This window comes from Sciurus vulgaris (genome assembly GCF_902686455.1).
Source record: "Sciurus vulgaris genome assembly, chromosome: 1".
Classification (NCBI taxonomy): Eukaryota; Metazoa; Chordata; class Mammalia; order Rodentia; family Sciuridae; genus Sciurus; species Sciurus vulgaris.
The window spans coordinates 125,395,020-125,539,198 of record NC_136461.1 but is presented as its reverse complement, the minus strand read 5'-3'; the positions used below and the strand labels follow the sequence as shown (position 1 = coordinate 125,539,198).

General features: G+C 37.1%; 1 protein-coding gene and 1 long non-coding RNA gene across 6 annotated transcripts; one reads left to right on the top strand and one right to left on the bottom strand.

The window, feature by feature from the left end:
- Positions 1–94,050: 94,050 nt before the first annotated feature.
- Positions 94,051–140,292, bottom strand: UBE2V2 (ubiquitin conjugating enzyme E2 V2). 5 transcript variants are annotated; one of them, XM_079136994.1, is made up of 5 exons: positions 140,221–140,252; positions 123,906–123,989; positions 117,414–117,562; positions 110,842–110,967; positions 94,051–96,642 (listed from the first exon to the last, which is right to left on the bottom strand). In XM_079136994.1, the coding sequence occupies exons 1-5, from the start codon at positions 140,234–140,236 to the stop codon at positions 96,496–96,498; spliced, it is 522 nt and encodes a 173-aa protein (XP_078993120.1). In that variant the 5' UTR covers positions 140,237–140,252; the 3' UTR covers positions 94,051–96,495. The 5 variants fall into 5 exon arrangements, with proteins under 5 accessions (XP_078993120.1, XP_078993122.1, XP_078993121.1 ...); XM_079136996.1 differs by lacking the exon at positions 140,221–140,252 and adding an exon at positions 122,447–122,485; XM_079136995.1 differs by lacking the exon at positions 123,906–123,989 and having other exon boundaries at positions 140,221–140,292.
- LOC306659548 lies at positions 110,900–115,263 on the top strand. Its single transcript, XR_013763331.1, has 2 exons — positions 110,900–111,027; positions 113,687–115,263. It is a non-coding gene; the product is annotated as an uncharacterized lncRNA (long non-coding RNA).
- Positions 140,293–144,179: the final 3,887 nt, after the last annotated feature.

Genomic DNA, 144,179 nt, shown 5'->3' with positions numbered 1-144,179 from the left:
ATAAGTGAGATCATATAATATTTTTCTTCTTGTATCTGGCTTATTGACTTAGCATGTTTTTCAGGTCCATCCACATATGGAAAATGGTAGGATCTTTTCCTTTTTAAGGTTAAATAATATTCTATTGTGTTTGTATATATACACCATATTTTCTTCATACATTCATTCATTGATGGACATTTAGGTGGTTTTCATATCTTGATTCTCATGGATAATGCTACAATGAACGTGGGATGCAGATATCTTTATTAGGCAGAAATTATCTGTCCTTTAGATATATATCAGAAAAGGGATTCCTGGATCATATGGTAGTTGTATTTTTAATTTCTTTAGAAACCACCATACTGTTAAAAGATGCATCAATCTACATTCTCATCAACAATGTTCATGAAGCAGGTTTTCCTTTTCTTCACATCCTAACACAAGTTATCTCTTGTCTTCCTGATAATAACCATCCTAACTAACAACTGTGAGATGGTATCTCATAGTGATTTTGATCTGCAGCTCCCTGATGACTAATGAGGTTGAGCAGCTTTTCACATATCCGTTGACCATTTCTGTATCTTTAGAGAAATGCTTATTTAAGTCCTTTGCAGATTTTTTAATCAGGTTTTTTTATTTTTCTGCTATAGAGTTATATAATTTCATTATAAACCTTTGGATATTAACCCCTTATCTGATATATTGTTTGAAAATATGTCTTTCCCAATCTGTAGGTTGCCATTTCATTTTTCATTGGTGCATTATAATCATAGATAATAATGGAATTCATTGTGCCATATTCAAACATGAACATAATGTAATTTGATCAATTTTATTCCCTAGTAACTTTGCTTTCCCTCCCCTCTTTTCTTCCCTCTGATCCACTGCCTTTTCATTTTGACAATTGTTTCCTTTGCCTTGCAGAAGGCTTTTTTCATTGGATGTAATCCCATTTGTTTAATTTTTTCTTTTATAGGTCAAGCTTTTAGTGTGGTGTCCATAAAATCATTGCCAAGGTCTATGTCCAGGAGCTTTTCCCCTAACAGTCACATGAGGGATTGCGGGACCTGATCCGCCTGCCCCTATAGCCTCATCCCAGATGCCACTGTCCTTGTGCCCTATGCTCTGTCACTTTGGGCTTCATTCAACCCTTCTGTTTCATCACACTTTGAACTACAGTCTCTGCACATGTTGTTTTCTCACCCCAGAAAGTCCTCTCCCTACAGCAACTACTCCTGACTCCTTGTGCACATCCATGCCCTTTGTTGAGTATTTCTATAAAACAGTTTTCCCATTGTTCCTAGCTCTGTTTTTCCATTACACACTGATTTTATCTGTTCACTTGATCAATGCCTGCAGAGTCCATGAGTGTGTGCCATAATATCAAGAACTACGCCTGCATTGCTCACTGTAATATTCCCAGTGCCTAGTACAGGACCAGGCACATGGTAGCTACTCATTACTATTCCAGAACAAATATAAAAATGAATGAACACACATGCCCAAGTTTCAGCACATAAGTCATGCTTACAGTGTTTTCCTAACATGTACTCCATGTAGCACTAGTTTGGTCAGATAATAATAGATATAATATGGAATAAGGTCTTATGGACAAATAACTCTGAGGAACCCTGAGCTCAACAAAGTTCTGCATGACTTTTTAACCTACAGTATACAAATATGCTTTCTTGATTTCTAAACAGAAATCTTGTAGCTCTATTTCTCAAATATATTTGACCACGATACCATTTATTCACAGAATAACTTGTGGTGCTAGTTTCATAATGCAGTCTGATGGGAACAAACCAACTGATGAGCAGAAAGTACATGTAGCCTGGGAGAAACTGGAGTTTGCTGCAGGATTCTTGATCCAAGAATAGCGTGGTCCAATGTTCCTGGAAGAGGAGGATATGTAACACTCACACTTTGGGATTAATTTCACCTTAGTGAGGTTACACACTAACTATTTCCTGTCTCTAGAGATCCAAAACAGCAAAATATTTGAGGTACTAAAATAAGATTCATAAGACTGTGCTCTTCCTTTTTGGCTTTATGACCTGGAGTAAGTTATGTGACCAAAATGAGAGCAATAATACCTACCCTATCTCAATGGACAGGGTAAGGATCAAAAGAAATAATGACTCACAATAGCTAGCATTAATTATTTCATTATTCTGCGATATCTCTAGGAACTTCCCAAGTATTATCTCATCATATGCCTTGAAGCAAATGCTATTATTATCTTCACTGTATAAATGATCTAATCGAGCCTCAAAAGGCTTGATAATTTTCCCAACACCACATAGCCAGGAAGCAGCAGGGTCAGGCTATACACTCAGAAAATGATTCTGGCATCTATGCTCCTAACCTCTATGCTCAATAAGATAGTTCTTGGCAATCTCTTAACATTTGCAGTTATTGCTCATTATCATTTCTGAACTTCATTTCCCCATAGCTTCAGCATGCCAGGAAGATTTCATAGTACAGAGCAGACATCAGGTGCCTGACCAGCCTCTCTTGCATCAATAGCTGTGTGATCCTGTGGAAGTGACTCAGATAATGACTGCCATTTATTAAGCATCAGCCTTAGTCAGGCCTGTACTGGGCCTGTAACAAGGTCTGTGCTGGTTTGTTAAGTGATAGGTAAATTTTTTACTCCCTAACCTGCCTTCCCCAGGAAATCATGAATATCTTGGGGACAAGAATGGTGACCTTTTCCCAGTTCCAAGCTTAAGGAAACTGTAGAAAGAAATACTTTAAAATGACTTCCACATAGAAAGCATCCAGACAATGTCAAATCTGGGCAGACAAACCATACCATTGCCTCCAGCCTGCGGAAGCTTACCTACAAGGAGATATTGGGAATGATATTAACCAAATTACATTGTTTTGTTTTTTGTTTTGTTTTTTATTTTTTCAGGGGGTGGAGGGTGGTTTGTGTGTCGTGCTGGGGATTGAACCCAGGGCCTTGTCCATGTGGGGCAAGCACTCTACCAACTGAGCCATGACCCCAGCCCTACATTGTTACATTTTGTGCATCTACAAATATGTCACAATGAATCCCACCATTGTGTACAATATTAATGCACCAAAAGTGGAAAAAGTTAAAAATTTAAAAATAAAGATGTCTAAAAAAAGCTTACCTATGAAATCAGTCATTTTCACATTAATATTATTTTGATGTTGAAAAGACAATCATGGAAAACTTTTAATTAAAACAACTCATTTTACTCTTTCATGATGGCTTAACCAAAAGGTTTGAATTGTGTAGCAGGTAAAGTAAGAAAAGGTCAGGAGAGATGATAGATTCCTGAGTTCTGCCATTAAACACTGCATGCTGTTGGGCAAAGTTGTTATGGGCTCTGGTGTGTTTAGCTTCAAATAAAAAGACTGTTTTAGATGATGATAATCCGTGCACTTATTATAGCCACCTGCCACTTGCTAGGCATTGCTCCAATTATGATCTCATTATTCTCCATAATAACCCCATTTCTCAAATGACTGAATTGAAGTCGGAAGTTGAAACTGTTCCTACCCTCAGGTAGTGGTAAAACAGCACTTAGGAAGGGTGCTGCACCTTATCCTTCTTTTCTGAACATCACTAAAATTCCATTTCAAAATCATTGCCTCACCAATACCCCTGGAAATATGAAGATGCCAATAAGGCAGGTTTCTTGGGTTGACACACAGTGGTTGACCTACTCAGTACCCTCCAGGTCAGTCTGACTCCACTATTTCTGCCCCTTTCACTTTGCAATTGACTAGCAGCAACCTTGTAGTTCTGAGTACTCCTTACCAGCACCTTGCCACATCCACTTCCTTTCTCCAAACCCCAGGATGGAGAGAAGCAGCACAAAGGTATGGTAATCTCCAATTCTTGCACACCTCCAAAAATAGCCTGAGCCCAAGTTTTCCACATGTCCCCCAGCAGAAGAAAGACATCCCCTGAGAAAACCAAAAATCAGGAAAAACCAACAATCCTGAGTTCTCAGGTAAGTAAGGACAAGTGTTTGAACAAGGCTCTCCCAATCCTGCAGGCTGCAGTTTTGTTCCCAAGCTGACCCCAAAGCAAGGAAACAGAAGCCATAGCCAGGGACACAGAGCGTCTTGGCAGCCCCCACTGCTGGTTTCTCAGAATTGCTCTGTCTTCTTCCAAATGAACCTCAGGAGAACCACAATTTTAAAACTGACTTCATCTGGGAGAGTCAAAATTATTTTGGCAGTTCTCTGGAAGGGGAAAAAAAGACAACTAATCCCTTCCCTACTCCCTCCCCATGACAAAAAGAAAAGTTACAACATAAGGCATATTGAAGCCAGTTCCCAGTTACAGAGAGACATTTGAAGATCTGCAATGTTGCACAATGTGCAAATTTGGAGCAGTAATTTTGAGGCTAAGTAAATGTCTAGAGACTTTATTTAAATGTCCCTTTGTCTTTGCCTGGCCCAACTGGCACCTCGGGATCACAGAAAGGGCCTTTGTTTCCTCAATTACACCAAGAAACTACAGGGGCAAAGAGCAGCCTTTAGAGTAACATAGATGAGCAGAACTGTTCCTATTTGAGGCAGTCAAGGATATACCTCTTCTCCCTGCAGGATAGTGGACCTTTGGGCTCCATGTGTATTTGCCTTATTTAGATATATACACTAAACATGATAATTTACAAGCTACTCCTTTGCTGAGTCTCTCCACTAGTTACTGAAAGTGTAAATCTCAAATTTGGGTATTATACATTTGCAGCTCTAATGCCACAACATTTAATAGTACTGTGTATTAGAAACATATATCCCAAGAAGGTAAATTAAATTGTTGGAAGGGACTTTCACATGAGAATAATTTGGAAAGATAATGACAGAACACAATGGCCAAAAACACAATAATCAAAAAGTGCTATGGTTTGGATGTAGTGTGTACCCCTAAAGCTCATATGCTGAAAGCTTGGGATGTAGTGTGTACCCCTAAAGCTCATATGCTGAAAGCTTGGTCCTCAGTATGATGGTGTTAAGATGGTAGAGACTTTAAGAGGTGGAGTCCAATGGAAGATAATTAAGCTATGGGGGCTCCAACATTATGAATGGATTCATGCTGTCTCACAGGAGTCGTCTTGTGATTTGATTGGTTCTTTCAAGAACTGGGTGTTATAAAATGAGACCATTCCATGCCTTGGCTCCTTTCAATAAGTGGTTATTTTTATTTCCAGTTCTCCAATGTTTTGTGATGCAACCTTTACCAGGACGCTGGTGCCATATGCAGAATGCCGCCAGAGTTATGAACCAAATAAGCCTCTTTAACCTCGTAAGTTATCAGCCTTAGGTATTTTGTTATAGCAACATAAAACAGACTAAAATACAAAGGGTATACAGTAGCCAAATATCTATGTTCAGAGTCCCAGAATTTCCAGAAGGAGGGGAAGTGTGACCATCAAGGGGTCATTTTAGACCAAGTAAAGAAGCAATAGGTAATAAACGTATACCATGGAAATTGGTAACTCTCAGGATATTATTCAGAGTGCTCAGCTTACTCATTCCCTCATATATGTATTCAGTCAGCAAATACTTATGGAGCAAGCATAGCCAGGGCCCTCAAGGAGTTTGTGATCTCAGGAGAAACAGGGTTCAATTCAATCCTACAAACATTTGGGGACATCTGCTAAATCACCAGGAGCTGTGCCAGTGACAGAGGTAAGCTCAAGTTACCACAAGAACACATAAAACCAGTCACCTCAGCCAGAAAGAAGCACTGGAAGGTTCCAGAAAGGAGTCTGGGGAAGTGTTGCCCTAGTAGGATTTTAAAGAATGATTGGAAAACAGTCAGTGAAAGGACTAGGGAGTTGGAGATTTTGATGGATGGAATATTTCCCCTGTCTACCAGCCACAGCTGAACCCAGAGTCAGCAATGTTCCAGACCTTTCCACAGCTCCCCGCTGGCCCTCATTAGTGACTTTTCTTTCATCTTCCACCCATCGCTCTCCAGATCTTTACTTCTCAAAATTCTACTGCAACTGTGCACAGTACTCCTACAATGAATCTTCCTTTCCACATCACCCACAGTGGAATCCTGACAAACTGTATATAACCCCTCATCTCCCACCTCTCCCCAACGCAGTCCAGTCAGAATATTATCTCTATCTCGCCATGAAAAAATGTTTAAAGGTCACCCGTAGCCTCAAAATTCCCAACCCAGTGCTCTATTATTTGTTTTCTTAGAACTTGCTCTCTCAGCAGCATTTGAAACCATTGATGATTGCCCTCTTCTTGAAGGACTGTTTTTTTTTGTTTTTTTTTTTTCCTAATTCCCCTCTGGCATTGAATATATTTTGTTATCTCTTCCTCTTCCTTGTCTCCAAATTTTGTAGTGTCCCAGAGTATGGCTTTTGTTTCTCTTCTTTTCTCAATCTCTCTCCAGTTGAACGTGTCTAGAGCTAAGATGTCATCATTAGGCTGCACCCAACCAGTATCCCCTGTCCCTATCCTTCTCCTGAATTCTGTACTCAAATTTGGAACTGTTTTCTGCTGTCTACTGGCTGATGTCTAATAGCTATTTAAAATCAATCAGGTAAAGACTGAACTACCCTCAAAATTCAGTTTCCTCCAAGTTCCCACATCTCATGAACATCACCACTTGGAGGTTCAGGACAAAACTCTGGGATTTTATTTGTTTGTTTGTTTGTTTGTTTTTGTTTGTTTGTTCTCCTTCCTCTAACCCTGGGAAGTCCTATAACTCACCTTGAAAATATCCTAAACTGAACATGCCTATAGATTTGCTCCCATTTCTAACCCATCCTTATTTCCTTTCTAGAACCCTGCACCATCCTCCCAATACCTCACCCAGTGGGTCCTCTCACCCACAGTGTGTGGAAGACAGTACCTCAACTATGACAACATCATGACAACGTTGAACTATCTTTTCAAAGCTCCACAGGCTTCTGTTGTGATTACCAAAACATTCACCCTCCCACACAAGCATGCCTCATCTCCACACCAACCTACCATGAGCACTGGGGTCGACAACCGCACATTCAGCCCATACAGATGACTGATTTGTGCCATGATCAGGAGGTGACACAACCTGATACATCAAGCAAGACTTGAGGGAAAGTCTACTGGAACCCAGGAAAGGTTTTCCTCAGGAGAGGACCTTGAGATCAAAAGTTCTTCCTTTCACCTCTAGATATCTGTCATGGTTAGATTTGACCCTTGGGAACCATGGCACTCATCACAATTCTGATCTCATAATAAAGTAATCACCAAAGACAAAAGAGCAAAGTCAAAAGGTAAATGGCCCTGGTCCTTGATGATGTCGCATTTCTAGACTGCCTAAAATACATCATCAATTTCCTTTTGGTTTAAATCAAGCCAAGTTGTGATTTCTTTCACACATACTCTTCCATCATCACACTCAACCTCTCTGGCCTTTCTGTCTCTAAAGCATGCCAAGCTTGTCCCCACCACAAAACCTTTGCATCGCTTGTTCCCATTTGACCTTCACATAGACTGGCCCTAGGTCAGGCATTGCCTGATCGCAGAACCTACTAATTAGGGTAGCACCCCCTCCTTACTCCAGACTTTTGCTGTTTTGTTATTCTCTTTTATTTTTCACATGACATCTGTCATTTTATTATATGATCCTCTTTATGTCAACATGTTTACTTTCTGCCTCCACTGCTAGAATATAAGCTCCATGATGCTAAGAACATGGTGCAGCATGTAGGTGCTCAGTAATTGTTCAATAAATATCTTTTGAGCCAGGCACAGTGGCACACACCCGTAATCCCAGCAACTCAGGTGTCTGAGGGAGAAAGATCACAAGTTCGAGGACAGCCTGGGCAACTTAGCAAGACCTTTTCTCAAAATAAAAAACAAAAGAACTGGGAATATAGGTCCATGGTAAAGTGTCCCTGCATTCAATCCCAGTTCCCAAAACAAAAAATCTTTTGAATGAATAAAACACGGTATGTTATAAGAACCACAAGTATTTCTGTGTGCAAGGGTATAGCAGAGAGAATAGGATAGGATGAAAGATTAACACCATATAGTAAAAAGGCTCATATTTTGTTTGAAAATTTTAAAAATTCACTAGCAGATTTCGAGACAGAGCATTATACAGTGCAATACAATACAGTACAATGGACTTGACAGAAAGAAGACTGAAAGCGGAAAGATGATTTAGAAAATCATTCTACTGACCCAGTCCAAGAAATGTGACTCTAACCAAATGGTGGCTTTGAATAGATAACACAGAACAGCCTGGGTTTCTGAGACATCAGTAATAAAGAGGAGGAGGGCTTCATCTCCCATGAGTGCAAATAAAAGAGAAGAATCAAGGACAGCTCCCAAGTTTCTGAACAGACAAAGGGAGGTGTCAATCATGTAGAATGGTGTCTGAGTCTGGGCTTAGAGAAAATGACTCTGATACTGAATATGCTGAATTTGAGATGCTGATGAAAACAGCCAGATGGAAATGTCCAGTTACATTTGAAGATAAAGGTTTGGAGCACATAGAAAGAGTCTGATCTAGAAATAAGGCACACGGATTGACTTTAAACCATCAGAGCACATGAGGTCATGTAGGAGGACTCAAGAAAGCACAGAAAATAAGAAGTTTGAAGACAGATCCAAAATAAAAGGACTCTCTAAGGAGCAGAAAGAAAATAGTAACTCAAAAGCAACAGAAAAAGTAGCAGGGAAGAGAAAAAAAAAAGGCCAGAAGTGTGTGATTTCATAGATGTTAAGGAAACTTCAAAAAAGAAAGAGTGACAGAAAATGATAATGCTTCAGAGGTCAAGTGCCCTAAGAACTAAAAGTGCTCATTTGATTCAATATTCAGGAAGTTTTTGGAAGTCTTTGCAAAACCATTTCAAGAATGATGGGAGCAAAAGCCATATTGCATGGGCTGAAGAGGGAGTAGGAAATAACTAATGGAGATAAGGTCCTTCCTGGACAATCAGCTGAAGCAGCATCCTTCTTCCATCATTAAGGGTTCTTTCCCAAACCCCAGTGTGTGAAATTATATGTGCTCAGAAATCACTGGCACCAAGACACTAAAGAGTCATCAGAAATACAACTTACTACTTCCATCTCTAGGTAGTCATCTTTAGGGCATAGATGGTAATGAAGATGGACAGAACTTTTTTTAAATAGTCATAAAAAATGTAAACAATATAGCAATGTATTCCACATGATAGTATTTCCCTCTTCACTGTCACTCAAATGCCATCCCTTCCCCACAGGAAACCACTGTGGACAGTTTGTTGCTATCTTTCCAGAACTTTTTCTATGCATTTACATGTTTATATAGTTTTTCTTATTCTTTTTGAGAGAAGTAGGAATTTCATCAAATATAGATTTGAAATTTTCTTACATGTGTATTCATAGACAATAGACAACTTTATTTACAGTTTCACTCACCATGATTTCAGTTACCCACAGTCAACTGCTACCTGAAAATATTAAAAGGAAAATTCCAGAAATAATTCCCAAGTCTTAAATTGCACACCTTTCTGAGTAGCATGATGAAATCTCTCATCATTCCACTTTATCCTTCCTTAGAGGAGAATCATCCTTTTATCCAGTGTATCCACACCATTTACACTACCCACCTGTTAGTCACATAGTAGCCATCCTGGTTATCAGATTGACTATCAAGGCATAACAGTGCTTGTGCTCAAGTAACCTTTATTTTATTTAATAATTGTCCCAAATAATAAAAGGGGTGATGCAAAGGAGACTCTAGTGCAAGAAAAAGGAGGAAGAGGAGGAGGAGGAAGAGGAATATTAATTCACTATTGCACTGTATAATGCACTGTAGCACTGTAGGACATACAGGAAAACACAGAATCAATACAGGATTTGGGTCTATCCAAGGTCTCAGGCATCCACTAGGGATCTTGGAACACAACCCCCAAACATAAGTGGGGACAACTAAATCTAACTTATGCTTTGTGATGCCCCACAATACTTCACAAGACATATGTATGGACCAAAAGTTGTTTAATGATATTAAGGTCATTTCCAGTTTTCACTGTGCAAGGTATATTATATTGTTTATTCATCTTGTATCCATATGAAAATATTCATATAAGCTAAGTTCCAAAAATGGAATCACTGGTCAAAAATGTTTATCTTTAATTTTTCTAGATCCTGTCAGAATTTTGGCAGTCATTGCCCAGGTATCACCAAAATAGCAGCACTAACTGTGCCAAAGGGGTGTGAGTGCACCTTTCCTTGTGCCCCACCAGATATGATCTCTGTCTTTTGAGCTTTGGCCGCTCAAACAAATACTATGTGACCTCTCCCTGATGTTTAATTTTAATTTTTAGTGAGTTGAGTTTAGTGAGTTTGCAGTGTTTATCAGTCATTAAGCATTTTTGTTATCTCTCCACTCTCTGTCCCAGACTTGACTCTGATCCTCCTACTGCTTTTTATTTTCTTTTCTCACTAATTTGTGTGAACTCTTTAGCTATTATGACTACTCTTTTTCCTGTTATATATATAGCAGGGTCCCCTAATCTACGGTTTGTGTTTGAACTTTGTGGTGTCATTTGCTAATCACAAGTGATTTGGGTTTTTATTTGGTTTCTGTTTGGTAGTCAATCTGCTGATCACTTCCTCTCTGGTTTTTAAATTTTGTGTCTTGTTTAGTAAATTTCTCATCACCCTAAATTCAAGAAAATAATTCCCCTCTATTTTCTTTTAGCACTTTATCAAGTTTTAGGTTTTCTATTTTAGGCATGTATTTCAACTAGAATTTACTTTTGTGTTTGGGGAATGGCAGGACTAACTTTTCCCTGAATGGGTAGGCAATTTTCCCAAAGGCAATTATTGGGTAGTTACTAATGACATACTCTATTCCTCAATTCTACATATTCCCAGGAACCCATCTCTCTACATCCAATAACAAGTGATACCATAGCCCTTGATCCGCATCATGAAATTGGTCAATAGAGAAGTTAAGAAAATGCAAATATTCTTCCAAGTCTTTCTAAGAGTTCAACAATGGTTTCTAGTCTCTGTCAACTTCCCTGCAGTCCGAAGTCTCTGTCTTCTCCACTAGGAAAGGCTAATGAGCAAGATAATCACACTTCCATGTTAATCCAACCAGATTGCCTTTCACTCTGGAAAGGGTGAGCAAACTCTGGCATGGACATAGCTCCAAGGAAAGCCCCTGAGAAACGACTGCATCTCCATTAGTTTTCCTCTATAGCAGCTTATCTGCAAAAATCTTTTTATTCCTTTTTTTTTTTTTTTTTTTTTTTTTTGGTTGGGGAAGAAATTCTTTATTTTCAGCTTTTCAAACAGAAATATATTTACATATCCTCAGACAAAAAAGCTTCAGAGTGCCAAGAGTCATAAAAACTATAAGCTAAACAGAATGCATCTTACTGGAACATCAACTTTTCCCCCTATATTAAACTGCACTAGTAATTTTAATATTAAAATAAATATAACACAACACTAAATAGAACATAAAATGTGCAAGAATTTTAAAATTCAAGCATTTGATTACAAGTGTGTTTGAAGTGGGTCATTTCAGACTGATCTTGTTCTTTCACTGACATTTGCTAGTTGTTCAAGGCTTAAAATAAGAAAAAGGAAAATTTCAAGAGAAAAAACTTTTGTTCCCATTAGAAGTTAAGAAAGTTGGGGGACATTAGTGAAATAATAATATTCCAGAGGTGACATGGCTTTCATTAACTTTTTCAAAAGGAAAGAAAACATTTTACTACTAGAAACTGCTTTGAGTAGATAGAACCATGCTGTGGCTCACTTCTGTTTTGCAATCTCATCCTTAATGCATGGCTGCCACTTGGCAAAGATTCCTTCTCACAGTGAACAGATCAAATGTTCTTTCACTGAATATGCAAATAACTTTCCTTCAGTCCTCATACAGTCGATAGAGTTATACTTGTTTATTTTTTATTGTAATTTTTTGATTCCTCAAATGCATGATCCATGCAGTCCAAGGTCTCCATGTGTATGTAGGCCATTTTTTAATTATATTATCTTTAAAAGACCTGCCATCAATCACCCAACACACAAGAATTTGAATAAGTAATTCAAAATGAGCAAATGCATTTCAAGCACAGATTGCCAACATAGGCCACATGCACATTGTTATTGAGCCAAAGAAGTTAGAAATGCTAAGTTCCAAGTTCTAACCTACCCACCCACTATCTATAGACCATGCGCTTCTGAGTTATTTTGTTTACTGACACAAATCCCTCATTCTCCACTGTGACCAAGTATAAGACAATTGACTGAAGTTTAGTTTCGACTTTTCCAATATGGAGATGACCTGGCTCATCCTTACATGAATAAAGAAACTTTAATCAACTGGTTAAAGTAGCTCAAAGCCCATCTGACATCAGAACTCATAGGGAGACTAGTGTCTGTCCAACTCAGAATTCAAGAAAAACTACTATTTCTAAGGGTGTGACTCTCACTCAGTTCAACTTGTTAACAGAAGTAGGGTGCTACAGATTGTACCAACACAGAATACTCCTAAAGAATTCCTCAATGGAATATTTCTAGGCCAATTGCTTTCACAATTCATAGTACATAACTTTCACTGAGGAAAGTTTGTGAAAATGTTGATCTAGGCTTAAACTACATCTTCTATTTCACAGACTTGGCAATGAACAAACCCTGGGACCCTTCAGCCAGTGGTCTGTGGACTATGCTCTGGCAAACACTGATGCCACTGTTTTAAATAAAAACTGAAAGTTCTGAGATAAGGACAAATCCTACAAAGAGCACTGCTGCTGAGTGGCATGGCACCATGGCATAGCTCCAATAGGGACCATGGTAGCCACAGGCAACACAAATGGTGTCATGTATTTCACAGAAAAGATTTTCTAATCCAAAACAATGGCAGCCATTGTTTCCTTCAAGCTGCTTCCAACCAAAAGAATAGTTTCCATTCCTGGATTTACCCTAAACTTCTTTGTATAGATTTGCTGGTCACCAGATCTGTCAAATATATGTGATGAAATGACAAGCTTTCTCAGCTTACTGTATCCAGCAGTGGTGCACTGAAGCCCCCTTATGCTTCAAATCTCTGACCTCTTCTGCCAGCTGCCACAGAAAGTTTGCTGCGTTTGAGTCCTGTGATCACCCACCCACACAATCCAGGAAGATCTCCTTATAGGAAGCTCAGCTGTGCAGCAGAACTTGAGACAAGCAGGGAGAATCTTTTCCTCATGCTCACAGGTTCTGGGAAGTAGGGTGGGACATCTTTAGGGGCCATTTCAGAAATTCTGCTTACCACAGCTGTAAACATTGCCTGCATGCTTCACTGTAGGTGGCCTGTAGGGTGTCATTAAGTTTCCAAATAGGCAGTTTCTTTTCCTGAGAATTTGGGATAACAACCCTTTTTCAGGACTCAGCACATCATGAGAATGATTGCAAATTCAGGTCAAACATTTGTTTGCAAATATGTGATTGCTATAGCAAACATCCTCAGTAAATACAATATACTGAGTTGACCTTACTACACAAAGACAATGCTGCTGATGCCCCTGGCCTTCCCATTGTAAGGGGATTATGTTCTGATGTCTTTTCTGAGGGCCTGATCTTCTCATTCTCACTTACTTCATCCACACTGCAACAATGGCCAATGTACCAGACAGGGTTCAAGATATGCTATAGTTTGGATAGCACTATCCTTCAAATGTCCATGTATTGAAGGCATGTATTGAAGGCATGGTCCCCAGCCTGTGGTGCTCTTGAGAGGTAGCAGGACCTTTAAGAGGTAGAGCCTGGTGGGAGGAAGTTAGGTCACTGGGGGAGGCCTTGAACAGATATTGGAATACTGACACCTCTCTCTCTCCCTCCCTCTCTTCCTTTCTCTCCTTCCTTTCCCCTCTCTCCTTCAATTTCTCTCTCTCTCTCTCTTTCTCTCTTTCTTTGCAATGGCCATGAGTTAGTTAAACAGTTCTCCTATGCCACTTGTTCCTGCCATGATGTACAATGCCACCAAGTCCCAAGGCAACAGGGCCAAGCAACTATAAACTGAAATATTCAAAACTGTACGCTGAAATAAACTTTTCTTCTTTTTAAGTTGATTATCTTATGTATTTTGTTAACAGTAATGGAAAACTAACTAACAGGAAGGGTACTTAAGGAGTTTAATAAAATGGTAAAGTTAAGAAAAAGGACAACATTTGACCTAAGATGAAACAATAGCAGAAGGGCATTACCCTTGGGTCTGAAGGACAAGGAGAAGGAGTAATCACCAGATTGCTGAAGTCTTTAAAGGAAGAAGAACACAACCATCTCTAACCAACAGTCTGACAAAGGAAACACCAGGAGACAAATATCCTGAGGTCTCTCTCCTCCCTCATCCAGACAAATCCAACTGTACTTCAGGCACATTGAATAATTGTAAATAATTGAAATAATCCAACTACATTGAGTGATGATGGGTAAAGAAGAAACTGGCCTAAGTTCCTTTGTAAATGAACTAAATCTGTGAGACTAAAAGTAAAATGAACTACACATAAACATTGCACCCTAGCTGATAAAGCTGTTTTCCATGGGGGTATGAATTAAGAGTTTTTTTTAAACGACTACACATGTAAACAATTGAACAATTAATTAAATGGGTGTGGATGGAGGAAAGCAGGTTTCTCACTGTTGGAATGAGATTACAGTCAAGCAAGGCTAAAATGTTCCATATGGTGACAGAGTAGACATTGAGTCATTGGTATGAACCCACCTTAGCTTAATATAGGTACATAGGGATATACAGAAAGGTTTATGGTGTGTGTATATACACAGATTAATGCATACATAAATATGCCTGCTCTGTTAGTTGAAAGGGACTAGAAGAAATGGCATCCCAGAAGTATTGAGCACTTGGTTTTTAATACCCTTCTCTGTTGAACAAAACCAGGCTCCATGATGACAAGGCTGGAGCAAAAATACGTAGGATAACAAAGGAATCTACTGTAGCAAAAGAAAGTAAGGAAGTGCTTTTAAAAAGTACACACACTAGTGTGGGTGTATCAAAGAGATATGGAGCCAAATGGAAGAATTCCCAGTGGCCAAAGCTGGAACAATTTGAGCAACAAAAAATAACATATTATTGGATTTATATAATAAATATCCATGAGCCCAAACTAAGAGAGAGAGAAAGAAAGAGAAGAATAACAAATCTCTCATGGAGAATTCCAAATATTTTATTTAACTAGCCACTTTGTAAGTATGGGTTGCACATAATGACTTTCTTCCAAAAAGCACAGTATCCACATATTAGTAAGAGGTAAATGAGTAACTTTACAATCGAGACATGTGACAAACACTACCTCACTCAAGTGATGAAGACTAATACCAACAATGATCATTACAATGATAGTATATTAACATTATGCACCCTTTATATGATGTGATAAAAATGACATTTTGCCCATAACCACAGTCTAATGATAAGAAAACTCTGAGAAAATGTCAATTAAAGGACATTATATAAAATATAAGACCATCAAGATCATCGAAAACAAGGAAAATCAGTGAAAATGTCACGACCTAAAGAATCTTGACAATTAAAGTTAATTTGGTCTCATGGAACAATGACAAAAAAAGACATTAGATAAAAAGTAAGGAAATCTGTATAAAGTATGAACTTTGATAATTATGTATAGGGCTAGGGATGTACCTCAGTGATAAAGTATTTGCATAGCATTTCATGAGACCCTAGGTTTGGTCCTCAGCACTGAATTTTTTAACAATCTAAATAATAATAATAATATATCAATATTGGTTCTTTAATAGTGACAACCATACATACTAATGTAAGATGTTAATAATAAGCCTATATTAGGAATTTTCTGTACTACCATTAAAATTTTTCTGTAAGTCAAGACATTTTAAAATTTAAAAGTTTATTTTTAAATAAAAAAGCAACATATAAGCTTATCAGCACAATGATCAAATCAAAGGAAAGAATCAGTAAAATAGAAAACAGAAGAGTAAAAATTACCCAATTTTAACAGAGAGAAATAAAGATTGGAAAAAACAAGACCCTCGAGGACCTGTGGGACTATCATAAAAGATCCAACATTTACGTTGTCAGAGTCCCAGAAGGAGAGAAGAAAAAGAATGAATCTGTAAAAATAATAACCGAGAAATTCCCAATTTTAGTAGAAGACATAGACCTGAAGATTCAAGGATCTGAGCAAACTCCACACAGAATAAATGCAAATAATTCATGCCAAGTTAAGGTTCTGAAAACAAAAACAAAAACAAAAAAATCTTGAAAGCAATTAGTGATAAACAGCACCTTTCCAATAAGGAAAAAATTATTCAAATAGCATATTGCTCATTTGAAATTATGAGAGTCAATAAAACGTGGCACTACACTTCAAATGTTTAAACACCAAATTATGCTATGTACTTAAATGAGTGAATATACCTTTGTGAATTCCACCTTTACTTATACATATAAAGGATCCAATTTAAAATAAATAAATAAATAAACAAATAAATAGAAGGAAGACCAGTAGAGTAGTGGAACAGGAACAGAAGGCAAAAGGGGAGGGAAAAAGGAAGTACTGGGATCTGATATGGAGCAAATTATATTCCATGCATGTATGATTATGTCAAGATGAACTCCACTATTCTGTATAACTATAATGCACTAATAAAATCATCATATAAAAGAAAAGAGTTGTCAGCTCAGAATTCTATATCCAGGAAAATTCTTCTTCAAGAGTGAACAATATAAGAATATTCTCACAGATGAAGAAAAGCTAAGAGAATTTGTTGCAACAAGACTATCAAAGAAGGAAGGAAGAAAGGAAGGAAGGAAGGGAGAGAGGGAGGGAGGGAGGGAAAGAAAGAAAGAAAGAAAGAAAGAAAGAAAGAAAGAAAGAAAGAAAGAGAGAGAGAGAGAGAGAGAAAGAAAGAAAGAAAGAAAGAAAGAAAGAAGAGGAGGAAGAAGAAGAAAAAGGCTGAGATAAATTATCTAAACAGAAATGATAACAGAAGGAATCTTGGAACACTAGAAAGGAAGAAAGAGCAATAGAAACAGGAAAATATGGTTAAACACAACAGATTTTTCTTCTCTTCCTCAATTTTCTAAATTATGTTTACAGTTGAAGAAAAATTATAACAGCGGATTAGTGTGCTGTCCATGTACACAAAATATTTAAGGTTATATAAATGAAGGAAGGTAAAGGATGTAAAGAGAGGTCAAATTTCTACACTTCAGTAAAAACTGATAAAATACTGACACCCATATATGGTGGTGTAATACCTAGAGCAAACACTAAAAAAAACTCTACATAATGATGTATCTAACACTAAAGAAAGAAATTGAAGAAGACCTTAGAAAATGGAAATATCTCCCATATTCTTGGATAGGTAGAATTAATATTATCAAAAATGGCCATACTACCAAAAAAGCTACACAGATTTAATGCAATTCCCATCAAAATTCCAATGATGTTCTTCATATAAATAGAAAAAGCAGTCATGAAATTCATTTGGAAAAACAAGAGTCCGAGAATAGCCCAAACAATCCTCAGTGAGAAAAGTGAAGCAGGAGGCATCACAATACCAGACCTTAAATTATACTGTAGAGCTATAGTAACAAAAATAACATGGTATTGGCACAAAAATAGACATAAGACCAATGGAAGAGAATAGAAAACAGAAACATACCCACATAAATACAGTTATCCCATACTAGACATTGGAGAAAAGATAGCCTCTTACACAAGTGGTGCTAAGAAAACTGGAAATCCATATGTAATAGATCAAAATTGAACCCATATATCTCACCCTGCACAAAATTCAACTCAAAGTGAATCAAGGACCTAGGCATTAGACCAAAGACCGGGGGCCTACTAAAAGAAAAAGTAGGCCCAACTCTCCATTATGTTGACTCAAGAACAGATTTCCTCAATAAGATTGAAAAACTGCAAGAAAATCAAGAACCAATAAATGGAATGGCATCAAACTAAAAAGCTTCTTCACAGCAAAAGAAACAATCAAGAACATGAAGAGAGAGCCTACAGAATGGAAGAAAATATTTGCCATGTGTACCTCAGATAGAGCATTAATCGCCAGGATATTCAAAGAACTCAAAAAACTTAACATCAAAAAATAAATAAATAACCCACTCAATAAATGGGCAAAGAAACTGAACAGGCACATCACAGAAAAAGAATATTAATGGTCAAAAAATATATTTAAAAAATGTTCAACATCTCTAGCAATTCAAGGAATGCAAATTAAAACTGTACTGAGATTTCATCTCTGGTCAGAATGCCAATTATCAATAATACAAGTAACAATAAATGTTGGTGAGAATGTTGGGGAAAATTTTCACTCATACATTTTCACTCATACATTGATACTGCAAATTGGTATAACTACTCTGGTAAGCAGTATGAAGATTCCTCAGAAAACTTGGAATGGACTCACCATTTGATCCAGTTTCCCACTTCTAGGCATACACCCAAAGGACTTAAAATCAGCATACTATAATGACCACATCAATGTTCATAGCAGCTCAATTCACAATGGCAAAGCTATGGTGCCCTTCAACAGTTGAATGGATCGAGAAAATGTGATATATATACACAGTGGAATATTACTCAGCCAAAAAGAAAAATGAAATTATAGCATTTGCTGGTAAATGGGTGGAACTGGAGAATATCATGATAAGTGAAATAAGCCAGTCCTAAAAACTAAAGGCCAAATGTTCTCTTAATATGTGGGTACTAACATACAATAAGGTAAAGTAAGGAGGGAAGTATCCTTCACTGAATCAGACAAAGGGGAATGAAAGGAAGGGAGGGGGATGGGAATAGGAAAGAATGAATTGGACATAACTTTACCGTGCTCATATATGAATACATGACCAATGCAACTCTACATCACATACTACCACAAGAATGGGATCCTAATTGGAAAGGGTAGCACTCCGTATATGTATAAATATGTCAAAATACACCATACTGTCATGTATATCTAAAAAGAACAAAGAAAAAAAATAAAATAAAAAATAAAAAGAACAAAGAAAGAAGGAAGGAAGGAAGGAAGGAAGAAAGAAAGAGAAAGAAAGAAAGAAAGAAAGAAAGAAAGAAAGAAAGAAAGAAAGAAAGAAAGAAAGAAAGAAAGAAAGAAACTAAAAACACTACAGGAAAATAAAAAATAGAATTCTAAAAGATGTATACATAATCTTCAGGGGGGCTAAACAGGAAAAATTCATAAACAGAGGAAACAAACAAAAAATAAATAAGTGGCATACTTAAGCCCTAATACTCTAATAATCATATTATATGTAAGTGGTCTAAATATGCCAATGAAAAGAGACTGGCAGAATGGATTTTTAAAATACAACCTATTTATATACTATCAATAAGAAACTTATTTAAAATATTACAACAGGTTAAAAGTAAAAAGAGACAAAAATATATACCATGCAAACATTAATCAAATTAAATTGAAGTGGCATTAACATCTGAAAAAGTATACTTTAGAACACAGAATATTACCACAGACAAAAAGGAATGTTACATTATGATAAAAAAGTCAATTCATCAAGGAGATGCAGCAATCTTTAATGAGCATGCACCAAACAACAGAGTTATAAAACTCGTAGAACAGTCCATCTAATACCCTTTCTTTAAGAAGACATACTAACATGAATCAGGACCCAGGTCATAAAAAAATAAAAAAAGAAGAATATTATGGCATTTGCAGATAAATGGATGGAATTGGATAATATCATGCTAGGCAAAATAAGCCAATCCCAAAAATCCAAAGGCCAAATGTTTTCCCTGATAAGTGAATGATAATATACAGTGGGGGTGAGAGGTGGGGGTGAGAGAAGAATGGAGGAACTTTAGATTACATAGAAGGAAATGAGAGGGAGCCGGGTATGAAAATGGTGGAATGAGACAGACATCATTACCCTATGTACATGTATGATTACACAAATGGTGTGCATAACAAATGGTTATGCACAATGTGCATAACCACAGAAACAAAATGATGTACCCCATTTTTGTACAATGAATCAAAATGCAGTCTGTAAAAAATAAAAAATTTTTTTAAAAATTGAAAAAACCTCAACAAATTTAAAAGTGACAAAGAACTTATTTTCCAGGTACAATTGAGTCAAAGTAAAAATTAATAACAGGAAAATCTCCAAACCCTTGGAGCTAAACAACACAGTTCTAAATAATGCATATATCAAAGAAAAATTCTCAAGGGCAATTAAAAAGTACACTGAATTGAATGAACATTAAAGTATAAGATATCAAAATGGGTGGGGTGCAGCTAAAGCAGGGCACTGAGAGGAAATTTTTTATTACTAAATGGTGCATGACAGATAAGAAATGAGATAAGAGGCTCAAATCAATAATCTGAGTTTCCACCTCAACAACCCAGAGGAAAAAGAGCAAAATAAGCTGAAGTAAGCAGGATAAGATTAATAATAATAATAATAACAGTAGTAGTAGTAGTAGTAGCAGAAAGTGACAAACCTCTAGCAAGAATTACAAAGAAAATCAAAGAAAAGGAATAAATTATCATTACCATCAGTGGGTAATACTACAGGCCCTAAAGACACCAAAAGGATAGTAAGGAACACTATGCATGTATTAATTTTCTACCTCTGCTGTCACAGGTGACCACAAATTCAGTGGCTTGACTACACACATTTGTTACCTGATGGTTCTGTAGGTGAGAGGTCTGACACAGTTAACACTCTGAAATTAGGGTGTCATCAAGGCTGCCCTTCCCTCTGGAGGCTCTAGAAGATAATCCATGTCCTTGACTGTTCAAGTAGTTGAAAGAATTCGATTTTTTGAGGTTATAGGACCAAGGTCCCCATTTCCTTCTGGAATGTCAGCTGAGAGCCACTCTCAGTTAGATGTGACCATTTGACTTGGTTCATGTCCTCATTTCTACATATTCTAAGCCAGCTCCTGTGCATCTTATCTCTCCTCCAAATTTCTCCTACTACTTCTTCCATTATCTTGTCTCTCTGATTCACACTTCTTCATCTTTCAAGTATTTACATGATTAAATTGGAACCATCCAAGAAAAGAAATAAACCACACACAAATCAGAAAGAAAGAAAAACTCTCCCTATTTGTACATAACATGATGGTGTACAAAGAAAATCCAGAAAACTTATTTTTTAAACCCAAAACTAAAAAGTAAGTTCATCAAAGTTTCAGGATATAGGAGAAACAAAAATTCAATACTATATCCTATTAATTACATATATTATTACTGTTAATTAATATATACTATTAATTACATTACACAGACCATCAACGCACATGTGGAAACTAAAATTTTAAACATAACACTATTTATAGTCACTCAAAAAATTAAACCAAGAAAATCTAACAAAATATGTCCAGAATCTTCATACAAAAAGCTTTAAGATAAATCCAAGATTTAAATAAATGGAGAAACATTCATAGATAACACAGTCAACATCATAAAAATATTAATTCTCCCCAAATTGACAAAGATCCAATCCAAATCCTCTCAATATTCCAGCAAGATTTTTTGCACACATATACATAAGATCATTCTAAAATTTATATGGAAAGGCAAAGTAAGTAGAATAAGCTAAAACAATTTTTAAAAAGAAGAAGAAAGTAGGAAGAATCACTCCATGAAATATTAAACTCATTAATTATCAGACTTTGAAGTATTGGTGGAATAATAAGCATATAGATCAATGGAACCAAATAGAGAACCTAGAAATAAACCAATGCAAAAATAGCCAAAGGATTTTTAACAAAATTGCAAGAATATTTTAATGGAGGAAGAATAATTACTTCAAAAATTTGGAGATCCATAAGTTATAAGAAAAATTAACCCAACCTAAACCTTATACTTCATATAAAAGTTAACTCAAAATGGATCTTATATTTAAACATAAAATTTAATGCTACAAAGCTTTCAGGAAAAATGCAAGAGAAAATCTGTAGGAACAGAAAGAGCTCTTAGACTTAACACCAAAAGCATGATCCATAAAAGAAAAATTGAAATTTATCACAAGTAAAAACTTTTGCTGTGCAAAAGATTCTGTTAAGAAATTAAGAAGGTAAGCTCAGACTGGGAGACAATATTTGCCCACCATATATCTGACAAAGGTCTCTCTCCTATGTATAAAGAACTCTCAAAGGGGCTGGGGAGATAGCTCAGTAGTAAAGCACTTGCCTAGTATGCATGAGGCCCTAGGTCCAATCCACAGCACCACATAAAAAATAAAGAACAGAGGTGAGAGGTGTGACTCAGTGGTAAAGCACTTGCCTAGCACATGTGAGGCACTGGGTTCCATCCTCAGGACCACGTAAAATAAATAAAATAAAATAAAATAAAATAAAGGTATTTTTAAAAAGGCAACAAAATTTTAAATAATAATAATAATAATAATAAAGAACTCTCAAGGCTTAACAGTAAAAAAAAAAAATCAATCCAATTAGAAAATGGTCAAAAGACACTTCAGTAAAGAGGCCATAAGGAGGGCAAATAAGCTATGAAAAGGTGTTCAATATCATCAGCTATGAGAGAAATGAAAATTAAGAACATCTGAGATATCTACTACATATCTATTACAGTAGCTAAAATTATATATAATATAACACTGGCAAGAATGCATAAAAGTTGGCAGTTTCCTAAATAATGAGAGATATGCTTACCATGCCACCCAATGATATCACAGAGAAATGAAAACTAAATCCATACAAAAGCTTGTGCAGTTGTTCATAGCAACCTTATTTATAATAAGCCAAAAACTGAAAACAATCCAAATTTCCTAAAATAGGTGCATATTTAAACAAACTCTGACATATTTGTACAGTAAATACTATTGAGTAAGAAAAAGGAACAAACTATTGATACAACAACTTGACTGAATCTCAAGAGCATTATGCTAAGTGAAGAATGCCAATATCAGTCACATACTGAATGGTTCCATTATATTAAATTCTTAAAATGATAAAATGTAGAAATGGGCAAAAGATTAGTGGCCAGAGGTAAATGATGATGGGGAAGGAGGTAACTGGTAACCAAACAGAAGTAGGTCCAGGTAGAGCTTTGTTGGGATAGAACAATTCTACATCTTCATAGCAGTGCTGATTATTCAAATCTACCCACGTGATAAAACAGAACTGCACACACACACACACACACCATTGTTGGTTTCCTGACTTTGATATCATACTACATTCACATAAGAAGTAATCATTTCGGGAAAGTAGGTGAAAGGCACACAGGTTATCTGTACTATCTTACCAACTTCCTGTGAACTTACAATTATTCCAAAATAATTTTTTTGCACTTTTAATTTTTGGCATCTTTGTATACCAACAACAGTTTGAAAATGTACTCTTTAAAAGAGACTCACAAAAATATTTAAAAACAAACACTGAATCACTAACAAAAGATAAACAACATTTTATGAGAAAAATTATAAAACTGTATTTAAAGACTTTTAAAAGAACCTAAACAAATAGAGAAATAGACCAAAATCTAAATATAACAAAGATATTGGTTCTCCCCCAATAGATTTATAGATGCAATTTCAATTGAAGCCCAACAAGATTTTTGTGATATTTGATAAACTGACTGTAAAATTTATATGAAGAGTAAAAAAGCAAAGAACAGCCAAGACACTTGTGAGGCATAAGATGTCAGGAATTACCTCACAAATACCAAGAATTATTGTAAAGCTACAGAAATTAGAACAATGTGGTATTGATGCAGAAATAGACAAATTGTTTAGAACAGAACAAGTTTGGCCCAGACCAGCACATGAATGGAAACCTCCCGGATATCTGAGTCAGCAATGCAGATTAGCAGAGGGAAAATGGATTCTTCAGTAAATGGTGCCAGGACATTGATTATACATATGGGAAAAAAATGAAATTGGATTCTTAGCACACACCATACATAAAAGTATTAAAGACAAATAAAAAAGGTAAAACTTTAAAATTTCAAAGACAAAATATGAGTATATCAAGGTTCATATTTGAAGAATTTCTTCAAATACCAAAATGAAAACATAAAAGACTGATGATTTCTAATAAATTAAAAAAATTTAATTCTATTCTATAAAAAGACTTTATAAATGTAATTTAAAAAAAGGCAGGTATCTGGGAGAAAATATTTGCCACACTGGATTAATGTCTAGAATACACACATAAAGAACTATATAAGTAAATAGAAAGATACAAACAATTCCAACAAGAAAATAGGGAAAAGATTACACAACACTTCATGGAGAGAAGTGGGGGAAGGAAAGGTTGTAGACTGAGACAGACATTATTACCCTGTGTACATGTATGATTACACGAATGGTGTGAATCTACATTGTGTACAACCATAGAAATGAAAAATTGTACCCCATTTGTGTACAATGAATCAAAAGACAGTCTGTAAAAATAAATTTTTTTTAAAACAAGATGATGAGGTAGAGTCGGGTGTGGTAGTGCACACCTGTAATCCCAGAGGCTGAGGCAAGATCGCAAGTTCAAAGCCAGTCTTAGCAACTTATCAAGACTCTGTCTCAAGACAAAAATAAAAAATAAAAAAGGACTGGAGATGTGGCTCAATAACTAAATGTCCCTGGGTTCAATATCTGCTACCCCCCCCCCACAAATAAAAAAGAAAAGAAAAAATGATAAGGCAGACTTTATTCAAGTAGGCCATGGGCCCAGTGCAGTGATCTGTACCGTATATGAAAGAGACTGTACTCAACCCAACTCCAACAGGAACAAATAGGGATTTATAACTAAGGCACAAGAAGAACAGCAAATAGAAAATTTCATGGAGGATCAGAGGTTTTTCTAGATCAACAAACATGGTAGGATTATTGTTGAAGGCAGCCCAGGGTGATAAACTGCCCAAAGTGGGAGAGTTTTTACTGAACTCCCTTAGCAGGGTTCTTGCTCAAACTGGATTCTACAAGGACAGTGAGAGAAGCCAGGCATAGGGCCTTGTCAAGCAGAGGACTCTGAGGGGCCTAATTGAAGTTGTTGGCAAAAGAGAGATCTTTGCAACTATTTGAAATAAAGATTATAATAATAACAAAAACAAAAACAAAAACAAAAAACTGTGGCCTAAGAATTAATATGGTCAAAAATGGCCATATACCAAAAGCAATATACAAATTCAATGTAATCCTCATCAAAATATCAGTGACATTCTTCATGGAATTAGAAAAAAACATAGCTGCTCATCACTCGGAGAGGCAAGCAGGGAAAGATCAGGACGGAGGAGTGGAGATCAATGCTCTGTCCACCATCTTCCTCCTTGATCTGCAGCTGCAAGGCCCCCTCACTTTGCCCTCATGTGCACTGCTGAGAAAGAAGATATTACCCAGAACCAGAATACTTTTGTCTGTTAGCCATCTAGTTCCTTCTCTGTGTGAATGTGATCATATATAAGCCAAAAGGATGAGAGATGAGGAAAGATTTCAATTCCATGGGTGCTCTTCCTCTCCTCCCAAAATCTTCTCTTTCAAGCTACAACCCAGCACAGAAACTGGCACCCGCCATTCAACACTCCACTGTAATTCCTTTTCCTTTGCTCCAATGGAAGTATTTAAAATGTAAATGAGGAGGAGGGAAAGGGGATGCCATTAGGAGGAGGCTGGAAATGCAACAATTGAAGAGACTCTAAAATTAGTTCATGGCCATGACTATAGCTCTGCCTAGGACCCGTCATTCCCAATCAGTAGACTTGTTTTGGTGCTGTTCCCAGGATCCTATTCTCAGCTGTTTATTAGTCTCCTGGTACCCTGCATACACCCCTCCCTACACCAGGATCTTTAGACACTTTAAGGTCAACTGGAATCACCAGTGACTTCTGGTCCTAGATCCCTAGAAACTGTTAATGTTCCTGGTGCCAGGAATCTACAACAGGAACATTCCTGTTAATTATAAGGGAACCCACCTCGAAAGGCAGGCCTTGCCAGACCTCTCCTTAGCTCCCCTATGTGGGCACAAGAATTATGGTACCTTGTCATGCAGCATTTTCCAGATGAATCAAGGGAAACTGCCCATTTGCCCTTGACTATTGGAGAAAATAACTGCTGGGCCTCTTTTTTGTCTAGTGGAAAATTACAGCACAGCACTTCTGAAAGACAGGCTATAAAATCTTCATTATGTCCTGTTCAAATCTTCAAAGCTACCCAATTGAAGCTCTGGGCTTGATAGAGTCCAGCTAACTCTACCAATGAGTGTTCTGTGCCTTCGGGACCAGGACATTGCTGTTCATTTCCAATCATGAACTAGAGTCTCAATGGGGGGATGTGGGGCAGGGCAGAGCAGAAGCATCCAGACTCCAGATGCCTACATCATCTTTCCATTCCTTCCTCCTCATCCTGGTCAAGAGAGAAAATAATGGTGTTGGCAAAAAGGAAATGAGACAAGATAAATCCAGTTTATTTTAATCCATCTGAGAAGTTTAGTGCTTTCTACTAAAATATTCATCCATAAATACATAAAAAGAAATTCTTGCAACAGTTGTTTCTACTCCTGCCCCATAGCCTCAAAACAAACCACACAGGATACCAAAGAAGCTTAAGTTTTTGAGTCACTTCTTTACATTATTTAGAAAGTCAATAAGGTCAAGTAACAAGAAGAAAGGAGGACACAAATGTTGAAGCTGCAACAGGATTGTGATCTATGTGTCTTTTTAACACTCTGGTCAGAGCAATATCATTCCATTAACTTAAGTGAAATTAATTGTGATTAAACAGACCCAGAAGAGATTTTGAAAAAATGTATGGCATTTGGGGAAAACATATCAATAAAGAGTAGCACTTCTATAAGAAGAAAATTTGGGTAACCAGATATAAAAAAGGATCCTTCCAAGAAGAAGCTAGGGAAGACTGAGATTGAGGAACATATGGATAAAGAAGTCAAGGAAAAAAAAAAAAAAAAAAAATATATATATATATATATATATGCACCAAGCAAGTTCTTGAGAGCTTATATTGCATTAGAATTTAAATCCATGGGTGATCCAAATGGGCATAATTTACCATTCCCTCCTTTAAGGAATATACTTTAAAATTTCAATTCTGATATTTCAGGAGAATTGAAAACAAAAATTCAGAGAAATACGTATACACACATGTTCACAGAAGCATTATTTACAATAGTCAGAAGGTGGGAGTGAACCAAATGTTCACACAAATATGTGACTAAACATAATGCATGGATAGTTCACACATGAAAAGGCGAAAAACAGAGCTGGAGGGGTGGAGATTTGGGGCCACCAAGGGAGCAGGGCCACCTGCAGCTGGGTCACCTGGGCTGGGAAGCATTTCAGACATACCAAGAGAAATACCAGCACACAAAAACTTCAATGGGAATTACTGTTATGCCTAAGTACAATAAGTAGCTCAAGCAGGTGGAGATTAAATTAATACAAGAGTGGGCTGGAAAGGTATTCGCAGGAGATGACAGTGGGAAATAATCAAGTTTATAAAATGGTAAAAAAAAAAAAAAAAGGCTTGGATGTATTTGGGTTTCTGATAAAAGATATAAATGCCCTGTGTTTTAGTTTGGAGAAGAATGTCACCCTCAAAGTTTCATGTGTTGAAAGTTTGGTCCCCAGTGCAACAATATTCAGAAATGGGACATTTAGGAAGTGATTGGATCATGAGGACTCTGATCTATCAATGTAATAGTTCATTGACAGCTTCACAATTGAATGGACTATTGGGAGGTAGGAGAAGCTGTAGGTCGTGAGGCCTAGTTGGAGGAAGTAGATCAGTAGGGCATGCCCTGGAACAGGTATATCTTGCCCTCATATCTCCTTCTCTTTCTCTCTTTCTCTCTCTCTCCCCTCCCCCAGGAAATAAATATGTGTGTGTGTGTGTGTGTGTGTGTGTGTGTGTGTGTGTACGTATATAAATATGTGTGTGTGTGTGTGTGTGTGTGTGTGCGTATATATCCTGGATGGATGTCATGAAGTGAGCAGCTTTCCTCTGCCATAATGTTCTGCCTTGGCACAGACCTAAAGACAATGGAACCAGCTGACCATGGACTGAAACCTCTGAAACCATTAATCAAATGTCAAACAAGTCTTTCCTACTTGATTTTATTTTATATATTTTATACATAAAATATATATAATTTTAATAAATATATATTTATATATAAACATATATGAATTTTATATATAAAATTATATATAATTTATATATATAATTTTATTTTATATATATGTATATATAAAATATCATGTATATACTCAATCCTTTCCTCTACTCAGTTCCTACAGAAGACCTAACAAGAGGTAAAGACCTAACAAGAGATAAAATTCCACCCAACATCTTCCAGTCAATGCAGCCTGGGGTTTGTTTCAGATCCCACCTGTGTTATCCACAGGGAGATGACAGGCATCATTGTCTGCTATATCTTCATAAGCATTAATCAGGCAAACAGGGACCAGTCCGAATTTTCACACTCATGAAGGTACTAATCCTTTGAACATACCAGAAACATCTCTTCTTTTCCATCTTTTAAATGCATAAAGCAAAGAAATGACAAGCCAGGTGAAAGACAACTAAAACAGATGCAAGTCTTTAAGCCCACTAGAAGTCAGATATCTAGCACAGAGTAGAACAGTGGTGTTTCAGAGCTCATTCTAAAGGCAAACAGTTGTGTGGACACTAGGAACAACTTATACTGAGAGCCACCCTCTATTTCCTCTCCCTGTGGATACTGGTGCCTCAGCAAAAGACAGGAAATGGGAAAGGAGATTATGAATTGAACCCAAAACATGTGTGCAGGAAGAAAGTAACTAAATACAGAACAAACCAAAGTCCCAAGTGGTGCCTTGTATCCTAGACCTCCCACCTCAAAGCCCACAACCCATTTCCCACTTTAATTTTAAAGTGGACCCTGGACCACTACTCAGACACAAGTCCAGGTCTTTGCATGCCTGATTCACCCTTTTCTGTATGTACTTGCTATGGTTGGGTCTTGAATGTCTCCTACAGGCTGAGTGTTTAAAGGCTTGGTTCTGGGGGTGGCACATTGGGAGGTGGTAAAGCCTTTAGGAGGAGGAGCCTAGTGGGAGGTCTTTAGGCCATTCAAGGCATGCATTGAAGGGGATTGTGTGAATTGATCTCTTCCTCTTCCCCTCTTTGCTTCCTGGCCAGAAGATGAGTAGTTTGCTCCACTCCATGCTTTGTGCCATTGCCATCTGACACACCTACTAAAGGTCTAAAGGTAATGGGTCTAATTTCCTATGGACTGAGACCTGTAAAACTATAAGCCAAAATAAATCTTTTCTCTTTATAAGTTAACTATCTCAGGTATTATGTTATACTAATTTTGTTAGTCAGCTTTGATCCCTATAACTAACAAGAAAAACTTAGGGGATGAAAATTTTATTTTTGACTCATGCTTTCAAAGGTCTCAGTTCATGGCCATCCAATTCCATTGCTCTGAGCCCAAGGTGAGGCAGAACATCATGGTGGAAAGGTGTGGTAGAGCAATGCTGCTACCTCATGGTAACCATGAAGCAGAGGGGGGCAGGCCAGCGACAGAGTCCAGGGCCACACTCCCCAGCAACCTACCTCCTCAGTCATTTCGTCTTTCTTACAGTCACCACTGATAGTCCATTCAAATTACTTTGAGTGTTTTCATTAACATATTATAGTTATACACTATAATGTGGGGTTTATTTTGACATATTCATCAATACATAAAGCATAATTTTTTCCATTTCAATCCACAGCTCTTCCCCATTCCCCACCTTCCTCCCTCCCCCATCCCTTCTTCTACTTTCCTTGGTCTTCCTTCTATTTATTTATTGTTTTATTAATTGGTGCATTACAGATGAACAGAAAAGTGGAATTTATTGTGATATATTCATATAGGAACATAGCACAATTTGGTTGATTTCATCTCAGTTCCTCCCCTTTCCCATCCCTCCTCCCTTCCCTTTTATCCTCTTCTTCTACTTCTCTGTTCTCTCTTCTATTTTCATGAGATACTCTTTTTTTATTCCTTAATCTCTCTAGCTTCCACATACCAGAGAAAACATTTAACCCTTGACTTTCTGAGTCTGGGTTATTTCACTTAGCATAATGTTCTCCAGTTCTATTTGTTCACCAGCAAATTACATAATTTTATTCTTCTTTATGGCTGAGTAAACTGTATAGTGTATATAGACCACATTTTCTTTCTCCATTCATCTATTGATGGGTACACTTGCTGGCTGGTTCCATAACTTCACTACTGTGAACTGTACTGCTATAAACATTAATATGCATGTATTGAATAAATCATCAAATGGATTGGTCCACTGGTGAGGTTACAACTCTCAAAATCCAAACATTTCACTTTTAAAAGCATTACTCTATTGCCTAACACATGAGCTTTTCATTCCCCAATCCAAACCATAACAGTAATGATAAACTGACTAGCATGTTTCTGTTCCAAATTCAAGAAGATAAGATGCTTTCTTTGCTTACCAGAAACACAGTTTCTCAAACTCTGTTTTACTGCAAGACTACCTTCAGAAACATATTAACATACTGCCTCATGTTTATATTGAGAAAAATAGCAACATCTTATTAGAGATATTAAATGGGTAACCAAAGGAAACGTCCACAAAACTACTTGTGTATATATAGGTTCTTCAACAGAGGATTTTTTGAGGCAAATGAGGAAAAGATAGGCACCCCCGTCTCTGTCCAGATATATCTCTATTCACACAGAGAGGGCTTCCTTTCTTGGAGGAAAGTTTCCTTCACTCATTGAATAGTCACTGCCTACTGTCCGCTACTCAGAAACGGGGGAGAAAAGATATTTGATAAAACAGCAGGAGTCTATCTCCTTCTATCAATTTCTGCTCTCAAGACGGAGACTAACCAGGAGGCTGCATCTTCTCTCTCTGATCTTCAGGTGATATCCAACCTTGATGTCATCTCACAGCTCGTTAACTGAGCCCAGCCCACGCACTACTCCCTCAAGGCAGGCACACATCCCTTGGCAGATTAAGACCTTGTTTTCTGGATGCCTACTCCAGGCTCTGTGCCATAGGCCCTTGGTTCCAACAAAGTTCAGAGAACGAAGGAGACACCTGAACACAGATGAGGCATAGACCCTAGTTACTTATAGGGAACCCAAATTACTGATAGGGAACCCAAACCCTCACTACTGTGGACCTCAGTGAAAGAACAAGTGTCCCACTGCATGGATACCTCAACTGTAATCTAGCAGGTCCCAGTAGAAGCAGGAGATGCAGACTCTTAAAGGCAATAATGGAAGAGTAAAGTGGTGTCTACTGACTGAAATTGATAGGACATCTCCACACAGAAAGAATGAAGTTCCTGTGGAATTCATCTAACAGAGTGGCATATGCACATTAATAATGGGTAAAGCATACCAGCCCTTCCTGTCAGCACAGCTGCTAGGCAGTAGGATAGAATCTGGGGACACCTGAGACAAGAGCTACTATGAACATGAACCAAGTTTAAATCCAACAGCACTGTTTAGTGAAAAAAGCTCCCTTCTCAGGAACCACCTTGAAACTTTCTAAAAACAAAGTCGAGAATGAGTAAATCTGAACACCAAAATTAGCCTATTGCATAAAAACAACAAAAGCCCTCACTCTACCTTTAAGGACCTGATTTTGTTGTAATTCATTCTTTAAGAGATCTGAAGGTTCTCCCTCACAGGCAGAGCAACAAATTTCTCCAGTAACATTGGACTCAATAGAGCAAAACTGAAAAAAAAAAAAAAAATTCTCTTGAGAAGCACCACTCAAGAGCCTTCCACGTGCATTTATTTAATGTAAAAGTGCTTCATGGAAGTCACAAAACATGAAAGACCAGTCAGTCACAGTGGGAGGACACTTAGAGTGACTGGAGCAGCTGTATCTGGCTTGATTGCACTAATTCTTCCTGGTTTTGCCTCTGAGGCAATAAAACAGCAAAATGCCCTGTACTGCTAAGGTCCCTTCTGCCTGGGAATTTCAGACCCTTTGCAAATCTGAATTTGTTTATCTGCATATGCACAATGTAGTCAGCTGGGAAAGGCACATAGCCACTCCCCCAAAAAGGGCAGATCTAAGGTGTCTCTAAGTCTCAGAGCAGATCACCAGAGCTCAATAAATCCCCAAGAGCACTGGAGTTGGATTGGTTTAGCTTAAGTCTCCCTCTCTCCTTCTGGGGTCACAGTCTGTGAACTGTATGGCATTACCAGGGGGCCTCAGCCACTATGGAAATCAGTATGGAGATTCCTCAAAAGACTAGGAATGAAAGTACCATATGACTCAGCTATCCCATTCCCTGGTATTTATCCTAAAGAATACTATAATGATGTGTGTACCATGTTTATAGCAGCATAATTCACAATAGCCAAATCACAGAACCAGCCTAGGTGCCCATCAACAGACAAATCGATAAGGAAAACATGGTATGTATATACAACAGAGATTTATTCAACCATAAAGAAGAATGAAATTATGTCACTTTTAGGAAAAATGCATGAAACTTGAGAGCATTGTGTTAGGTGAAATAAGCAGTATTCAGAATTTAAAAGCAGCAGGGGAATGGGGGCCATGAAAATTGAAGGAAGACCAGTAGAAGAAGGAGACCAAGAGAAGGGAGGAGGAGAGGGAATGGGGAGGTGCTAGGGAATGAAACTGACCAAATTGTACTGTGTATACGCATGAACATATAACAACAAATCCCACTAATATGTGCAAATTATAGTCACCAATAAAAAATATTTTTAAGAAGAAGGGGCTTCAGCTCTTTATAATTCCATCCCAGTAGGAGCTGGATACTGCTGTACTCCCCAGGTACCATGTCAGTCTGCAGAAGCCATAGCATGCCACCTTCCTGCCAGGAAACCCTGGGCCAAAGGGATCCATTTTTCAGACACAGGAGAATACCTCAAGGAAAACTGGCACCTCAAGATTTAGGTAAACACCTAAGTCATCTTTCAAAACCATCTACTTTGCATTGGACTTGCTCTAGGAAGAGCCCAGATTCTAAGATTCCACTTCCTGGGAACAAAAATTTGGGATTTACACAGGAATCAAAAGCCTCTACTATAATGACTGATTGCTTCACAATCTCAGTCTAGTACAGATAACCAGGGTAAAATGAGACCCCCAGGGTTCTATAGGCACTTCCCAAGGATGCCTGCAGTCATGGGATCTGAACTCAGACTAGGAGCTCTCAGGGGACACTCAGTGTCTAAAACTGAGTTCTCTTGGAGGACTTCAGTTCTTTTTGAGAATTCTGCATTTTAATATCTTACTCTTCTAACACAGTTGTCTCTCTTCTATATTTCTGGCATGCACAGTGAACATTCAGTGCGATCATAGTGGACCAGTAGAGGAAAATCAGAATATGGAATGCAGAGGTCATAGAAATGAGATATTATAGGATGGAAGGATTATTTATGGAGCAAATACTCTGATAAGCAAAGAGGCAGCAAAGGAAGCCTTGAGAGCAGAGGTCAGGACAGGGGCACATAGTTTCCATTTAATGGCAAAAGAGACTCCTTAAGGAAAACATGACCTTTGTGTTCAAGATGACATTTCACTAAAAGGGAATGAGTGATTTAAAACATTTAACCTGCCAATCACAGAAAGGTCCTTTCCACATCCAAAACATGCAGACTTTTGTTGGTGATCTCTAAAATGCCTCTGATCAAATCAAAATGACCTGGTGACAAATAAACAAGATCCAAACTCCATGTTGTCATTACTGCTTGCCAGTTTTTCTTTCTGTCATTACTGTCAGTCAGCTTTCTGTCATTGTGATGAAACCACCTGACAAAAACCATAAAGAAAAATGAAATTATGTCATTTGCAGGAAAATGGATGGAAATAGATACCATCATGTTAAGTGAAATAAGTGAAGCCCAGAAGGTCATGGGTCCTATGTTTTCTCTCATATGCAGAGGCTACAGAGGAAAAAGTAAAAGAAAGTTGGGGTAGATCTCATGGAAATCAAAGGGAAATTATTAGAGAAAAGGGACCAGGGGTGGAAGGCAGTGAAGGAGCAGGGACTTACTAGGGAGTAATTTGACCAAATTATATTGTTAAATTGTTTGCATGTACAAATATGTAACAACAAATCTCATCATTATGTACTATAATGCACCAGTAAAAAATGTGGGAAAAAAGAAAACACCTGACACAACTTGAAGGAGGAAAGATTTGTTTTGGCCCACAGTTTCAGAGTTCATGGTCATCTAGCTCTATTTCTTTGGACCTGAGGAAAAGCAGAAACACCATTCACAGAAGGACATGAGGAGGAAAGCTGTTCAGTTCATGGCAGCTTTGATGCAGAAAGTGAGAGAGGGGCCAGGACAAGATAGACCCCCAGGGTATACACCCCCAGTGACCTGCTTCCTCCAACCATTCCCTGCTGCCTGCAGTTTCTACCTCCCACGGTCGTCCATTCAGTTATCAATGCATTAGTCCACTGATGAGGTCAGAGCATTCATGATCCAATCACTTCCCCAAAGCCCCACTTCTGGAAATTGTTACTTTAGAGACCAAGTCTTCAACACATGAGTTTTGGGGAAACATTCCAAATAGAAACCATAGCACATATTATTGGGACTTTCATGTCAGACATATGAATGATTTCCACCAAAGAACTTAAAGTTCAATTTCAGAATCTTCAGACAGATTAAGGTTCATTTTTATTCCATTCTGGTTATGTCACAGCCAAGAGAGCTGCTATCTCTGTCAAAGGCATGGCAGGGCTCAGTGCAAAGCCGTGAGTTCTTCATACATAGCAGCCATGACCAAAGCACAGCCAGACTCACTTTGCAAATGTGATCATTTTTCCTGCTTCTACCCAGGTTAGGAGGGGAAGTTGTTCTACAGAGTCTGTAAGCTTTTCCTGTTCTTTTATTCCTGGTGAGAGAAAGCCTCTCCACTCTAGTTCACCATGAAAGGATGCTTTACATTTCCTGTTTCCTTCTCTAGTCCAGCTGGGCACCACCTCCACTGCTCCTTGATATTAAATATCATATTGTAGTTACAGAGTCCATTGTCATGGAGAAAAGCTATTACTTTCAGAAATAAAATATTTTTAAAACTCATTCCTCTGATATCAAATGTTCTCCACTCTTGCCCTCTCACACATACTTAGCACACTAAGAATGGAAACACTTCAGTACAACCCTTTGAGGAAATTTGGATACTTGCAAAAGATGGATAACTAAAATGTCTAAGTTTGTCAGATACAATAAAATACTTCAAAGGAATATTCACTTCAACAAAAAAACAATACCTCCCATCCAGTAGATAAAAGAAGTCCCTGAAATAAAAAGCTTATTTATGCCAGGCACAGTGGTGTGGCACACGCCTATTATCCCAGCAACTTGGGAAGCTGAGGCGGGAGGACTGCACATCTGTGGCCAGCCTCAGCAACTTAGCAGGACACCATCTCAAAATAAAAAATAAAAAGGGGGGTTGTGGCTCAGAGGTAGAGCATTGGCTAGCATGAGTGAGGCACTGGGTTCGATTCTCAGCACTACATATAAATAAATGAATAAAAATAAAGGCTTATCAATATCAAAAAAATCTTAAAAATAAAAATTAAAAAAAAAATAAAAAGAACTTGGAATGTAACTCAGTAGTAAAGCACTCCAGGTTCAATCCCCAATACCAAAGAAAAAAACTATCATTCATTGAATTCTGTTGGATCTTTCTAAAACTAATGGTTTGATTTTTAAATCACATCTAAAGTACTTTAAAAAGCATACCAGGAATATCAAGAATAAATCTGGATGGGGAAAGGAAGAATAAAAATTTAGTAGATTAGACAAAGGGAAATGAAGGGAAAGCAGGAGGGATAGGAAAAGAAAAGACAGAATGAATCTGACATAATTTTCCTAGGTGCATACATGAATACAGCACAGTGAATCCCACAATAATGTACATCCACAAGAATGGGGTCCTAGTTAGAATAAGATATATTCCATGCTTAAATAATTATATTAAAATGGATTCTACTACCATGTATAACTAAAAAGAACCAATAAAAAAGGAATAAAACTGTGTGAGGCTGAAGCAGGAGACTCTCAAGTAGTTCAAGGTCAGCCTGCACAGCTTAGCAAGACCCTGTCTCAAATAAAATGAAAAAAGGGGGGCTGGGAATGTAGCTCAGTAGTACAGCTCTTGCCTAGCATGTGCTAGGCCCCTGATTCAATCCCCAGTAGCAAACAAATAAATATATGTGAGTTAATACATTGTTATGCAAGACTGGAAAAAAATACATTTAAATATATTGTTCAAAACTGTATCTCCTTTATCAATTATAATTACAATGACACAACTTCATATGAAAAACAAATTATTATGCTTTAATAGAAACATGCCTAATATAAAAGTCTCAAGTTACTAATGCAAAAAAAAATGACATTCCTGTATTTAAATATATTTTTGCTAGGTATTAAGTAAAAATGTTACAGATGATGTGCAGAATGGGAGATCATAGGGAAATGATCTATATCCTTACCTGATACAGCCAACAAAATCACTTGGTTTTTAAAATAGAAGAAAAGCAAAATTTCTCAAGCCATCAGTATTCTTAATATTGCCCTAATACACAATACTGACAGTAATAAGAATGATTTTTAATATGTTTACCATCCCAACACCTAACAAGTCACTTTTATCTTCTACATTCTCAGAATATTTCAACCCTAAGAACTTCACAACTAAAATAACATTCACACAGAAAAATCACTTCCGGATTTGATAAAACTCATTTAAAAAATAATCCCCCAAAATATTTACAATTGTAAGAACTAAGAAAGTGATTCTGAAAACAAGGCATGCTTCACCCACATCATATTTTGAAACCTTTCCCTAACACACCTGCATTTCTCCATCAGTTCCAAACATGCCCACCCAACAATAGATACAGAAATATCTCCATTTGGGGAACAGATGCACTGAAGGTATCTGTAACTATCACCAAAATTTTAATTGATTTTCTGTTAATTCCACCAGTAAAGTAGGGATGACCTCAGAATCAAAACACAAAATCATGTTGCCTGCCATTCTATTATTTTAACACCTTCTTCATTATAATCCCATTTCATTCCTACTGCAAATTAAAATGCATGCTAAATGAAATAGTCATTCAAGGATGGAAATCAGAGCTAAGAACTTACCCAACTGAAATCTTAAAAGTATAATTCCAGAAATTCATGAAGATTTAGAATACAACATAGACTTGCTAGGCACATGCTCCTCCTAGCGACTGAACTGGGGAAAAGAAAGATGATTTTCCAAAGTTGCACTCATTAAATGTGTAACCACCCACGGTGTGAAGAAGGGGTCTCCACCAGTCTTCAAATAAATTTCCACATAGATTCTCCTCCCTAGAGACCTCATACCATTTCACTTCTTGCTTGCAAATTCTCAGTACTACATAGTACATGCTGTCCTGTTCTGGGTCTTCAGCTTATTAAAACTCCCAGCAGAGGTTTGTTGTTTTTAGTTTGGCAGATGATATTTCAGAATGTTTGTGCAGGGACAGCACTTATGGATAACAACTCAAGCAGATCTTCAATGTCGCATCTTATAGAAGTTATTAGGATCCAGGACACTGCGATTTCCTTGTCAAATTTAGCCTGTTTCGCTCCATTTTAAGCCAGAGTGGTTGTGATTCCATTGAAAAATAAAGATACCAAAATGGCACTTATGAGTTCTAAAAAATACACCAACATTTTTCTTAAAATATGCAGCATCTGAGGGGACTCAGGGTCCACTCAAGGCAATATTCACACTGTGCCTGAGCCCTGCCACTGGCCAGCCAGAGAGAAGTGCCATGTGGTGCTGGAAGCCAGCCTCCATGAGAAACCACTCTGGCAACACGTTCGCCCTTCAGCCTGGGACATTGACAAGGATGCTTTTACAACACACAGCCAAAAGTCAAACCCAAGTGTTGTACAAATTCATCTTAATACAAAATGTTAAAAAGAATCATTTTGCCATGTCTATGAGGAAAATTCACTTTCAAGTTTCCAGAACTCTTTGTGGTATTCCTGAGTCCTATTTAGCTTAAACCATCCTAGAGACCTACCCTAGTCTTTAAAAATAAAACATCAATCCGGGCAGAAATGCACAAATCACAAGTGAAGCATATATTTTACATTCAGGAAGAGGTACCTGCCATGGTTACAAGTCTTACCACAAGAAAGAGGCTTGGCAGAAATCTCCATACTCCTCTGAGTATTTCTCCTCACCTTTGCCAATGAGCACTGCAGGCTTCCTCTTCCTTCAGTCCTTAGTGTTTCATCAATGCTGCAGCCAGAGGGACAGTGGTAAGATATATGTCCATACATGTCCTTCTCAGCTCAGGACCTGCAATGGTTCCTATTATGGTTTGGATGTGAGGTGTCCCCCAAGAGCTCACGTGTGAGACAGCACAAGAAAATTCAGAGGAGAAATGATTGGGTTGTAATAGTTTTAACCCAATCAGTGATTTAACCCCCTGATAGAGATTAACTGAGAGGTAACTGAAGTGGTAGGGTGTGGTAGGAGGAGGTAGGAATTGGGGGCTAGCTTTGGGATATATATTTGTATCTGGCTAGTGGACTCTCTGTCTCTGCTTCCTGATCTTCATATGAGCTGCTTCCCTCTGCCACACTCTTGCTTCAGTCTCAAGGAATGGAGCTGGCCTACTATGGACTAAGACCTCTGAAACCATGAGCCCTTTTTTTTGTCCTCTACAGTTGTTCTGGTTGAGTCCTTTAGTCACAGCAGTGGAACAGCTGACTAAAACAGTTCCCATTGAAGATGGATCCCTCAGAGACCAGCGGCTACCACCTCTCACCTTCTGCTCTCTGGCCCGCCTCTGCACAGGCTGTGGGCCTTCTCCCAGATCGCCACCCAGCTCCTTTCTCATCTTTACCAATGTCTACATGGCCTCCTCTTTAAAGGTGGAGTTCACCAAACCCCTCACTCCTGCTCCATTTTTGCCTATAGTTCTTACCACTCCTACCATGATCTGCTTCATTGCATTTATGAACAGCTATCTCTCCCTGGCTGAAGTGGTTGCCCCAAAGGCAGGGCTCTGGGTGTCCCAGACTGTTCTCCTTCCTTGTATAGCCAGGTCATTGAATAGCATCCATGCTGAGGGCACATTCAGAACAGCCTAGTTACTTGTTCATTAAACTACTTCAAGCATAAAGAACACAGAAAGATAAACATTCTTTGGTCATATTTGCTTAACATTCTAATAAATACAACATTACAGATCAAGGTGACACCAGATATCCCTCTTCTTCCCCAGAAGAAACCCCCGAGATTCATTCTGTCACCCCAAATATGCTTTTATGTAATTACTATTTGTATATAAAGGTTCACACTAAGTATTATACTATTCTGCATGTTCTGAAACTTTACACAAATATTCAATTATGCATTTTTCTATGAGGCAGATTTTTCATCTTATATTTAAAATTTATCTATGACAACGTGCATACCTCTTATTTATTTTTACTTCTGCATTACAGTCCATGGGGTGAACATCCCACAAGTTTTATGATTTTACACACTCTGAGTCATCTCCTATATCTATTATATAAGTTGTACTTTTTCTCCATTTTTTGGGTTGAGTGTTCACACTTATGGTGATTTTTGATGTAAAGAAGTTTTGTACTTTAATATAGTAAAATTTATCAGTCTCATCCTTTACAACTTGGGCTTTTTGCACATTAAGATGTTTTAATATATCCCAAAGTCATAAATATAGTCACTGTATGAGTTTTCTGAAGTTGCTAAAACAGAGTATCATAAACTGGGTGGCTGTTATAGTTTGATCTACAATGTCCCCCAGCGGCCCATTATAGTACACACTTGGTCCTCAGTTAGGCACTATTGGTAGGAAGTTAAATCTCTAAGAGGTTGGGCCTAGTGGGAAGAAGTTGAGTCATTGGGAACATGCCCTTGAAGGGGATATTGGGATTCTAGTCCCTTCCTGTCTCTCTTTTTTACTTTCTGGCTACCATGAGGTGAGCAGCTTCATACCAGCATGTACTCTCACCATTATGTACTGTACTGACATAGTTCCAAAAGCAATGGAACCAACTGACCGTGGACTGAAATGTATGAAACCATGGGCCTCCTTATAAGTTGCTTATCTCAGGTTTTTATTCACAGTAACAGAAAACTGACTAATGCAGTGTCTTAAACAACACATTTAATCTCTTAGACTTCCATAGTCTAGAAATTTGAAGTCAAGGTGTCAGCAAATATGCACTCTTCTTATGGCTCTAGAAGAGAATCCTTCCTGCTTCCTCTGGCTTCTGCTGCTTCCCTGCAGTTCATAGCATTTCCTGGCTTACAGGCACATTACTCCAGTCACATGACTATCTTCTCCCTGCATCTTCTCATTGCCTTCCTTTTAAATGTATCTGTGTCCAAATGTCTCCATTTGTAAGGACACCAGTCATACTGGATTAGGGCCCACCTTAATGCATTCATCTTAACTTGGCTATCTCTGAAAAAATTTTATTTCCAAAACCAGTCACAATATGAGGTTGAGATTTAGGACTTCCAACACTCCAGCGTTTTCTTTTAGGAAGACAAAAATAAACCCAGAAGACTCTCCTGTGCTTTCTTTTGTTTTGTATTGGTGGTGGTGTTCAAAATTTTAGAATTTTGCTTTTTACATAGCCTGCCTTTATCTGGAACTGGTTTTTTAGTGTGGCAGAAATCTCATGCATCTGTTGTATAACATCTCCCAGCATCTTGTAGGGAAGAATCCAACCTCCTCTACTGGTTTCTGAAGATACCTCAGCCTCAAATCAAGTTTACACACACATAGCTGTTTCTCAGTTCCTTCTCCTCTGTTTAATTCACCTATTTATTACTGTTTCTTAATTGTCTAGGTTTATTAAAAAGCTTGACATCTGGTAGAAATAATACTCCATTTTTATACTACCTTTCCAGATTTGTTTTTTTACTGCTTTCAGCTGTTAAATTTTCCATAAGGATTTTAGAATACAGGGATCCAAGATGGTGGACTAGAGGGAGGCTGTATTCCTTGTTGCTCTATAACTTGGGATTCAAGCATGGCAGTTTCTATGCAAGGCAGTAATTGCTGCCCACCAATCCCTTGATGTTTACCCCATTCGTCCACCATGATTACCCACCATCTGCCAGCATAATGACTGCCTTTTGAATGTGCATGGCTCAATGATTGCTGGCTATCATCTGCCATTTTCACGTTTGCCTGCCTCTTGCCTACCCATCACCCGCCTTTCACCTACCCATCGCTCACTGCCCAATGGTCATCTACCAATTGTCCACCAATTGTCCGCTGTTAGCCTGCAGACCACCCACAACACCAGCAGATCACCTGCTATACGCTGTTGCCTGGAAGTCCATTTTCACAGTACCTGCAGATGAAATACTGGAAGACTTCAGGAACACTATAAGACTACAGGGCAGAATCCTACTGCCTCACATCCATACCACTAGATGAGAAGACACACAAAAAACATGAAAAAACAAGAGAACAAAGTGCCTCAAACAAAGAATCCAGAGACAACACAGTAAAAGAAATGTCAGAGGAGTTTAGAAAAACTAATTAGATTGATCTTCAAAATCAAAGATGGTATTAGAAAATACAGGAAGTGAAAGATCACTTCAAGAGGCAGAGATTATGAAAAGGAATCAAGCAGAAATCCTCAAAATGAAGGAAATAATAAACCAAATTAAAAATTCAATGGAAAGTATCACCAACAGAGTAGACCACTTGGAAGACAGAACCTCAGACAATGAAGACAAAATATATACTCTTGAAAATAAAGTTGACTGCACAGAGAAAATAGTAAGAAACCATGAACAGAACTTCCAAGAAATATGGGACAACATGAAAAGACCAAATTTAAGATTTATTGGAATAGACGAAGGTGTGGAGAAACAAAACAAAGAAATATACAATTTTTTCAATGACAAAATATCAGAAAATTTCCCAAATCTGAAGAATGAAATGGAAAGTCAAACACAAGAGGTTTACAAGACCTCAAATGTACAAAATTACAGCAGATCCACACCAAGGCACATTATAATGACAATGGATAACCTACAGAATAAGGAGAGAATTTTAAAGTCTGTGAAAGAAAAAAATCAAATTACATATAGGGGGAAACAATTCAGATCTCAGCTGATTTCTCAACCCAAACCCTCAATGCCAGGAAGTCCTGGAATGACATATATCATGCTCTGAAATAAAATGGATGCCAACTGACAATTTTATATCCAGCAGAATTAAGCTTCAGATTTGAAAATGAAATAAAAACCTTCCATGACAAGCAAAAGTTAAAAGAATTCACAACTAGAAAGCCTGCACTATAGAACATTTTCAGCAAAATATTTCATGAGGAGTAAATGGAAAAAAAAAAAAAAACAGAAAAAAAAATTAAATCCAACAAAAGGAGGAACTACAGTAAAGGAAATTTCAAGTTAAATGCCAAAAATAAACCAAAACGACCAGGAATACAAATCATATCTCAATAATAACCCTTAATGTTAATGTCCTAGACTCATTAATCAAAAGACATAGACTGACAGACTGGATTAAAAAAATACCAATATGCTGTCTTCAAGAGACTCACCTCCTAGCAAAAGACATCCACAGACTGAAGATGAAAGTTTGGGAAAAAAACATATCACTCACATGGACTGCATAAAAAAGCAGGTATTTCCATCCTCATACCAGACAAAGGGGACTTCAAACCACAGTCAGTCAGAAGGGATAAAGAAGGACATTTCATACTACTTAAGGAAATCATACACCAACAAGACATAACAATCATAAATATATACATCCCCACACAATGGAGCATCTATATACATCTAACAAACCCTTCTCAATTTAAGAATCAAAGAGACCACAACACAATACTGGGTGACTATAACACACCTCTCTCACCACTAGATAGATCTTCCAAACAAAAACTAAACAAAGAAACCATATAATTAAAAGATAAAATCAATGATTTAGACTTAAGTATACAGAGTATTTCATCCAGCAAATATACTTTCTTCTCAGTAGCATATGGATCCTTCGCTAAAATAGACCACATGCTATGCCACAAAGTAACTCTCAGCAAGTACAAAAAAATAGAAATACTAGCCTGCATTCTTTCAGATCATAATGGAATGAAACTAGAAATCAACAATAAAATAAAAAGAGAAGCTACTCCAACACCTGGAGGCTATTTAAGCATGCTATTGAATGATGAATGGATAGCAGAAGAAATCAAGGAGCAAATAAAAAAATACTTAGAGGTAAATGAGAACACCAATACAACATTTCAAAATCTCTGGGATGCTATGAAGGCAGTGCTCAGAGGAAAGTTCATTGTATTGAGCTCATACATTAGAAGAATAAAAAGTCAACAAATAAATGACATTACATCCCAAAGCGCTAGAAAAAGAAGAACAAATCAACAGCAAAAGCAACACAAGAGAGGAAATAATTAAAATCAGAGCTGAAATCAATGAAATTGAAACTAAAGAAACAATTCAAAAAGGTGACAAAACAAAAAGTTGGTTCTCTGAAAAAATAAATAAAATTGATAAACTCTTAACCACACTAACAAAGACAAAGAAAGAAAAAACTCAAATTACTAAAATTCATGATGAAAAAGGAAATATCATGAAAGGTACTACTGAAACACAAAAGATAATTAGAAACTACTTTGAAAGTTTATACTCAAATAAAAGAGAAAAACTTGAAGACATCAATAAATTTCTAGAGACATAAGATCTACCCAAACTGATGCAGGAAGACATACACAATTTAAACAGATCAATTTCAAGCAATGAACTAGAAGACACCATCAAAATCCTACCAACCAAGAAAAGCCCAGAAACAGACAGATTCTCAGCCAAGTTCTACAAGACCTTCAAAGAAAATTCAAATTAACACCAATACTTCTCAAATTATTCCATGAAATAAAAAAGGAGGGAACCTGTCCAAATTCATTCTATGAGGATAGTATCACCCTGATACCAAAACCAGACAAAGACACATCAAGGAAAGAAAACTTCAGACCCCTGATGAACATAGATGCAAAAATTTTCAATAAAATTCTGGAAAATCACATACAAAACATATTATAAGGATAGTGCACCATGATCAAGTGGGGTTCATCCCTGGGATGCAAGGTTGGTTCAACATATGGAAAACAATAAATTTAATACATCCCATCAACAGACTTAAAGACAAGAATCATATGATTATCTCAATAGTTGCAGAAAAAACATTTGACAAAATACAGCACCTCTTCATGTTCAAAACACTAGGAAAAACTAGGGATAGTAGGAACATTCCTCAACATTGTAAAAGCTATCTGTGCTAAGCCCATGGCCAAGATCATCCTAAATGGAGAGAAATTGAAAGCATTCCCTCTAAAAACTGGAACAAGACAGGGATGCCCTCTTTCAACACTTCTGTTCAACACCGTCCTTAAAACCCTAGCCAGAGCAATTAGACAATCCAAGGAAATTAAAGGAATACAAATAGGGAAAGAACTCAAACTATCACTATTTGCTGATGACATGATTCTATATTGAGAAGATCCAAAAAATTCCACCCGAAATTTCTAGAACTCATAAATGAATTCAGCAAAGTAGCATGATATAAAATCAATACCCATAAATCAAATGCATTTCTATACATAACCAACAAATGCCCTGCAAGAGAAATTAGGAAAACTACCCCATTGGCATAGACCCAACAAAAATAAAATGCTTGGGAATAAATCTAACAAAGATGTGAAAGACCTCTACAATGAAAACTACAGAACACTAAAGAAAGAAATTGAAGAAGACCTTAGAAGATGGAAAGATCTCCCATGCTCTTGGATAAGCAGAATTAATATTGTCAAAATGGCCATACTACCAAAAGGGTCACACAGATTCAATGCAATTCCTATTAAAATCTCAATGACAGTCTTCATACAAATAGAAAAATCAATCATAAAATTCATTTGGAAAAGTAAGAGACCCAAAATAACCAAAGCAATCCTTATCAAGAAGAGTGAAGCAGGAGGCATCACAATACAGAACTTAAACTATGCTACTGAGCGATAGTAACAAAAATAGCATGGTATTGGCACCAAAATAGACATGTAGACGAAGGAACAAAATAGAAGGCACAGAGACAAATCCACATAAATATGGTTATCTCATACTAGACAAAGGCACCAAAAACATACATTGGAGAAAAGATAACCTATTCAACAAATGGTGCTAGGAAAACTGGAAATCTATATGTAACAAAAAGAATGAAACTTCTGTCTCTCACCCTGCACAAAAATCAACTCAAAGTGGATCAAAGACTTAGGAATTAAAACAGAGACCCTGCACCTAATAGAAAAAAATGTAGGCCCAAATCTTCATCATGTTGGCTTAGGAACTGACTTCCTTAACAAGACTCCTAAAGCACAAGAAGTAAAATTAAGAATCAAGAAATGGGATGGATTCAAACTAAAAAACTTCTTCTCAGCAAAGAAAACAAACAATAATGTGAAGAGAGAGCCTACAGAATGGGAAAAAATCTTTACCACACGCACCTCAGAGAGAGCACTAATCTCCAAGATACATAAAGAACTCAAAAAACTTAACATTCAAAAAGCAAATAACACAATAAATAAATGGGACAAGGAATTGAACAGACACTTCACAGAAGAAGTGCAATCGATCAACAAATATATGAAAATGTTCATTGCAATTAGAGAAATGCAAAATCAAAACTACTCTAATATTTCATCTCACTCCAGTCAGAATGGCAATTATCAAGAATAAAAACAATAATATGTGTTGGCGAGGATGTGAGAGAAAAGGTACGCTTATACATTGTTGGTGGAACTGCAAATTGGTGCAACCACTTTGAAAAGCAGTATGGAGATTCCTAAGAAAATTTGGAATGGAACCACCATTTGACCCAGCTATCCCACTCCTCAGTTGAAAAAAAATTTTTTTCAATAAAATAAAATAATATCAATCAAAAGAAAAAAAGAATTTTAGGATCAGCATCTCAAGCATTAACAAAAGTCTGTTAATATTTTGACTGGCACTGTAATAATAAATCAGGGAGAAAGGGTGTTTTCTATACCAAAACTTCCCAATTGTGCACAGAATCTTTCTCTCTTTTCATTTACATCTTTCAATAAAGTTGCATTCTAAGTGAGATAAGCCAATCTCAAAAAGCCAAAGGACGAATGATATCGCTAAGTGGAGGATGACACATAATGGGCGGGAGGGAAGGGTTAGTGTTAGGGTTAGAGTTAGGGTTAGGGAGGGGGGCAAGTATGGAGGAAGGAAGTACTGTATAGAGGGAAAAGAGGGGTGGGAGGGGTGGGGGGAAGGGAAAAAATAACAGAATGAATCAAACAACATTACTCTATGTAAATTTATGATTACACAAATGGTATGCCTTTACGCCATGTACAAACAGAGAAACAACATGTATCCCATTTGTTTACAATAAAAAAAAAATTTAAAAATAAATAAATAAATAAATAAATAAAGGAGGCGGAAAAAAAATAAATAAATAAAGTTGCATTCTTTTTTTTTTTTTTTTCAGACATCTCTTGTACAAGTTTGGTTTCTTCATCTCTAGATAGTTTGATGCTCTAGAATTAGTTAGTATAATATCCACAGGGCTGTCCATAGCTCTAAAGACTTGAGGAGGAGGAGGAGGAGAGGACATCAAGAGGATATACAGAACTAAGAAAGGGTAGTACATGTTCAGAGACAAAGACTAAAGGAGGCCCTCTTGCCTTTCACACAACAATGTAAATTATACATGTGGTGGAAAATTGTGTGTCAACTTGACTGAGCAGGGGTGGAACATTTTGGAATATAACCAAAATGTTTTAACAAAGTGACAGGCTGAGAGAAATTGCTTTCAGAGAACATAAACCCAACGGATTAATATCCAAAATTAATAGTTCCTACAAAATCAGTAAGGAAAAAAAGACCACACATGTACATATACACAGTAAATTGCCAGAAGGAACTCAATTGGATGATAAGCATAGGAAAATGAACTCAAAATCACTAGTCATTAGGGAAATACAGGTTGCATCTTAATGAGGTACAAGTTTTCACACACAGTTTCTCTTACAGAAATAATCACACATACGTGTTCATATAACATACTCTTCGCAGCATTGTCCTGATGTTGAAAAGTAAATATTGACCTGGATGTGTGTAGGGTTCAAAGGCACAGTACATTTTACTTTAGAACAAATCCATTTGTATGTTGTTTTAAATGTATGTAAACATAACAAGAATGGGCCTCTTGGGCTGGGACTATAGCTCAGTGGCAGAGCAATTGCCCAGCTATGTGTAAGGCACTGGGTTTGATCCTTAGCACCACATACAAATAAACAAAATAAAGGCATGTTGTTTTATCTATAAATACAAATTTTTTTTTAAATGGGCCCCTCCAAGTCTCTAAGGGCTGCAAGTTTTGGTTTGGGTTTTGGTTTTTGTTTTAAGTATAAAATGATATTTAGGAGCTAGGGACACAGCTCAGTTGGTAGTGATTGCCTTGAATGCACAAGGCCCTGGTTTCAATCTCCAGCACCACACAAACACATACACACACACACACACACACACATAAAGGTATTTAGAAGCCATTTACAAACACTTAATAAATGGATTTTCTTTAAATGAGTCTACTGTCTGCTGAGAGTCCGGATGAATAAAAGTATTTCAGATCATGATTAAATTACTATGGATTTTTTTCTTGGGAAAAAATAGTACAAAAAAGATCCTTTTTATTTCTTTTAAATGCCCTTCAGCCATAGAATTTAACAGATGTAGCAATCCTCATTCTGCATTCAATTATCTGTATTCTTACTCCCACACCCAAACTTATTTACTTCACTTAGTGTTTGTCCCTATTTGGAATAAATTAAACTTCTCAGCAAGCAGTTTGCATAAAAACAGTTTGAGAAGCGTTTCAAGACTTTGAGGTCAGGCAAGTATTGAAACAACCCCCAGGTCACTCTTGCCCTTATGAGCTGGTTTTACATCTACACTTGGTGGCAGCCAGCATTAAAAACAAAATGGGGCACCTGAGTCAAATTTCAAAACATGGCGTTTAGCTGATCTTGGTTCCAGCTGATACCTCCAACTAGAACCCTGATATATGCCTTTATCTTCTAGCTTATGCCTACACTGATTATCCAACAAATGTACCAAGGAATCTGCAACAGGATATGTCTAAGATCTTACAAATGGCCTAGTGTGACTCTGTGTCCTCCCTACCACCTCCTCTCCCAAATCCCCTCACTCACTTTGCTCCTCCTCCACTAGAAACACCAATCAATTAGTTATGCACAATGAACTTTTGCTGAACTCATTTATTACCTCCAGTAGTTTTTGTGTATGTGCGCAGATTGCTTAGATTGTCTAAATACCTGATTACAGCATCTGTGAAGCTAGTTTTAATTCTTCCCAATGTTAATGTCTCTTATTTCTTTTTCCTGTTTAATTACTCTGGTTAGAACCTCTAGTACTATGATAAGTAGAAGAGGTGGAAGCAAACATCCTTCCTTTTTTCAGTTCTTTGAAGTAAAGTTTTCTTTCAGTCTTTCACCATTAAGCATGATGCTATCTATGGGGTTTTCATAGATGACATTATCAGGTTCTGTTCCTAGTCTGTTGTTTTGTAACAAAACAATGTCAGATTTTGTCAAATGCTTTTTCCTTTTCTACTGAGGTGGATCTGTGGACTTTGTCCTCTATTCTATGACTTTGGTTTATTACTTTTTGTTTGACTTGTATGTTAAAACATTCTTGCATATATGAGATAAATTTAATTTAATTATGGTATATAATCCTTTTTATAGATGGGTGGATTTTATTGCTAGTATTTTGTTGATATTTTTGCATCCATATTCATAAGAGATATTGGTCTATGGTCTTTTCTTATAATGTCTTTGTCTGGTTTTAGTGTCAAGATGATTATGGCCTCAGGGGCTGGGGAGATAGCTCAGTTGGTAGAGTGCTTGCTTGCAAGCACAAGGCCCTGGTTTCAATCCCCAGCATCACAAAAAAAAAAAAAAAAAAAGATGATTATGGCCTCATAAAATAAGTTGGGAAGTGTTTTTTCCTATACTATTTTTTTTAGTAGTTTCTGAGGAATCAGGGTGAATTCTACTTTAAATATTTGGTAGTATTCAGTAGTGAAACCATTTGTACCTGGGTTTACTTTGTGGTTAGTTTGTTGTTGTTGTTGTTACTTATTACAGGTCTATTCATATTTTCTATTTCTTCTTGTGTCTGTTTTGTTAGTTCATTAGGTCATATCTTTCTAGAATTTGTCTAGGTTAGCTAAGATTGTAAAGAGTCCTTTACAACCTCTTTTACTTCTCCAAGGTCAGTATGTCCCTAGTTTTAATAATTTGAGTCTTCACTCTTCCCCCCCCTCCCCCTTGGTCAGACTAGCTAAAGATTTTTTTTTTTTTTTTTTTTTTTTGGTACTGGCAATTGAATGCAGCACTTCTCTGTATCATCAGCCCTTTTTATTTTTTCAGAAATGATCTTGCTAAAATGCTGAGGCTGGGCTGGAACTTAAAATTTTCCTGCCTGTCTCCTGAGTAGCTAGGATTGTGGACATGTACCATTATACCCAGCAAAATCTGTCAACTTTGTTGATACATTTTGGATACATTTACTTTTATACAGAACTCAAGTCATCAAGATATACCAGGTGATGCTGGTTTACACTATCATGTGTATCATGAAGAGCTAAAACTTCTCCCTTAATGCGATCTTCAGAATTGCATTCTCTTCTCCTTCCCCTCAATGTCATTCAAATATCACTAAAATTGGCCCTATGTGACTATTTTGGAAAACTTTATTTCTACAAGGTTAAGGACCTAAATAACCTTGACAAATAATAAATGTTGAACACCAATGTTTCACATTTTGAACCCTTTTAAAAATTTTAGATGGGTAGAATGACCAAAGAAATATAATATCATTAGAAAATGTATGTAGTAAACCATACCCATGTATGGAGCTTCATGTACTTTCTGCTTTACTTTCTGATTGTAGGTGAACTTTAAAACATTAAATACAAGACCAAGAGTAGAGACAGAAGAGTAACATGAACCTTAAGCAAGCAGAAGGAAAAAACAAAAATTAGGCATATGTCAATGACCTTAAGAACAGGAAATCAACAGAGACAATCCACAGACCCAAACTCTGTTGTTTGCTTGTTTGTTTTCTTTTTTCTTTTTGTTTATTTTCTGTTTGTTTGTACTGGAGATTGAACCTGGGAGAATTTTACCACTGAGCCACATCCCCAGCCCTTCTTATTTTTTATTTTAAGTTGCTTAGGGTCTCTCTAAATAACTAAGGATGGTCTAGAACTTGCAATCTAGACTCCAGCCTCACCCTCATGAGTTGCTGGGATTACAGGCATGTGCCACTACACCCAGGAAAAAACTGCTTCTTTCAAAAGAGCAATAAAATTGATAAGCCTCTGGCCAGCCTAACCAAGGAAAAAAAAGAGAGATGAGACACAAATTAAATATATTAAAAATGAGAGCAGGACCATCATTACCAATATGCACACCAGAAGAATAAGAAAGAAATACTATGAACAACTACTCTGCCTACAAATTTGATAACTTAGATGATATGAACCCAATTCTTTGAAAGACAATTGATCAAAACTAATAAAAGGAGGAAGAGGTAATATGAATAGGCCTATATTTATAAAGGAAATTGAACCAATAGTTAATAAGCTTCCAAAAACAATTCACCAGGCCCAGATAGATTCACTGGTGAATTTTGCTGAACATTTAAGGAAAAATTATAGCAATTATCTACAATCTCCTCCAGAAAATAGAAGCAGAGGAGACACTTTTCTAAGTCATTCTGTGAAACCAGCATCACCCTAACATCAAAATCAGATAAAGATCTTATTTCCAGTAGGCCACAGATAACCAGAGAAGAGTATAAAGAGCAGGAGAGAGAGAGGAATAACCACATTTGCTACTTAGGAAAAACCAGTAACTAGAGAAGCAGGAAGAACACCAACAAGGTGTGGTATCACAGAAACTAGAAAGACTACTTAGAGAAGAAAAAAAAAAAAAAAAAAAAAAAAGACTCACCGTTTGCCTGGGGTCAACTAAATAGAATCCTAGTGTACAGAGACATGAGTTCACTGGAGATCCACATGCACTGGCTGGTGGATGCCAGAGTCCAAGGGCCTACACCCCTCACCTATATTCACAACATTCTCAAGGGCTTCTCCAGTCCCAGAACTCTCCGTGGACTGGTCTTGACCTTTGCTGTGACTGCCTCACAGTTCAGCTCTTCTCTCTGCTCTGGTGCAAAGGCCCTGCCACTGGGGCCACATGGCTCAAGAAACCCTATGGCATTTGTAGTATCTGTGGTGAGCAGACATGGAGGAATTGATAAACAGGGTTCTAAAGCAAGGTCTGATTTCTGTAACAGTTATGTTTTTTGAAAAATGGCTCTTGGGAGGATCCAAGATGGCAAACTAGAGGGAGGCTGCGTTCTTTGTCGTTCCATAACTCAGGTTTCAAGCAGAGGATATCTGTTTCTTGGTGATGCAGTTTTTGCTGCTTACCAATCCCCTGCTGTTTACCCCATTTGTCTACTGTGATCACCTGCAGTCAGCCAGCATATCAACACCTTTATGAGTGCAGATCACTCATTGTCAGGTGACTATCATCCGCCATTTGCCTGCCTCTTGCTTGTCCATCGCTTGCCTTACGCCTATCCATCACCCACCACCCGAGGTTTACCTCCCAATCGTCCAACAGTAGTCAGCAAACTGATGGCCAACTGCCTGCTGTTGCCTGGAAGTTCACTGTTACAGTACCTGCAGGTTTGATTACATGTGGCTGCCACCATTTTGAGACAACAGCCAGGCTCCATAGGACCCCTGGCCAGACTGACTGAGCCCTGTCTCCAGGATCCCTCAGCCCAACCGATCACTCCCTGCCTCCAGGGCCCTCACATCGACTGACTGCTTCCTGCCACCAGAACCCCCAGACCAACTGATTGCACCCCACCTCAAGGATTCTGCAACCAGACCAAACACACCCCACCTCCAGGACCCCTGCCTGACCAACCACACCCAGCCTCCAGGACCTCCAGCCGACCCACACCCAGAGCTGCAGCTCCCCATTTGCCAACACATTTGGAAGCAAGAGCAGCCATCTTGGATAATCCTGGAAGCCCTAGCTCCAATCTTTAGGTGGGGCAAATCCCATCCTGAGACACCTGCTGGAGACTTGAAGCTCATTGTCAGGTACCCCTCATGCATCAGGCTACTGAAGACTGGAAGGTTTGAATGCTATATGACTATTATAGTGTAGATTGTCTTTTTTCTCCTTTTTGAACAATTTTAAGTTTTTATTTCTTTACTTTTCTTCCTCTCTTTTCCTTTTGTTTACCTGTTCCCTCAGAGTCTCTTTCTCCCTTTTTGCAGGCTAACAACCAATTACTTTTTTTTTTTTCTTTTGTGGTACTGGGGATCAAACTCAGGGCCTTGTGCTTGCAAGGCAAACACTCTACCAGCTGAACTATTTCCCCAGCCCTACCAATTTCTTTTCATTATACTCTCACCCTTTCTATTATCTAGAACTTCTGTATATTCTTTCCTTATCCCATTAACAGCTACACCCTACATCCCTCTGCATCCTCTTTGTCCTCCATTAGAAACTGCAGACCTTATTGCAAATCTGTTTGTTATACTGAAGATAATACTTGAACTCATTCTGTTTATTATGACAATATTATTAATGTCCTCATAGGAGTTATTTGGTCTAGGATTGCATAGTGTCTGAATTGGGCACTGCTAATATTGATCTCCCCCTTAAAGAAAAGGTTTAGGAAACGTATAGAGCCACTATAAGCCCACAGGGGAGGAATCTTCAATAACCCAATAACCCAGATCTGCACTGCTAGAGGGGAAGATACATGAACAACATGAAAAAACAAGGGAAGAAAATGATTTAAACAAATCTAGATTCAAATGACAGTATGTTAGAAGAAATGTCAGAAAAGGACATCAGGTTATACATGATTAAGATGATTCATGAAGCAAAGGATGAGATAAGAGAGCAAATGCAGGAGGAGGAGGAGGAGGAGCGCGGCGGATCGTTTGGACTCGCAGTGACTGCATTAGAGCTCCAGGCGGCTGCTCAGAGGAGGAGGCGATTGGTGAGTTGTTTGGACTTAAAGTGACCGCTCCTGAACACAGGGGGGCTGCCTGGAGGAGAAGCGCGGTGGGTTGCTTGGTCTCGAGTGGCCGCATCAGAGCTCCGGGCGGCTGCACAGAGGACGCGTGCAGCGGGTCACGTGGATTCAGAGCCACTCAGCGACCGCTCCTGAACACTCGGGGGGTTACCTGGAGGAGGAGGAGGAACGGGGAGGGTCACTTCAACTTGGAGTGATTGATTGCCCTGGGCTACAGAAGGTTGGCAGGAGGAGGAGGCATGCAGTGAGTTGCTTGGACTCCTACTGACCGCACCGGAATTAATACTGAGCGGCTGTCTGGAGGAAGAGACATGTGGCGGGTCTCTGGGACTCAGAGTGATTGTATGGGGCCCCAGTGGCTGCTCAGAGGAGGGGGCCACATAGCCAGGCGATTAGGTGCAGAGCAAGGTCCCAGGACCTAGGCAGCTTCTTGGTGGAAGAGCTGCACAGAGACAAGCTGAGGGGCGGAGCGAAGGTTCCAGGACTGCGGGCAGATTCTCTGAGGAGAGGCAGCCTAAGGAGACTCGTCTGTGAAGGGTGAGGCTCCCAGGCCCAGGAGGTAGGGCCGGGCCCCTGGGAACTTTGCAGAGGAAGGCAGCCCAGCCCAGGTGGTAGCTATAAATTGAGGGGAACGTCTAGGAGGAAACTAACCAGCGAGACCTCCCCACCAGGTGAGTCTTCCCTGCCGGGTGAGGTTTCCCCACAAGGACAGTAAAACCAGAGACACAGGCCCAAACAGGCCTTGCCTCAGCCCGCAGCCTAGTTCCCCTTTGGATGACCATTGGTCAACAAGTGGAGGCACCTCTGCCCACTAGCAGGGATTATACCCCACCTGAAGGCCACCACCCCTAGAGAGGCAGCTTCCTTGTGGAGCATCGCACTATCAACTTCCTCCAAGACTTCAGCCCACTGAAGGCTAAGAGGGGATATATATAGAAATCTTCAGGGACATTGTAAGTCAATAGAGGATATCTGCAGTATCTCAGCAGTCCACTGATACCTGAACAATATGAGAAAACAAGGGAAGAAAATGCCCCAAACAAATCTAGATGTTACATCAATAAAACCCAATGACATCATGGCAGAAGAAATGACAGAAAAGGAGTTCAGAATGTACATAATTAAAATGATCAGGGAAGCAAACGATGAGAAAAAAGAGCAAATGCATGCACTGAATGATGAGATGAAAGAGCAAATGCAGGCATTGAATGATCGCACCAATCGACAGATAAAAGAGCAAATACAGGAAGCAAAAGATCATTTCAATAAAGAGTTAGAGATATTGAAAAAAAAAAAAAGAAATCCTTGACATTAAGGAAACAATAAACCAAATTAAGAACTCCATAGAAAGCATATCCAGTAGGAAAGAACACCTGGAAGACAGAACGTCAGATATTGAAGACAAAATATTTAACCTTGAAAACAAAGTTGAACAAACAGAGAAGATGGTAAGAAATCATGAACAGAATCTACAAGAACTATGGGATATCATGAAAAGGCCAAACTTAAGAATTATTGGGATTGAGGAAGGCCTAGAGAAACAAACCAAAGGAATGAACAATCTATTCAATGAAATAATATCAGAAAATTTCCCAAATCTGAAGAATGAAATGGAAAATCAAGTTCAAGAGGCTTATAGGACTCCAAATACACAAAATTACAACAGACCCACACCAAGGCACATTATAATGAAAATACCTAACATACAAAATAAAGACAGAATTTTAAAGGCTGTGAGAGGAAAGAACCAAATTACATTCAGGGGGAAACCAATACGGATATCAGCAGATTTTTCAATCCAGACCCTAAAAGCTAGAAGGGCCTGGAACAACATTTTTCAAGCCCTGAGAGAAAATGGATGCCAACCAAGAATTTTATACCTAGCAAAACTTACCTTCAAAGAATTTACAAAAAGAAAGCCAGCATTACAGAACATTCTCAGCAAAATATTCCATGAGGAAGAGATGAAAAACAAAGAAGCAAAACAGCAAAGGGAGGAATTATCCTAAAGGAATTGTCAAATAAAGGAGGAACCAAGTCGTGTCAAAAATAAATAAATAAAATTTAAAAAATGAACCAAATGACCAGGAAACCAAATCCTATCTCTATAATAACCCTGAATGTTAATGGCCTGAATTCATCAATCAAAAGACATAGACTGGCAGATTGGATTAAAAAGAAAGATCTAACAATATGTTGCCTGCAAGAGACTCACCTCATAGAAAAAGATACCCATAGACTAAAGGTGAAAGGATGGGGAAAAACATACCATGCACATGGACTCAGCAAAAAAGCTGGAGTATCCATCCTCATTTCAGATAATGTGGACTTCAAGCCAAAGTTAGTCAGAAGGGATAAAGAAGGTCATTTCATACTGCTTAAGGGAAGCATAAATCAGCAAGATATAACAATCATAAACATCTATGCCCCAAACAGTGGCTCATCCATGTATGTCAAACAAATCCTTCTCAATTTCAGAAACCAAATAGACCATAACACAATAATACTAGGTGATTTTAACACGCCTCTCTCACCACTGGACAGATCTTCCAGACAAAAATTGAACAAAGAAACCATAGATCTCAATAACACAATCAATAATTTAGACTTAACAGACATTTATAGAATATACCATCCAACCAAGAGTGAATACACTTTCTTCTCAGCAGCACATGGATCCTTCTCTAAAATAGACCATATATTATGCCACAAAGCTAATGTTAGCAAATACAAGAAGATAGAGACACTACCATGTACTCTATCAGATCATAATGGATTGAAGTTAGAAATAAATGAAAGACTAAAACACAGAAACTATTCCAAGATCTGGAGATTAAACAATATGCTATTATATGATGAATGGATAACAGAATATATTAGGAAGGAAATTAAAAAATTCTTAGAGGTAAATGAGAACAAAGAAACATCATATCAAAATCTCTGGTACACTATGAAAGCAGTACTTAGAGGGAAATTTATTTCATGGAGCGCATTTAATAAAAGAAGTAAAACTCAACAAGTAAACGACCTAACACTACAGCTCAAAGCCCTAGAAAAAGAAGAACAGAACAGCACCAAAAATAGTAGAAGACAGGAAATAGTTAAACTCAGAGCTGAAATCAACGAAATTGAAACAAAAGAAACAATACAAAAAATTGACAAAATAAATAGTTGGTTCTTCGAAAAAATAAACAAAATTGATAAACCTTTAGCCACACTAACAAAGAGAAGACGAGAGAAAACTCAAATCACTAAATTTCGGAATGAACAAGGAAATATCACAACAGACAGGATTGAAATACAAAACATAATTAGAAGCTATTTTGAAAATCTATACTCCAACAAAATAGAAAATTTCGAAGACATCAACAGGTTTCTAGAGACATAAGAATTGCCTAAACTGAACAAGGAGGACATACACAATTTAAATAGACCAATTTCAAGTACTGAAATAGAAGAAGTCATCAAAAGCCTACCAACAAAGAAAAGTCCGGGACCAGATGGGTTCTCAGCCGAGTTCTACAAAACCTTTAAAGAAGAGCTCATTCCAATACTTCTCATAGTATTCCATAAAATAGAAGAGGAGGGAACCCTCCTAAACTCATTCTATGAAGCCAATATCACACTGATACCTAAACCAGACAGAGACTCATCAAGGAAAGAAAATTACAGACCAATATCCTTAATGAACATCGACGCAAAAATTCTCAACAAAATTTTAGCAAATCGCATACAAAAACATATTAAAAAGATAGTGCACCATGATCAAGTGGGTTTCATCCCAGGGATGCAAGTTTGGTTCAACATCAGGAAATCAATAAATGTAATTCACCATATTAATAGACTTAAAGTCAAGAATCACATGATTATTTCAATAGATGCAGAAAAAGCATTTGATAAAATTCAGCACCCCTTCATGCTCAAAACACTAGAAAAAATAGGGATAGTGGGAACATTCCTTAACATTGTAAAGGCCATTTATGCTAAGCCCATGGCTAATACCATTCTAAGTGGTGAAAAACTGAAAGCATTCCCCCTAAAAACTGGAACAAGGCAGGGATGCCCTCTTTCATGTTCTATTCAACATCGTTCTTGAGACTCTGGCCAGAGCAATTAGACAAACCAAAGAAATTAAAGGGATACGAATTGGAAAAGAAGAACTCAAACTATCCCTGTTTGCTGATGACATGATTATATATTTAGAGGAACCTGGAAATTCCACCAGAAAACTCTTAGAACTCATAAGTGAATTCAGTAAAGTAGCAGGTTACAAGATCAATGCCCATAAATCCAACGCATTTTTATACATAAGTGATGAATCTTCAGAAAGAGAAATTAGGAAAACTACCCCATTCACAATAGCCTCGAAAAAAATAAAATACTTGGGAATCAATCTCACAAAAGAGGTGAAAGACCTCTACAATGAGAACTATACAACACTAAAGAAAGAAATTAAAGAACACCTTAGACGATGGAAAGATCTTCCATGTTCTTGGATAGGAAGAATTAATATTGTCAAAATGGCCATACTACCTAACGTGCTATACAAATTCAATGCAATTCCGATTAAAATCCCAATGACGTACCTTACAGAAATAGAGCAAGCAAGTATGAAATTCATCTGGAAGAATAAGAAACCCAGAATAGCTAAAGCAATCCTTAGCAGGAAGAGTGAAACAGGGGGTATTGCAATACCAGATCTTCAACTCTACTACAAAGCAATAGTAACAAAAACAGCATGGTATTGGTACCAAAATAGAAAGGTAGATCAATGGTACAGAATAGAGGACACGGACACAAACCCAAATAAATACAATTTTCTCATACTAGACAAAGGTGCCAAAAATATGCAATGGAGAAAAGATAGCCTCTTCAACAAATGGTGCTGGGAGAATTGGAAATCCATATGCAACAGAATGAAACTAAACCCATATCTCTCACCATGCACGAAACTAAACTCAAAATGGATTAAGGACCTCGGAATCAGACCAGAGACCCTGCAGATTATAGAGAAAAAAGTAGGTCCCAATCTTCACCTTGTTGGTCTAGAACCAGACTTCCTTAACAGGACTCCCATAGCACAAGAAATAAAAGCTAGAATCAACCACTGGGATAGATTCAAACTAAAAAGCTTTCTCTCAGCAAAGGAAACTATCAGCAATGTGAAGAAAGAGCCTACAGAGTGGGAGAATATATTTGCCAATCATACTTCAGATAGAGCACTAATCTCCAGAATCTATAAAGAACTCAAAAAACTCTACTCCAAGAATTCAAATAATCCAGTCGACAAATGGGCTAAGGAAATGAGTAGACACTTCACAGAGGAAGATCTACAAGCAATCAACAAACATATGGAAAAATGTTCAACATCTCTAGTAATAAGAGAAATGCAAATCAAAACCACCCTAAGATTCCAGCTCACCCCAATTAGAATGGCGATTATCAAGAATACGAGCAACAACAGGTGTTGGCGAGGATGTGGGGAGAAAGGTACACTCATACATTGCTGGTGGGGCTGCAAATTAGTGCAGCTACTCTGGAAAGCAGTGTGGAGATTCCTTAGAAAACTTGGAATGGACCCTCCATTTGACCCAGCTATCCCACTCCTTGACCTATACCCAAAGGACTTAAAATCAGCATACTACAGAGATACAGCCACATCAATGTTCATAGCTGCTCAATTCACCATAGCCAGATTGTGGAACCAACCTAGATGCCCTTCAATTGATGAGTGGATAAAGAAACTGTGGTATATATATACAATGGAATATTATTCAGCCATAAAGAATGATAAAATTATGGCATTTGCAGGCAAATGGATGAAATTGGAGAATATCATGCTAAGTGAGATAAGCCAATCTCAAAAAGCCAAAGGACGAATGATATCGCTAATAAGTGGATGATGACACATAATGGGGGGGAGGGAAGGGTTAGTGTTAGGGTTAGGGAGGGGGGCAAGTATGGAGGAAGGAAGCACTGTATAGAGGGAAAAGAGGGGTGGGAGGGGTGGAGGGAAGGGAAAAAATAACAGAATGAATCAAACAACATTGCTCTATGTAAATTTATGATTACACAAATGGTATGCTTTTACTCCATGTACAGAGAAACAACATGTATCCCATTTGTTTACAATAAAAAAAAGAAACGAAAAATAAATAAATAAAATAAAATCAGACCTGAAGTACACAAAAAAAAGAAAATGTTCATGACAATCAAACAACATTACCATATGTAAATTTATGATTATACAAATGGTATGCCTTTAACCCATGCACAGACAAACAACATGTATCCCGTTTATTTACAATAAATAAAATATTCAAATAAAAAAAATGAAAATGTTCATGATATCTTTAGCCTATATCTACATGTTCTCATCTATCCCAGTGACTTCAGGTTTCTTCTCTTGATGCTGTCCCAGAGATCTTATATATTTTGATCATGGTCCTTTTTTTCCTCTTTACTGCATGCTATGTCCTCAAGTTCATATACTCTGTCTTCGAAGCCTGAAATTCTGTCTTCAAGGCCTGAAGTTCTATTTTCTATACAATCTAATATGTTGGCGATGCTTTCAAGTGAATTTTTAATTTGATTCATTGTGTCTCTCATTTCTAGGAGTCCTGATTGGCTCTTTTCAATACCTTTGTTTCTTTATTTAAATGATTGTTCACCTCCTGTACTTATTCTCTTATCATTCCTTAGATCTTTTCTTAGCTCATTGAATATTTTAAAAATCAGTTTTTTATAATCTTTCTCTGGAATTTCATCTAACTTCCATATCTGTAGAATCCTTTGTTGGGGGGTTGTGAATTTTGGGGGGAGAATTGTTTATCTGTTTCTTCATATTTTCAGAGGTCTTATACTTGCATATCAATTAAAATGTAGTCCCCTTCCTCTTTTATATGCCTGTCCTTTTGTATGTAGTTATCTTTTTTTGTTCTGAACTTTTCTCTGGTTTTGATATATGAGTATATGTCCAGGTGTGTGACCTGAGATCCCCTTCTGTTTTTTTCTCTTTGGGGTCTACTTGTTGATGTGGGGGGGGGGGTCTTTCCCCAATTCTATATGATAAAGTAATGTTGACACTCAGGTGGAGCTAGATAGTGTGTGTGGTGAGATTTGCTGTTACTTGGCTGAGTCATGGGTATTACTCTGCAGAAAAATCTCTATTCTGTGAACTTGAAGCATCCCAATTATTTTCCAACTCTCTTAATGGTAGTGGGTAGCTAGGAATATCACTAATGTTAGCACCAGATGTACAGCCCTAAGATAAATGCCCAGTGTCTACTTTGACATCTATGACACTAATTGCCACCTATATAGAATTGGTGGTGTCAGTATTTAACAAGAATATCAACAATAAAAAACTGCAAATTAGACCAGGCATTAGATAGCAGGTGTCCACTATGTCATCACTATATTAATATTCAACAAGTAAAGATAATATTGAAAATATGGTCAAAATGCAGAGAAGTATGCTAAAGAAGACTGATAAAAGAAGGAATGAGTTGAAGCCATTAACATGGCTGAAGGAATCATTCATGACACAGAAACCAAGATGAACGAATTCAAGGACCAATTGCTTGCTGATGAGCACAAAAAACTAAAAGAAGAGATTTTCAAAATGAGGGAGCTCCTGGCTCAAAAAGATAGTGAAACAGGAGAAAATATTAGGCAGGCAGCATCCTCCCTTCAGCAGGCACCACTGAAGCTCTTTGAAATGGCATACAAAAAGATGGCATCTGAAAAAGAAGGCTCAGGAAGTTCTGGCATTGGGGAACAAAGGAAGATCAAAAGGAAGAGAAACAGTAATAGCACTTGGAGCCAAAAAGCCCACATTCTATATGAAGCTTAGGAGTGGAGGGACTTCCTGAGCAGAAATGGGCAACCTTCAGTCTTTACTGTGTTTTTGCAGTATTCAATATATAATTTCCTTAATATGTAAATTCAGTGACCCATTAGCCGATGAACATTTAATGGGTGATAATTCTGCACAGTAAAAGTTCACAATGTCTTCTCCCTGGCCTGTTAATTTTCAGCTGCATGCGAAAGTGTTAGGGGTAGACAATTTACCAATTATTATAAAGACTTCCTTTGGTTCCTGTTGAAATGTCAATATTTTCAAAGAGTGAAAATATATTAAACACAATGAAGGAGATGCACCATGACCTGGAATGAGACCATAATGGGGATGAAGATTCTAGTTGGTCAAGAGAACTGCTTTAACAGCCAATGTGTACATGGGGTCCTTTAAATGCAAGACAGCTAGCTGTGCCATGTTTGTAGTAGGTGAGGCAGAGGAAGTTGGGCCAATGGAAAACTAAGCTATTTATGTTAGGTAGCTTTTAAAATAAGGTAGCTCTTAAATCCCTAATGTTCCTAAGGGCATACTTTTCTAGCTACCCTCTGGCCCGTTGGGCATCTATATCCTTGATGATTGTTCTTTTTGATCCATCAGGGATTTTTAAAAAAATAAATATGAAAAAAATATATATTGACAACATGAATGGGGTAGGAACTACTGAAATTGTATAATTATATTATTTAGTGTGATTACACCTGCTTATGTGAAGAGAAAATAGTGTAGGAAAATAAGGTAAAGTTTGAATTAATTTTAAAAAGTGAACATAGGAGAGGCATAAGATAGGTAGCAGATGTCAACTGTAAAGAAGGAGAAATAGGGACTGGGGATATAGCTCAGTTGGTAGAGTGCTTGCCTTGAATGCACAAGGCCCTGGGTTCAATCCACAAAAAAAAAAAAAAAAAGAGAGAGGAAAAGGGAACAGGAAAATTTGGCTGTTAGTGGGGAAGAGATTGAAGAAGCGGTGATAAGAGTGACAAAAACCAAGGTGAAAGAAGCAAATGCAGATCAAAACAACTCAAAGCCACGCATGGTGGCGCACACCTGTAATCCCTGCAGTTTGGGAGGCTGAAGCAGGAGGATAGTGAATAACGAAGCCAGCTTCAGCAACTTAGCAAGGCCCTAAGCAACTCAGTGAGACCCTATCTTTAAATAAAATATAAAAAACGGCCAGGGATGTGGTTCAGTGGTTAAGCATCCATGGTTCAATCCCAGTACCAAAAAATAAATAAATAAATAAAACTCAAAACCATATATAATTATACCCCACCTATGTCAAACCAAAGCTAAATAATAAACTGGTGAAGAGAAAAACAGTTAAACTGAAAGCAAAATTATATAAATACACACACACATATATGCATAGAGAGAAAGAGAATACATACCCACACACCCCCACACACATATATACACACAAAATCTTCCAGAATGGAAAAAAGTAAAAAATTAAAATAATAAAATACAATGAAATGATATTTGAAAAAATTAAGTTCAAATTTTAGAAAATAAGAGTAAAGAAATAAGAATATATTTTTTTCTTTTTTTCTTTTGAAAAAAAAGTAAAAGGAGTTTTATTGCTTTGCTAGCAAAGGAGAAGCACAGGGGACGCCTGTTCCAGAGGCTGTGATTCTGCCCATCAGGTTTATAGGGAGTAATTCAAAGGCTACATTCCACATGTTCTCTGTAGGAGTTTTAATTCACTTGTTAATTTAGAAGATAATCATTGTTGAGGTCTTCTGGTGCCACCCCCAAAGTCTGAATTACTTTGTTCCTGTGGTGGGTGTGTGCTGAAGGACAGATAATTCTGCCTAGAATGGGGAAGAAAGACAATCCAGTTTCCCCTAAGATTAGGGAAGGGGAGAGTTTAGGAAGGAGAAGGAAAGAGGAAGAGAAAGAAACATGTCTTGTAAAAATAAGTCACAGTGGCATAGAAGCATGGGGTATATCCAAAGCATAAAGTAGAACACTGCTACATTTCCCCACTGCTGATTTCTTCATTCCATTTTTATGGAAAAATGGGTGAAGACATCTCCAAACTACTTCCTGCTGAGAGAGGACAAAGTTGTGGGGGAAGTGACCCAATGTCCTTTTTCTCTATCTGGTGGGGCACAGACAATTAAGGGTATTCAGCATCAGGGCAGTCCAGAGGTCCATGGCGGCAGTTGGTAGGTGACTGGACAGGCATACATAAGGTAGGGATCATGCAGATGGCCAAAGGTGTCAAGACTTTACCTCATTCAGTTTCCTTTTTCTTAAAGTAGACCATGATGGAGCAACCTATACCACTCAGGGAGAAAATGCAAGAGTTTCTCAAAGCAAAAGGAGCTTCAGCAGCTGCTGGGCTGGTCCCTCAATTCCATTATGCACAAGAATAGTTCCTCTGGTTCAATAAGAGGCAAACTTATCCATCTCCTAACTCTCCAGAACTTGGAACTCAAGAATATATTTTTTAAATGGAGGAATACAGAGGGAAAAAGAAAAAAAGAAAAATCTTAATGAGAAATAAAGAGATCATTTCCACTGTAGTGATCAAAATTATTGGCAGGGAGGAATTTTTGTTCTTTATACTTATTTTTGGCTTTGTAACCCTTGGTTCAACATCTGGGGGTTATTAAGTCCAACACCTTTGTGTTTCTCACTTCACTGCCAGTCATTATGGCTCAGAAGCAAAGCTGGTTGTATTAGATCTCAGCTTCCAGTCTCCCAGTATAGACTAAACTGGGGCACGCTGACAAATTGTGTATTTCTATAGAAGGGGTGGTGCAGAATTCTAAATTGGAAGTTCCAGTAGTTGGGGTTTAGTCTTGGCTAAACTTTGAGATTTGATCTGCATCCCCTATGGCTGGGGAGATGGTGGTCTCTGCAGAACATTTTAGATCTCTGGGGCCTTCAGAAAAATTCACTTTTAGGGTAAGGAACTAAACCTCCACAGGTTTTACCTTCACCACTATGAATATGAAATACCAGGTATTCACCCTGTGTGGTCTCTAGAGGTATCTTTCCAAAAGCTCTTATAAGGGTACCAGCAACAAAAGAATCCTGAGACTGTATGGTCCAGGAAATATTTTTTTGGTGCCTATTTCAGTTACTCTAGTTCAGGCACACTCTGGGAATTATAACAGGCAGTTATAATTGTCAACTTTTTTTTTTTTTTCTGCAACTTTCTTTATGAGTTTCCAATTGTCTGTCTCTTCTCACTGCTGTTCAGCACTCATAGATGGTTCCCACATCACAAAGCAACCAGTTTCCACACTTGGGGGTGTTTTCTGTACCCAGATGCTTTTTGGTCAGTGATCCTGATTCCCACCAAACTATCCACCCCTAGGTCAAGCTATTTTGGGGTTTACTTTCACTGAATTGCTTTCCCTACCAACATTGTGCGCAGTAAAATCATTCTTCTCTAATCCACAAGTTTCCCCAAGCCAATTTTTCTTTATGTTTTAATTTCTTTTTCTGGGGCCATCCAGTCTTCTTTATCTGCCTGCTCTGCCTGCACTGCCCCTCCCCTCCCTCTACTTGGCAGTAGTCTGGCAGCCAAGATAGCACATTTCTAACATTTATTTCTTATATTATGAAATTTCTGACTTTCTGTGTCTCTATGGTTTCTTTTACAGTTCAATATTAAGTTTCAGAGGGGTCCCTTAATTACCCACCTCACCGAGGATCAGTCTTCCCACTTTTAGGTCTGGTGCTTAGGAATTGCTTCCTTCCTCTAATCCACCATCTTCTCTCCTCCTTGAACTGTAATTTACAGATGCCATACTTATTAACTTTTGTATTAATCTTTTTTAAAGAGTATTCTTGTGTATCTTTATATATATAAATTTTTTAAATTGTTGATGGACTTTTATTTATTTATATGTAGTGCTGAGAATCAAACCCAGTGCCTCACACATGCAAGATCAGCACTCTATAACTGAGCTACAACTCCAGCCCTGTTTTGTATTAATCTTAATGTGTTTATTCAGTTTATGAAATGAATGCTTTGAGGTACCTCAATTAAATGTATTGCAAATCATAATTTTAGCATACTTATTAAATTTTTTATATATTAAAATAAAATTAACCCCATAACTATAAAGACCATACCTGAATTCTTCTGAGACATAACAAAATAATATGCCAAAAGTTATAAAATAATATTTGGATACCTAGAGAACATACAGGTTCAAATTCAATACTAGACATACCCAGAAGTTCAATCAGAAAGTAGACAAGAGTCTGCTGGCATTTAGTTTTCTCATTCATTATCCTGATGGTAACCAACAAATTTTATATCCCTCCAGGACTCTGGTACATTCTCTGTTTTCTCCTCCAAGATGAGTCTCTATTTATAATGGGTTTTTCATTTTTAAAACAGCCAAGATCATTTGAGAAACTCCATCCATAGTTTCTCTGGAAACTTGTTGCCACATCCATTAGCAGTGTTTAGGTAAAAGCAAGAATGAGCAATGCTTCCCCTTTTAGATTTCTGAAGTTCTCCCTTCTATAACCCCCACAGTCAGCCTGACTCTGTCTTACCTCATGTCTTCCGCCAGCACTCTTGGAACTAGAAGGGAAGTGAGTCATGCTCAAGGTAACCTAATTTTTAAGAGCAACAGAGGAAAAGAAAGGCCTTTAGCACTATCTAGGTTTCACTTAACGTGTTCACAGCATAATGTAAAAAGTAAATCCTTCAGAACAGATGAAAAGGAAAATCACCTGCATACTCTGAGGACCTGGGCCTAGCTTCTACTCAGTCTATTTCTAGCCTCTTAGATTTCTTATGCATATGTCTCCCAAGCTAGACTCCCTTCCCGAATACAATGTTGAGCGCTGTGGTCTGCTCTGATTTCTGTCGTGTCACTAAATGACAGGTCATTTTAATAAAACATGTGCGCACATTTTTACATCTTCCAAGTGGCTGATACTAAACAACTCTAGTCTTTGCGACCTTTCAATTTTCATTTAGTGAAACCAAAAGTAAAACAAATAAACAAACATTCTGTTTCTCATAGGAAACTTCCTACAGGCAAAATTCTTCTGGTCAAACATGTGGATTTTTGCTCCCAGGGGACCAAAATAACACATGTGCCTATAAATAGCAAAGAAAACTGTTCTGGAAATTAAGACATGAAAATGGGCTATGTCAAGCTGCTTTCTCTCTGAGTATTGCATCGGCCCTGGTAAAATTTCCTCAAATAGCTGTTTTGCTGAGCCTGTTTATTTTCAAGTCAGTCTGGTCATCTCCAGCCATGATATTTATCAACAGATCAGAAGAAACAGAAATAGGAATTTTGCAAGTATGGTAGACAGTCTCCCTTTATTGGGGAGGGAATAATTTTGCAAGGCCCCAGTAGATACCTAAAACCACTTACAATACCTATTATAGATAGGATCTTAAATGTCCCCTAAAGGTCATATATTGAAGACATTTCCCAGCTGGTGGCACTTTTGGGAGATGGTGGAAACTTGAGGTGGGACCTAGTTGGAGGGAGTAGTTTATTGGGGGCGTATGACCTCAAAGGAGCTATTGGGAATCCAGTCCCTTGTTCTCTTTTTTTTATTCCTATCTTTTCTGTTTTAAAATTTACTTTTATTTGTTCTAATTAGTTATACATGAAAGTGGAATACAGTTTGATACATCATATATAGATGGAGTGTAATTTCTCCTCTGGTTATACATGATGTAGAATCACACTGGTCATGTAATCATATATGTACATAGGGTAATAATGTCCAATTCATTCTACTATCCTTCCTATCTCCTTACTCCCTCACCCCCCTCTACCTAATCCAAAGTAACTCTATTCTTCCCTAGTGCCACCCCCACTGATTGTGAATTTGTGAATTAGCATCCACATATCAGACAAAACATCCAGCCTTTGGTTTGGGGGGATTAGTTTATTTTGCTTAGCATGATATTCTTCAGCTCCTTCTATTTACTGGCAAATCCCATCTTTTCCATCTTCTTTAAGGCTGAGTAATATCCCATCATAATATACATATACACATACATATATATCTATATACATACATATATATATGTATGTATATATATAGCACTTTTTTTTATCCATTCATCTGTTGAAGGGCACCTAGGTTGGTTCCATAGTTTAACTATTGTGAATTGAGCTGCTATTAAACATTGATGTGGCTACATTGCTGTAATATGCTGATTTTAAGTCCTTTGGGTATAAACCAAGGAGTGGGGCTGTTGGGTCAAATAGTGGGTCCATTCCAAGTTTTCTGAGGAATCTCCATATCACTTTCCATAACAGCAATTTGCCTTCCCACCAGCAATGTATGTGTGTACCTTTTTCCCCACATCCTCACCAACATTTATTGTTGTTTGTATTCTTAATAATTGCCATTCTGACTGGAGTGAGATAAAATCTTAGAGTAGTTTTGATTTGCATTTCTCTAATTTATAAAGATGTTGAACATTTTTCATATATTTGTTGATTAAATGTTTTTCTTCTTCTGTGAAGTGTCTGTTCAGTTCCTTAGCCCATTTATTGATTGGGTTATTTGTTTTTTTGATGTTTAGTTTTATCTGAGGTGCATGTGGTAAAGATTTTCTTCCATTGTGTAGGCTCCCTCTTCACGTTATTGATTATTTACTTTATTGTGAAGAAGCTTTTTAGTTTGAATCCATCCTGTTTATTGATTCTTGATTTTATTTCTTGCACTTCAGGAGTCTTGTGAAGGAAGTCAGACATGGTGACATGGTGAAGATTTGGGCCTACTTTTTCTTCTATTAGGCACAAGAGATAGGGGTTTAGTTTCATTTTGTTAAGTGTGGATTTCCAATTTTCCCAGCACCATTTGTTGAAGAGGCTATCTTTCCTCCAATGTATTTTTTGGCACCTTTATCATATGAGATAACTGTATTAATGTGGGTTTGTCTCTGCGTCTTCTATTCTGTATAATTGGTCTACATGTCTGGTTTTGGTGCCAATACCATACCGTTTTTGTTACCATGGCTCTGTAGCATAGTTTAAGGTTTGATATTGTGATACCTCCTGCTTAACTCTTCTTGCTAAGGATTGCTTTTCCTATTCTGGGTCTTTTATTTTTCCAAATGAATTTCACAATTGCTTTTTCTAACTCTGTGAAAGGGTGTTATTGTGATTTTAATAGAAATTGCATTAAATCTGTATAACATTTTTTGCTTCCCAACTGCCATGAGGTAAGCAACTTTGCTCCACCACATACTCCTTGCTTGATGTTCTGCCCTGCCACATGCCCAAAGCAATCATGGACTAAAACATCTGAAACTGAGACAGACAAGAAAGTTCTCAAGCTCCCCAAAAGATAATTTTTATTCTTCCATCTTTGACAGCCATGATAACCCCAAATGCCTTCCAGTTACCTGAAGACTTTTATTATGGCCATGGCAGCTTTGTTTATATGTCCATCCCAAATGACTCCACCCATCTGTAACCTCTTCTGCTGTCCCCAGTCTGCAAGGAGCCCCTCCCACACCCACAACTAGGCAGAAAGCTTGGGGTTATCTGGCAGACACTGAGCATGTGTAAGGTCTCCCTTTGTTTGTCTATATGAGCAGCCTTTCCCATACCATTCTCAGAAGAATCCATGTACTCCATTCCCCTTATTCTTCAGCATAAATCTTAATAAAGCCTCCTTCAGATGGTTAGATTTTGCTTATTCTTAATTTCCATCCCAAGTAGAGTGGGCTGATCTGGTAGCACTAAGAGCTGGTAGCACTAAAACCTGTAGGTGCTGCAAGTAGCCAGCATCCAAGTCTGGTAAGACTGAGGGTGGCCTGTAGCCATAGACAGCAGGGAGCAACAGAGAGGAACAGAGAGCTATCAGGAGCTGCTAGCCCCAGTTGCTGGAAGAATTCAGAGGGCTGAGAGCTGCTAGTATCCAAGACTCAGAGCTTTTAAATGGAGCTTCACTTTGCCTTTTTGTGATTTCTATCCAAATTGAGGAAAAAGAACCATCATCCAACTGATAACAAAACCATGAGATAAAAATCTCAGGCACTTTTTCATAGTGACAGAAAGATGACTAACACAGTACTAAACCTTGTGCTTACTATATTTTGTCCTATACATACATACATAGGGTAAAGTTTAATAAGTAGGCACAGTAAGAGATTAATAGCAATAACTAATAATGAAATAGAGCAATTATAATAATACACCATAAGAAAAGTTATGTGCATACAGTATTTCTCACAATATCTTTTTGTACTGAATACACCTTCTGGTGATGATGTAAGATGATACAATACCTAAATGATGGGATGAACTGAAGCAGATTATGGTATTGTGACATACTATTAGGCTTCTACATAAGGGATAATGAAACCAAGCACTATGATACTGCAGTAAGTGATCTGATAAATTAGATAACTAAGTGAGTAATGGATAGGTAACATGTACAGCATGTACATGCTAGACAAAGGGATGATTCACATCCTGGGCAGGATGGATTTGGGACAGCATGAAATTTCATCATGCAATTAGAATGGTGTGCCATTTAAAACTTAGGAATTGTTTATATCTTGGATTGGGTTTTGCTTTTGATATTTTCAGATTGCAATTGACTACAGATAACTGAAACCATAAAAAGTAAAACCACAGACAAGGACAACTATAATCCTTAATCCTGGGCCCTGCCCAGGATTTTAGTCAGCTTTTTCACTGCCGTAACTAAATGATCTGACCAGCACAATTATAGAAGAGGAAAGGTTTATTTGAGGGCTCACAATTTCAGAGGTCTTAGTCCATAGAAGACCAACTCCATTCCTAGGGACTTGAGGTAAGGCAGAACATCATGGCAGAAAAGTATGGCAAAGGGAGGCAGCTCACATCATCAGGAAACAGAGAGAGAGAGTCTTCACTCTCCAGATAGAAAATATATACCCCAAAGTCACACCCCAATTCCAATCTCCTACAGCCACACTACCACTTCAATTAATCCCACTAGGGGTTAATTCACTGATTGAGTTAAGTCTCTTAAAACCCAATCATTTCTCCTCTGAACCTTCCTGCATTTCTCACATGTGAGCTTTGAGGGGCATCGCACATCCAAAACATAACACCATTATTCACACAAGTTAATAGTTTTCATCCACGATGTTAACCATTATAATGAAATATAAAGTACTATCTTCTTCAGATTTTCTTTATTTACCTTCACTTTTAGTTGTCTCTGCCACTTGCCAATTCAGCTGTATAGGAGTATTAGCAATTTGCCTTGTAAGCCAGTGTTTCAAAACTTGTGAGCTCACTTTAACAAGACTCCCTACTCTTTCTCCACATTCTACCAACCAAGAGCTCCTGACTTGGGCCAGCTGCCCCAACTGGTGACACAGAGTTGGGAAGAGCACAGAGGATTCTCATCCCCTGACTGTTGCCTCAGATTCTTCTTTCACATATTCAGTTAAAATATAATTTTATTTTTATGGGTTTTTTATTATTGTTTATCCTTTTTAGATATATATGACAGTAGAGTGCATTTTGACATATTATACATATATAACTTACTATACATACATAACTTATTGTACATACGTACATAACTAATTCTAATTAGGATCCCATTATTGTGGTTGTACATGATGTGGATTTTCACTGGCTGTGTATTCATATATGAACATAGGAAAGTTATGTTCAATTCATTCTATTGTCTTTCCTATTCCCATCCCCTCTACATTCCGTTCATTCCTCCTTATCAAATCCAATGAACTTCTCTTCTTCCTTGCCCCCCATAACCCCCCTACTTGTTGTGTGTTAGCATCTGCATATCAGAAAAAAAATATTTTACCTTTGGTTTGGGGGAGATTGATTTATTTCACTTAGCATGATAGTCTCCATTTACTGGTGTTGCCTTAGATTTTTGCTGCCCAGGAGTCGACAGGACAGCCAAGGTTCCACTCTGCGATTCAGAAAATTTACTCCATTTGTATAAAAACTAGAGACACACACACTCGTGCACACACAAATTATATATCTCTACCACTATCTAATTTGCCTACTAAGTTCCAGTCTGAACCAAACATCTTGTTTATATGATAAAGCCCATAAAAGGTGCTTTCTTGAAGTCATTGGTTTTACTGTTTATATCTTACTATGATAAACACTGTATTTTCTGTAATTTCATTATGTAAATTTATCAGAGGGTTGTAATAACTCTATTTAAGTAACAGAAAATTACACTAGGCCAGATCACTGAGTTTTATAATGTTAAGTTCCATATTATAAAATGAATGTACATTAATAGGGACCAGTATAAAAATGGAGGGATTTTATAGTCAGGAACGTCTACTCTCTTGCTCCATTATTATAGGAAAATATGCTAAAATTTTAGTGATCTTATTTCCCATTGGATTTGAGACCCTGAGAAGTGGGACCTCAAGGAAAGAGATAAAATTTGACAATGTAGACAAATACAATTACTAAATACATTCTTATAAATTACCTCAGATAAATTACCAGTAGAGTTGATTGATCTCACTATGGACTCCAAAATCAATTTGATCCCCACAGTTGGTTATTTTTTCTGTCAACCACATACAATGCTCAGAAGTATAATGAAGAATTGGGTAAATAATCCCATAGATAACTTCTGCATGATAGTGTGATATACTCCCTTGAGGGGCTGGGGAGATAGCTCAGTCGGTAGAGTGCTTGCCTTGCAAGCTCAAGGCCCTGGGTTTGATCCCCAGCACCCAAAAAAAAAAAAAAAAAAAAAAAAGAACATGCTCTCTTGAATAATCTACGACATAAGATACAAACCATCAGTAGTCTTCTATTCAATTCATCTTGATCATTATTGTAAGAAATAACCTGACATAAAATCAGATCACTGCTATAAACTGTTCATGGTAGAATTTAGATCTGCAGAAGATTTTTTTTAAATAAGAAGTAAAAATTATACAGGAAATTTGAACTTGGTAGAAATTCTGACTGCAAAACATAATGGAAGAGCAATTAGGTAAGGGGGAAAAAAAAGGAGAAAAACTATCTCTGAGGATGACAGGATCTCATATATGGAAAGCTCTAAAGAATTTACACACAAAAATCTATTGGCACTAATAAGTTCAGTAAGATTGCAGGATGCAATATGAACATATAAAAACTGTGGCAATAATCTGATAATGAAATTAACAGTCCCATGTACAAAAATAATAAAACACATCAGGATAAAGTCAAAAAAAAAGTACACAACTAACTTGTATGCTGAAAACCACAGAACATTGCTAAAAGAAATTAAAGAAAACATAAGTAAATGGAAAGCCAGTGCTCTAATTGTGATGCAGTTTGTCCCCCAAAGCTTCTCGTCTTAGAAGCTTGCACCCTAGAGTGAACATGTTGAGGGGGTGGAAACTTTAAGAGGTTCAACCTAGTAGAAAGTAATTAAGTCATGGGGACATCTTGAGATTAATGGTGATCTTGCAAAGTGAATTAGTCCATTAGTTCTTGTGAGAGTTGATTGTTATAAAACAAGGCCACACTTGGTCACTTTTGTCACTTCTTTTTCCACTTTTCCTCCATGTTGTGATGCAGCCAGTAGAACCTTGCCAGGATGCTGATTGTATGCTTTTTGAACCCTTCAGTCACCAGAATCACGAGCTAAATAAACGTCTTCTTTCTAAGGCACCAGCCTCAGATATTTTGTTACAGCAATAAAAAATATACTGACAATCATCCTATGTTCACAGGTTGGAAGATTTAATATTATTAAGATGAAAGTACTCCACAAAGTGGGCTACAGATTCAGTACAGTCTCTGTCAAAATTTCAACTGCCTTTTGTTTTTTCTTTTGCTTTAGTTTACATCAAAGGACAAGTTGATTCTAAATTTTAAACACAAATGTGAGGTACCCAGAAGAGCCAAAACAATATTGAGAAAGAAAAAAAAAATTGGGTCTGAATAGAAAAAAAGAAAGGAAAGGGAAGTTTGCTACTACTGCTGGACTTCTTGGACTGAGACATTGGTCTACTCTTACCCAAGGACTGATACTTAGACCATCAGCTCTCCACAACCTCAGACCTTTATAGTTCAATTTAAACCACACCATCAGCTTCCCTGGGTATTCAGCTTTCAGAGAGAAAGTCATGGGATGTTTTTGCCTTCACAATCATATAAGCCAATTCCTCATAATAAAAAAACTAACTATCATTCCCTATTGGTTCTGTTTCTCTGAAGAACCCTGACTAAGTGAGCTTGGTCCAGACAATGTTTCTTAAATAAAATGTCAAAATAATAAGCAACCAAAGAAAAAAAAGAAAATTGGACAGCATAAAATTAAAATCTTTTTTACATCAAATGATACTAACAAGAAAGCATAGAGACACTTCAAAGAATAGAAGGAAATGTGTGCAAACCAGTATTCAGCAAAAAATGACAAACTAATTTTTAAAATGGACAATGTATTTAAGTAGACATTTCTCCAAAGATCTACAAATAGCCAATGAACACATAAAAAGCTGCTCAGTGTTATTAGTTATTAGGAAAAAACACAATGAAATGCCACTTCATACTCACTGTGATGTCTAGAATTAAAAAGAAAAACAAGTGTTGGTGAACTTGTGAAGAAATTGGAACTCTCTTACATTGCTGGTGGTAAAATGGTAAGCCACACTGGAAAACAGACTGGAAGGCCAGGTAGGGTGGTACAGGCCATGTGTGGTGGTGCATGCCTACAATCCCAGCAACTTGAGAGAATGAGTTAAGAGTATTGTATTTTGTTGTTTTGTTTTGTTTTGTTTTGTTTTGTTTTTGTGATGCTGGGCATTGGACTCAGGGCCTTGTGCTTTTGAGGTAAGCTCTGCCAACTGAGTTACATCCCCAGCCTAAGAACATTGTAAATTCAAGGTTAGGCTCAGTGATTTAGCAAGACTGTCTCAAGATAAAAAATAAAAATAAAAAGGACTGGGGATGTAGCTTAGTGGTAAAGTGCCCCAGGGTTCAAAGCACAGAACCCCCCCTAACTCCCCGCCACACACACACAAAGAAAGAAAAAGCACAAATCATTCATGCTTAGAAAGAAAATCTGATCAGTTGTTGGTCACCACCCTCTAATAAAAAGTCCTATTGGTCAGCATTCCATACCAGGTTGACTCAAAGGTGTATTCACTTCCTCCACATGTCCATCCTAATATATTCACATGTCCATTAGGGGATTATCTAGACTCTGCAAGGATACATAATGAGATTCAAATATAAAGTCTATAATTCTGGTACATTGTACCATCTAGTAATGTGAGGTATTTGCAGTGAAGTGTAGATACAAACAAGTATCTATCTGTACTTGTTCAACATTGAATCAATGAGTGAACTAGAGTATCAACAACACTTTGTTTCAATTTGAAACTTGTATTATTAAACCTGAGCTGATGACAAAGTTCTTGAAGTTACAGTATTTATTCATACATTCTATTTTCTGCTTAGAGAAAACTATTGGCATCAGATCTGCTATTTTGCTGCTGCCATTATTCTGCCTCCCCCACAACCACTTTACAACCCAGATTGTTAGCCCGAGAATCTCCTTGCCAGCCATTGGTCCATTGTTATTAGCCTGCAAAATTCCACTACTTAAGAATGACTCCACCACCATTCTTTCTCTCTCTCTCTCTCTCTCTCTCTCTCTCTCTCTCTCTCTCTCTCTGTCTCTCTCTCCTCACTTTTTCTTTCACTCACTCTCACTTGCATTCTCTCTCCCTCCCCCTCCCCCCTCTCTCTCTCTTTCCCTCCCTCTCTCTCACCCTGTGACCCTGTGGGCACATACTCCGCCTTTCTGCTAAATAAAATCTCTAGTGTGAGGTCCCGCATCCAAAGTGGTTTCTGGGTACTTTCATTGGTGCCGTGACTTGGATGGGCTGTTCTACTGCCACTTAGGCAAGTGGAATCCCTTCTTTTTCCCCAGACCCCAAGATGCTGGTTTCAACTTCCATTAGCCTGGACATTCTCCTCCACATCCAGACACCGACTTCAGATTGGTGAGCTTTTCCCCTAGGTCGACTTAAACACTCCTCTGCTAATCTGAAACATGACCATTGATCATCCTGCACCCTCAAGGCAGTTGAGGAGTGGAAGTTCCCCCAGCCACAACTTTTACAGTTACAGCTGGCCCCCTTAGTTGACCTTATCTGACAGTTGGGTCCCTGATATTTATGGTGGAGATTCTCTCTCAGGGTTGAGGCTCCTCTTCACTCTCTCTCAAAAATCCTGATGTCAGGTCCTCAAATCTCTCAGCTTTTGCCTGGCACACACTGATGGTCAGGTGATGACCCTCCTCACTGTGCTGCCTTCTCATCTCCAGCCAACTAGTCTGTGACCTTGGGACACCTTGGACACTAACTTGGCTGTATCAGTCTCCACCATGGAATCTGGGTCGTCCATTCCAGCAGATTCACCCCTGGAGTGTCTACTAGACAATCTTTAACCCCTTTATCTGATCCCCAGCATAAAACCACCAAAATTTATCCTTTAGATAATCAATTCAAAATGGCCATGTAATGGCATACAAACTTCTGTGAGTGGGTGGGCAGATGGAAAGGGATTCCTTATCTTTAAGCTTTCTCTTTCTTGCACACTACCTCCTTTTGGCTTCTTCTCCCCTCTTAATCCTTCCTCCTCCTGCAACTTCAACTCAGCTAACAAACCACCCCCATGCTGGTCCCCTGCAGCAGAGGTCCCTCTGGCCCCTGCTCCTCCATCTCCTTTGCCCCGTTCTGTCCCTGCCACAAGTTCTTGTGCACATATTCTAGCCCCCCATGGGAGGTGGCTGGTGTAGGAAGTAACCCTAACCAGCCCAACAGCCAGTGGCATGTCGCAGTAAGGAGCATGATATAGCAGCCCCATTCCTCAAAAGTAGTGGGAGATAATGTTTCATAATTTTCTGAATCCAAACCTGACCTGATTACCAACCAGGAAAAAGGGTTAAAAAGCCCTAGGCAATTCCCCCTGCCTAGCCTTGCTGAAGCCTGCATTGAAATGTAGACTGCAGCAGGCTCGGCAAGGGACCAACCTGAGACTGAAGAAAAAATGTGTCCATTTTAAACTTCCCCTGGGCTGCAACAAGAGATCGATCTCTCCCTCTCTTTCTCACTCTCTCATGCTATAATTAATGGCCATTATCATTTTTTTCTTCTAGGACTCTTGTTTTGTTTTATTTTTCTTAAATGCTATTTTTTTGAGCTCACAATTTTGATCCTACGTACCTAGGTTAATGGTTTTATGATCAGTTCTATTTTTATTCAACCCTAGAGTTTTTTTGAACATCCTTTACATTGCAATGGAGATTCACCTATAAGAAACTACAAGGCCTTTGCTTTTGTGTTATGTGTATATTCTGTTATCTGATACAGTGTTGTCTATCTATATATGTGCATCCGAATGTACCACTCATTAATTAAAATTTAAAAATTGAAAAAATTAAAAAATGGATCCAGATAACTTTAATTCATGTGATTTTAAAAGGTTCAATTTAAATCAGGTAAACAAATGAAAGTCTTTGAAATTATTTACCTCACAAGTCACCAGGTGATCAAATTAATAAAATGTTGATGTCTATAACATGTCTAATTATCAATTCCTTCTATGGCAGATACAATTCTATACATTTGTCTGATATCTTGATTTTTTTCAAATGTGTTTTTTAGAGATATCTGATTAATATAAAAAGTTAAAATGCTAATGTTAAATAATGTTAAATTCCATGGGGTAACATACTTAAACATTAATATTCTAAACATGGAAGCATTTTGCCACACAAAAGGAAAGTTAAAAGCTCACTCAGCCTTTCCTTGATTTATGTTTTGGATGTAATATCATTATGTTAAACTCTATAACTGTTGCCTGATTGTTTTGCAGAAGTACTACTTCAACAACAGACAACCTAAATTAATTTGAAATAATAAGCCACCACCTATAGGACAGATAATATAGATCCCAATTAGATAAAAGGGGGTAAATAACTATAAAGTCATTAACATTAAAGTTAAAACCCAGTACTCTTACCTTATGACCAGTGAGACTGGCTTGCTAGATGTTTAAGATCAAACTTAGAGATTGAGATTAAAATACAGGGGCCAAGAAAACCAGTATTTGTTTCTTGCCCTCTAAGTTAGCCGGAACCCAAGGAATGAGAGAACTTCTCTAAGGAGAGTTGCAACTCTGGGCCACATGACCTCCCCATCAGGGAGATTGATGAGACCACTAGAGGATGAAAAGCCAAACAGTGCACCTGCTACAAAGAGGAAGGTCATTGAAAAAGGGAGACATCCCTGCTGCTTCCCAAGGAAGCCACCTCATCAGCAGATCCTACCTAGTGAATGGCACTAAAGGAGCTAAGAAGTTGCTCTCAAGTTCCCCATGAGTAACCCCTATGGCAACGCAGCTGACCCTTAACAACAGATAAGAACAAAGTCAATTTGACCCAGCTTGATCTTGAATGTCTAGCAAAGCACTTAAAACCAAAACATAGCCATTCCTGGGCATTTAATAAAAGAATAAACAATAGTTATACGTAACTTAAGATATACACTTATGTTACCCCCAAGAATAAGTAAGACTGGAGGCTACAAAAGAAATTCATAGGCAGGAGTGCCTGATAATTATTTTTTTTCTATTTTTTTTTATTGTAAACAAATGGGATACATGTTGTTTCTCTGTTTGTACATGGCGTAAAGGCATACCATTTGTGTAATCATAAATTTACATAGAGTAATGTTGTTTGATTCATTGTTACTTTTTCCCTTCCCCCCACCCCTCCCACCCCTCTTTACCCTCTATACAGTACTTCCTTCCTCCATACTTGCCCCCCTCCCTAACCCTAACTCTAACCCTAACACTAACCCTTCCCTCCCCCCCATTATGTGTCATCATCCACTTATTAGCAATATCATTCGTCCTTTGGCTTTTTGAGATTGGCTTATCTCACTTAGCATGATATTCTCCAATTTCATCCATTTGCCTGCAAATGCCATAATTTTATCATTCTTTATGGCTGAGTAATATTCCATTGTATATATATACCACAGTTTCTTTATCGACTCATCAATTGAAGGGCATCTAGGTTGGTTCCACAGTCTGGCTATTGTGAATTGAGCAGCTATGAACATTGATGTGGCTGTATCTCTGTAGTATGCTGATTTTAAGTCCTTTGGGTATAGGTCAAGGAGTGGGATAGCTGGGTCAAATGGAGGGTCCATTCCAAGTTTTCTAAGGAATCTCCACACTGCTTTCCAGAGTGGCTGCACTAATTTGCAGCCCCACCAGCAATGTATGAGTGTACCTTTCTCCCCACATCCTCGCCAACACCTGTTGTTGCTCATATTCTTGATAATCGCCATTCTAATTGGGGTGAGCTGGAATCTTAGGGTGGTTTTGATTTGCATTTCTCTTATTACTAGAGATGTTGAACATTTTTCCAAATGTTCGTTGATTGCTTGTAGATCTTCTTCTGTGAAGTGTCTATTCATTTCCTTAGCCCATTTGTCGACTGGATTATTTGAATTCTTGGAGTAAAGTTTTTTGAGTTCTTTATAGATTCTGGAGATTAGTGCTCTATCTGAAGTATGATTGGCAAAGATATTCTCCCATTCTGTAGGCTCTTTCTTCGCATTGCTGATAGTTTCCTTTGCTGAGAGAAAGCTTTTTAGTTTGAATCTATCCCAGTGGTTGATTCTAGCTTTTATTTCTTGTGCTATGGGAATCCTGTTAAGGAAGTCTGATCCTAGACCAACAAGGTGAAGATTTGGACCTACTTTTTTCTCTATAATCTGCAGGGTCTCTGGTCTGATTCTGAGGTCCTTAATCCATTTTGAGTTTAGTTTCGTGCATGGTGAGAGATATGGGTTTAGTTTCATTCTGTTGCATATGGATTTCCAATTCTCCCAGCACCATTTGTTGAAGAGGCTATCTTTTCTCCATTGCATATTTTTGGCACCTTTGTCTAGTATGAGAAAATTGTATTTATTTGGGTTTGTGTCCGTGTCCTCTATTCTGTACCATTGATCTACCTTTCTATTTTGGTACCAATACCATGCCGTTTTTGTTACTATTGCTTTATAGTAGAGTTGAAGATCTGGTATTGCAATACCCCCTGTTTCACTCTTCCTGCTAAGGATTGCTTTAGCTATTCTGGGTTTCTTATTCTTCCAGATGAATTTCATAATGGCTTGCTCTATTTCTGTAAGGTACGTCATTGGGATTTTAATTGGAATTGCATTGAATTTGTATAGCACTTTAGGTAGTATGGCCATTTTGACAATATTAATTCTGCCTATCCAAGAACATGGAAGATCTTTCCATCGTCTAAGGTGTTCTTTAATTTCTTTCTTTAGTGTTGTATAGTTCTCATTGTAGAGGTCTTTCACCTCTTTTGTGAGATTGATTCCCAAGTATTTTATTTTTTTCGAGGCTATTGTGAATGGGGTAGTTTTCCTAATTTCTCTTTCTGAAGATTCATCACTTATGTATAAAAATGCGTTGGATTTATGGGCATTGATCTTGTAACCTGCTACTTTACTGAATTCACTTATGAGTTCTAAGAGTTTTCTGGTGGAATTTCCTGGTTCCTCTAAATATATAATCATGTCATCAGTGAACAGGGATAGTTTGAGTTCTTCTTTCCCAATTCGTATCCCTTTAATTTCTTTGGTTTGTCTAATTGCTCTGGCCAGAGTCTCAAGAACGATGTTGAATACAAGTGGTGAAAGAGGGCATCCCTGCCTTGTTCCAGTTTTTAGGGGGAATGCTTTCAGTTTTTCACCATTTAGAATGATATTAGCCATGGGCTTAGCATAAATGGCCTTTACAATGTTAAGGAATGTTCCCACTATCCCTTTTTTTCTAGTGTTTTGAGCATAAAGGGGTGCTGTATTTTATCAAATGCTTTTTCTGCATCTATTGAAATAATCATGTGATTCTTGACTTTAAGTCTATTAATGTGGTGAATTACGTTTACTGATTTCCTGATGTTGAACCAACCTTGCATCCCTGGGATGAAACCAACTTGATCATGGTGCACTATCTTTTTAATATGTTTTTGTATGCGATTTGCTAAAATTTTGTTGAGAATTTTTGCATCGATGTTCATTAAGGATATTGGTCTGAAATTTTCTTGATGAGTCTCTGTCTGGTTTAGGTATCAGTGTGATATTGGCTTCATAGAATGAGTTTGGGAGGGTTCCCTCCTCTTCTATTTTATGGAATACTTTGAGAAGTATTGGAATGAGCTCTTCTTTAAAGGTTTTGTAGAACTCGGCTGAGAACCCATCTGGTCCCGGACTTTTCTTTGTTGGTAGGCTTTCGATGACTTCTTCTATTTCAGTACTTGAAATTGGTCTATTTAAATTGTTTATGTCCTCCTCGTTCAGTTTAGGCAATTCTTATGTCTCTAGAAACCTGTTGATGCCTTCAAAATTTTCTATTTTGTTGGAGTATAGATTTTCAAAATAGCTTCTAATTATGTTTTGTATTTCAATCCTGTCTGTTGTGATATTTCCTTGTTCATTCCGAATTTTAGTGATTTGGGTTTTCTCTCGTCTTCTCTTTGTTAGTGTGGCTAAAGGTTTATCAATTTTGTTTATTTTTTCGAAGAACCAACTATTTATTTTGTCAATTTTTTGTATTGTTTCTTTTGTTTCAATTTCATTGATTTCAGCTCTGAGTTTAACTATTTCCTGTCTTCTACTACTTTGGTGCTGGTCTGTTCTTCTTTTTCTAGGGCTTTGAGCTGTAGTGTTAGGTCGTTTATTTGTTGAGTTTTACTTCTTTTATTAAATGCGCTCCATGAAATAAATTTCCCTCTAAGTACTGCTTTCATAGTGTCCCAGAGATTTCGATATGATGTTTCTTTGTTCTCATTTACCTCTAAGAATTTTTTAATTTCCTTCCTAATATCTTCTGTTATCCATTCATCATATAATAGCATATTGTTTAATCTCCAGATGTTGGAATAGTTTCTGTGTTTTACTCTTTCATTTATTTCTAACTTCAATCCATTATGATCTGATAGAATACATGCTAGTGTCTCTATCTTCTTGTATTTGCTAACATTAGCTTTGTGGCATAATATATGGTCTATTTTAGAGAAGGATCCATGTGCTGCTGAGAAGAAAGTGTATTCACTCTTGGTTGGATGGTATATTCTATAAATGTCTGTTAAGTCTAAATTATTGATTGTGTTATTGAGATCTATGGTTTCTTTGTTCAATTTTTGTCTGGAAGATCTGTCCAGTGGTGAGAGAGGCGTGTTAAAATCACCTAGTATTATTGTGTTATGGTCTATTTGGTTTCTGAAATTGAGAAGGATTTGTTTGACACACATGGATGAGCCACTGTTTCAGGCATAGATGTTTGTGATTGTTATATCTTGCTGATTTATGCTTCCCTTAAGCAGTATGAAATGACCTTCTTTATCCCTTCTGACTAACTTTGGCTTGAAGTCCACATTATCTGAAATGAGGATGGATACTCCAGCTTTTTTGCTGAGTCCATGTGCATGGTATGTTTTTCCCCATCCTTTCACCTTTAGTCTATGGGTATCTTTTTCTATGAGGCGAGTCTCTTGCAGGCAACATATTGTTGGATCTTTCTTTTTAATCCAATCTGCCAGTCTATGTCTTTTGATTGATGAATTCAGGCCATTAACATTCAGGGTTATTATAGAGATAGGATTTGGTTTCCCAGTCATTTGGTTCATTTTTTAAATTTTATTTATTTATTTGTTTGACACAACTTGGTTCCTCTTTATTTGACAATTCCTTTAGGGTAATTCCTCCCTTTGCTGATTTGCTTCTTTGTTTTTCATCTCTTCCTCATGGAATATTTTGTTGAGAATGTTCTGTAATGCTGGCTTTCTTTTTATAAATTCTTTTAGCTTTTGTTTATCATGGAAGGATTTTATTTCATCGTCAAATTTGAAGGTAAGTTTTGCTGGGTATAAGATTCTTGGTTGGCATCCATTTTCTCTCAGGGCTTGAAAAATGTTGTTCCAGGCCCTTCTAGCTTTTAGGGTCTGGATTGAAAAATCTGCTGATATCCATATTGGTTTCCCCCGGAATGTAATTTGGTTCTTTTCTCTCACAGCCTTTAAAATTCTGTCTTTATTTTGTATGATAGGTATTTTCATTATAATGTGCCTTGGTGTGGGTCTGTTGTAATTTTGTGTATTTGGAGTCCTATAAGCCTCTTGAACTTGATTTTCCATTTCATTCTTCAGATTTGGGAAATTTTCTGATATTATTTCATTGAATAAATTGTTCATTCCTTTGGCTTGTTTCTCTAGGCCTTCCTCAATCCCAATAATTCTTAAATTTGGCCTTTTCATGATGTCCCATAGTTCTTGGAGATTCTGTTCATGATTTCTTACCATCTTCTCTGTTTGTTCAACTTTGTTTTCAAGGTTAAATATTTTGTCTTCAATGTCTGAGGTTCTGTCTTCCAGGTGTTCTATCCTATTGGATATGCTTTCTATGGAGTTCTTAATTTGGTTTATTGTTTCCTTCATGTCAAGGATTTCTGTTTGGTTTTTTTCCAATATCTCTAACTCTTTATTGAAATGATCTTTTGCTTCCTGTATTTGCTCTTTTAACTGTCGATTGGTGCGATCAATCAATGCTTGCATTTGTTCTTTCATCTCATCATTCAGTGCATGCATTTGCTCTTTCATCTCATCATTTGCTTCCCTGATCATTTTAATTATGTACATTCTGAACTCCTTTTCTGTCATTTCTTCTGCCATGCTGTCACTGGGTTTTATTGATGTAACATCTAGATTTGTTTGCAGCATTTTCTTTCCTTGTTTTCTCATATTGTTCAGGTATCAGAGGACCGCTGAGATATTGCAGATTTCCTCTATTGACTTACAATGTCCCTGAAGATTTCTATATATATCCCCCCTTAGCCTTCAGTAGGCTGAAGTCTTGGAGGAAGTTGATAATGCGGTGCTCCACAAGGAAGCTGCCTCTCTACGAGTGGTGGCCTTCAGGTGGGGTATAATCCCTGCTAGTGGGCAGAGGTGCCTCCACTTGTTGACCAATGGTCATCCAAAGGGGACCTAGGCTGTGGGCTGAGGCAAGGCCTGTTTGGGCCTGAGTCTCTGGTTTTACCGTCCTTGTGGGGAAACCTCACCCAGCAGGGAAGACTCACCCGGTGGGGAGGTCTCGCTGGTCAGTTCCCTCCTAGAGGTTCTCCTCAATTTATAGCTACCGCCTGGGCTGGGCTGCCTTCCTCTGCAAAGTTCCCAGGGGCCCGACCCTACCTCCTGGGCCTGGGAGCCTCACCCTTTGCAGATGACTCTCCTTTGGCTGCCCTTCCTCAGAGAATCTGCCCGCAGGCCTGGAACCTTCGCTCCGCCCTAAGCCTGTCTCTGTGCAGCTCTTCCAAAAAGAAGCCTCATAGATCCTGGGACCCTGCTCTGCACCTAATCGCCTGGCTATGCGGCCCCTCCTCTGAGCAGCCACCTGGAGCCCTGTACAATCGCTCTGAATCCCAGAGACCCGCCACATGTCTCTTCCTCCAGACAGCCGCCCAGTATTCCGGTGCGGTCACTAGGAGTCCAAGAAACTCACTGCGTGCCTCCACCTCCACCAACCACCCGTAGCCCTGGGCAATCAATCACTCCGAGTCAAAGTGACCCTCCCCGTTCCTCCTCCTTCTCCAGATAACCCCCCGGGTGTTCAGGAGCGGTCACTCTGAGTGGCTCTGAGTCCACGTGACCCGCAGCATGGGTGCCCTGGGCAACCGCCCGGAGCTCTGGTGCGGCCACTCAAGACCAAGCGTCCCACCACGCTTCTCCTCCAGGCAGCCCCCCTGTGTTCAGGAGCTGTCACTTTAAGTCCAAACAACTCACCACTCGCCTTCTCCTCTGAGCAGCCGCCTGGAGCGCTAATGCAGTCACTGCGAGTCCACACGACCCGCCGCACTCCTCCTCCTCCTACTCCTCCGGGCAGGCCCCGGGGTTCAGAAGTGGTCTGAGTCCAAACAGCTCGCCACGCAGCCCCTCCTCTGGCAACCGCCTGTAGCTCTGGTGTAGTCACCCCAAATCCAAGCGGCCGCGCTCCTCTTCCTCCTCCTCGTCCTCAGGGCAGGCCCCAGTGTTCAGAAGCGTCGTTCTGAGTCCAAACAGCTCGCCGTGCAGCTTCTCCTCTGGCAACCGCCTGTAGCTCTGGTGCAGTCACTCCAAATCCAAGTGGCCACGCTCCTCCTCCTCCTCCTCAGGGCAGGCCCCGGTGTCTGAGTCCACACAGCTCTCCTCACCACTCTTCCCCTGGGCAGCCGCCGGAGCCCCAGTGGTTGCTCCGAGTCCCAGCGCTGTGCGGAGCGGCCTCCTTTACGATGCTCCCAGTTGTCCGAGTTCACTGCTCCAGCGGGGGGAGGGGCGTCTCGCCGGCAGTTCTACTTCATAAAGTTTCCTGCGTTCCGGGACCCCCGTCCCATCCGGGACGCCCCCCCAGGGGGTGAGAGTCACCCAGCTGCTTTGAGTTGGTCCCAAGCATCTCAATATCTCCTCTTTTGAATCCTGAGTCCTGGAGCAACATGAAATGCAGCCACCCTCTAGACCGCCATCTTGAAACCTCCCGATAATTATTAAGAGAAACTACCAGAGTCAGAAATTTTGGGTTGTTTTAAGGTCTACAGATCTTCCTAAACAGGACCATGCCTGCTAAATTGCCTACAGAAGTTCCTACAAGATCAGATACACAAGTTCTGCAGCTGGCGGACACACACAAGTCCACCAACCAATTGGTCAATCAACCCCTTCTCCTTCAAGACTACCAGCCCCTGACACCCAAAGTTGAGACCTGAGATTCACTACTGACACCTCTGGTTCCAAAAATTCTGCTCCCACCTAAAGCCCTCCCTAATCCTCTTTTTTATAGGAATGAGACTCTTTGCCCCTAACCTGCAGGAAGAAGCTACAGAAGACCCACCACCATCCCATCCCCAGTATCTATAAAAACAAAAAGGGAGGAATATTGGCTTCAGATCTGCTATCTTGCTGCTGCCATTATTCTGCCTCCCCCACACCACTTTACAACCCAGATTGTTAGCCCGCCAACTTCCTAGCCAGAACTTGGTCCAGATTGTTAGCTCACGAACCTCCTCACCAGCCATTGGTCTATTGTTATTAGACCACGAAATTTCACTATTTAAGAATGGCTCCACCTCCTCACTTTCTCTCTCTCTCACTCACTCTCACTCTTGCACTCTCATTTTCTCTCTCTCTCTCTCACCCTGCGGGCAGACACTCTGCCTGTCTGCTTAATAAAATCTCTTGTGTGAGTTCCCATGTCTGGAGTGGTTTCTGGGTACTTTAAAAAACAAGTACATTTGATGACAACAACAGACATACTTCTCAATGATAAAAATATTTCCTCACCAGGTACAGTGATGCACACCTATAATCTCAGTGGCTCGGGAGGCTAAGGCAGGAGGATTGCAGTTTCAAAGCCAGCCTCAGCAACTTAACAAGGATAGGCCCTAAGAAACTCAATGAGACTCTGTCTCCAAACAAAAATATAAAAAGGAGCTGGGGATGTTGCTCAGTGGTTAAGCACCTCTGGGTTCAATCCCCAGTACAAAAAAAAAAAAAAAAAAGGAAAAGAAAGAAAGAAAGATTCCTAACACAAAAGTAGCTCATGATGTCATTATTCCCCAACTTTGATTGAAGCAGGATTCACCTTTAACTTAGGTGACCCTTGATAAGTAGTTGACTTTTTCCTTACCCAACAAACACACCTTGAAACTCAGGGTAACCAAATATTTGGAGCCATCATTATGAGGTGAGAAATTTTTCTCAAAAGAACTGATCTCGAAATTAGAGAATGGTCATATTCAGGTAGAAGTGCTAACAAGAGTCCTTGATTAAAAGTTTTTTTAATAACATAATCACAGAAAGATAAATGCTTGCAGGTCTTGGAATGTGATAAAAGACTTTCTTCCTAGCACAGGGACACACACCAGCAATCCCACTACCTGGGAGTCTGAGGCAGGGGGATCACAAGTTCAAGGCCAGCCTGAGCAACTTAGTGAGACCCTGTCTCAAAATAAATTAAAAGGGATCAAATCGAAGGGGGAAAAAAGGCCTAGGGATGCAGCTCAGTAGTTAAGTGCTCCTGGGTTCAATACTAAAGAAAGTGGGGGGTGCATGAATGTTAAAGTTCAAAACAAGAGAAAAGGAATACAAATAAAGGTCTTTCAACGCACAGCAGTGCTCCTTATCATCATTCTAACCACATAGTAAATAAACTGACAAATATCTATTATGTACCTGTTTGTATCTGTTACATACTTATTTGCCTTGGTCACTTACAATTTTTTCATAAATATGTATCATTGAATGTTTAAAAACAAAAACAAAAACAACCCTCCACAGGTCTAGCAATGACAAGAACTGCAAGATCCTAAGTTCCCTTTTCATCTTCTACTACAAGTTCACATTTCTGCAACTTTATCTAATCACTTGCTTCTTCCCACCCTGGCCTTTTCACTTTGTGACTTTGCCAACACCAGGTGGCCCAGCTGGAGTAAGGGAGGACTCACCATGGCAAGTCATTATGCCCACTTCTGGAAAATAATGCCTCTACCTGCAAAGACTTCCCTTCATCAATTCAGTTTGGAAAAGGTTAGAAATGAGTGTGAATTGCAACTTTTAGTTGAAAATGTAAAATTTAAATTTGAAACATCACTGTCTGCCCAACCAGGGACTGCCCTGATGCCAAGGGCAGTGACCAGGGAAAATTATTGTAAACATAGCCCAACCAAGAAATGTTTGAAAGGGAATTCACCTTCACAGGGTGGTATAACCTGATATCACTCCTCCCCTCCACATATGCCCACACACAAACACACATGCTTTGATAATCAGTGGATCTCAAGTCAGAAATCTGGGCCTGGAGAACACCAAAGAAATTTGCAGTAGAGGGCCAAGACAAAGAAGGAAAAAAGAATTCAGAAAGACAGAATCAGGACACCTAAGACAATTCTTCCTTCTGTATAAGGCAAGATAATTAAATATATACATCAAAAACACAGTCTTCATTTCCTACTCAATAGTGTCTATTTGCTAAATACACTTCCATTAGTCCCTCACCCAATATACTGTTTATTAGACTCTTCTACTCAAAGTGTGTATAGCCTACTGACTGGTAAATATCACTGGGAGCTTGTTAGAAATATAGAACCTTCTATTGTGTGTATGTATGAATATGTAACAACAAATCCCACTATTACAATTATAATGCACCAATAAAAAATATGGAAAAAGAATACAGAATCTCAAGTCCCATCCCTATTGAATTAAAATCTGCAGCTTTACAAAGCCCCAGGAATACCATTAAAATCTGAGAAGTCGGGCTGGAGAGATAGCTCAGTTGGTAGAGTGCTTGCCTTGCAAGCACAAGGCCCTGGATTCGATCCCCAGCACCATAAAAAAAAAAAAAAAAAAAAAAAAAAAAATCTGAGAAGTCACTGGTCTATACCACTAAATTAAGTTCTTTCAAAAGACAGACTGTACACTACATATGAACAAAACTATCACTCTGTGTGCCTCCACAGGACCAGCAATGATCAAAACATGGTAAAGCATTCTGTGCTGCTGAGAATGCACACTGTACAATGACTGAGAAATTAAAGGACTTAGCATGAAAAGTGTCTAGAAAATTGTCTACTCCAGTTGCCTGTTTGTGAATGATACGTATTCCAGAGAATGTGAGAGTCATCCAAGGTCTTAAAGAGTTTTTGTAAAAGGACAATATGACTCTAACAAATAATTGCAAGCTAAGACCAGGATAAGGAGCAAACCAATAATATTGGTACAGCTTAAAGATGTGTTTTCAATCTTATCTGTTGTAGCCATCCAAGAACTTGGGAATTTAGTCCCAAAAGAGTAGGTGCCCCTTACTGAATACTCCCTCAAAGACCACCAGTTTATCTGTCTTGGCATCTATATAAATTGCCCATATGCTCATCTAGGTTATAAACCAGGAGAAAAGAGAATGGTTGATACCACTGTTATCTTCAGCACCTAATGATGCCTGGTGAATTGCAGAAACCTAATATATTTTGTTGAATTAATGAATTGATGTGCCTTGTGCAGTAGTGCACACCTTTAATCCCAGTGGCTTGGAAGACTGAGGCAAGATGCTCACGAGTTCAAAGCCAGCCTCAGCAACTTAGGCCAAGCAACTTAGTGAGACCCTGTCTCAAAACAATAAAAAGGGGCTGGAGATGTGCCTCCGTGGATAAGCACCCTTCAGTGGGTATGGTTTATCCCCATACCAAAAAAAAAAAGGTGGAATGGGAAAAATTAATGTAATTGACCAAATAAAATAAATTGACAAAAATCATACAACTGTTAATGTAAGACCAGAATTTATCATTTGGAAGGGGAATTATTAGCAAATTTTATCAACTTAATCCACATGTTAAAGACCAATGGAATAAACCTTGTCTAGGAATTAGGTTAAGTACAACTCCCAGAAGGCAAGGATGTAAGACAAAAGCCCTACTTTTTTTTATTACAATTATTAGTACATGTTACTCATACAAATGGGTTTCATTATGACACTTCCATACACACACATAACAGGGTTTGATCATACATGCCCTCTCTACTTCCTTCTCTTACCACATTCCCTTTCTCCTAGTTCCCTTCCCCTTCTAATTACTTACATATCCTTTTAAAATCTTTTTTCTAGAGTCCACATGAGAAAACATGTGACACTTGTCTGAGAGTAGCTTATTTTGCTTAACATGATGATCCTCCAATTTGCATGATTTCACTATTCTTTATGAAAAGTCCTATTAGGATTTGCCAGCAAGCACCACTCATTATGCTTATTCAAAGTACAAAATGACTTTTTGTGGGGAGGGTTCCAGATGACTTCACAGTAAAAAAATTCAAAAGTGGGAGTGCCTAGTGATAAAACAAGTTCAAAATGCCATTTCCCTTTCCTTCCAGTCATGTTGCTTAACACATATGTTTACTTTATGTAGGTTGCATACGTGTTAGAGAATCACTTTTTTATTAGAATGTCATTAAATGTGTAGACTTTTCAACCCAGGCTTTGCAAACTTTATTTTTCATTACAAGTAGTACCTCTTTCTAACAAATTTCATATTTAAGACCTGCTTCTGGTGCCAAAGAAACAGTGTCTGACAAAAGATCAACAACCCCAGGGCCACTGCATGGATGTATAATATGGGGAGGACATTTATGACATCTAGGGTGACAGGACTCACAAAGGTTCCAAAGCCCATCTATCCACTTTTGATGAGCAGAAATTAACTTCATTCAGAATACACTAGTGGCTTAATAATGTACCATATAACCTCTTTTTAAAAAATCAACCGATTCCTTACATAGGAGTACAGGTTTGATGCAAATATGTACTTTAACATTGACCAAACATTCTTAGATTAATAACATTAAATTACTACAAGGCAGGCACACTGGTGCACACCTGTAATTCCAGCAACTTGGGAGACTGAGGCAGGAGGATTGCAAATTCCAGGACAGCCTCAGAAACTTAACAAGATCCTGCCTCAAAATAAAAAATGATAATAAAAAGAGCTGGATATGTAGCTCAGTGGCAGTGAGCCCCTGGGTTCAATCCCTAGTACATCAAAACAGTACAATGCGGCATAAGAATATAGATCAGTGGTTCCATATATCTAAGATTAACTGTGAATTTTATAATGTGTATTTTATTGCAGTAATAAGTAGAACTAAAAAAATCTCAAATGAGAAAATAATATTTAATTTTGGTCCATTTTTAATTTCAACAAATACATACTTTGGAGTTTTAACTCAAATGGTATAAATTTTTAAAAATAAATTTATAGATAATTTTATAACTTTATTACTGTTAATGTCACTATTATAGTTGACTCCTTGGACATCAACTCTCCAATGCCAAGTCAAGTTAAAAAAAAAACCTCAATTCAAGTAAACCAAGGACAACAATGACAGTGATCTGCAAATCAGAGTGTAAAGAGGCAAGGAAGGAAGGGACTGAAGGAGGGGACAGAAATAAACATAGCTGAGGTGGCAGACAAAGGGCTCATGGGCAAGAAGTCAGAATAACAGAACTAGAGTTAGGCTTTGCAAAGAAAGTAGTACACAAGTGAAGCAGTCTTTCAAGAGGGGCCTTCAAATGCATGGTCAGTACTAATAATATTAAGGATGACAAGGAAAACTGAAAGAACTAAGATACATGAAATAACTCAACAAGGACAGAAATAATCATGAGAGGTGTGAGCACACTGATAAAAAGGGAAGTGCAGAGAGACCACAAGGAGAGATTTACAAGAATGATGGCACAATAGTCACAGGCTTGGAGTATGGGGATCACATTTAATTGCAGTTTATTTATTTACACCAATGAATGTATTAACTGTGCTTGGGGAAATCACATAATTTTAAGAGATCACTGATTAAAATTGCCACCCTCATTTAAAATGGTGTTAATATATCAAGCTATCTACCATCACACTGATTTTTATTCCTATAGTGTCACAACCTCAACAAGGTATTACTATAATTCTTCATAATCAATTGCAGTCTCAAAGTAGAGTCAAAAGTTTCAAGAGTTTTAGCTTTTTGAAAGAAGTGTCTGATCATCCCATATGTTGAACACCTAAAAAATTTAAATTGAGCAATATATATATATTTATGGTAACTGAAATACTTTTCAGATTCTATTAAGAAAACAGGTGAATGATTAGTGATATTAATATTGTTGATCATATTGAAGATAATATACAAGCCCTAGATTGTGATCTCTACCCTACTTTAATGTACCTGTATCAATTTCATTGAGACAGTCACAGAATTGAAAACTTGGGGGTTAAAAAAGGGGTAGATCAGGGCTGGGGAGATCACTCAGTCGGTAGAGTGCTTGCTTTGCATGCACAAGACCCTGGGTTTGATCCTCAACACAGCAAAAAAAAAAAAAAAGGGGGGGGGGTAGACAAAACACAAAGAGATGACACTATTTACATCTCAGGTAGAAATGTAACATCTTAACTACTAAATTTTAATGACTATATAATTGAATGCTAATGATTTTAAGAGAGCTAGCACGTAAGTGCATACATTTGTATTGTTCTATCTATTAAATGATCTAACTGTACAGAGTCTACAAGGATTCTTGGCTCCCCCGCCCCCTCAGTGCTAGGATTGAACCCAGGGCTTTAGCACATGCTAAGCAAGAGCTGCCCACTGTACTATATCCCTAACCCCCTCTTTTTAGTCTTAAAGGGATCCACACATTAATCAAGAAACTGAAGTAATGAAATATTTTACTTTTGTTATAAACTCATTTTCATTTAAGCATTAACTGAAGAAACAGCTTATCACCTACGTCAAATTTGTCTAAGTAACTGTTAAATTACCCTGGTTTTTAAAATTACGATAGAAAGGAACTAGGGATATAGTTCAGTTGGTAGAGTGCTTGCCTCGCATGCACAAGGCCTGGGTTCAATCCCCACCATCACAAAAAAGAAAAGATGATATAATCTGGGCATGTTACCATCTAATTATTTGGCTGATGCCATCTGAAAAGGAAAAAAACACAATGTATTTCTCATCAATTATAAACTGTGAAGAAAATATTTTTTCTTCCAAATGAGAGTCATAAACTTTCAGGACTATAAAATCCCACCCTTGGAAAATAAAGCATTTACAAGTATCATGTTTCTTTTGGGGGGCAAAAGAGGTGTACTGCAGATTTAACCCAGGGGCACTTTACCATTGAGCCACATTCCCAGCCCTTTTTACTTCGAGACAGGGTCTCACTAAGTTGCTGAGGTTAGTCTCAAACTTCCAATCCTCCTGGCCTCAGCCTCCCAAATTGCTAGGATTACTGGCATGCACTTCAATGCCTGACTAGTGAATCAAGTTTCTTAATTGTAAGTGGATTCTACTGATAATAGAAAAGTAAAATCCATGCCTTTTAGATTCTTCCTAGTAATAGACAATCATGACTTCATACATAACTAAAACATATATACTTGTAAAAGAAAAACACTGGGGGGAAATGCTTTAAATACTTCCTAAGGTTATATTGTTAGGGGGGGAAAAAGGATATTCATCGTTAAAATTTTATATTTTAACATATCCTGCTAAAATCTTCACATTAGAACATGAATTTTCCAGATCATTTTGCAATCTATTACTAATCTATCATTTAAAAGCTTATTTAAAAAGAATAAAGAACACAGGCTCAATTGTTAACGGAGTGTTGAAGAATATTTTCTTAAATTGCTCAACTACTACACTGAACAAGCAACTCAAAAAGTTTTCACTACCAATATTCAAAAATTTGCTTATTTACTGACCACAGATTTCTGTTATGGTTTATTTGTGGAGAGTATTAACTTTATTTTTGTACAATCCTTTGGCTCCCAAAATTTAATAGCTGCTTACTGCTGAACAAAGACAAGCTGAAAGAATTCACGTAAGTCCATATTCAACAGCAAATGGATCACTGCACAACTCTTACATGGTATTCCATGTAAGAATCTTGAGAATCTTTCTCAATTCCTAGAATCTTCCCAGGTTATGAAAGTGAGCTCTATTTTGCTTTTATTTCATAAATAAACATGAAGGAAAAAGAACTTGTTGGTCTTAGATCACATGTGAAAATTAGATGAAGCAGACGCCTGGGAGTTTTTTAAAATGAGAACATCCTACCAAGGACATAAACACCATGGCACCTCTTCATATCTGATGGTTATTTTTAAATTAATTACTCATTTCAATTCTCAAAACTTCTTTATTTCACCAAAGAGGAGGTTTTGACTTGTCACTTATTTTCTATATTATCCAATACTTTCAATAGTTTTCTGTTCAGAAAATTCTTATGGTGTACTTAATTTTTGACATTCTATAGTACTTATTAAATAATCAATACTTTCAGTATGAATTATGGTTTAAGATTGCCATCTACTATTTAGTGATTTTTATTAAGGCAGATTAATTTTAGCATAAAAGATATTCTGTTCCCATGCATTCCCTTCTTTAATAAGCTCAGTATTAGGTGGAAATTAATCACTAATCTTCCCATCAATTCTATAATACACTATGTCCATTCTCATTGTGGTGTTTCTAGTTTCTGGTTTTTAAAATATGTACACCTTTCCAACCTTGAGAAGCTGGAATCTTTTTGTGAAAATCTGTCAAATTTTGCCAAATTGGTGCAGGAAAATTGTATGGATACCAGAAAAGCAAAATCGGTGTCTTTTAGATCCTTCCCTGCAATAAATGATGGCATGACTCTATATATATATGCCTAAAAAGCATATTTATTAACAGGAAAGTCTAGGGGAAGAAATTCTTTAAAACCCTCTGAAATCCTATTATGCATGATAGTAGACGTTATCATTAGTACTTTTTATTCTTTAAGATGTACATAAGAACACAGACATGTGTTCATTCAAAGAGCAGACATGGTTTTGACCAAAAACAATATATACTTCAGTGCTATATAGTTCAATGATATACCTACCAGAACCACCCAAAGCTATACACACCAAACCTATTAGAAAAAGTCATTAATAGTTTCCAGCAGTTCTCCAAATTTTCAAAATATTATTTTTCACATGTATTTACTAATAATAAATATGTTAGTGGCCATTAACATTAAAATCAATCTATTGGTATTAAGCAATCCAGAGTAAGAAACCATAAATGGGTCAAACTAATTCACTCTGTTAAGTACCCACTCAAATTCCAAATGTTATAAATTCTTTTAAGGGATAACATAAAATTATAAATTTCCTGTTTTCATAACCAAAAGATTTAAATGCCATTGACTATTCTTCCAAATGTTTATGTTCCAAAATCCTGGAAGGCTAAACACAAACCCCTAAACAAATAACATTTACTTTGAAATGCTACAAAAAAAATTTAATTATCAATTCTGAAAATTAGTTAATTAAAACCATTAAAGCATAACACTGACCTAACAGGACAAGAATTTTATTTTTGTAATCTTTATTCATATGTGATCATCTTCAAGGGTCTTACTTGCTAGCCTTTTAAACAAATTTCTAAGGCAATTTTACAGTTCATTTGAAAGGTGATACCACATACTCCTACAACCTTCGCCACTTTACAAAACAAAGGAAAAACTGCTTCAAACCCGCTGTCTTAGAAATATTACTATAATTTAGAGCAGCGCTATGTTAAGTCATATCAACCAGTGTGTCTTAAGATTGCCAAGTACATCTTGATTGAGACATGCAATATGGATTCTGCTTTGGAAATTAGTTAATTGGCATGCAGATTTCTGCAGAGATCCATAATCCCAAAAACAAAGAAAGGAAAACAAACATTTATAGGGCTGACTGACAACATATACTGGAGGTGGGGGCAGCTTTCACAATGATGGATATGGGGCAAGGAAAGAGGACATGAGATCAAGGTACCAGATCTTCAGCCTTCCAACAGCATTCAAAAGTTACTAGCTTCTATGTACGACAAGACATATTTTGGAAGTGGAAGTTATTAGAGACTGATTCAGACCATCAGTTACCATCAGACTCTATTATAAAGTGTCATTGTAATTAAATTTAATCCCCTTTAACCAGTAAAAAAAATTTAAGACTATTCCAAGGTAACAATTCATTTTGCCTATTTTAATAAATTACACATGTTCTAATTTGTATGTATATGTTCTTTACATGTCATTTTAAAAGTATTTAAGACATCTTTGATAATTAAAAAAGTAGCCATGTTGAAAATAAATTTAGACAAACTTACTGACTTGAATGCACTAGTGATTAAGAAAAGGTAGCTCAAGGCTATAACTTTGAATGAGCTTAATAAAAACATCGGGGTATGTTTGAGACAACTATCCCTGTTATACCATAAAAGTAACTAAAATATTTTTTAAGTATTTTAAACACAATCCAAAGTTGATTATTTTTCCTTTACTATATTAGCAAAGTTTGAACATATAACTTGATATTTTGAAAATCATGGTTTTGGTTTATGTATATATTCTGGGCTGAAGGATAAGAAAAATTACTAAACTTATCAAAATAAAAGGAGTCTGTCTGACTGCCTTTTGATATGCTTCAGTGAATTCATAAGAAAACATTTTCAACAAAACATTATACCCAGTGCTTGGAAGTGAAAACAGTGACCTGAAACTTCATGTTGCTTTGGTAAAAGTAGACAAAAATGAACTTATGACTTCAGGGTGACATATTTGTTACAGTAGAAGATGGGTAAATAGATAAATTAACCCTTGTTAGTGTTAAAAGCATTAACTTGAGGAGGAAATGTCTCCAATTAGTTCAGTCTATTTACTAAGTTTCACCGAAAAGAAAAAAGGTTATAAATAAAAAATAATGTATGTTTGAATAGTTTGCAATCTGTAATTCTGAGTCACTAGAATTCAAAGATCATTTTAATAATATCATTTCTGTGAAATCAAACATAAAATATAAAACCTGATTCCTCCTTGTCCAAAAAAAGAAATTAAACCAATTATTTAATTTTTTAAGTAAATACTCTGAAAATTCCAATTCACAATTATACAAAATAGGATAAATAATAAAGGATGTGTATGAATGAAAAGCTACAATAATTCTAATTTTTGCCACCTTGGCAAGGTACTGCACATATACATTAATATAATAGAAATGGCACAGTCTCTGAGGACACATTCCACATTTTATTTACATTTTAAGACTAACTTTAATCTCAAAATCACATATCCATACACCTATTTCCTTTTTGTTGACTTCAATTAAACTTAAATGCATGGTTTATTAAACAAAGACTGTAAACAAATATTTACCATGTCCATTACATGTAACACACAGGAACAGCTTTTAACAGAAATTCATCGACCCCCCAACATTTTTTATTATAAATACAGGTATCAAAACAATCCTGAACATATTTTTGATACTACTAGTAGTCAGCACCCACACTGCTTCAAAAATTACCACAATTTGTGACAATATTCATTTGTACCTGCTACTTAAAACAATTTCAACTGCAGCTCTTTCACTAAGCAAGATGGATAAAGCATGCCATTTCTGTTTTCTTTCTTGAGATTTTACTTTTCAGAAACACACAAGTTTCCACTGCCATCTGACACTTCTTCCCATGCTTTCCTCTTGTAAACCTGAATTCTATTTCGAGTACTCCAGGTTCATGTTTAAATGACAGTGCCTTAACAAGAGAAAGAAAAATTGTGCTGCATTTTTCCTCCTGTTACCTGAAAACATAATGGGTGTACATATATTAAATATATCCTTACAAATGTCCGGGTCATGTTTACCAGCTGGAATTCTTTTACTTAATGTGTGGGTATTTTGCATTGTGATATTTAATCAAGACATTAATATGAGTAGAAGGTTGTTGATTTAAGACAAGTTTGAGATTCACTAAAATTAATTATTGTACGTTTGTCCTTCTGGTGGCTGTGGAAGCTTCATATTTTCTTTGGACATCATTAGACGTCTTAGCTCTTGAAGTACAACTTTAATGCTATATGAATTTTGCCATTTTGCTAACACTGGTATGCTCCTGGCATCCACCTGAAAGAGGAGGGGAAAAGCACAATTAACTTCTAACTTTAAAGTATTAAGGTACCAATTTCTTAAACATGTTCTAATAAGAATGTTATATAATAAAAAAAGATATAAATTCAAAAAGTACACTATAAAATTATAGGTTCAGAATTAATATAAAATTTAGGAAAAATATTCCTTAACAGCAGTTTCCTAAAAATGTATACTAAATAATTTATAAATATACTTATAAATTTCTTCTTTTTTTAAATAATTATTTACTTATTTTTATGTTGTGCCAAGGATTGAACCCAGTACACCTCACACATGCTAGGCAAACACTCTGCCACTAAGCTACAGTCCCAGCCCTACAAATTTCTTCTTAATGATATAAAGTTGAAAAAAAATTCCTCTCTACTTCCAAGGCCACTACCCAAAATCTGGACAAATTTTTTCAAACTGAAATTCAGATAAGAGCTGCTAATCTGATCTTTGCTTTTAGATTTTTCTTTCCAATGTAATCCACTAATCTTCCACCATGACTGACTAAATGAGTCTGGAACTTCAAAGAACTATTCCTCAGATAAATGTCAGGGACTAGTGTCATTCCCTGAAAACCCCACTCAGGAAGCTTTTTTTTTTTTTCTTTTAATACTTTTTTAGTTATCAATGGATCTTTTATTTATTTATACCTGGTGCTAAGTATCAAACCCAGGGCCTCATGCATGCCAGCAAGCGCTCTACCACTGAGCCACAACTCCAGCCTGGAGAAAGCTTTTTAAAATCTGACTTCAGAGCTCACCTATTGGGACCCTCCTATCCTTCCCCACCTTCCACCCTGGGTGTTTGTCAATAACCACTGGGGTTCTGGGGTTGTGGCTCAGTGACAGAGTGTTCGCCTAGCATGTGAGAGGCACTGGGTTCAATCCTCAGTACTACATAAAAATAAATAAATAAAATTAAGGTATTGTGTTCATCTACAACTTAAAAAAATATATTTTTAAAAACTTAAAAATTTCTTTAAAAAAACTACTAGAGCTAATGGAAAGATGACCAAAATACTCAATCAGAAAAGCTGGGACATGAGATGTCCACAGATGCATGGAGAAGTTCCAACATATGCCTACAAATCTAGAGGACCACATGCAAGTATAGTGTTGTTCACAGGCTCACAAAAGACTCCAGAGGTCATAAGTTCTCATTTATGGCTTTCCTTAAACAACATACAAGATTACATACCAAGTGGAATTTATCCAGAAATGAAAGACAGTTTAATTTTTATTTATTTATTTTTTGTGGTGCTGGGGATTGGACTCAGGGCCTTGTGCTTGAGAGGCAAGCACTCTACCAACTAAGTTATATCCCCAGCCCAGTTTAAATATTTTTAAAATCATTACACCATGTATTAGTAGACTAGAAAACAAAAATCATGATCATCTCAATATGTGCAAAAATAATTTGACAAAAATCCAACAATTTTTCATGATATAAACACTGAACAAACTATAAATACAAGTGAACTGCCTCAATCTCCCGAGGAAATTTACAAAATCACACCGTTAACATCACTCTTAATGGTGATAAACTGTTTCCTTCTAAGATCAGGAACAAAGACAAGGAAGGATGTCTGTACTTATCACTTCTATTCAACACTGTAATTGAGGTTCTTACCAAGACATTTAGGTAAAAAAAATGAAATAAAAGGCAACTGGCTTGGAAAGACAGAAATAAAACACTTTCCATTTGTAGATGACATGATCTTGTATACAAGTAATTCTAAAGAATTCAGTAAAGAAACTATGGATAATAAGCAAGCTCAGTTGGGCTGCAGAATACAGGATCCAAAGGGAAAAATCATTTACATGATAAAAATCACTCACAATAAATAATATGAAAATAAAAACTAACAGAACAATGTCATTTAAAACAGGGTCAAAAGAATATAAAAATATAAATTTAACAAAAGAAATATGAGACATATGCACTAAAAACTATACAGTAGTGTAATAGAAATTAAAGATTTAGGTTGGGCTCAGCGGCATATACCTGTAATGTGAGCAACCTGAGAGGCTGACGGAAAAGGACTACAAATCTGAGGCCAGCTTGGACAACCCAGATCAGACCCTATATCAAAATAAAACTAAAAAGGGCTGGGGTTGTAGCTCAATGGTATATAGGTTTAATCCTCAGTTACCACAAAAAAAAAAAAAAAAGAAAAAGAAAAAAAGAAGAAAAAGAAGCAGGGGAGGCAGAGGGGGCAGAGGAAAGGGAGAGGAAGATGATGATGACAACATTCCCCAAATTAATGTACAGATAAAACAAAACTATCAAAACTTCAACTACCTTTTTAGTTTCTCAGAAATGAACAAGCTGATCCCAAATTCACACAGGAAGGCAAGAAACCAGAATATTCAAAACAATACAAGAAGGAAGAAATATTACTAATTTCAAAACTTGATGCAGGGCTGGGATTGTGGCTCAGTGGTAGAGCACTTACTTGCCCAGCATGTGTTGAGGCCCTGAGTTCCATCCTCAGCACCACATAAAAATAAAATAAAGGTACTGTGTGCCTATAACGAAAACAAAATATTTAAAAACAAAAAAAAAACTTGATGCAAATCTTTATTAATCAGGAAGAGTGGTAGCCAGACATGGTAACACACACCTGTAATCCCAGCGGCTCAGGAGGCTCAGGGATGGGGATCACAAGTTCAAAGTCAGCCTCAGCAAAAGCAAGGCACTAAGTAACTCAGTGAGACCCTGCCTCTAAATAAAATACAAAATAGGACAGGGGGTGTGGTTCAGTGGTTGAGTGCCCCTGAGTTCAATCTCTAGCACCACCCCTCACCGCCGCAAAAAAGGAGGGAGGTACTTGCCAGAGAATGCATTACAAATCAACAGAACACAACCTCAAAGTCCAGAAACATTTGTGATTAAGCTTCAATAAGGGGTCCAAAACAATTCAGTGGGAAAAATTATCTTTTCAACAAACTGGGTGGGGACAATTGTATATTCACATTCAAAGGACAAAGGCTGACCCTTCTACCATTCACAAAAAAATTCAAAATTGATCTTAGACCTAAATCAAGAGCTAAAACTGTAAAACTGTTAGAAGAAAACAGGACAGTGGAATAAACAATGGTGTCTTAAATATGACACCCAAAGCACGTCTCACAAAAGAAAAAAGTACATAAATTGGTTATGCTGAAATTTAAAACTTTTACACTATATTCATATATGATCATCAAGAAAATAAAAAGATGACCCACAGAATAAGACAAAGTACTTAAAAATTATCCATCTGATAAAGGGCCTTTGTTCATATAAAGACTTACAGCGAAAAAAAGTAAAAGGGCGACAAGAGTTAAAAATGTGGGCAGAGGAAGATTGTTGCAGGCTGTTTATAATATGGCTCCCAAAGATCCCTAAAACCCACATTCAAGCCATAAGTAATCCCTCCCTTTGAGTACAGTTTGGTTTTCTTCTTTTATAAATTTACATACAAAAAATGTACATAATATACCACAACGAATCATGTAGATATACATATATAGAGAGATAAAATAATTAAAACAGGGGCTGCAATTGCAGCTCAGTGGTAGAGCATTTGCCTAGCACATGTGAGGCACTAGGTTCAATTCCCAGCACCACTTAAAACTAAATTAACAAAATAAAGGTATTGTGTCCATCTGCAACTAAAAATATTTTTTAAAATTTTTAAAAATGTCCATTGACAACTAAAAGTACATATATAAGTTGTTTGTGGGGGTGGGGGATGGGAATTAACAGCTAATGACTATAATAATTATGACTATAATTATTATAATGCACTAATTATTAACAATAAAAATAGAAGATTAGAAGAATGAAACAAGTGGATCAGGAAAAGAGGAAGGAATGAAAAAGAGGATACTGGGAAATGAGATTAATCAAATTATATTATGTGTGTGTATGAATATGGCATAATGAATCCCCCTATCATGTATCATTATAATGTACCAATAACATAAATAAAAACTTTAAAAGCTGTACATAACTAATATCTACACCTGATAAGTTTGGAGCTAAGCCCATGAAACCATCATCAGAATCTATGCCATAAAGCTGTCTACCACATCCAAAAGTTAATTTATACCCTCTTATTTATTCTTCCATGTGTGTGGGAGGGGATGAATTGCTTCTAATAATTACAATCACTGGATATCATTTCCAATACTAAGTCATATTCTGATTTTTAAATATTCTGCCACCTATCTTGATTCTTTTTGCTTTCATTCACTTGCTTCAAGGTGGATGTTAGCTGCCTTCTTGCAAACTGCTCTACAAAAAGGCCTATGACTAACAACTGAGCATGGTTTCTGGGCAACAGTCTGTGAGAAACTGAGGCCTACAGTTCAAAGAACCCCAAAGAATTAAATCATGTTAACCAAACACATGAGTGAGTTTGGGACTGGACCCTTCCTCAGTTAAGCATTCATTTGAAATGGTACCACAGGCGGATATCTTGAATACAGTCTTGATATCCTGAGCCACTCACATTTCTGATTGCCAGAAGATGTAAGATATAAATGTTGATTGTTTAAAATTGCTTTCAAAAAATAAGTTAAGAATTGGGACAGACATTTCTCCAAAGATAAAAAGCCAATATGCACATGAAAGGTAATGAACATCATTAGAAACCAAGGAATTACAAATCAAAATCACAATAAATAACCACTTCACACCCACGAGAATGGCTAGAATCAAAAAATAAATAGTATTAACAAGAATGTGGAGAAGATGGGACCTTCATATACTACTGGTCAGAAATGTAAGACAGTCCATTTGCTTTAGAAATGACTCTCTCAGTTCCTCAAAAAGTAAAACATAAGAACAAGCAATTCTACTTTTTACTATGTATTCAAAAGAAAAATATTTGCCCACGCAAAAATTTGTACACAAATATTCATGACAGCTTTATTCATGACAGTCGAAAGTGGAAAAACACAAAACACCCATCCCATCGGCTGACTAATGGATGAAACAAATGTAATACATGCAATACATCCATACAATGTAATATTACTCAGCAATAAATTAAAAATAAAAAGGAATAAAGTGCCTATACATGTTACAACATGTATGAAACTTTAAAACATTATGCCAAGTCACAAAAGAACACATATTACATGATTTCCTTTATATGAAATGTCCAGAATAGGGAAATGAACAAAGATAGAAAGTAGATTTATAGTTGTTTGTGGGGGTGGGGGATGGGAAGTAACAGCTAATGACTGAATTTCCTTTGGGAGGGATGAAAATGTTCTAAAACTGGATCATGAATATTAAAAGACACTGAACTATATACTCTAAATGGGTGTACAGTATGGTACATAAGTTTTATATATATAACAATAAATTGTTTAAAGACAGAAATTAGGCACAGCTGCCAGGCAAGACTTCATTACCGGAGAGGTAGGCCCAGAGAGCTGGGACCAGACCAGTGGGGTCCCAGCCACAGTCCAGTGCCCCTGGAGCTGACCATCTGACAACACATGAAGGTGCCTCTGCCCACTACCAGGGAACATACCCACCTGGAAGCCACCATCCCTAGAGGGGCAGCATACTTTTTGGGCCATTGTATTATCAAGTTCCTCCAAGACTTCAGGTTACTGAAGACTAGGAAAGGGGAAGATACATGAGTAATATGAGAACACAAGGGAAGAAAGTGTCCCAAACAAACCTAGATGCTACATCAATAAAATCCAATGACGGCATGGCAGAAGAAATGTCTGAAAGGGAGATTAGAATGTACATAGTTAACATGATCAGAGAAGCAATGAATGAATGCACCAATCAACAGTTAAAAGAGCAAATGAAGGAAGCAAAGGATCATTTCAATAGAGATTCTGAAAAAAAAAAAAAACAACAACAACAACAAACAGAAATTCTTGAAATGAAGGAAACAATAAACCAAATTAAAAACTCCACAGAAAGCATAACCAATAGGATAGAACACCTGGAAGACAGAACCTCACACACTGAAGATAAAATATTTAATCTTGAAAACAAAATTGGCCAAACAGAGAAGATGGTAAGAAATCATGAACAGAATCTCCAAGAATTATGGGATATCATGAAAAGGCCAAATTTAAGAATTATTGGGATTAAGGAAGGCGCAGAGAAACAAACCAAAGGAATGAACCATCTATTCAATGAAATAATATCAGAAAATTTCCCAAATCTAAAGAATGAAATGGAAAATCAAATAAAAGAGGCTTGTAGGACACCAAATGTACAAAATCACAACAGACCCACACCAAGGTACCTTATAATGAAAATACCTAACATACATAATAAAGATAGAATTTTAAAGGCTATGAGAGAAAAAAATAAACTTACATTCAGGAGAAAACCAATATGGATATCAGCAGATTTCTCAACCCAGACCCTAAAAGCTAGAAGGGCCTGGAACAGCATTTTTCAAACACTGAAAGAAAATGGATGCCAACCAAGAATCTTATACCCAGCAAAACTTACCTCCAGATTTCACAACGAAATAAAATCCTTCCATGATAAACAAAAGCTAAAAGAATTTACAAAGTCAAAACCAAAAAAAAGCTGGCTGGGGAGATAGCTCAGCTGGTAGAGTGCTTGCCTCACAAGCACAAGGCCCTGAGTTCAATTCCCAGTACCGCCAAAAAAAAAAAAAAAAAGGAGAAACCAAGTCAAGTAAAAAACCAAAAATAAGCCAAAATGACCAGGAATACAAATCATATCTCAATAATACCCCTGAATGTTAATGGCCTGAACTCATCAACCAAAAGACACAGACTGGCAGATTGGATAAAAAGAAAGACCCAACAATATGCTGCCTTCAAGAGACTCATCTCATAGAAAAAGATACCCATAGACTAAAGATGAAAGGATGGGAAAAAACATACCATGCACACAGACTCAGTAAAAAGCTGGAGTATCCATCCTCATATCAGATAATGTGGACTTCAAGTCAAAGTTAGTCAGAAGGGATAAAGAAGGACACTTCATACTGCTTAAGGGAAGCATAAATCAGCAAGACATAACAATCATAATTATTTATGGCCCCAACAATGGCTCATCCATGTACATCAAATAAATCCTTCTCAATTCCAGGAACCAAAATAGACAACAACAATAATACTAGGTGACTTTAACATACCTCTCTCACCACTGGACAGATCTTCCAAACAAAAAATTGAACAAAAAAAACCATAGATCTCAATAACACAACAGATAATTTAGACTTAATAGACATATATAGAATATTCCATCCATCAGTGAGCGAATACACTTTGTTCTCAGCAGCACATGGATCCTTCTCTAAAACAGACAATATGTTATGCCACAAAGCTACTCTTAGCAAATACAAAAAGATAGAGATACTGCATTCTATCAGATCATAATGGAATAAAATTGGAAACCAATGACAAAAGAAAAAACAGAAACTATTCCAACACCAGGGGATTAAATAATATGCTACTGAAAAATGCATAGATAACAGAAGACATCAGGAGGAAAATAAAAAAATTATTAGAGGTAAACAAGAACAAAAGATAAAACATCAAAATCTCTGGTACACTATGAAAGCAGTACTAAGAGGAAAATTAATTACATGGAGCGCATTCAATAAAAGAAGAAAAAGTCAACAAATAAACGACCTAACAGTACAGCTCAAAGCCCTAGAAAAAAAAGAAAAGATCAACACCAAAAGTAGTAGAAGACAGGAAACAGTTAAAATCACAGCTGAAATCAATAAAATTGAAGCAAAAGAAACAACTGAAAAATTTGACAAAATAAAAAGTTGGTTCTTTGAAAAAATAAACAAAATTGAAAAACCATTAGCCACACTAGCAAACAGGAGAGAAAACTCAAATTATTAAAATTCGGGATGAAAAAGGAAATATCACGACAGACATGACTGAAATACAAAACATAATTAGAAGCTATTTTGAAAATCCATACTCCAACAAAACAGAAAATCTCGAAGGCATCAACAGGTTTCTAGAGACATATGAATTACCTAAACTGAACCAGGAGGACATACACAATTTAAATAGATCAATTTCAAGCAATGAAATAGAAGAAGTCATCAAAAGCCTACCAACAACGAGAAGTCTGGGATCAGATAGCTTCTCTGCCAAGTTCTACAAGACCTTCAAAGAATATCTCATTCCAATACTCCTCAAAGTATTCCATGAAATAGAAGAGGAGGGAACCCTTCCAAACTCATTTTATGAAGCTAATATCACCCTGATATCAAAACCAGACAGAGACACATCGAGGAAAGAAAATTTAAGACCAATATCCCTAATGAACGTAGATGCGAAAAAATTTTGTCCCAGGGATGCAAGGTTGGCTCAACATCTGGAAGTCAATAAATGTAATTCACCATATCAACAGACTTAACATTAAGAATCACATGATTATTTCAACAGATGCAGAAAAAGCATTTGATAAATAAAGCACCCTTTCATGCTCAAAAGTCTAGAAAAAATAGAGATAGTAGGAACACAACATTGTAAATACTATCTATGCTAAGCCTATGGCCAATATCGTTCTAAATGGAGAAAAACTGAAAGCCTTCCCCTAAAACTGGAACAAGACAGGGATGCCCTCTTTCACCACTTCTATTCAACATCATCCTTGAAACCCTAGCCAGAGGAATTAGACAATCCAAAGAAATTAAAGGGATATGAATAGGAAAAGAAGAACTCAAACTATTACTATTTGCCCATGGTGTGATTCTATATTTAAAAGATCCAAAAAATTCCACCCAAAATTTCTAGAACTAATTCAGCAAAGTAGCAGGATATAAAATCAATACCCATAAATCAAATGCATTTCTATACAGAAGCAACAAATGCCCTGCAAGAGAAATTAGGAAAACTACCCCATTTACAATAGCCTCAAAAAAATAAAATAAAATACTTGGGAATCGATCTAACAAAAGAGGCGAAAGACCTCTACAATGAAAACTTCAGAACATGAAAGAAATTAGAGAAAACCTTAGAAGATGGAAAGATCTCCCATGTTCTTGGATAGGCAGAACTAATATTGTCAAGATGGCCATACTACCAAAAGTGCTATTCAAATTCAATGCAATTCCAATTAAAATCCCAATGATGTACCTCATAGAAATAGAGCAAGCAATCATGAAATTCATTTGGAAAAATAAGAGACCCAGAATAGCTAATTAGCAATCCTTAATAGGAAGAGTGAAGCAGGGGGTATATCACAATATCAGAACACCAACTATACTACAGAGCAACAGTAACAAAAATGGCATGGCACTGGCACCAAAACCGGCAGGAAGATCAATGGTACAAAATACAGGACACGGACACAAACCCACATACAGTTTTCTTATATTAGACAAAAGTGCCAAAAACATACAATGGAGAAAAGATAGCCTCTTCAACAAATGGTGCTGGGAAAATAGGAAATTATATGCAACAGAATGAAACTAAACCCCTATCTCTCACCTTGCACAAAACTCAACTCAAAATGGATCAAGGACCTTGGAATCAGACCAGAGACCCTGCACCTTACAGAAGAAAAAGTAGGTCCAAATCTTCATGTCAGTTTAGGATCAGACATCCTTAACAGGACTCCCAAAGCACAAGAAATGAAAGCAAGAATCAATAATTGGGATAGAGTCAAACAAAAAAGCTTTCTCTCAGCAAAGGAAACTATCAGCAATGTGAAGAGAGAGCCTACAGAGTGGGAGAAAATCTTTGCCACTCATACTTCAGATAGAGCACCAATCTCCAGAATCTATAAAGAGCTCAAAAACCTACACCAAGTACACCAAGAATACAAATAACCCAATCAAGAAATGGCCTAAGGAAATGAACAGACACTTCACAGAAGATCTATAAGCAATCAACAGATATATGAATAATGTTCAACATCTCTAGAGATGAGAGAAATGCAAATCAAAACTACCCTAAGATTTCATCTCACCCCAATTAGAATGGCGATTATCAAGAATACTAGCAACAATAGGTGTTAGCGAGGATGTGGGGAAAAAGGTACACTCATACATTGCTGGTGGGGATGCAAATTAGTGCAGCTGCTCTGGAAAGCAGTGTGGAGATTCCTCAGAAAACTTGGAATGGAACCACCATTTGACCCAGCTATCCCACTCCTTGGCCTATACCCAAAGGACTTAAAATCAGCATACTACAGTGATGCAGCCACATCAATGCTCATAGTTGCTCAATTCACAATAGCTAGATTATGGAACCAACCTAGATGCCCTTCAACTGATGAATGGATAAAGAACTGTGGTATATATATAGAATGGAATATTACTCAGCCATAAAGAAGATCAAAATTATGGCATCTGCATGCTAATGAATGAAATTGGAGAATATCATGCTAAGTGAGATAAGACAATCCCAAAACACCAAAGGCCAAATGATCTCTCTGATAAGCGGATGATGATACATAATGGGGGGTGGGAGGGAGGCAAGAATGGAGGAAGGATGAATTGTATAGAGGAAAGAGGGGTGGGAGGGGGAGGGGGAGGGGAAAATAACAGATTGAGACAAACATCATTACCCTACGTACATGTATGATTACACAAATGGTATGACTCTCCTTCATGTGCAACCAGAGAAATAAGTTTTACCCCATTTATTTACAACAAATCAAAATAAATAAATTTTTAAAAAGATAGAAATTAATTTTAGAGTGATACTTCTCAGTACTAAAATAAGAAAAATATTACAATGTTAAAAACATTTAAAATGCGTCCACTAATGCTTTAACGTATATGAGATATATAACAATAAATTGTTTAAAGATAGAAATTAACTTTAGAGCGACACTTCTTAGTTACTAAAATAAGAAAAATATTACAATGTTAAAAACGTTTAAAATGCTTCCTCTAATGCTTAAACATAATATAGAAACCTCCTCAGCCCATTTTAAAGAATCCAAAAATAGTTCATAAAATCAGTGAAGAGAATACCTAAGCTACTCCCAAAGTAGAAACAAACTTCCAGACATAAATGGCAGTTAAATAAACATGATTACAAATTCTGTGAAATGCCAACAAAGTTAAAAAAAAAAAAAAAAAAAAAGCAATGAAGAGGAGAAAGAAAAAAAGCATGAGAAAATAAATATGATGCTGGAACAAATCTGCATCTAATCAGTCTATGATATACAAGAAACTCCAAAACTTGAGACCTCATAGCAAAAAGCACTATAAAAAGCACTATAATTTATGCCTTAAGTGCTAATCACTGACAAGGAATAAATCTGCCTAGTTGTATTAAATAAATATAAACCAAAATTACTAAAGCAACACCATCACTGCTTATGAATTATAATTTGCCAGGTACTTGAATAGCCTCAAAATACATAAAACTACGCAGGCACAATTACCAGTAATCAATGTGAAATTCTATTTACTAGTTTAAAAGTAATAATCTAAATTCATAAAGATCAAAATAATCTAACATATTCATTTTACCCCTCCCTCTAAAAATATACCTGCACTCCAATAATAATTAAAATCATTATTTATTTTTCTATTTTCAGATCACCATTCCAGATTGTACAATAAAGGAATGGTGGGAATGTACATGCACAGGGTCCTCTTACATACTGCTTGCAGGGCAGAAATTGACAAAACCCTGCAGAAGCAGCTTGGCGTATTTCATCAACTGAAGACAACCCCCACAGTTTAGCATACACTTCACTTCTAGGTATATTCCTTGGAGAAGTGCTACTCGAAGTGTATCCATGGAACTGGGTCAGGGCCATGAACTGCATTTCATGAGCCTTGACAAGATAAGCACAGAAATGCAGAGTAAAGGTTTAGAAAGTTTTAAAGCACTCTGACAGAAATTTTCATTTTAAAAATTTAATCTTTACTAGGCACAGTGGCATACAACCATAATCCCAGCACATCAAGAGGCTGAGGCAAGAAGACCATAAATTCAAAGCCAGCCTCAGCAATTCAGGAAGGCCCTACACTAGCAAAACCCTGTCTCAAAATAAAATATAGGGCTGGGGAGAGAGCTCAGTTGGTAGAGTGCTTGCCTTGTAAGCATAAGGCCCTGGGTTCAATCCCCAGCACTGCAAAATAAATAAATAAATAAACAAACAAACAAATAAATGAATGAATGAATGAATAAAATGGGCTAGGGATATAGCTCAGTGGTTAAGCACCCCTGGGTTCAATCCACGGTACCAAAAATAAATAAATAATTTTTAAAAATAAAAATTCAAGGCTGCATTTTGCATATCTTTTAAAATTTCATTTTCCTAGCAATGTTTACTATGTTCTACAAAGTATAGATCCACAACAGGTTAAAACCAGACAACTAAGTCAATAAATATGCCACCTGAGAAACACAGCCCTATGGTACAAGAATACTTGTATAAGAAAGTTCACTATAGCAATCTTTTCAGTGAAAACTAAAACAATATAAATGGTGAATATTAAACAGTAAAAACGAGGGCTATAATCTGCATGTTTTGACATGGATGATCTTGAGAATCACTAACATACATGATACCATATAAAAGTGATATAATAACAAAAGCAGATATACATGTGTATAGAGAAGGCAAGATAATTATGTACAGAATGATAAACACCAAATTAAAGATGGGGCATCCTCTGTGGAATGAGGATGGGGAAAGATGAGAAAACCACACAGAGAATTAACTCTAGAATGTCCTTTTGTATCAAAATTTAAAAATCACTTACAAAAAAAAGACAAATATTAAAATTTGACAAAGTCAGGTGGAAGATACATAGATGTTGGTTATATCATTCTCTAAAACCTATCTGTATGTTAGAAATGTTTTTAAAACACCAAAAATCTTTGATCCCACACAGAACCCCTGAAATCATCAAAAATAAAACAGAGAAAAATAATAAATGTATAGTAACTGAGAAGAGAATAAAGGGTGACTCCAATAGGGTAAAAGAAGGGACATAATTCAAATTGGGCCATCAGGAAGACTTCTCAGAGGAAGTACCATTTACACTGAGAAGTCAAGTACTCATTTGGGATTAACCAGACCAGAAAATGAAATGCACAGATAGGAAGAACAGAAAGTGCAAAAGTCCTGCGGCCAAATGAAAAATTTGCTCCTTCATCAGTTAGATTTGTAACGAGAAGGCAAGTGAGTACCTTGTGAGCTCCAAGTGAACCAACCATGGCAAGAAGCATGCACACATTGAAGCTAAATATGAAAAAGAAAAGCCTGAAAGAAACCCTACTATGCAGGAATACAACAAAAAGGCATCAAGATAAAGTTGTGGTTTTTAAGATGGCAGATGGGAAAGATGGAGGGAGAAACAGAAAATGGATGATACGTAAGTGACATGTTAGAGGTATAAAAAGGAATATACAAGAAGTCAAGGTTATTTGGTGGGGAGGGGTATTGAGGATTGAACTCACTTACCACGGTGCTACATCCCCATCCTCAGCCTTTTTTTTTTTTCAACCCCCTAATTTTAAGAAAGGGTTCCACTAAGTTGCTTGGGGCCTGCTAAGTTGCTGAGGCTGGCCTCCCAACTTGCAATCCTCCTGCCTCAGCCTCCCAAGTCGCTGGGATTAGAGCATTCACCATCAAGTAATTCAAGGCTATTAACGACTTATTTCCTAAGACAGATGATGGTATTTATTTTGCTTCTTAACATGTATTTTGCACGTGAGTATGCTCTCCACATGGCACCAAGAGAATATGAATATGGGCTTCAGGGTCCAATATGAACCTAGGAATCTATTCACGGCAAATTCAGCTATTTCTGTTAACTTATATAGGTCAAGAACAGCATGTCCTTTTGGTTTATTTGCTTTAACATGACATGCTCAGCCATGACTGCTACAATAGACATACTTATTCCTCCCAGAAAAACACCTTCTGTGAATATTCATCCTTTTTATCTCAATAAGTGTACCCTTATCCCTAAAGAAAAGAAATATTCAAAAAGAAATAATAATCATCTTTTCACAAATAAGGATTCAACCAAACTATAACTACAGATTCAATCAACAAAATCTTAAAAGTGTTACCATCACATCTATCTAAATGGGTATGTTAAGGTTTTTAAGGATACTCTGATTTACAAAGAAAAACTGTATGAGACAAATGCCCTTAGTCTTTCAGCTATACAAAAGTTCTTTGAAACTTTCTCCTAACTGTACTTTATATAAAAAAAAATGACTATTTTTAACTTACCATTCCACTGGAATTATTTATTCCGTTCATATTAATTTTTGTTACAAATCTAACTGATGGAGGAGCTTCTGGGTATTTAGGTCCACATTCTACTTTCAGACTATATATTCTGTTTTCATAATTTGTCTGGAAAGCAAAAGAAAAAAAGGAGTCATAATTACAATACCAGAAATAATAAGAAAAAATGTACTATGACAAAATTTGAGATTTTATTTTTCTACATTTAGTGTTAATCAGTCTGTATGGTTAGAAAAAATGTAGCAAGCATACTGAAAAGCAGAAATTTTATAAAATTAAAAGAATTCTACAAAATAATACCAAAATAATCAGAATTCACTTTTTGTGGTACAAACAATGCCTACTACAAATAAGGGAAAAGCAAATCACTTAAATTTTGAGTTTTCTAAAAAGGATACACTGTAAAGGGAGGTACTATCTGATTTGTGTCACAAATATATGAAAGTTCTCATTTTCTAGGGTAAGTACTGTTTATTCCTTGTGTCCCAGTATTAATCATTAATAGTGCCTCTTTTCATTCTCAAAGGATCTTGTTAGATAACAAATTATGGTCACCTCACAATGGCAATCAATTTTTAGTAAAAAAGAAAATATCAGCCCTGGGCACAGTGGCATACACCTGTGATCCCAGCAGCTCAGGAGTCTAGGGCAGGAAGACTGGGAGTTCAAAGTCAGCCTCAGTAACTTAGCAAGGCTCTAAGCAACTCAGCAAGACCCTCCTCTAAACAAAACATTAAAAGAAAAAAAAAAGACCGGGGTCAGGGGTGGTGGTCTGGGGATGTGGCTCAATGGTTAGGCACCCCTGGGTTCAAGAGAGAGAGTGAGAATGAATATATCATATTACTCTATCTTACTTAAAATAACAATTATTTTAAGTCTCCAATTACTTATACTTACATTACCAATTCACTAATTTTGTGATTCATTAAACATTATCTGAAATCACAGATACAACAGCAAAGTTTATTTATTGGGAGAGGGAATACCAGGAATTGAATTCAGGGGCACTCAGCCACTGAGCCACATCCCTAACCCTATTGTGTATTTTATTTAGAGACAGGGTCTCAATGAGTTGCTTAGCTTTTGCTGAGGCTGGCTTTGAACTCAAGATCCTCCTGCCTAGCATCCTGAGCCACTGGAATGCGCCACTGCACCCAACAGCAAAGTTTATATTTAGACAGAATTTTAGAGCAGGGTTTCTTAGGAAGTTTAATTAACATTACCACCTTTATAAAACAGCCATTTTAAGACTGTAATTTAAAGCTTCTAGATTATTCACTTTTGTGCTTATTCTCATGTCTATTAACTTTTTTTCCCCTTTGCGGTTTTTATTTGGTTAACTTATAGGCTACACTAAAACAGGAATGTAAAAAAATAAATGAAAGTGACAAATTTAATAACTACCGATTCCTGTATAAACCAGGGAGAAAAGAAGCTAATTAATGTTCTATTGATCTTACTTACCGAAGCTGATCCCTTTACTGTAAATAATCCCTACTCCCAAGTAGAGGTAAGATTTACAATATTAAACTACTGTAATGTAAAACAATCTGGGTACAAATGTTATTAAATATTTCAATATTTTGAAAAAGAGATATATAAAAGTCATTCAAATTTAACAACAAATGGTATGTCCTGCATTTCAGATAGATATAATAATTACTAAAATCAGACATCTCAGGAGAGCATCTTGTCTGTGGTTTTCCAACCTGAATTCGTCAGACTAAAATACTAACATTAAAAAAAAAAATTTACTAGCCCACCCACCTGAAAAATTCTGTAATATTAAAAATATCTGAGATATCTTTAAAAAAAAAAAAAAAAACTGGAACTTACAAATTCCTACACTTTCCTGGGATATACTTGGAAATAATTTAGTGTTTTCTTGTAAAGACAAATAAGCATACAACAACTCAAAAATGTACCAGTTCTACTCCCAGGTATTTACCCTAGAAAAAACAGAAACAAACATATGTCCACCAAAAGACTTCTTTAAGAATATACTCATAGTAGTCAGGCACAGTGGTAAACTCCTGTAATTCTAATGACTTGGGAGGCTGAGGCAGGAGAATCACAAGTTGGAGGACAGTCTCAGCAATTTAGTGAGACCCTGTCTCAAAATGTAAAATAAAAAGAGAAAAAAAAAAAAAAAAAGGTGGGAGGGGGGACTAGGGATGTAGTTCAGTGGTCAAGTACCCCTGAGTTCAATTCCCAGTACAGAGGAGGAAAAAAGAGAGAAAGAAAGAGAGAGAGAGAGAGAGAGAGAGAAAGAGGTGTCACTGCAGTTTTATTTCTAACATCCAGGATGATAAAATTCTAAGAACAGGAAAATTCTAAGAAAAGGGAAAATGATGTCCTTACATTAAAATATAATTCTGCAATAAAAGAAACACACTTTCGCTACCTGTGACAACACAGCTGAGTTGTGCAAACCTTATGCCATGTAAAGAAGCAGAACCATTTAGTGTGCACGCTGTATGATTCTACTTATCAAAGTCACCATCTGAAACTACTTTCAGGTGCAGGAAGCGGGAAGAGCAAGTAAGAAAGGGTGCGGGGAGCTTTCTGAACTAAACAAAAGAAAGGTTCTTTATCCCAACAGCAGGATAGGTAATGAGGTATTTGTCAAATTCACAGCAAAATCTATATATTTCACTATATGTAAGTTCTACTTCAATTTTTTTTAAAGTTAGAGAGATCCCTAAACTAGCCCACTAACCTAATTCAATGCTTAGAATAAACATTCTAATTTTTTTACATCTTTAATTAACACTTTATTGCCTCCAAATTTTAAATTAGCCAAAATTTAAAATTAAAATGAGGGTAGGAAAAGGAACTAGTATTTACTAAGTCAGGTGCTCTCCTTTGTCTATGATTTCATTTAATTCTCACAACTTCTAAAGATAGAGCTAGTACCTCTACTAACATATGAAAAAGCTTGAAAAGGTTTCCAAACCTCTTGTGCCAACAAATATTGCTATAGGAAATAGAACACACAAATACAAAGGAAAATTGCTAATCCTATAGATCCAAATTTCTATTGGAATAAATTTAAGAACAGGAATATAAGGAGCTATGAGTGTAGTTCAGTTTAGAGTGTGTTTTGTATGAGAGAGGTCCTGGGTTCAATCTCCAGTATGAGAGAAAAACATTAAGGATCTTAATACCATACCAAAAAAAAAAAAACACAAGAAAACAACAACAACTATGAAACAGTATCTAAAGGTAAGAATTTTACTAGTACTCTGGCTGGATGTGGATACTCAAAACTGGGAACAAAACTGCTCTGAATAATTCACCTTCTAAAGAGCAAACAATTGGGGTGAAATACTATCCCTTGTTATTTAATGGAAAGGCAACTGAATGAGCAATGCAAACCATCTGCCTCAAGAAAACTGGAGAGAAGGGAACCCTAGGCAGAGTCTAACTCAGGAAGTGTGTGTGCCTTCGTAGGGCATGCCCTTCCTACCTCATCCTAGCTCCAAAGGAAGTCAGAGGGGGCTCTGATGAGGTTCAGGATACACTACCCCAAAATATGGCTCCGTGGCATTTGGGAAAACAGCAGAAGCAGGGAATACCACTCTCACTTCCCCTTCTTCCCCAAAACAGAACATAAAACCTAGCTAACCCTCCCCTGAAGTGATCTCATGAGACCTCATTCCATAGGTACTCTCCTGACATCCAGAGAAAGGAAAATCCTTATTTCTGAAGACAGCGAAAAATATAAGTAGGACTTGCTAAATACTGCTCAATTTACTACCACTATATCATACCTACTTTGTCCAAGCATACTCCTGCAAGTGTTCACATTCATTCTTCATCCAAAAAAATACAAAGGCTTCTGTTTCTTTGGGTTCTCATTTCTTCTTCATAAATTTGTATGTTCTCTTGTTAATCTTTTATTAGAGGTTTCTCAGCCATAAACCTCGATAAGTGAGGTCAAGATACCACTTTTTCTCCCCTACAGCTCCAGTAATGCAATCCATAGAAAGAAGAGGGTCCAGAGCAGCATCTTGTTTATACTCCCTATATGTGGTCCTGAGCTAGGATACAGGAGTTATAGAGAAACAGCCTTCACCAACTGGGGATAGGTGATATACTCAATGACACCAGAAAAGGCAGCTATCTTAGGGAATTCTACTGGGGAGCCCCAACTGAGTGAGAAAGTAACTAGGACCTGTAACAATTCCTCTGCATCTGGGAACTGTGCTATGGGGTCAGCTCAAAGCTCCAAACATTCTTAAGTCCACTGAAAGAGCCAGGTGTTATGGTGAACACCTGTAATTCCAATTACTCAGGAGACTGAGGTAGAAGGATCACTTGAGCCCAAGAGTTTGTGACCAGCCTGGGCAACATAGTGAAAATAAAACCCCAGCTAGAAAAACAAAAACAGAAACAAAAACACTGGAGGCAGAAACAATAGCTGGAGAAAACCAAAATTAAATAGTTTCACAAATTTATATCTAACTTCTGACTTTAAAATCTCCAAACTATTCTAAGTCAGAATGTTCATAAATTACAAGCTTTTTTTTTTTAAACAAAACTGACTATGGTAGTAATTTTCATAAGAAGTGAAAACTCAGTTATCATTACAAATACCAAGTTATAAAAAAATCTTAATCATCAATATCGTATTGCCTTCCTTAAATGTCTTAAGGAAAAATCAGAGCAGGGGAGGGAATAAGGTGACTGTTAAAAACCTGTGTGTATTTTGCAAAGGAACATCAGAAAATAACATAAAACATACACTAATGCAAGCTCTAAAGTTAACACTGCTAATTCCCTGATTCATTTTTTTTTAAATCAAGAGAAAAATCTAATTTCACTCAACAATAAAAAATAAATAAATAAATAAATCAAAATTTTCTTTTAAGTAGGTAGCAACCTTTATATAAAACCAAAGTCTTAAAAAAAGAAACTCTTCACATCTGTGTTCTTTCTTGCAAGGCAAAAACATGACAAAACACATGTTCCAAAGACACTGTAGGGAGTACAGTAGATAGGACCTTTGAATAAGAAATGCAATAACAAATTCAATGCAGTGCTGGGGCTTAGTAGTAGAAAGCTTGCCTAGCATGTGTGAGGCACTGGGTTCGATAAAGGTCCATCAACAACTAAAAAAATTTAAAAAAAAAGAAAAGAAAAGCAATGCAGAAAAAAAAATCCCAATCTAGAAAAAAAAATTGAGTAAAAATAGATCTTTATAAACCTGAGAAAGATCTAAAAACAATGCACAAATTTTCCTCTGGTTTTCAGGAAACATTATGGCCAAGAAAATTTGGGATTCAAATGAAGAAATGTGACTCAACTTATTTGACATTTAGATTTACTGAATATGAGAATATTTGATATAGTAAACTCTTAATATCAGTCAATAATGTTATGAATTACCAAAATGTCAATTTACTTTTCACAATTTTATAAATTTATAAATGCCTTGTTTTTTAAAGGAGAATTGAAACCAGAAATGCAATTGAGTTCTTTTACTTCACTTTAATATCTCTCACTTTGCTGGACTGTGCAGGGTAACATGATAGTTTTAATGATAGAAAAGTCCTCAGAAACAGGACAATATGTCTGCTACTTAATCAGGTGATGTCTGCTAAAGAGATAGAAAGAAAAAAAAAAAATGCACAATAGGCCAACTGCCAAATTACCATTCAATATGTAAGAATTCAGTTTTTTGTGTTTTGTTTTATTTTGTTGGTGCTGGGGATTGAGCCCCAGGCCTTGAGCATGCTAAATAAGCACATGCTACATCAGCAGAATCCTAGATTTTTAACATATTTTACAAATGAAGAAATTGAGGCCTAAAGCATTTCCATGGCATGTGAAACATCAAAAGGAAAACAGAAATGTGCACTCAATAAAATTAGAAACCCCTGGTTATATATTTATTTATATATATATATTTATTTATATATATATATTTATTTATTTATATATATACTTATAAATATATATATAATATATATATATTTATAAATATATATATATTTATTTATTTATATATATATATATAAACACACAAGGGGGTTAGTAACATATTATGTCAAAATGACTGCTCTTTCCCAAATACCCCTCCATTTCCTCACCTTTTTCCTCTCTATCTGGAATGTTCTCCATCCCCATCACCACCTTCAGAAATCCTACCAGTCAGTTCTTTAAGGCTCATTTCAAAGGCAACTTCCTCCACTGTCCAGCCTTCCTCAATTATTCCAGCTAGAAGAAATATATTCTAAAGTCCCGTAGTGAACTTGCTCTGCCATATTTAGAATCTGTCATTTCTACTGATTTCTTTTCTCCTCTACTAAACTACAAACACCTTCATGACAAAACCATGTCAATCTTCCTCCCCACACAATCCTCCACATAATCAAGCATTACACCCTGCACACAGGAGGCATCCATAAATATATACAAAATTATTTAAGCGAATAATTCTTTCATTAAGTTTATCAAAATGTTTTATTTTAATATTAACATTATAAAAGTAAATGTTTATTCTAAGGTAACAATATTAATAGAAAAAATATATAATTTATAGCACTGACCCTTGGTGGCCCAATTATCATGCCTGTCCACCTTGTAAGTGTCATATCTTCATCATCTTCAAGTCCCCAGCTAACCGTGCCATCACCTACTCCTTTTTGTCCTTCTTCAAGTTCTTCCAACAAGCGAAAATTACGTGGAACTTTAACTCCTATACAAAAGAACATCAATGTAAATATACAAAGCTCATAATAAGAGCTACACATATGTAAATTCAGTTTCTTCCAAATTAATTTTACAAATGACTTGTTTGATACAGAAAGTACTGTATCAAACATTAACCAATTAAGTACAATCATCCCAAATGTGGGACATCTATAAAAACATAAATTGAAAACAAATATATCACTTATGGTATCTTTTGAAATAAATATTGTTTTTAGAGTTCTAGTTCTGAGAAACACAATGAATAAATGATTAGAGCATTTTAATATATGTATTTTTCATATATGTATTTTTGCATATACTTTATTTTATACTTTAATATTCTAGATTTCTACATATATAAGACTCTACATATATATATATATATATATACAAACTCTAGATTATGATTTACAATTTGCACTTGCATCAATTTCATTGAAATATTCGAAGAATTGAAAACCTGGGACTTAATGGGTTAACAGCAGTACAAAGTAAGTATATAAATTCCTGTTTAACCAATTTTATGCTGACATAAACCAATCATATGGAAATCATTAAAAAAAACATTTTTCCTACTTGAGGTTTCAAGTAGGCATAACCAAAAAATTTATATGATGTTAAATTAATTAATATATATGCTCTAATTTTTTTTAATGAGAATTATGTTCCATCTTAGAAAACTCACCAAAAGGAACAGTTCTCTAGAATACGAAAATAGCCCTCCCAATGGTTCCCATTCTTCCTGGTCCCTAACCAATGAGGTCTATTTCTAGCACCATCACTCAACTGTCGCTTGGGGTATTACCTAATTTGACAACAAATCTCATATTCCTAAATTTCCTAGAATACTCCCACCACCTCCTGGGCCCAATCTACCAAATTTTTTAGCATCCAGTAACCATTCTCACACCTCCACTCCATGTCACACTTTTCTTTTCTTTAGACCTCAACATTCCTTACGTGTTTCTCTTTAGACCTTAAAAACATTCCTTATTGTTAATCTAAAACCTTAACAGGAATCTCTCTGCCTAGAACATCCTGTTTACTTTTCATGCCTTCTTTCTCAAAGAACCTGGTCTTTCCCATCATTCTAATCTCTAATCCCTCTAACCACAAATCTAATTTTCTACAACCTTTCTTTCCTATGATTATCAGTCAGGATTCTCTATCAAAGGGGAGGTCTTTCATGCTTTCAAGAGCATCTTAAATGAAACACTCCCCAACTCTATCACACATTCTGTTAAAAATGCATAAATGCCCTCCAAATCCTGTCTGTGGTCCATATGCATTTGCTTGCACATGTCCTTTCTCTCCTTTCACCCATACACGGACATATGCACACGCACACAAACACACACACACACAAATTTCAAAGCAGAAAGGCTGACATGTCCCTAAAAGCAACTGTGCATGGTAATGCACAACTTGCATCTGTGCACTACTAATGTATGGTAATCCTTCTGGACATAAAATAAAAATCCAATAAGTACCATAACTTTAAAATAAAAATAAAACCAAAAAACATAAGCCACTTTGTGTACTGTGCTTTATAAAAATGATTGAAAAATCACAGGCCACACAAATATGGAGCTGTTATAAATCACAATACCAGTAGCCATTATAATTACTATGATTATTAGTAACCACTTGTTTTTAATAAATTATTCCATTTATTCTTTGAAACCAAAGAAGTTCTACAACCTCCCCAAGGTCACAAAGATCACAGTAACAGGTTCATTATTAAAAACCAGTTTCTAGCTCAGCATGGAGGTGTACTTCTGTAATCAGTTTTGGGGAGGTTGCAACAGAAGAACATCAAGTTTGAGGCCAGCCTCAACAATTTGGTGAGACCTTTTCTCAAAATTTAAAAAAAAAAAAAAAAAATTTAAAGGGCTGGGTTCAGCAGAGTATACCTAGGTTCAATCCCCAGTACTGGGGGGGGGGGGGGGGGGGGGGGGGGGGGAGACCCAGAAAAAGTTTCTAGATCATAGGTGCCTTTCCACTACTGAGTTGTACAGTGCTATGAGCTATACAACAGTAAGTGCTGGTGGCATAAACACACAGATCTAGAAATTAAACTGCCTGAATCTAGCTCCAGCTCCAGTTCTGCCACCTACTTCTCCCCTCAACCCCACTGTACTGGCAATTGAACCCAGGGGCACTCAACCATTGAGACACATCCCCAGATTTCCTTTTTTTTTTTTTTTTTTTTTTTTAAATATTTTATTTAGAGACAGGGTCTTGCTAAGTTGCTGAGGTTAGCTTTGAACACATGATCCTACTGCCTCAACCTCCCCAGCTGCAGGAAATTACAAGAAGGTGCCAAATGCCACCCATTTTTGACATGTGATCCTGGCAACATTTTTTCTGCCATAAATCAAATAACAATAGTTCCTACCTCACTGAATTAATTAAATAAAGCAGTACACCTTATATACTATAAATGTTGACTGTGATCATTTTAGTGTCCATCCAAAAAGCACGACATAAAACTTCTATTTACCTCCATCTGCGTTGTTGAGAATAAAAACTCCTTGTAAATTCTGGTAGGGTGGCCTCTGGAAATTTTATTCTCACCTTAAGTTTCTATTTATATAACACTGAGACAACTGCTTTCTTTCGTTCTTTCTTTGGTAGCTGTAGAATCATGATCTCTATAACACATTGGTATAAAACTGCTTTTTGAAGTAATCTTACGCAAACAAGCTCAATGATCCTTGCCATTATAAAGTCATCCCCCAAAAAGACTAAATGTGTTAAATTTTTGCCTCCATTTTATACAAATTCAGTCAGGGCATCCAAAACTACAAAGAAACAATGTAAAATTAATGTCTCCTGTACTTAAGTACCATAAGTGTGACAAACATTTACTGCTAAATTTTTTTCCAACTCTCCACATAATGGTTTGGGAAAACAGGTTTAATATTAAAAGACTCATCATAATTGTCAATGTTAACATTTTTTTCCTGGCAATGGGGACTGAACCCAGGGTGCTTTATCACTGAGCTACATCCCTAGTCTTTTTTTATTTAGTACCTTGAGACAAGTCCTAAGTTGCTCAGGGCCTCCCTAAATTGTGGAGGCTGGCCTCTTGTGAACTTCTCTCAGTCTCCCAAGTAGCTGGGATTATAGAAATGAGCTGCCATGCCATGCCCAACAGCATAAACACTTAAATGGTTACAGCAGTTAAAATAATTCTAATAAAGTATAAAACTCAAACCAAAACAAATGATGAGCTACATTTTCAAATTCAGAGCTAGAGCACTCTGATCTTATTTCATTTAACCACTAACGCCTGTGAAGAGAAAACAGCCACAAGATGGGGATGTTGCTTCACACAGTTATTCTGTACAAGGGCTGCCCTCTGGATATCAAATTGCAGACAAAAATCATACGGTTACAGAAACATCAGTCACCAAACCACATCAAGAATTTAAGTCTCCAGAATTCTCATCAGTTTCTTAGTTACTACATCACAAGGAACCTCTACTCATAAGACATTATGACAAAAAATAGTAGTAATATTTATAAGCAAATCATGAATGAATGCAAAGAACCTGGAAAACATGCCTTCCCAGGAGCAGCAGTGCATTCCTGCAATCCCAGGACTTGAAAGGCTGACGGGAGGACCACAAGTTTGAGGCCAGCCTCAGCAACTTAGCAAGATCATATCTCAAAATAAAATAAAAAGCAGGCTGGGGATATAGCTCAGTTGGTAGACTGCTTGTTTTGCAAGCACAAGGCCCTGGGTTCAAATCCCCAGCACCACCAAAAAAATAAATAAATAAAATAAAAGGGACTGGGGATGTAGCTCAGTGGCACAGCACCCATGAATTCAATCCTCAATCCCTACTATCTGAGAGACAGAGAGAGAAAATAAAGATGCCTCAGTTTTAATCTGAAATATATATAACCTTGTTACTTGCCTTTAAATTATCATGCTACGCCCCACCCCCACTGCCCAAAACAGGCATAAAGACTGCTAAATAAAACTCCAGGAGGAGTTTTATCCTACTGTGCTTATTAGGAAAAAGATTTTCTAATTTTAACTCATGAACTTTTAACCTTTTCCTGTTTCTCCCCTTTTATTTTTTTTCAAGTTAATGGGGGCGGACATGTGAAACCACAAATAGAACAAATATTTTTAAATATCAGTCTGGTTGGGAGAACAAGAGTAAAGAGACTTCACTGTACAACTTGATCAGGTAAATCATCATCTACTCAAAAATTAAAGGAAAATACCTTTAAAATGTTTTTCATCTCATCTACTTTCTAACCTTACTGTAGGTGCTCCTCATATACACCCAGGTCTGCCCTTCCCCCAGTTTCCAGGTTATCTGTGGGGATAAGGAAGAGGGTAACAGAAGCACATATGCTGTGGGACAATCCAGCCCTTCCAGGTTCCACACCCAGTCACTGCTCATCTTTCCTCTGCAGTTTTCTTAGACACAGGTTTTTGTCACTTTTCAATGAACTGGAAAGGTCACCTTGTAAGATGGAACTCATTAAAAGCCTCACCTGTTAATTTTAGCTCTCTAGTTCCTGTATCAATCTAGGAATTCAACTCGCCACAGCTGACTTAATGAAAACTAAATATTTATTGACAGATATTTGCTAGAAACTTCACAGGAAAAGTATTTTATCATATCTCACTTCCCAAGTTATTAACCTCACCATTTTACTAGGTAAGAAAACTGAGGCTTAATTATTAAGTTGAACACCTCATGAAATTGCTAATACTCGGGCTTCTTTTAAACCAAAAGAAATAGCACTTTCATATGGTTTGATCTAACAAGATGGACCATGAGTGGAGGAATAAGAATTGAAACTTAGGTTTCAAAACCCAAGTTCACTTCCATTATTCCCATGGCTTCATCATAGAACCTACTTGGTCCTAGACAGTACTCCTAGAACATTCCTAGAAAATCTAAGGGCCAAGAGTACAGAGAAAATTTTAAAAGAAAACACTTTACTAGATAATAACATTTCATCAGCTAATATAGTTACAGCTAATACAGTTAATTAACAGTATAGGAATCATGAGTAGTGAAAAAGAAAAGCCTCAAAGCAGACAAGTATGAAAACATGATTAGAAATTAGGAGGAATCCAGATTAGAGACTAGAGATATGACAACCAAATGCAATCTTAGAACCAGAAAAATAAGTTATTAATATTTTGCTCTAAAGGACATTATTGGGCCAGGCACGACGATGCACAACTGTAATCCCAGTGGCTTGGGAGGATGAGGCAGGGGGATCTCAAATTCAAAGCCAGCCTCAGCAAAAGGCACTAAGCAATTCAGTGAGACCCTGTCTCTAAATAAAATACAAAAAACAGGGCTGGGGATGTGGCTCAGTGGTCAAGTGCCACTGAGTTCAGTCCCTGGTACCCAAAAAAGGGGGTGGGGGGGGTGGACATTACTGGGAAAACAGGAAGAATATGAACAGGGTCTGTAGGTAAAGAGTTCCTTATCAATATTAACTTCCTGATTTTGATAATTATATTGTAATATAATAACCTGGCTTTCCATAAATTCATTAATTAAATATTTAGAGGTATAACTGTTAGCTTACTCTTGATACTCTTAAATGATTTTTGTTTGCTGGGTACTAGGAATAGAACCCAGAGTACTTTATCACTGAACTACAGCCCCCCGCTTTTTTTTTTTTTTTTTTTTTTTTTTTTTTTTTTTGGTGGAAACAGTGGCTCTGAAATTGCTGAGGCTGGCCTCAAACTTGCAATCCTTCTGCCTCAGCCACCTGAGTTGCTGGGTTTTACAGGCATTTGCCACCAATCTAGCCTTGAATGATTTTGAAAATAAATATGTGTGTGTGTGTGTGTGTAAATAGGAAAGGCCACTGACATTAGAATAATTTATTAATATGAAGAAATAAAATTAGTGCCCTCTCACTGTACATAAAGATCAATGCTAGGCAGATTAAAAGCATAAATATGAAGAGCAAAACAGACATTAATAAAAGATATCCTTATCACCTTAGACTGTATTTTTTTTTTTAATTGCAGTGCTGGGAACTGAACCAAGGGGCATTCTACAAACATAAATAGCAAAAGCATAAAAATGTTTGAAAAAGATACTGAAAAGGTATTTAAAACATTAGGATAGTGATCACCTCTAGTTGAAGAAGGGAATTAGGACTTGGAAGAAAAGGGGACTTCCATTAATTCATTTCTTTATTAAAAAAAAAAAAAAACTACAGCAAAAATAAATTATTAGAATTTGAGAAAGACAAAGTGGATACACATGTGCACTTTTTTTTGGTGCTTAAGAATCTATCAATCAGGACTAGGGCTGGGGCTGTAGCTTGGTGGCAGAGCACTTACTTACCTAGCATGTGTGAGGCAGTGGGTTCGATTCTTGGCACCACGTAAAAATAAACAAATAAATTAAAGGCATTCTGTCCATCTACAACTACAAAAATAAAAAATAAAAAAGAATATCAATCAAATGAAGGGGGCATTACCTAAAAGGGAAAGAGAATGGCAGCAATGTTGGGAAGTGGTAGTTGAGTATGAAAGTAAAGAGCCAGAAAGGGCCAGGGAGGCAGGCCTCAACACAGGAAGCTTGCTTGCCAGTGTTTTATGTAGGGCAATGAGGATTCAGAGAAGGGTCTTAAGCATAAGTTTAACTTTGATACTAAGTACGGTAAGAAATGGGAGGCAAAAGAGGGAGAAGAACATCAGTTGTGAAAGGCACACACCTGTAATCCCAGCAATTTGGGAGGTGGAGGCAGGAGGATCAAAAGTTCAAAGCCAGCCTCAGAAATTTAGCAAGGCCCTCAGCAATTTAGTGACACCCTGTCTCAAAATAAAAATAAAAAAGGGCTGGGGATGTGCCTTGGTAAAGCACCGGGGTTCAATCCCCCAGTACCAAAAAAAAAGTCTCTTCTGAGAAAGTTACAGTTCATTTTATTATTGTAATTCTGTTGCTTTATTATGTTTCCATATAAGCAGCATCACATGTCTACTAGGAGGTAGGAGTTGTGCTAGGCCAGTGGGATCACACCAACAGTCGCAGTTCCTGACCTCAAGGAGTTTATAGTTCAAAGGGAAGGCAAATCACAGAAATCAGACAATTAGAATGCGAAAAAATATAAGACAAGAAAAGGCAACATAAAACTTTCATAAACTGATAAATTTTGCTTTACTAAGAAATTAGCCAAATGACTCTGGGCTAAGTGTTTACTTTCATACTTTGCATACTTCAGTTGAATGCCATTAGTGACATAAAATCTTTTACCCACCTCAACATATCTCAATGACCAACATAGAAGAGTCCACTTCAGGAGGGAGATCTACTGAACTAAAAAGAGGTCGTGGAATGGACAAATACTTCACACCTCTTTCACCCCTCAGAGTCTCTGAGGACCCATAACATCTCTAAAGCCCTTTACAAATTTAAGATTCTTGCACTCCATGAAAAGCTATCATAGATTTTTTTCTTTTAATGGTACTGGGGATTGGACCCAGAAGTGCTCTACCAATGAGCTACTTCCCTGACCCTTTTTAATTTTTATTTTGAGACAGGGTCTCAAAACATTGCCCAGGTTGGTCTCAACTGCTGAGATTACAGGTGTGAGCCACCACACATGGCTCATTAATTGATTTTGAAACAAACTATCTATACAATGTCTGAAATGCCTTCTGAATCAAACATTAAATCCATTTTTAATATACTGTTTCACTTCCTAAAAATTCATGAGTCTCAGCAGGGCACAGTGTTGTACATTTGTAGTACCAGCTACTTGGGAGAATGAGGCAGAAGGATGGCTTGAACTCAGGAGTTAGAGGCCAGGATGGGCAACAGTAAGGACACTCACTCTCAATCATTAGTCAATAATTATTATACAGTTACAGACAGATTAGATTGCTTTCCCTCCACAGAGAAGTAAAGTCTATTTTTCTCCCCATTTAACCTTCCCTCTTTTCATTTGAAACACTGTTTCAGAAAATCAGATGTGATCCTATCCTAAGAAGTTAAAAAAAATGTCAAGGCAAAAAGGTGAAAATAATTAATATAAGGTATAAAATTTTCAAGTTGAAGGCTGGGGTTGTAGCTCAGTGGAAGAGCACTTGCCTAGCACATGTGAGGCACTGGGTTCGATCCTCAGCACCACATAAAAATAAATAAAATTTCATCGACAACTAAAAAATATTTTTTAAAAAAATTTTTTCAAGTTGAGCCAGACATAGTGGTGCACACTTATAATCCCAATGACTCAGGTAGGAGGATCAGAAGTTAGAAGGCCAGCCTGGGCAATTTAGTGAGATCTTGTCTCAAAATACTGGGGATGCTGCTCAGGAGTAAAGTGCCCCATGGTTCAATCCCCTCATATTGCAAAGAAAAAAAAAAAGTTTTAAAATTTTCAAGGTGATTTTTATACTATGAAAATCTCTTAATATTGCCGGATGGAACAGCACAGTGCCTACTGCCCTAGCTCCTCAGAAGGCTGACACAGGGGGATCCCTTGAGACCAGGAGATCAAGGCCAGCCTGAGCAACATAGCAAGACCCTGTCACAAACAAAACAAAAAAAGAAAACCCACTTTTGATATCAATAGATATCAACAGACAGTTCCTCTGAACAAGCAGTAAATAAATACATGTAGGCAGATATACATACACATACATATCTAAACAGATACAAACAAAATGCAAATGGTAAACAAGAAACTAAAATTAACATGAAGTTATTATACACCCAAGAAAAAACTGAAAAACTACAATGATGGTAAAACTGTGGAAAAACATATCCATAGTGGCACTGGAAATCTTGCTGAAGAGGTTAATTTAACAAAAATTAACAAGAATTTTTAAACATTTATATGCCATGACTTAAAATTCTGCTTGTAAAACACCCTCAAGAACAAAACACAGGTATTAACAGCATCGAGAGCCATGGTATGCCATTCTTCACACCTCCAGGCCCAGACTCAGGCCCAGGCCCCTTCTCCTCTCAAAGAGGTAGTGGCCATTTCTGCTCCCCTTGAAGATGGGCTAACCTTCCCACTTATTTTGATCAACAGAATGTAGTAGAAGTGATGCTAGACTAAACCATTTAAGAGGCCTGGAGCTTCTGCTTGCTACTTGGAAACTAACCATCATATAAGATTTCTGATCACCCTGTTACTACAAGGATGTAAGGAACACCAAACCAGCCACCTGAAGAGGCCACAGCAGCGTCTCCAAAACCATCTAGCAGCAAAACTACTATGTAAAGCACACCAAGCAGTCAACCCCTATGCCATGAAAAAGTAAAAATCATTGTTTGAAGCCACTACGTTTTGAGGTGATTTGCTTCATAGCAATAGACACCTAAAAGAGATGTGTGGAAAAGCAATCTGAACCATGTTTGACAGTGTAAAAACTTCAAAAGAACAATTGCCATATATACTCAGGTAAACTATGTCACATCATTTAAAACGTTATAAAGTCATTTTGAAGTGTGTATTATATCAACTGTATATAAGTGAAAATAAAGACCCACCCAACTACCATGTATAACCATAAAGCTCTAATAAAAATTTTAAAAATTAAAAATAAAAAACAGACCTAATAGCAACACATACATATAAATCATAATTATCACTTTCATATACATATTAATATAGACCCAAAGATAACCTATAACTAATGTTTTAAATTCACTGGGTCTGTGAAATTTTAAAAAATAGAAAGTCAAATATACAATGAAACAGCGGTTGAGAGGGAAGAAATGGAAGATGAAGGTCAATGGATACAAAGCAGGAGATAGGTAGGATGAAAGAGTCTAAGATTGAATACAACATGAGGACTATACTTAATAATAGCACATTGTGTTCAGAATTTTTGCTTAACAAGTAGATTACAGCTGCCCTTGCCTCAGGGGAAAAATGGGGTAAGTATGTGAGGTGATGAATATGCTGATTTGTTTTACTACAGTAGCAATTTATACATGTATGTATGTGTGTATACGTATATGTGTAAAATGACATCACGTGGATACTTAAATATACACAATAAAATTTATTTTAAAGCACTAAAAATAAAACGATAAATTCACTGGACCTTTTTTCCCTATAAAGTACTTAGAATACAAAAGCAAAGTGTTCCCAAAAGTAAATTATATTATTCTGTATGATCACTTTACTATACCTTCTATTCTCAACTTCATGAACTTGCTTCCTTCTAAGCACTATTGACAGAATTCCTAGATTGGTAGGCCTGGCATTCTATCAGTTCTGAACAGTCAGTAATAAACAGAATCTGAAGCATTCATTCCCATTCCCATTCCTTACTCTTGAAAAAACCCTGTTCCATAATACTAATTATTATGGAATAATAACCCCAATTGGCTATTTCAAAAACATCAGTTACAATCCCATGATTAATACTATTTATATTTTCTAAAACTTTTGAACTGAACAGAGTACCAAAATGAAGCAAATTATATTCCATGCATGTCATTATGTCAAATGAACCTATTATGTATAGCTACAATGCACTACAAATTTGTTTAAAATCTTTGTTATGCATGTATACATAATAAGGCAATAGTGAATTGGACAGTCTAGGATTTTTTGCATGTTTACATTCATAGTTAAGTCCCACTGCTCTTGCAGAATTTCCCAAAACAATCTTGTTTACCTAAGCTTTCTTTCTCATATTAAGATTTATACCATTTATAGTCAGAAAGCTCATTCAGTTAAGTCCAGAATAGGTAACTATTACAGCACCTAAGGGTCTGAAGCATTGTGTCATGTCTATCAATTCATGTTGGTAAATGAAGGAATTTATCATATCTGGTCCTTTTACACTGTGTTCATTGTAATTCTGAATGCAAGTAGGCAGTGATAACTCAGATGATGATTAATTTGTGAAGGACTGGTTAGCTAGCATAGGTGACTTTTTTTCCTAAGCTTACATTCTCAGTTTCCTCAGCTGAAAAATAAAGTCAAAGCTAAATGAGAAACTGGGGTATATTCTTAAGAGGACTGTTGTGATTTTAATTGTGATTTTATACCTATGTGTGTGTGTATGCACATATAGTGCTTACCAGTTTACATGGCACATAATAGGTAGTAAAAAGGAACTTGTTATCTTATAATTATATAAATTAATAAGAATAATTAATGTTTATTTTCAGTTTCTCTGATTTTTTCCTATGGTTTGAATAACTGAAATTTGAGACAGGCAGGAGACTGGTCCCAGTTTCAAAAATTCAAAATATTTAAATAAAATATATTTACAAAGTAAAAAAAGAAGAACTGAACTGCAGCCATCACTAAAACATTACAAATACATACAAATGTTGATTTATTTATTTATTTATTTATTTTTGGTATCAGGGATTGAACCCAGGGGCACTCAAGCCTCAATCACTGAGCCACATTCCCAGTCCTTTTTTGTATTTTATTTAGAGACAGGGTCTCCCTGAGTTGCTTAGGGCCTCATTAAATTGCTGAGGCTGGCTTTGAACCTGAAATCCTCCTGTCTTAGTCTCCCAAGTCACTGGGATTACATGCGTAGGTCACTGCACTAGGCCTAAAATTTTTATTTATATAGTTAACAGGAAAAAAATCATTTTGCTGAAATGAAAGCTTACCAGAAACAGAAATCTAAGTCTCCAAAATAAGTATTTCCAAAAAACTGCATGAGATCAAAAATATATTTCACTAGAATACATTTGTTTAAATTTATAACAGTTGCTTTGTATTCAATTAATAAATGAGAACACATGTTAATATTATTGTAGAAACTGGTATTTTAAATCTAGTACACATTCACCTCAATGAGTGCTCACTAATATATTTTTAAATACTGTCTTTTGCCAGGTGTGATGGGACAGGCCTATAATTGCAGTGATTCAAGAGACCACAGCAGGACCATAAATTTAAAACTAGTCTAGGCAATTTAACAAAGAGCCTGTCTTTAAAAACAAAAAAAGGGATAGGGATGTAGCTCAATGGTAGAGTTCCCCTGGTTTTGCACTCCCCCCCCCCAAAAAAAAAACAACTAAATCTAAGATGGTGTCAACTATATGATGAACCACTACTTTAAGAAATAAAAAACACTACCTATTAAACTATAACACAAATGCCCATTTTGGAAATTAAAATGGGTCTTAGAATTGATGAAACACAGTAGGTAAAAATAGAAAAATATATCTGAAAAAAAAACAAAATTCAAATCAAACTTTGTGGATTTGATATATTTGCATTACACTTTCAAACACAAATAGAAAATCCTAGGGACTAGATAATCTTCAAAGTAACTCAATCCTGTCATGCAGCGCATGCACTGTATACAAAAGAATATGTCGCTCTTTAGGTTACAACCAAAAGCACCATTTCCCACCTACCAGCCATCTGCAAAAACACCTGCAACTGGACTAGGGTTGTAGCTCACTGGTAGAGCACTTGCCTAGCATGTGTGAGGCCCTGGGTCCAATCCTCAGCCCCATAAAAATAAATAACTAAAATAAAGGTCTTGTGTCCATCTACAACTAAAAAATACTTTTTAGAAAACCTAGAACTATGTGGATATTTCACTCAGAAGTCTTTTTACTAGACACTAATTCAGCTCAATAAGGAGGAAATAAACAGCTTAGTTTAGATTTAATAAATGTTTTGAGCATAAATTATTGTTAGTACTATTTCAGTTCAGAAAAGCAAACTAAAAATGAAAACAGTAAAATATTATGATGTACAAAGGAAAAAATAGATTGTACTTGTGCCATTATCATCTCATTCTTATGTCTCTTATATAGAAACTGCCCCATAGAAGATGGTGACAACACAACTGGCTCTCAATAAACACTTGGTCAATTTATAACAGATGCTTCTCAATATTCATGAATCAACCAATAGCAAGAGCTGCTGATACCAAACATAATGACAGAATCCTTTCTCTAAGATCTTACAATCCAATAGGGAAGACAGTGTTGGAAGGGGACTCATTCAAATAAAACACAGTAAGTTGTTGCAGGTTTTGCCTAGCTACACTATAGATACTGTTAGGCTCGGGAAAACTCAACAGTTACCTAACATTCTCCAGTAAAATGGCTAACAATATTACAGAACAATACTTTCTTAGAATAAACTAGGGAATGGAGGAAAGTCAGATACGTTACAATATACTATGGTTCCTCTCTAGTTTTAATGCCTAAGTAAAATTTGAAATGACATACACTCTAAAAGATGTGAAGTCTTCTGACAGTCTACTAAATGTGAATCCAGGAAGCTGCAGTTAAGAGTCCACAGTCAGAATATTATATGATTAAGAAAAAAAAAAAAAGCTATTCCTTCAAATCACTGTTTACAAAGTAAACACTTTAGAAAATTAAAGAGTTTTCAATAACTGAAGTATTTCCTCTGAGGAAATAGTCACTCATCCGTACTACTTAGTAAACCACAACTGGTAATTTCAGTTGCAGGTGACATTAGCATGAATAACAGTATGCCAAGCTATGCATTGTTTGTACTTTTCAATATTCCAATCACTACATTACAAAATTCATCATATAATTACAGTATTTCCAAAGAATAAAGTTTGCAGTATGCCTAATATCTAGTTATATAACTTGTCATGTGAAATTAAACCTCACACCTGGTAAGATGTGACTCCTGCCCCTGTCACATGACAATCACATTAGAACTCACAGTACAAAGCAGCAGCTAGTCAATAAAGCACATGTCAGAAGTCATACTCTGCATTTTAATAAAGCAGAAAAACAGATAAATTGGTGTTCATCAAAATTTAAAACTTTTGGGATTCAAGAAAGTGAAGATACCAGATGTGGTGACACACACCTGCAGTCCCAGCAGCTCGGGAGTCTGAGGCAGGAGGGTCAGGAGTTCAAAGCCAGCTTCAGCAATGGCAAGGCACTAAGCAACTGAGTGAGACCCTGTCTCTAAATAACATACAAAAAAGGGCTAGGGATGTGGCTCAGTGATTAAGTGCCCCCGAGTTCAATCCCCAGTACCAAAAAAAAAAAAGATAAAGAAAGTGAAGACAACTGAAAGAATAAGAAAAAACACTTGCAAGTCATGTATCTGATAAGGAACTTCTATCTATAAAGAACTTATATAAATAAACAATAAAAAAAATCCCAGTTTAAAACTGTGCAAAGGATCTAGGTAGCATTCTCCAAAGAAGATAGGCAAATAAATAGCTTATAAGCACATGAAGTAATACTCAGTATCACTAGTCATCAGTGAAATGCAAGTCAAAATCATGAGATACCATATCACATCTCACAAGATGACTATAATCAAAGTCAAGGAAGTTCTGGTTAGGATGCTGTAACTCCCATATACTACTACTACAACTGTAAAATTATTTCCCTTAGGAAAAGTCTGGCAGTTCTTCTAAAAGTTAAAGTCACCTTACTACTCAACAGTTCCACTCCCAGGTATCTACCCAAAAGAAAGAAAATGTGTCCATGCAGAAACTTGAATGTCTATAACAGCCTACACCCAACAGTTAGATACATACTGTGTCAGATACTATCAGATATATACAACAACCCAAATGTGCAGGAACAGATGAACTGTTACAGGAAAAGTGGCATATCCATATAGTGGAATATTTTTCAGCCACAAAAACTGATACAAAGTATAGATACATCTACAACATGGAAACCCTTAAAAACATTATACACATTAAACACAAAAGACCACACATGACAATATAATTCCACTCATATTAAAGTATAGAACAGGCATATCTACCAAGATGGAAGGCAGTTGGTAGGGGCTAATAAGTAGCTCTGGAGCACACAGCAGTGAAACAAAAGGGTTTCTTTCTGAGAAAATGAATATGTTCTAAAATGACTATAGTGATGGATGCACACATCTATGAATACAGCAAAACCCACTAAACTGTGCGCTTTAAATGGCCCAACTGTCTTGTATATGAGTATCTTTTTTAAAACAAGTAGAAAAAGTAACTCCTTGAAATCAAACTCAATATTCATTACATCTCTATCTACCAGAGATTTCAGCCTCCTTGTGATCATCAAAAGTGGGGTTAAAGGTCAAAGGAGATTGGCTTTTATCCATAAAACTCAAGATTTTCATAACTTCAAAATTCCTGGAGAAGATAAGTCAGTTACACAGCCATTACCCAATCTTCCCAGTACCAAAAATCTTGGAACCAAGTTCTTCGGATCTATTAAATGTACAGCCTTGTCCAGAGGTACTCTAACTAAGAAAGTAGGTAAGAATGTGAACAGAAGGGGAAAGAAAAGAAGAATTAATAACAGAACTAACTGTTTAAAAAGGGGGCTGGAAATGTAGCTCAGTGATACAGCACTTGCCCAACATGCACAAGGCCCCAGCACCAAGGGGGAGGGAAGGTAAAGAAATTTTAAATATCAAAAATCATTTTTTAAAGTTCTAAGACATTTTAGGGCTCTTCCCTTGGAGATTGCCTGCATTCATGTATATTCCTTGCTTTACCCCGAAGACACCTCTCTCCCTTGAATATGTATCTACTTTACTTAATAAACTTCTGTCTATGACTTTTATTGATTTATGTTGAAATTCTATTCTGTCGCATATACCAAGAGCCCCACTGGTTCTGAATCAAGTTCCCCCTTCTCTCCAGAAACTCCTTGGACCCTTCTTCAGAGACATTTCTTCTCCCATGACATCTCTTAGTAACCAGTAAGGGAAATTTGAAGGCATCAACTTTGATTCCAACAATCCCAAGAAAATGTATCTACCTACTTAAATAAAACCTGTCTCTGCCTTTGAAAAAATGTTTTAAAATAAATAAGGGCCACTTTAGAAATAATAAATTATAATAATATAAGTATTTAAAATTTAACACATCAGGTCGTGATTCCTACATCCAACACAGAGATGCATTCTATTAATTGTTCATAGCATTAGCAGTATATTCCCTTCCTCTACTCTCCCCAAAATAACCTAAGTCACAATGATAAATTTATAAGAACTCAGGGAACAGTTCTACATATGTCATTTGCCTATAAAACCAAATCTGTGCTCACAAAAAAAGACTTGCTTTAATGTGGAACAATATTTAGCCACTAATATTACTTAGTCTAAAACGTTTTTTATTCTTTGCAATACCACCTTTTAGTCTATAAAAGAACATGGAGTTTTAATTATCTATAATGCCTTTAGTCTCTAAAGTGTCTTGCCTTGATTGTTAATGGCATTTATTTGTGAAATAACATCATTGGATTTCTACAAAATAAAAGCAAACAAAGCACACATAGAATATGATGTGATACAGAAGCAGTATTAGAGAATCTAAAATCAAGGGGGCTGGGGTTGTAGCTCAGTGGTAAAGACTTGTCTAGAATGCATGAGGAACTGGGTTTGATTCTCATACCACATATAACTAAAGGTCCATCAACAGCTAAAAAAATACATATCTTAAAAAAAAAGAAAGAAAAGAAAAAGAATCTAAAATCAAGAAACTAGCTCTGGCCAGCACAGTAGGACACAACTGTAAACCCAGATACTCAGGAGGCTGAAGAAGCAAGATTACAGGTTCAAGGCCAGACTCAGCAACATAGTGAGACCCTCTCAAAATACAAAATAGTAACAGTAAGGGTTGCGGGGAGGTGCTGGGAAGAAGCTCAGTGGTAAAGCGCATGTGGGTTCAATCCCTAGTACAGGAAGGAAGGAAGGAGAGGGAGAAAGAGAAAGAGATGAAAAGAAATCAATCTATCTCTGGACTCACCATTTACATAATTATTTGTGGAAGAAAGTTAGCAACAAAGTTTATACTTTGTATTACTCACAGTGTACCACAGAAACTGAAAATTGAGCACTGTTATTGGGTTATTATTTATCTAGCTAAATAACCCTGTGAAAGTCATTGCATACCTAGATTTCTACTACTAATCTATAAAATGAACTTGGCTTAAGAATATAGATGGTCCATAATGTACTTTCCATTAGAAACACATGTAAGAACCTACAAATAGTTACAAGGATTTACCTTCTGTAGTTTGAAACTTTGCTAAGTTCCAACTTAGAGTGAAAATAACATTTGTTCTCACATCTATCAGTCAAGGTTTTATAAACAAAAATAAATCACTCCCAAATCCAGTCCTGAAGACTCATTTTACACAGAACTCAGACTTACATTAGTTGTTTCAAAGAGCCTTTGAAAAAATGGTTACTTTTGAAACATGCTTTCAAACAATGAATTCTGTTTATTCTACCTTGTATGTTTGTTTATTCTTCCCCCACAGACACTGGGGATTGAACCCAAAGATGCTTTACCAGGAGCTACCTCCCCAACCCTTCAGCACTTTTTTTCCCCTTTTTTCTTTGAAATATTATGTTAAAGAGTTCCCAATATAATTATTAAATGGATATTTCCATACAGACAATCCCTGCTGTTAGGATCTCATATGCAAGAATTCCAGTTATCACAGTTTAAATAACACCAATCCCTCAACACAATTCAAATTGCAGGCACCACAGTATACCATAAGTAGGTACATAAAGTAAACTTAGCTGCTAGCTCTTTTGACCACAATCACTAAGTAAAAACAGATGCATGTCATGATCAATAACCAACATATCACTTTTTTCAGACAAGCCACTGTTTATCTGTTATCAGTTCACAGACACAAAAAGTTGTGTTGCCTCCTTGTCTACCAGTAGCAAATACATGATTAACATTTTATAAAAATAGATACTAAAAAGAGTTATTGGCCAACAAAACTGAAAGCACAGCAAAGAAACAAAAACTGATAACACTGGAAGTGAAATGTGAACTGAACATGTTATGTGTTGATGTTATTTGAGCAGCCAGAAAAACTCTGTAAAGGCAAACTAATCAATACAAATGAGGAAACTACTTTTGAGAAAAAGAAGATGCCCTGGAAGTCAAAAACTTCATCTTAAAGGGAACACTGAAAAAGAATGAAACACTGTAGATGAAAAGCACCTGTAATCTCAGCAATTCAGGAGGCCAAGGCCAAGAGGATCACAAGTTTAAGGCCAGGTTCATCAACTTAAAAAATAAAAAGGCTAGGGATGTATCTCAGTGGTAAAGCACCCTGGGTTCAATACCCAGTAATGCAAAATAAATAAATATATAAATATATACATTCATACATACATACATACTGATAAAAGATCCAACTTAGGAGCATCACAATTTGCCAAAGCTTAGAAAGAACACTTTCTACTCTGTATCCTAAGTTATATGATAAGAATTATTAAAACTACCCTTGACAAGTTTTGTTTGCTTATTCTTCCCCCACAGACATTGGGGATTGAACCCAAAGATGCTTTACCACGGAGCTACCTCCCCAATCCTTCAGCACTTTTTTTCCCCTTTTTTCTTTTTTATGAGAAAGGGTCTGACTAAATTGCCAAGTCTGTCCTTCAACTTGCAATTGCCTGCCTCATTCTCCAGCTTAACAAAATCTTCCACTATTTAATTCTTAGTGTTTCTAGTATTTTAAAAGTATAGTGTATAAAATCTTAATTTTACAATTTATCATTTTCCTATACATTTGTAACCAACAATGAGTTTTTGTATCCTGTCTTTTTTTTGGTGCTGGGGATCGAACCCAGGGACTTGGGACTTGTGCTTGCAAGGTAAGCACTCTACCGACTGAGCTATCTCCCCAGCCCCCAACAATAAGAGTTCTTAATATTTAAGAAATATTTTCAGGCTGGGGTTGTAGCTCAGTGGGAGAGCGCTTGCCTGGCATGTGCGATGCACTGGGTTTCATTCTCAGCACCACATATAAGTAAGTAAAATAAAGGTCCTCAGACAACTAAAAAATGTTTTAAAACAAATTCAAAGACCTCAGAATCACAATCTTCCCACTAAAACTGCTTTAAATAGTTTGAAATTTGCATGGCTTCCCCCCATCTCCACTCCCATCCCACCTGGTATTGGGGATTAAACCCAAGAGTTCTCTACCACTGAGCTACATTTGGGTCCCTTTTATTTTTTATTTTGAAACAGGATCTAAGTTGCCCTGGCTGGCCTCAAACTTGAGATCCTCTTTTTTAATAATTACATTTGGTACCTGGGATTGAACTGGGGTACTTAACCACTGCTGCCTCAGCCTCCTGAGTTACTGGGATTACAAGAGTGCTCCACCAAGCCCAGTTTGTGAGGTCATTTTTACCTCCCAAAATTACTCTTCAAGGAAAAGACTGAATGTATAGTGAGGCTGTATTATTTAATCATATTATGAAGAGCATATGCACATCAAGAACATCAAGAAAAATCCACTAGGCCAGTTTTGAAAATCTCAAGAAGAAAATAAACCATAGTTCAGCTCTTCCACAAGTTTAGTTCCAAGGTTCTATTATAATTTGCTATGTAATCCTCTTCTACTACTCCCAAGTTCTGTTCATATTCAAGCATTTTCAACTAAAGATACTAGGACTAGTGATTAAGTGAAATGCCCAAAGAGGCAGGGACAGTAGGGAAATCACAACACCGCCAAACTAGGTTTTCTTCCAGTATACTACAATGCTGCTCATTTCTGAAAAGAACAATTAAGTTTTACTTTGGTTTTGTTTTCTGTCCATGTAAGTTTACCCAAATCTACTATGGAAGAAAAACATTTTTTTCCTGAGCCTCTCATTACTTAGACATTTTTATACTTATCTGCAGCAAAGAGACTAGAGCCCCATCACAACACTAATACAACCTTAGTGATAAATTTTAAAACATTTCATGTTATAATGTAACGGTATCTACTACATAGGGTCCTGGGAGAGAAAAAGGACATTAAGTAAAGAATAAGGAAATATAAATATAGTATCAACTTTAGTTAACAATAAATATGTTAATACTGGTTCATTAAGTGTAACAAAAGTGCCATTTGAAACTGAATGTAAGGTATACAGAAAATCTCTGTACTATCTCTGTGAATCTATTAAAAGCTTATTTTGGAAAAAAAAGAAAAGAAAAAAGTGCTATACATACATTTTTATCTAGCACATTACTACAATGATGCCGATGTGTAATGAAATTTTGAATCAAAAAGCATTCATCAGCCAGTCACAGTGGCACATGCCTATAATCCCAGTAGCTCAGGAGGTCAAGGAAGGAGGATCACAAGTGCAAGCTCAGGTTTGGCAAATTAGAAAGACCCTGTCTCAAAAAAAAAAAAAAAAAAAAAAAAAGAATAAAAAGGACTAGGAATGTAGCTCAGTGGTAAAGCGCCTCTATGTTCAATCCCCAATACTAAAAATATTTATATATTATATATATAAAATAAACAAATATTCATGTACATGCTGCATATATATATATATCATATATATTGCATTTTTTTTCTTTTTAGCCTATTAAACAATTATTTTTTTAAACATTTTTTAGTTGTATATGGACAACTAAATTTATTTTATTTTTATGTGGTTCTGAGGATGGAACCCAGTGCCTCACATGTGCTAAGCAAGCACTCTACCACTGAGCTACAAGTCCAGACTCACAACTACTTTTATCAAAGATATTTTGTCTTACAGAAAAAACATGTATATGATCTCAATCCAGCTCATCTAATTTTAAATTTCAACATTAAATTTCAGTTGAAATTTCATGTAACATTTACTTATACTTACTTTAAGTACTATTTTCCCTCTCATGCTACCAAAAAGCAAACAAAAGAATAACTAATGGTATAAATCAAAATAATTCATTTCAAGCCAGGCATGGTGGCACACACCTGCAATCCCAGCAGCTTGGGAGGCTAAGGCAGGAAGATCACAAGTTCAAAGCCAGACTCGGCAAAAGCAAGGCACTAAACAACTCAATGAGACCCTGTTTCTAAATAAAATACGAAATAGAGCTGGAGAAGCAGCTTAGTGGTCAAGTGCCCCTAAGTTCAATACCTGGTACCCAAAAATAAATAAATGAATAATAATAATTCATTTCAAAACATAGTGTAAAGCTTTTTCTGGACTCAGTTCCCTCCCAGTTTGACAAGACCATCAATTATCTAAAGTACAGAAATAGATAAATAACATAAAACTAACCATGGCAATTTTGGGTTTTTTGTCTTGTTTTGTTTTTTTGGCTTTTGCAGTACTAGGAATCAAACCCAAGGCCTTGCACCTGCTAGGAAAACACTCTTCCACTGAGCTACCTCCACACTAACAAGTTTCAGAGTGAATTTCAGTGGTTTATGAAAACTCAACTGCCTAAAATGTATTTTCTTAATTATTCCAAGGTTTCAAAATTCTTAAGTCTAAAAATAGTAAACTGTAACAAAGAGAATGTAGAATTGTAAACAGGATTCCAATGTGCAATAAACACACTAATAAACTATCAGCAACTAGTTTATAATGTATATTCAACTTCCAAAAACAACTAAAAGTTGTTAACAAAAAGTACGTGGTCCAGCATCATCTAATGTCTGGTCTTTTCAAATTATTTTAACATTCTCTTGTGTCTAGGGGAGGTGGAGATGTGTTTAAATAAACAATGCAATCACAAAATGAAAACTATCCAATTAAATACATCATTTTATTACTTAATTTTCAAGTATATTTTTAACTATAGGTACCAAACACAACTCTGAAAAGGATAAGGTTCCATTCACAAGGACACAGATTTCAAATAGCAAAAACAAAAGTTGCAATACCAAAAAGTCACTTTCAAAATGATCCTTGCTTTGCCAGTTAGTGCTGACCCCGAGAATATTGAAATATTTCTCCAAAGCCAAAACTGCTAGATCTTATCACCTATGACACCTACACATTACCAATGATTTAACAGACACAAAATGTACAGAGGTATTACCCGAAAAGTATCAATCACCACATACAAATCCTTTCATTTTAGCTCACAGATCTGAAATTTCGTTTTATTATGCAATGATGGCATGAAATATTAAATCTCACTTCTATAATCTAGTTTCAATAAAGACTAGTGAAAAGATCATACGCACTATCATTTTAAGCAGTAAAAGATAACATTTCTAACTAAATATTTTTGAAATAGTCAAATTTCAAAAGCCTCAATGTTAACACTTAATTTCAAAGTCTACACTCGTAAGAAACCAAACACTGTATTCAGTATGACAGAGAAGTTGAAAAGCTTATCTAAGAAACCACTTGTTCAATTATGTTTCATCTTGGTCTGGTTTTGTTTGCACTGCAGCTTTTCACTTAAGTGAAAAATAAAAAATAAAAGTATGTATTCAGTCAGGTAAGAATAATCCTCTCTCCCTCATTCTGAAAAGCAATCGTCCTCTCCTCCACCCATGTCAAGGAGAGTCCCGGACAACCGGACCTCCCTATCCGACCCAGGCTGTCTCTCAACGTCACCCACCTTCAGCGACCAAGGTTGACACCCGCCCACCTTGGGCCTCGTCTCCTCTCTCCCCCAACAGCTTCCATCCTCGACCCCGAGGAGCCTGATTCTGCGCGAGCGCAGGGGACACCCCGCCACCGGACCACGGGCGCGCGGCCGACGCGCGAGCACGACCCGCCACCCCCGACGGTCGACCCGGGCCCTTGGCATCCGCGCTGGTCCCACCCGATCCCTCCCCAGTCCCAGGCTTCGTTCCAGGGGAGCGCAGCGTTCAAGAAATCGCACTCCGGCTTCTCCCACCCGGACAGCACTCGGCCACCAGCAGCGGGCAGAGGGGCAGAGCCGGGTCCGAGAGGGAAAGCAGGCAGCCCGGCCCGGGAACCGACCTGTGGAGACCGCCATCTTCTCCTGCAGCCCGACGCAGCCGCCCGCACGCACGGGACGTAGGGCGTCACTTCCGGGAGCGCGCCGCCGGTCCACGTCACCATGGGCTCCACCCACGGCGGCAGACGCTGCTGTGGCCAGAGTGATGGCTGGGCCCGTGAGCCATGGGGATGTAACCCCCGTGACTATAGTTAACCTCAAAACAGTAGGAGAGGGATGGAAGACACAGTGCAGCCCGCCTCCATAAAATAGAGCAAAAGACGAAAAGAAAACGTGTTAAAAGGCATGTGCAGTATGGCTGCATTCTGAGATGTGGGAGCCCAGAACCAGTTGCAATAAGCGCCTGAAAAAGATGTGCGGCAAGGGAGAATACACACGAATTTTCAATCCTTTAGTACCTTAAAAAAGAAAAAAAAAAAAAAAAAATGGGGAGGCCCTCAGTAATGTTTCATATTCATTAATTATTGAAATGCTATTTGGGCAAAGTTGAATTAGAACATGTTATTAAAATAAAAACCATAAAATATGGGCTTTGATAACTTTGTGTTGAAAAATTGAGTTGGACAATAAATTTGAAGAACCCCCTAAGAAACCAATTTATTGTATTTAGTTACATACATAACAGTGAAAATTATTTAAATGTATGACTAAGCCTAAAAAGATTTTTCAAGAAGAATAAAATTTGTAAGCAATCATGTCGTTCAAAAAGCAAACATTTTTATATGTTTAGTTTTCACTCTAGCAGTACAGTAAACGTGGCTGCTGCATAACTTATTAGCCCAAAAAGAAAGGGCAAACCTCATGAATCATCTCAGCTGTTTATTCAGAAACAAAGTTTCACCCCGGAACAGGGGAGGCAGGGATGAAATGCCACTGCTGGGTCCACTTTCCTGGTAGAAAATGAGCCACTGAACATAGAAAGGGACTGGATTTATATAGGTTATTTTGAGGGGTGGTTTAGGGAACGTATCAGTTTCCTTAAGCACTCAGATATTTGGACTTTTGGGGGTCAGGGGTCTGTGGGCAGTGTGTGGAGCGTTTACTATGGAGGAAACTAATGCCTCCTAGAGTCTTTCTTTAAGGGTGATGAGACACTTCCACCCCATATGCAGCCAGCACCAGGAAAACATTTATCTTGGGAGGTGAAGGCTGACAGTACACACGGTCTTCTTTTTCACTCCCTTTTCCCAGGCCACATTATCTTGGGGATTTTTTCATTTTCCATATCTATTATAACTAACTGATGGCACTCAAATGCTACCTAACAAATTAAAGACTGGAAGTAGTATATGATAGTATCATTCATATATTAAAAGAAATGGGAGTAAACCGAAAAAGAAGTGAAATGACTTTCCAAGAGCACCTATTGAGGAAGATGTAGAAAGGCTTAGGCAGCCAGGGCAAAATGGTGAGTGAGGAGGTCTGGGCAGGGCAAGAACAAAGGAGCTTGGAAGGGTCTTCTGATGAGGTCAACTTCCTGGTTGTGCTTGTGGGCACAAGCAGGGGACCCAATCAGACAGACACTTCTGTGCTCACACTCCTAAGTGGAGACCCAATAGAAAAACTAAAACAGATGTGTAGACAAAAGGGGCACCAATCAATAATGGTGAGGAGAGAGGGGACGGGGGAGGAGATGAGGAAAGGAGAAAATTCCAGAGACCATAGAAAGAACAGGCCAAAACTCCCCCACCGGATTCCCACCTCTGGGGCCTCTTCTATTCAGAGAAGTCTGTCTCTTGTCGCTTTTGCAGTAAACCTGCTTCTTGCTTGCTGTCTCTGTGTTCTGTTCTTCAATTCTTTGCTGAACGGGACAACAACCCCAGCACGCCTAGATGGTAACACTACCGATAGTTTGCAGCAGATCAGGAGTTCTAATGCAATTTTTTTGTTTATTTGGGGAAGGGGTTCATATTTTGGTACTGGAGAAAGAACCCAAAGGCAGTTTACCACTGAGCTACTCCCCAGGCCTTTTTATTTTGAGACAGGGTGTCGCTAAGTTGCTTAGGACCTGGCAAATTGCTGAGAATTGCACATGCAATTCTCCTGCCTCAGCCTACTGAGTCACTGTACAGACTCTAATACAGTTTTGAACCCCAAGTTAGTGCTTTTTTCATTCCTAGTTTCCATTACTTTGTTGGTCATGATACTTGTAGATATTGGTGTTGCTATAATGGCACCCTATTACCTTAAGTTTTTGATTTTAGGGTTAATTGTGATGTAGAGACAGAGGTAATTATTGCCAGTAGGGGATTTTTATTTCTTTCCATACTGTCCACTAACCCCATCTCTTACACCTTGGAAGCTTGAAGAAAGACTTTCTTAGTTGCTGAATGGGGAATGTCAGGAGCTTTTGTTTATCTCAGGTGGTCCTACCTATGCCCCCTAATATGAAGTGACACTATATAACACTCTTAATATTTGTTTCATTCTCTAGGCAACCTCCCCCTTCATTTGTGCTTCTGGTATTCGTGCAGTTGTTTTGTACAGTCCCCTTTGCTTTGAGTGTGAGCTAAGTTTACTGACTAGTTTCATTTTTTTTTTGGGGGGGGGGGGGGTGTACTAGGGATTGAACCCAAAGGTGCTTTACCACTGAGCCACATCCCCAGTCCTTTTTTTATTTTTTGAGACAAGGACTTGCCAAGTTGCTTCAGGCCTCACTAAGTTGCTAAGACTGGCTTTGAACTTGCGATCCTCCTGCCTCAGCATCCCAAGCCCATGGGATTACAAGCTTGGCAACCACACCTGGCAAAATTGGGGGTTTTGGGTTCATTTGTTTGTTTTTACTGACTAGTTTCTGTTGAACTGAGAAAGGCAGACGTGCTGCCATATCAATTCTGGGTTCGTTTTTAGAAGTTTGGGTTCTGTCTCTAGCATTCTCTTGCTTCCTCTGAGGAGAACCAGCTGCCTTGTTGAGAGCTTTCATGAGGAAAAGTACTCATGGCAAAAAAGTGAGGGCACCCTTTGTCCAACAAACTGCAAAGAATGAGACCATCAGTTCAACAGCCCAAAAGGAACTGAATCCCTTCAACTGCCATGGGAGTGTGGTTGAAAGCAGATTCTACCCAGTTAAGCCTTCAGATGAAACCACAGCCCTGGCCAACACCTCATTCGGCACTTTGCCAGAGATCTTGGAACCAAGATAAGGCACAGTCAGATTCCTGACCCACAGAAAATAAGGCGTTTGTTTTTTGTTTTTGTTTGGGGAGGGATTCTTAGACTGCTAAGTTTGAGGATAATTTGCTAAGCAGCATTGTTATTGCATGTTCATTAATCATATAAACTGTGTAATAATCATACAATTTTCACAAATGTCTAGCCCAATTATACTTGGCTACAGGGGACCTGCATTGACATAAATTTTCCATCTTATTAAGGTTGTGGTAAGCTTAAATATGCTCGTCTCAACAGAAACAAAAGTAATAATTAGCTGGGCACAGTGGCCCACGACTATAATCCCGATGGCTTGGGAGGCTGAGGCAGGAGGATCGAGAGTTCAAAGCCAGCCTCAGCAAAATCAAGGCTCTAAGCGACTGAGACCCTGTCTCTAAATTAAATACAAATTAGGGTTGGGGATGTGAATCAGTGGTCAAGTGCCCTGGAGTTCAATTAAAAAAAAAAAAAAAGAAAGAAAGAATTGAGGAAGTGCTTCCATCAACTAACAGGCAAATAAGTTTTATAGGACTTTTGTGTTTTCCTCTTGACTCTGGCTGCTCAAAAACTCAAATCCAAACACCTAGCACATCACTAGTAAATATTTAACATATATATATATATATATATTCTTAATGTATATACTGAGTTCATCCCCTCAATTCACCTTACTTTCTCTGTTCTCCTTCCTATTTCATACCTTTTTGCTTCCTTAACATGGTACTTACTGTATCTCTATAAGCATGTACAAAACTTCTCCCCTTCTAGTTTTAGAAAGAATAGTATTAATTATAATGAATAAGCTATTTTA

Bases quoted from the DNA above. Each gene is read 5' to 3' on its own strand.
- UBE2V2 (XM_079136994.1), bottom strand. The intron at 110,968-117,413 runs GTCAGTGCTATA...TTTGCTTTCCAG, and splicing joins TGATAATTGGGCCACCAAGG to ACAAATTATGAAAACAGAAT. The intron at 96,643-110,841 runs GTAAGTTAAAAA...CTCCTCTTTCAG, and splicing joins TAAATAATTCCAGTGGAATG to GTGGATGCCAGGAGCATACC.